The 144,179-nt window shown below is 45.9% G+C and overlaps 1 protein-coding gene across 4 annotated transcripts; it reads right to left on the bottom strand.

Annotated features, from left to right (window-relative positions):
- Positions 1–20,886: 20,886 nt before the first annotated feature.
- On the bottom strand, positions 20,887–120,587 carry CD2AP (CD2 associated protein). 4 transcript variants are annotated; one of them, XM_069728188.1, is made up of 18 exons: positions 120,391–120,587; positions 87,309–87,469; positions 60,061–60,205; positions 57,833–57,933; positions 55,329–55,449; positions 52,481–52,674; positions 52,232–52,313; positions 46,343–46,437; positions 46,010–46,108; positions 45,476–45,512; positions 41,844–41,906; positions 39,304–39,463; positions 31,371–31,513; positions 26,382–26,503; positions 25,990–26,076; positions 25,396–25,598; positions 24,924–24,987; positions 20,887–21,601 (listed from the first exon to the last, which is right to left on the bottom strand). In XM_069728188.1, the coding sequence occupies exons 1-18, from the start codon at positions 120,392–120,394 to the stop codon at positions 21,560–21,562; spliced, it is 1,923 nt and encodes a 640-aa protein (XP_069584289.1). In that variant the 5' UTR covers positions 120,395–120,587; the 3' UTR covers positions 20,887–21,559. The 4 variants fall into 4 exon arrangements, with proteins under 4 accessions (XP_069584289.1, XP_069584291.1, XP_069584290.1 ...); XM_069728190.1 differs by lacking the exons at positions 87,309–87,469; positions 120,391–120,587 and adding an exon at positions 81,819–81,854 and having other exon boundaries at positions 21,458–21,601; XM_069728189.1 differs by lacking the exons at positions 87,309–87,469; positions 120,391–120,587 and adding an exon at positions 81,715–81,817 and having other exon boundaries at positions 21,458–21,601.
- Positions 120,588–144,179: the final 23,592 nt, after the last annotated feature.

The raw sequence follows: 144,179 nt of genomic DNA on the forward strand, positions 1-144,179 counted from the left end.
TTATTATTTATTATTATAGTGCCATTTATTCTATGGTGCTTTACATGTGAGGAGGGGTGTACATGATAAAACAAGTACAATAATCTTAATCAATACAACTCAAATACAAATCAATCACAACTGGTACAGGAGGAGAGAGGACCTTGCCCACGAGGGCTCACAATTTACAAGGGATGGGTGAGGATACAGTAGGTGAGGATAGAGCTGGTCGTGCAGTGGTTTGGTCAACTACTGCGTTCTGTTTAGGTAGTGGCTGAGATGACAAACTCTGTACCGTGCCATGCCCTGAGATGACAAACTCTGTACCGTGCCGTGCCCTAAAATACCAAACTCTGTACCGTGCCGTGCCCTAAAATACCAAACTCTGTACCGTGCCGTGCCCTAAAATACCAAACTCTGTACCGTGCCGTGCCCTAAAATACCAAACTCTGTACCGTGCCGTGCCCTAAAATACCAAACTCTGTACCGTGCCGTGCCCTAAAATACCAAACTCTGTACCGTGCCCTAAAATACCAAACTCTGTACCGTGCCGTGCCCTAAAATACCAAACTCTGTACCGTGCCGTGCCCTAAAATACCAAACTCTGTACCGTGCCGTGCCCTAAAATACCAAACTCTGTACCGTGCCGTGCCCTAAAATACCAAACTCTGTACCGTGCCGTGCCCTAAAATACCAAACTCTGTACCGTGCCATGCCCTAAAATACCAAACTCTGTACCGTGCCATGTCCTAAAATACCAAACTCTGTACCGTGCCATGCCCTAAAATACCAAACTCTGTACCGTGCCATGCCCTAAAATACCAAACTCTGTACCGTGCCATGCCCTAAAATACCAAACTCTGTACCGTGCTATGCCCTAAAATGCCAAACTGTACTTTGCTATGCCCTAAAATACCAAACTCTGTACCGTGCTATGCCCTAAAATGCCAAACTCTGTACAGTGCTATGCCACTGGTCCCTGACTCTCACTTGAATTTAAAAAAAAAAAAGAGACAGAACTGCTAGTGAAATTTCCCTAAAATCCCAAATTCTGTACTGTGCTATACCCTTAAATCCCAAACTCTGTACCGTGCTATGCCCTAAAATACCAAGCTCTGTACCGTGCTATGCCCTAAAATACCAAACTCTGTACCGTGCTATGCCCTAAAATACCAAACTCTGTACGGTGCTATGCCCTAAAATACCAAACTCTGTACCGTGCTATACCCTAAGATACCAAACTCTGTACCGTGCCATGTCCTAAAATACCAAACTCTGTACCGTGCCATGCCCTAAAATGCCAAACTCTGTACCGTGCTATGCCCTAAAATCCCAAATTCTGTAGTGTTCTATACCTTAAAATCCCAAACTTTGTACCGTGCTATACCTTAAAATACCAAACTCTGTACCGTGCTATACCCTAAAATACTAAGCTCTGTACCGTGCTACACCCTAAAATACCAAACTCAGAAGTAGAGTGTGCTGACCTATAGTACCTGTATAAGCAGGGAGTCCCCACTCCTTATGGGTCATTTGCCTTAAGCTGTTCCATCCAGCATGTCCACATGGATATTCCCTCTCTGAACCCTGCTTATTATTATTATTTATATAGCACCATTGATTCCATGGTGCTGTACATGAGAAGGGGTTACATACAAGTTACAAATATCACATACAGTAAACAAACTAACAATGACGGACTGATACAGAGGGGCGAGGACCCTGCCCTTGCGGGCTTACATTCTACAGGATTATGGGGAAGGAGACAGTAGGTTGAGGGTTGCAGGAGCTCCGGTGTTGGTGAGTACTTATACAGGTACTATACAGATGATCAGGTTTTTAAATACATCAGATAGGGATTATATACATTAGTTAGGACTGCTCTATAGGGGTATACCTTGACGATTGGTGGAGCAGCTTAGTATACATTTTTTGCAAAAAAAGTATCAACTAAATACCCTGTTTTTTCCATCTTTTGACTAGCATTTGCTTATTACTGTGATTCTTCTGTGCTCTTTTGTGTCTTCAAGTTTTTTGGTGGTGTGAACAGGTTTCTACAGACTTGTTCAATGTGCAAGTAGCCCATGTGTTTCTGGTTCTTTAAAGGGGTTATCAAAGACCAGTACATAACTGCTGCATATTATTACTCTGTGCCGCTCTGCAGATCATGATCTTCTCCCATGAGGCTGTCACATTTATTTAATTAGCGACACATTTAATCCCATTTAGTTTCTACGCGGCAGCTCAGTATAATGATGCTGGAAGTTATCCAGAAGTTACATACCAATAACATTATCCAGGAAAAAAAAATAATATGACTTCTCATCCGAAAGCATCAGAGTGGAGGTGTTGTGTATAACACGGACGTACTACGACACAGCCTAAGCGAGTGCCGCAACCCCAGTGCGCACCGATTCTAACAGGATTGTACCAGATCATTGATGGCATAAAGAGCAGTAAAAACATCACCAAAAGTGGTCAAAGAAAATGTTCAAGTGCTTCTCACAAAATTAGGATATCATTAAAAAGTGAATTTATTTCAGTTCTTCAATACAAAAAGTGAATCTCATATACTATATAGAGTCATTACACAGAGTGATCTATTTCACGTGTTTATTTCTGTTAATGTTGATGATTATGGCTTACAGCCAATGAAAACCCAAAATACATTATCTCAGTAAATTAGAATACTTTATAACTCCAGCTTGAAAAATTATTTTAAAATCTGAAATGTTGGGCTACGGAAATGTATGTTCAGTAACTGCACTCAATACTTGGTCGGGGCTCCTTTTGCATCAATTACTGCATCAATGCGGCGTGGCATAGAGGCGATCAGCCTGTGACACTGCTGAGGGGTTATGGAAGCCCAGGTTGCTTTGATCGCAGCCTTCAGCTCGTCTGCATTGTTGGGTCTGGTGTCTCTCATCTTCCTCTTGACAATATCCTATAGATTCTCTATGGGGTTAAGGTCGGGCGAGTTTGCTGCCAATTAAGCCCAGTGATACTGTTGTTTTTACACCAGGTATTGGTACTTTTGGGGGTGTGGACAGGGGCCAAGTCCTGCTGGAGAATGACATTTCCATCTCCAAAGCTTGTCGGCAGAGGGAAGCATGAAGTGCTCTAACATTTCCTGGTAGACGGCTGCGCTGACTTTGGTCTTGATAAAACACAGTGGACCTACACCAGCAGATGACATGGCTCCCAAACCATCACTGACTGTGGAAACTTCACACTAGACCTCCAGCAGCTTGGATTGTGGCCTCTCCACTCTTCCTCCAGACTCTGGAACCTTGATTTCCAAATTAAGTTTTCATTGACTGTAAGCCATAATCATCAACATTAACAGAAATAAACACGTGAAATAGATCACTCTGTGTGTAATGACTCTATATGAGTTTCACTTTTGGTATTGAAGAATGGCACCAGCGTGTGGTCACTGCTTCCTGCAAGATCAGCAAACAGTTCTCCTGCTGCTATCATTCCTGTGATGAGTAGACAGACCACTGCCTCCTACATAATCAGCACACCTTTCTACTCCTGCATGATCCTGTCATAGTCATTTTTCTAGTTCCGCGCACTTTAGGACTATACTTACGCCATCTGGTGCTCACTATCAAAACCTAACAAATATACAGCTCACTGTCTTCTACAAAGGTCAGCACACTCTACTTCTGATGCTGCAATAATTGCTATGTACTGATTGGCCACATAGTGTTTTATCCTCACTCCCACATGTTCAACGCAATCTTCACCTACTGCGGTCAATATCCTGGTGATCAGTATCCTCATTAATGATACAAAAAAAAAGAAATGTTGCACACACAGATACGGAAAGCGAAGACTGCAGTATTTTCCCTTAATAGTACCTTTTTTGGGGTCATTTGTCTTACAAAATAACGACGTAGCAAAGTGGGGGGAAACCTATACAAAATAATTTTCTAATTGTAAAACAAAAAAAAATGTTTTAACATTTAATGCACTTTTTTGTTTCTTTGACTTTACTTTTAGTAAACAAAAAATGGATGTGTTTTTCCATCTCAAATAAAAGGCACCATCTCGACAGACCATGAGGAATGGAAAAGGATATAATGGGAACAAAATCGTTTAAGGGAGTCTCAAAACATAATTAGTCTATTAAAGTCCATTCTATGCCAATGTAATTTTGCGCTTTTTTTTTTTGAAGATTCCATGAAAGTCACGATATAACTGGAAAGTGCGAATCATTGTCAGTTTGTGATCCGAAGATCAAAGATTGGGCCGTTCATCAAGATAACGATGCAAGTGACAAGAGCAGCTCAAGTAGAAGATAGCTCAGCTGCTGGAAAATCGAAGGTCAATGAAGTCTTGACCTTCATCATGATCAAAGACTGAGGGTGGAAGCAAGATGGAAGTAAGAAGATGTGAGCCGGAAGTCTTGATAATTGAATGCAATGGACTGGATCGCAAGGTTTACTGAAAGCTGCGAGAAACTGATCTGAACCTACAGAACATAACGGAGGATCATAGAATGTTAGAGTTGGAAGGGACCTCAAGGGTCATCGTGTCCAGGAGATCATAAAATAAAGGAAGTTCCGTCGGTTTCATCACCACAAGATACGTGTATTGGAGGCATTTCCTTTACCCTTGGAAATATAAACTGGTCTACCGCCAACGAACACTAACGGAGTAAGGGAATGGCCTTCCAAATGCAAGCAACACACCTCAAATCAACTCCAGGCCTTTTATCTGCTTAATTGAGAATGACATAACGAAGGGATTGCCCACACCTGTCCAGGAAATAGCCTTGGAGTCAACTGTCCAATTACTTTAGGTCCCTTTAAAAACAGGGTGGCACATGTTAAAGAGCTGAAACTCCTAAACCCTTCATCCAATTTTAATGTGAATACCCTCAAATGAAGGCTGAAAGTCTGAACTTCAACTGCATCTGAATTGTTTTGTTTAAAATTCATTGTGGTAATGTCTAGAACCAAAAGTAGAAAAATGTTGTCGGTCCAAATATATATGAACCTAACTGTAATGCAGGAATATGTAAAAGAAGACATGGAGGTTTCCCCTCCCCCCCAGAAGAAGGCACTGTAGCCTAAACACGCGTCGGTTTGGTGGCCCCGCAGCTCTAAGGTAACCATGCTTCATGCAGGATTTATCTAGTACTCCTTCTTACAACTTTTTAACATTGATATGTTGGTGTTTTTCCCTTCCGGATTATCTAGTACTACTTACCAGTTCACTCATAAGGAGTACCCGACTGCACATTGCACATTCGTGTAGTTTTTCACATATTTCTGTGTTGCTTATCTATGCATTTATTATATTTTTTATCTATGCATTGATGATATGCATTGCATGTTTATCTATGCATTTTGTAGCTACTGTGCCTCTTTCGGGCCATTTTCCGTCATCATCTATTTATGTCTGTTCAAGTTTTACAATTTTTGATTTAATGAAAACCTTACTTTACAACCTTACATTCGTGTCCTTTGGTGCATGTTTTCCACTATATGCTCTTGTATTTAAAGGGACTCTGTCACCTGAATTTGGCGGGACTGGTTTTGGGTCATATGGGCGGATTTTTCGGGTGTTTGATTCACCCTTTCCTTACCCGCTGGCTGCAATATTGGATTGAAGTTCATTCTCTGTCCTCCGTAGTACATGCCTGCACAAGGCAAGATTACCTTGTGCAGGCGTGTACTATGGAGGAAAGAGAATGAACTTCAATCCAATATTGCAGCCAGCATGCAGCCAGCAGGTAAGGAAAGGGTGAATCAAACACCTGAAAACTCCGCCCATATGACCCAAAACCAGTCCCGCCAAATTCAGGTGACAGGTTCCCTTTAAGGACTTTCCTGGCCCCAAGCAGTGGAGACTTCGCTGCTGCGATGGAGCATCATCCTACATAAAAATCATGGTTTACTTGAAATATTGAGACTTTTCTTTTTCTGTACGACTGCTGGAAGAAAGAGGTTTTCTAAAAACTGGCAGTAGGTTTGGAAGTTGATTGAGAGTCCATCTTTAACCCGAGAAGTCCAATGAGCCCATCTTTAATAATCCCGGCTGCTGAATATATTTATCTACAATTCATAATCTTGATATTTCGGAATCATTCATGTAATCATACAGATAATTGCAAAGGACCGGTCCAGTAATTATGGTCACAGGTTTTAGGGATGAAGAGTCTCGCTGGCCGGCAACTCATGAAATATGGAAGAGAAAGGCGACCTGTACGGATTATATATTGGATTGGGCGCCAATAGTTTAGGTTACATTATATCAGCGGGGAACCTTTCCTTCCAAAATAATTGTGTGCTTAAGTATTGATTCCTCATGCTACTATCTCATCCCACCACCAGGATAGTCCTAGGATTATATCCATATTGCACTATATTCCTATGGGTTTCCGGAGATGGTGAGAGGTCTGTAAAGTACAAGTGGAGGCCGCTATCAGAGATCCTTACAAGACACGTGGCACATTGGTGGCATCTGCTGGTGAAGAGCAAGAGCAGTCTTCAGTAGACAAAACCCAAGAAAAACAAAAATGAGAATATACCCTGTAGTAAGTGAATAGCAATAGTAAACAACAGTTACACTTTTTGATCAAAATAGTGTTAAAAAGCCATCCAACCGCGACAAGGTGTACTCAATCGGAATGGTCTTATCCTGTCTCTAGTATTAAAACCTGACATTGTGTTAGCCGACCTCAATGAGATGGGGGCAGAGAAGGACCCAGGCCTGACTGTTCAGACACCTGCCCATGGGAAGCTATATAGATAAAATATCTATTATACCAACTTATGCTCTGGCTGATTTCTTTGGTTTTGCTGTCGCTTTTTGTACTTTGTACAAACAGGGTTGCAGTTTTGTGTTTGTTTTTTTTTTTTTTTTTTAAGCTAGGCATTTCATAATAAATAATCTTACTGCTATATCGCTAACATATTACTCAGCACTGTACATTAGAAGGGACTTGAACAGACAATAAAAGACATTACAGCATAACAATCACATAAATCAAGATATTAAGAGGAGTGAAGTCCCTGCTCGCAAGCTTACAATCTATGAGGAAAAAGGGGAGACACGAGAGGTGGATGGTAACCATTGCTTTCATTGTTCAGACCAGAAATAATGTAAGAAATCGTGTGTTCATGTAATGCTGCATGAACTGGTTATCAACCAGTATGTGTAAATGTTCAGAGAGCTATTAAATGCATAAAGCGTGTGAGAACATGATATGAGGGTCCTGGTTATGAAGAAAATTTTGAACTGGCAACACAGGGATAGTTAGATTAATGTGTTGAGGCGGTAGGCCAGTCTGAAGAAATGTGTTTTTAGGCACACTTACAACTCTGGGTACTGGGGATTAATCAAATTGTCCTGGGTAGTGTATTCCAAAGAATTGGAGCAGCACGTGAGAAGTCTTGAAGATGGGAGCGGGAGGTTCTGAGGATGTTAACCTCAGGACATTAGCAGAACGGAGGGCACGGGTAGGGTGGTGGGCAGATGAGGGAAAAGATGTAAGTTGGGGATGGACCATGGAGCGCTTTGTGGGCGAGAGTGATAAGCTTATATTGAACTCTGGAGTGGATAGGTAACCAGTAGTGATAAGCGAGTGTACTCGTTGCTCGGGTTTACCAGAACACGCTTGGGTGACCTCCAAGTATTTATGACTGCTCAGAGATTTAGTTTTCATTGTGGCAGCTGAATGATTTACAGCTACTAGCCAGGCTGAGTACATGTGGGGATTCTCTAGCAACCAGGCAACCCCCCACATGTACTCAGCCTGGCTAGTAGCTGTAAATCATTCAGCTGCCGCGACGAAAACTAAATCTCCGAGCAGTTATAAATATTCGGTCACCCGAGCGTGCTCTGGAAAACGCGAGCAACGAGTACACTCGCTCATCACTAGTAACCAGTTGAATGACTGGCACAGGGTAGAGGCATCGGTGTAAGGGCTGGTGAGGAATATGATCCTGGCGGCAGCATTCAGGACAGATTGGAGAGGGGGGAGTTTGGTAAGAGGGAGACAGACTAGTAGAGCGTTACAATAGGCCAGACGAGAATGAATAAGAGCTACAGTAAAGAGTTTTTCCAGATTCGAAAGTAAGGAAAGGTCGAATTCTAGAAATGGTTTGGAGGTATAGACAAGAGAGCCAGTGATTGGATGTGGCGGGGTGAGCGAAAGCTCAGAATCAAGTATGACCCCAAGGCAGCGAGTGTGTTGCTGGGTAATAATGGTAAAACCACACATGGAAATGGTAATGTCGGGCATAGGTACGTTAGTGGAGGGAGGAAACACAAGGAGTTCGGTTTTTGACAGGTTCAGTTTCAGATAGTGGGAGGACATGATGTTGAAGACAGCGGAAAGACAATATACCGCTGTCTATATAACATCCCATGGCCAAGTGTCTGCACACTCAGGCCTGGGTCCTTCTCTGACCCCATCTACATTGAGATTGGATAACACAAGGTGATAATACTAGAGGTTAGGTCCGTCCTGATTAGGAACACCTTGTCGCAGTGAGATGGCTTTGAAACATTTTTTTGATCACAAGAGTATTAATCATCCTATGTTATTTACATGTACTATTATTCACTTACTTTTTTTAATGTTAGGTTTTGTCTGTTACATGTCCAGAGTGTGAACGTGCTCTTACACATTGCACGTACAGCAACTTGCACTCGACTTATTTCTTGGTTTTGATGGGACTTTTCTGTAGGGATTCACTAAAAAAATATTCACTCATATGTTGTGAATTCTGTGGCTGAGTTCACTTCTGTGGTCACAAGTGGTATTGCAGTCTCTGGGCTTCCTCCCTCAGGTGTTTTGGTGAGCTGGTTGGCTGCCTTGCTATTTAGCTCCACCTGAGTCTGTCTTCCTTGCTCCTTGTCAATGTTCCAGTGTTGGATCTGAGCTACTGCATCTTTCCTTGGGCCTGCTGCTCTGCTAAATAAGTGCTTCTAGTTTGTTTTCTGTTTTTTCTGTCCAGCTTGCTATTAACTTTTGCTGGAAGCTCTGAGAAGCAAAGGGGTGCACCGCCGTGCTGTTAGTTCGGCACGGTGGGTCTTTTTGCCCCTTTGCGTGGTTTTCATTTTAGGGTTTTTTGTAGACTGCATAGTTCTCTTTGCTATCCTCGCTCTGTCTAGAATATCGGGCCTCACTTTGCTGAATCTATTTCATTCCTACGTTTGTCTTTTCATCTTGCTAACAGTCATTATATGTGGGGGGCTGCCTATTCCTTTGGGGTATTTCTCTGAGGTAAGTCAGGCTTGTATTTCTATCTTCAGGCTAGTCAGCTCCTCAGGCAGTGCCGAGTTGCATAGGTAGTTATAGGCGCAATCCACTGCTGCTTATAGTTGTGTGAGGATAGATCAGGTACTGCAGTCTACAGAGATTCCACGTCTCAGAGCTTGTCCTATTGTTTTTGGTTATTGCCAGATCTCTGTATGTGCGCTGATTACTGCACGCTGTGTTGCCTGATTGCCAGCCATAACAGTACAAGGAGCCACACCAATGATTCCCAATAGAGGGAAAAAAGAAATCCTGACATCATTTTTTTTTCTTAGCTCTGTCTTCAGTCTTTTTTTTCCCCTAGACATTAGAGTGCTTCAGGACACAGCTGTGGACATGGATATTCAGGCTCTGTGCTCCTCAATGGATAATCTCGTTGTAAATGTACAAAAGATTCAAGATACTATTGATCAGAAATCGATGCTAGAACCAAGAATTCCGATTCCTGATTTGTTTTTTGGTGACAGAACTAAGTTCCTGAGCTTCAGAAATAATTGTAAGCTATTTTTGGCCTTGAAACCTCATTCTTCTGGTAATCCTATTCAACAGGTTTTGATTATTATTTCTTTTTTGCGCGGCGACCCACAGGACTGGGCGTTTTCTCTTGCGCCAGGAGACCCTGCATTGAGTAGTGTCGATGCGTTTTTCCTGGCGCTCGGATTGCTTTACGATGAGCCTAATTCAGTGGATCAGGCTGAGAGGAATCTGCTGGCTTTATGCCAGGGTCAGGATGATATAGAAGTATATTGTCAGAAATTTAGAAAGTGGTCAGTACTCACTCTGTGGAATGAATCTGCACTAGCGGCTTTGTTCAGAAAGGGTCTCTCTGAAGCTCTTAAGGATGTAATGGTGGGATTTCCTATGCCTGCTGGTTTGAATGAGTCCATGTCCTTGGCCATTCAGATCGGTCGTCGCTTGCGCGAGCGTAAATCTGTGCACCATCTGGCGGTATTGTCTGAGAGTAAACCTGAGCCTATGCAGTGCGACAGGACTATGACTAAAGTAGAACGGCAAGAACACAGACGTCTGAACAGACTGTGTTTCTATTGTGGTGATTCTACTCATGCTATTTCTAATTGTCCTAAACGCACTAGGCGGTTCGATAGCTCTGCCGTTATTGGTACTGTACAGTCCAAATTCCTTTTGTCCATTACCTTAATGTGCTCTTTGTCATCGTATTCTGTCATGGCGTTTGTGGATTCAGGCGCTGCCCTGAATCTGATGGATTTGGATTATGCTAAACGTTGTGGATTTTTCTTGGAGCCTTTGCGGTGTCCTATTCCGTTGAGAGGAATTGATGCTACACCTTTGGCCAAGAATAAGCCTCAGTACTGGGCCCAGCTGACCATGTGCATGGCTCCTGCACATCAGGAAGTTATTCGCTTTCTGGTACTGCATAATTTGCATGATGTGGTCGTGTTGGGGTTGCCATGGCTACAAACCCATAATCCAGTATTGGATTGGAACTCTATGTCGGTAACCAGCTGGGGTTGTCAGGGAGTACATGGTGATGTTCCATTTTTGTCTATTTCGTCATCCATTCCTTCTGACATCCCAGAGTTCTTGTCGGACTTTCAGGATGTATTTGAAGAGTCCAAGTCTGATGCCCTACCTCCGCATAGGAATTGTGATTGTGCTATCGATTTGATTCCTGGTAGTAAATTCCCTAAGGGTCGTTTATTTAATTTGTCCGTACCTGAACACACCGCTATGCGCAGTTATGTGAAGGAGTCCCTGGAGAAGGGACATATTCGCCCATCGTCGTCACCATTGGGAGCAGGGTTCTTTTTTGTAGCCAAGAAGGATGGTTCGCTAAGACCGTGTATTGATTACCGCCTTCTTAATAAGATCACTGTTAAGTTTCAGTATCCCTTGCCATTGATTTCTGACTTGTTTGCTCGGATTAAGGGGGCTAGTTGGTTCACCAAGATAGATCTTCGTGGTGCGTATAATCTGGTGAGAATCAGGCAAGGAGATGAATGGAAAACGGCATTTAATACGCCCGAGGGTCATTTTGAGTATCTGGTGATGCCGTTCGGACTTGCCAATGCTCCATCTGTTTTTCAGTCTTTTATGCATGACATTTTCCGTGAGTATCTGGATAAATTCTTGATTGTTTACTTGGATGACATTTTGATCTTCTCAGATGATTGGGAGTCTCATGTGAAGCAAGTCAGAATGGTTTTCCAGGTACTGCGTGCTAATTCCTTGTTCGTGAAGGGATCAAAGTGTCTCTTCGGTGTGCAGAAAGTTTCATTTTTGGGGTTCATCTTTTCCCCTTCTACTATCGAGATGGATCCGGTTAAGGTTCAGGCCATCCAGGATTGGACTCAGCCGACATCTCTAAAAAGTCTGCAGAAATTCCTGGGCTTTGCTAATTTTTATCGTCGCTTCATCTGTAATTTTTCTAGCATTGCCAGACCATTGACCGATTTGACCAAGAAGGGTGCTGATTTGGTTAATTGGTCTTCTGCTGCCGTGGAAGCTTTTCAGGAGTTGAAGCGTCGTTTTTGCTGTGCCCCTGTGTTGTGTCAACCTGATGTTTCTCTTCCGTTCCAGGTCGAGGTTGATGCTTCTGAGATTGGTGCAGGGGCGGTTTTGTCACAGAGAGGTTCTGGTTGCTCAGTGTTCAAACCATGTGCTTTCTTTTCCAGGAAATTTTCTGCTGCTGAGCGTAATTATGATGTGGGCAACCGAGAGTTGCTGGCCATGAAGTGGGCATTCGAGGAGTGGCGTCATTGGCTTGAGGGTGCTAAGCATCGCGTGGTGGTTTTGACTGATCATAAGAACCTTACTTATCTTGAGTCTGCCAAGCGCTTGAATCCTAGACAGGCCCGTTGGTCGTTATTTTTTGCTCGTTTTGATTTTGTGGTTTCATACCTTCCGGGCTCTAAAAATGTGAAGGCGGATGCTCTGTCTAGGAGTTTTGTGCCCGACTCTCCGGGGTTATCTGAGGCGGCGAGTATCCTCAAGGAAGGAGTCATTGTGTCTGCCATCTCCCCTGATTTGCGGAGAGTGTTGCAGAAATTTCAGGCTAATAAACCTGATCGTTGTCCGGCCGAGAAACTGTTCGTCCCTGATAGGTGGACTAGTAAAGTTATCTCTGAACTTCATTGTTCGGTGCTGGCCGGTCATCCAGGAATCTTTGGTACCAGGGAGTTGGTTGCTAGATCCTTCTGGTGGCCATCTCTGTCACGGGATGTGCGTGCTTTTGTGCAGTCCTATGGAATTTGTGCTAGGGCTAAGCCCTGCTGTTCACGTGCCAGTGGGTTGCTTTTGCCCTTGCCGGTCCCGAAGAGGCCTTGGACACATATTTCGATGGATTTCATTTCTGACCTTCCCGTTTCTCAAAAAATGTCGGTCATTTGGGTGGTCTGTGATCGCTTTTCTAAAATGGTCCATCTGGTGCCCTTGGTTAAATTGCCTTCCTCCTCTGATTTGGTGCCTTTGTTCTTCCAGCATGTGGTTCGTTTACATGGCATTCCTGAGAATATTGTTTCTGACAGAGGTTCCCAGTTTGTCTCGAGGTTCTGGCGAGCCTTTTGTGGTAGGATGGGCATTGACCTATCTTTCTCCTCGGCCTTCCATCCTCAGACTAATGGCCAGACCGAACGAACCAATCAGACCTTGGAAACATATCTGAGATGTTTTGTTTCCGCTGACCAGGATGATTGGGTGTCATTTTTGCCGTTGGCTGAGTTCGCCCTTAATAATCGGGCCAGCTCGGCTACCTTGGTCTCTCCATTTTTCTGCAATTCTGGGTTCCATCCTCGTTTCTCTTCAGGACAGGTTGAGTCTTCGGACTGTCCTGGTGTGGATTCTGTGGTGGACAGGTTGCAGCAGATCTGGACTCAGGTGGTGGACAATTTGACCTTGTCCCAGGAGAAGGCTCAGCTTTTCGCTAATCGCAGACGCCGTGTGGGACTCCGACTTCGTGTTGGGGATCTGGTTTGGTTATCTTCTCGTCATATTCCTATGAAGGTTTCCTCTCCTAAATTTAAACCTCGTTTTATTGGTCCGTATAGGATTTCTGAGATTCTCAATCCGGTGTCTTTTCGTCTGACCCTCCCAGACTCCTTTTCCATACATAATGTATTCCATAGGTCGTTGTTGAGGAGATACGTGGCACCTATGGTTCCATCTGTGGAGCCTCCTGCCCCTGTTTTGGTGGAGGGGGAATTGGAGTATATTGTGGAGAAGATTTTGGATTCTCGTGTCTCTAGACGGAAACTCCAGTATCTGGTCAAATGGAAGGGTTATGCTCAGGAAGATAATTCCTGGGTTTTTGCCTCTGATGTCCATGCCCCAGATCTTGTTCGTGCCTTTCATGTGGCTCATCCTGGTCGGCCTGGGGGTTCTGGTGAGGGTTCGGTGACCCCTCCTCAAGGGGGGGGTACTGTTGTGAATTCTGTGGCTGAGTTCACTTCTGTGGTCACAAGTGGTATTGCAGTCTCTGGGCTTCCTCCCTCAGGTGTTTTGGTGAGCTCGTTGGCTGCCTTGCTATTTAGCTCCACCTGAGTCTGTCTTCCTTGCTCCTTGTCAATGTTCCAGTGTTGGATCTGAGCTACTGCATCTTTCCTTGGGCCTGCTGCTCTGCTAAATAAGTGCTTCTAGTTTGTTTTCTGTTTTTTCTGTCCAGCTTGCTATTAACTTTTGCTGGAAGCTCTGAGAAGCAAAGGGGTGCACCGCCGTGCTGTTAGTTCGGCACGGTGGGTCTTTTTGCCCCTTTGCGTGGTTTTCATTTTAGGGTTTTTTGTAGACTGCATAGTTCTCTTTGCTATCCTCGCTCTGTCTAGAATATCGGGCCTCACTTTGCTGAATCTATTTCATTCCTACGTTTGTCTTTTCATCTTGCTAACAGTCATTATATGTGGGGGGCTGCCTATTCCTTTGGGGTATTTCTCTGAGGTAAGTCAGGCTTGTATTTCTATCTTCAGGCTAGTCAGCTCCTCAGGCAGTGCCGAGTTGCATAGGTAGTTATAGGCGCAATCCACTGCTGCTTATAGTTGTGTGAGGATAGATCAGGTACTGCAGTCTACAGAGATTCCACGTCTCAGAGCTTGTCCTATTGTTTTTGGTTATTGCCAGATCTCTGTATGTGCGCTGATTACTGCACGCTGTGTTGCCTGATTGCCAGCCATAACACTCATACTAATCACTTAGTGGTCAGACTATTATACTCTTTAACAGTGTTCCCCAACTCCGGTCCTCAAGACTCACCAATAGGTCTTGTTTTCAGGATGAGTATTGCCCAGGTGATAATAGCATTACCTGGAAAGGCAAGAATTCCATCACCTGTGCAATACTAAGGAAATCCTGAATACATGACCCGTTGGTGGCTCTTGAGGACCGGAGTTGGGGAGCACTGCTCTATAATATACAGAAAATGATTGAGTCCCACATTAATCATTGAATTCAGGGTAATCATTCAGCCCCATTGCCCCTTGGTGTATAACATCCACCCCCCACCTTTAATAACGTGATGGAAAGGCTGGTGATAAAGAGTTCACTGATACCAGCGTGGTCCTATTTTAGGAGCCATCTCCTTATAACGGGCACTGACAGTGCGCTCTATTGCTAACTGACTGCTTCTCATCAGTCACCGAGAGAGCAAACTGTCACTGTGCAGTAAAAAGACTATCTCACAGTGACCCTGCCATAGATCAGAATGGTATGCTGAATAACATATGCTGAACAGAGCAGGGGACTAGCACAGTCTCAAACAGACATCACCGATGTTTCGATGCAGGGTTGCTGCAGTAAGTAGAGCATTAAGACAGTTATACAGATACTTCATATTGTCAGAAAGTGATAATCTAAAGGATTCTTAAACGTGGGAGATCAGACCTGTTATTTTTCTGTAATTTTTCTGTAAGGCAACGGACTTAAGCAGGACTTCTCCCCCACTGTCCTGTCTGCCACAGAGCATGAAAATTAAGCTCCACTTGCTCAGGCGGAGGCAATTCTGCAAGTTTTGTCTAAAATAGTTTGCCCTTCTTCAGGATTTTAGGCAGATCCCAATACAAACCACGTGAGCAACGTCTCTACTCTGCTGGCGACTCATTAAGAAAAGGCTCCTCATGAGTAACAGGTAGTGACTATGTCGAGACGACCATAATCACCACATCGATTTATCAGGTGCAGAGATTGCTGTAATAAGCAGCAGCAATCTTGCCCTAACAATCAAGATCAGAGAGGTCTCCGATCCCCACCCAGTAACTTTTATTGATTTGGTCACCGTAGTCCCACCATGATATGATAGTTTGGGGTTACTGCTACTAATGTACCGCCATATACATGCGCTACGACTGCTGCCCAATTTCTTAAAATATCTGCAAAGAAATGTTATACTTAAAAACGCATGTGACGAAAAGGTAGATTAAAGGAGAATGGTTGCATGTTCTTTATCCAGGAGGGTCTCCATTTCCTGTCTTCCTGAAACTTGACAGTCCAGACCAGCAGCATGTTTGGGCTGCTGTCATTCAAAAGTGCATCTTGTCCCGCAAAAAAAAAAAAAAAAAAAAAAAAAGCGCTCACAAGTCTAAGTGGACAGAAAAAAAAAAAAAAAAAAAAAAAAAAAAAAAATGATATGGCTCTTGGAAAGAAGGGGAGGATAAAATGAAACCAAAATAAAAAATTAGTAATTGGCCGTGGTGGGAAGGGGTGAACAGAACTTTTCAAATAAAATTCCCAAATAATACCGCCATATACCTGGCATCCAAGAAAAATAGCCCTAAAGTCATCCACGTGTATTTCTCCTGGATTCTAATGCTTCATACTTCCCACCTGAAAAGTTTCAATCCTAGGTCAGACTTATTTCATCATTATCGAATACATATTTTAAAGCAGTTTTTTTTCCCCTCATTTAGGTTTTTTGATGTTTTTATGATTAGTTATGCATATACCTGTGCCCACTTAAAGCGATTATGTCTGTTTAAGAGTTGCATTATCATACAAGCTTTGATTAAGGACCAGAAACGTATTGCCCAATACTTTAGGTTTGTTGTCGTTGTCGTCTTTGTCCTTATTTTGAAAAAAAAAAAAAATACATGTTCTTAGCCACTTTTAGAGGTTTTGGAGGAGAAACTGAGCAAAAACTGCCCAAATTCTTCTCAAAAACTTGAGAGATTCTGCTCAGTTTCTGTTCTGTGAACTGTGCAAAAAGACTGTGCACATAGAATATGTGAGATGGCGATTTTTCTTGGATTCAAGTATGCCGTTGGAAAGCTAATGGGCAACGTTTCTCCTTGTGGAGAGTGATATGCCAAGCGTGGCATGTCAGAGTGAGGAGACTTATACGTCATGTCAATGATCCTCGGGGAAATTAAATATGCAAATTGCCTCTTCAGAGAGGAAGCGGACTGGAACTCTAGTGCCAACTATTAGAAGTAGCGATCTTAAAAGTTAATATCGACCCTTTAACGAGCCTTGAAGTATGACTTAGGATAAAAGCCAAACCAGAATCTCAATTTGCAGACAGTTTCTGGATGTTGCCCCTCATCAGTGCAAAGCGTGAGATCTGGTTTGTCCAGGTATGAGGCTCACACTGGCATGTCCATAAAAGAGAAACGTTGGATCCCGGTCAGACGCATCATCTAGGCAAATCAGATCTCACAATTTACGCTGATGAGGGGCAACATCCCGAAACACAAAGTCTGCAAACAGATCCTGGTTTTATCCCAAGTTATGTGTCAAGGCTCATTAAAGGGTCGATATTTACTTTTAAGATTACAACTTCCAATTGGTGGCGCGAGCGTTCTAGTTCTCTTTGAAGAGACAATTTGCATGTTGGAAATGTATACATGCAGTGCACCCATTACGTGACCTGAATGGAACAGTTTCTACTTTCTATTAATACTATATATAATTTGATAACCCAAGTAGTCTATTGCCCAGCCACGTAGTCTATTGCCCAGCCACGTAGTCTATTGCCCCGCCCCGTAGTATATTGCCCAGTCATGTAGTATATTGCCCAGCCCCGTAGTATATTGCCCAGCCCCGTAGTCTATTGCCCAGCCCCGTAGTCTATTGCCCAGCCCCGTAGTCTATTGCCCAGCCACGTAGTCTATTGCCCAGCCACGTAGTATATTGCCGAGTCACGTAGTATATTGCCCAGCCCCGTAGTATATTTCCCAGCCACGTAGTATATTGCCCAGCCACGTAGTATATTGCACAGCCACGTAGTATATTGCACAGCCACGTAGTATATTGCCCAGCCACGTAGTATATTGCCCAGTCACGTAGTATATTGCCCAGCCACGTAGTATATTGCCCAGCCACGTAGTATATTGCCCAGTCACGTAGTATATTGCCCAGCCACGTAGTATATTGCCCAGCCACGTAGTATATTGCCCAGTCACGTAGTATATTGCCCAGCCACGTAATATATTGCCCAGTCACGTAGTATATTGCCCAGCCACGTAGTATATTGCCCAGCCACGTAGTATATTGCCCAGCCATGTAGCATATTGCATACACAGCATCAATAGTAAAAAGTTGGTCACACAGGGTTAATAGCTGCATTAACGGAGTGCGTTACACCGCGGTCCATTAGCGATGCCATTAACCCTGTGTGAGTGCTGACTGGAGGGGAGTACGGAGCGGGCACTGACTGCGGGGAGGAAGGAGCAGCCATTCTGCCGCCGGACTGTGCCCGTCGCTGATTGGTCGTGGGCGTTTTGCCACGACCAATCAACGACTTGGATTTCCATGACAGACAGGCCGCGACCAATGAATATCCACGACGGACAAAGACAGAAGGACAGACGGAAGTGACCCTTAGACAATTATATATATATAGATATATAATAATAATATAATAAGCTGCCCATGTAGAAGAATAAATAAATGATTGAACACACTACGGTACTAATTATACTTCTAGAAGCTGCCCAAACAAGTGCTGAATGATGCTGAGATAACCAGACAATCCCCAGAGTAGGGAAGATTCCATTTAACCTGCATTTAAAAAGGATTTTAGAAAAATTAGAAAACAAAAAGTTTGCCATTTTTGTCCTATGGTCGAACTTCATTCAACTGAGCTGCATTACCGGACACAACCCTTAGACCAGGAGTGGCGCTGTTCCTTGGAAAAAAATATTTTTTAATCTCATCCACCAAATCTTCCTTAAAATATAATGTGGCCATCTGTTAATTTAAGGGATTGTCCCAAAAATTTGCACAACCCTTTCTTATTTGAAACAGGGTCCAATTGAGAATAATATAATATTTAAAAAAAAAAAAAAAAACCAGGCTATAATCACCTCCTGGACTGGTGCAGTTCCAGTTATGTCGGCAAAGTACGACATTGTAATATGAGCCAAAAAAAGTGGCTGTTGGTGAGCTGCTTCGCTGACAATTTCCCCAGACGTCCCGGAGAGGTGCGAGCGCTGCAGCCCATTACCCGCCGCTGACTGACTGCAGCGTTCTAGTGCTAAAACGTCACGCCGGAGCCGATGTCCCTGGAACGGGGAGGAGAGTAGAAGTCGTTTTTCTTCTCAGTAGGGACTGTTGCGTATAAGTAGTGGACGACCCCTGGAAAGAGGAAGGGGCAACACAGATGAGTGGGGGTCTCTCTCTGAAAGGGAGGTGAATGAAGACGAGAGGCGCTTGTGGAAAAGTCAATCATTTTATTATCTGCCCTGAAAGCATGCATTATATTACAGCACCTGTAAACAGTCATTTCGATGCGCTGACATAAGCAGCTTCGCGGGATCTGGAATGTTCGGTATTCACAACGGACATAAAACGGACATTAACGCGGCGCCTCCTGTGGCTGGAAACATTCATAGCAGCTTACAAAGTAATGACTTTAGCCATCCCCCCCCATTGCACTTTATCAAATTTATTGCTACATGGAAAAAAAAAAAAAAAAAAAAAAGGCCATTAAATCGTATATTAATATCACAGATACTGATTGTCTACATGCAAATTCCTGCGCACAGAACCAGCCTGAGATAAGCGACCCGTGGCCTTGCAAGGAAACTACAAATCCCAGCACATTGTCCTCGGGCCATATCTGTATTCTACATCACAGCCACTGGCTCTATTAGGAGACCGCAGTTACGGCTCTGACTTCGGAGAGCAGTAGATCGCTTAGAATTTTAATTATTGAGCATGGACCATTAAAAGAAAAAAAAAAAAAATCCCCAGTAAATATAAATCCTAAAAAAAAAAAAAAAAAAAGTCAAAATAATTCCTTAATATCTGTATTCCAAGCTCTAAATCCCATGCATAGAAAAAAGAGAAATGATAAAATTCTGGCTTTGTGCAGTCACCACTAGAGGGAGCTTGTGAGCTCAGTGCATACAAGTTACAGGTGGATTATAACAGTGTGCTCCCCCTAGTAGCAGCTAAAGGAAGCCAGAAAATTAACACTGAAAACGGTGTTCACAGGGAATATGGAGCCATGACCAACCTCTCCCAAAGAAAGGTAATTAATCGACTCAGGATTGTGTACCCGAAATACAATAGGGTGGAGAATCTTCAGCTAAATAAAAAAAAAAGGAAGAGGGCGACTCAGACTTCTATTCACTGGGGATGGACATGCCCTTTAAGGTGACCATAGCATGAAATACAAATCTAGACAGAACATTGATGACCGATTTCCCGCGCCCCCTATAGACAATCACACGCATTGATCATTCGTTTACTTGTCTGGAGATTGAACTTTTTTAAATTTTTTTTTTTTTAATAAAATATATATATATATAATTTCTGAATCTCGATGAAGTGGGAATAACGGATTTTACATTTATCACTGGGAAAGGCTTATAAAGTATTGCATAGTGCTGAACAGTCTCTATGGCCCGGCGTTAGGGCGGCAGGTCTCGTCTTTACAAACGAGGAGGAGGAGGAGGAGGAAGGGAACTAAGTGGGAGGGGATGAGATTTCTGGGTGAAATTGGGAATAGTCCGCTGTAAGTGCAGAGTGCGAACGCCGCACTCTAAACAGGGGCAGGCACTGAAAAGGTTAATTCTAAAGGATGCATCAGAAGGTCTCCCTATGCCAGACCCTCATACGGGGGAGGGGGGGTTGTTCCTGCATCATCGATTTCACCATTTTCAAAATCTCTGCTTGCTGCTATTGAATAGCAATTCCTAAAAGGTGAGGGTGGAGGGGCTCTTATACCCTTAGGATAGGTAATCAATATCTGATCGGTGGGGGATCAATACCCAGGATGCACACCGCATACAACGCCCGGACGATTGTGTAGTGGCCGCTCTGGGTACCCGTGGACGTTACCGGAGCTGCAGTACCTGAGAACGGCCACTAGATGGTGTACGGAGCTCTACGGTTCTGGCAGACGTAGGGGACCTAACAACAGCTAAGGGTCCCGAGTGGCAGACTGTCATTGATTTGACCTATCATAACCATGAATAGTCCTCGCCAACCCCTTTAAATGTGATCACATTCGAGCAGAGCTCTTGAAAACTGAGAAATGATATAGTCATTTAAAGGGACAGTACACCACGCACATTGGCCAGTGCAGTACACCTGTTGGCACCCTGGAGCTAACTTTTAGCAGCACCTCCCCTGATTACCGTGCACCCTTCTCATGACAGATGCACCCCAACACGATCCCTTGTATACATCCTAGTGCAAGTGACTTGATGGCCAGATATATATATTTAAAAAAAAATGCATTTATATGAGATGCTTCCAATATACAGTACATTAACAGAGCCAATTCATATAAATCTAATTATACACAGCTTGTTATTAATACTCGAGCTGCGCGCAGGCACAACCGTGGCCGATTCTGGGTAAGAAAAGCTAAAATATACAAAAAAAAACAAACAAAACAATATATTTTCCCCTTCCGGGCATAGGAAAATATCAGCTAGCGATGCTCTAAGGCTATATGGAGACCCCTGATAGGATTATATTACACATAATCTGCAAAAAAAAAATAGATATCCCCCTTATTCAGGGAATAGAAATAGTTTTTTTGTTTGTTTTTTATATATATAAAATTACAATTATACGTATTTAATAAAAGTCTGATACACAAATCCCTCTCTATACATACAAGTTCAGTAGTATATTCAAGCAAACCCAGTTATGCACAGGAGGATCGCGGCTCCGGCACAGTAAGACGGTAAGGCCCCTTATATCGTATTGGCATTAAAAAAATAATAATAAAAAATAAGGAATTAGGCAAATTATTTTCTGGAAGGAAAAAAAAAATGTAGTCCATTGTAATAGGTTTAATTATGCTTTTGTGAATTTGGGGGAAAAAAAAAAAAAAAACAAGAAAAAAAAAAAAACGGGACTTAGAGGTTGCAGGAACCGGGCGCCTCACGACAAATGTACGGCCTTTTTCAGCTTGTCGACTTCACTCTGTGGGGGATAAAACGAGAACGAGTTATCTTGGGTGACAGATCTGTGACCCGATATTAGACAAAAACTCGAATCAATATGATCTGGATAGACAGGACCTTGAAAAAGTTAAAAATGTATCATATTTTTCGGACTATAAGACGCATTTTTTTCCTCAGAAAGTGGGGGGTGCGTCTTATAGTCTGGCTGTACTGGCTCTGGTGGGTAGGAGAGGGAGCGTCATCAACAGGGCAGCGGGTCACACACACAGGAGGCTCCGGCTAACTCCTGTGCCCGCTGCTAAAGAGTAATGAATATTCACTGCATTCCACGCCCATTGCGGGAAGCCGGCCACTGACACTGTATGCGCCACTGAAGAGCAATGAATACTCAATGCTCTCCGCGCACACAGTCCTGGCGTGCAGAGCGGTAATTCCGGCAGCTGTGCTCTGCTTGTGAGCAGTGCATGACGTCCCTTCTTTCAAGCATAAAGCAGCTGCTGGCATCAGAACAAGATGCTGCGAGGGAGCGCCGGGAAGGTAAGTGTAATGTTTTCTAATAGGTCATGCATACCAGGTTGGGGGTGGGGGCTAATCATACCAGAATAGTGATGGGGCCATGGATACTAGGACGAGATGGGGGCCATGCATACTATGATAGGGATGAGAGCAATCATTGCTGCCAGGATAGGGATGAGGGGGACCCTTCCTACCAAGATAGGGATAAGGGGGACCATGCATGCCAGGATAGGGATGAGGGGGCCATGCATACCAGGATAGGGATGAGGGGGTCATGCATACCAGGATAGGGATGAGGCGACATTGTATACCAGGATAGGGATGAGGGGGTCATGCATACCAGGATAGGGATGAGGGGGGTCATGCATACCAGGATAGGGATGAGGGGGGTCATGCATACCAGGATAGGGATGAGGGGGTCATGCATACCAGGATAGGGATGAGGGGGCCATGCATACCAGGATAGGGATGAGGGGGCCATGCATACCAGGATAGGGATGAGGGGGCCATGCATACAAGGATAGGGATGAGGGGGCCATGCATACAAGGATAGGGATGAGGAGCCATGCAGACCAGGATAGGGATGAGGAGCCATGCATACCAGGATAGGGATGAGGGGGCCATGCATACCAGGATAGGGATGAGGGGGTCATGCATACCAGGTTGGGGATGAGGGGCCATGCATACCAGGATAGGGATGAGGGGGACCCTTCCTGCCAGGATAGGGATGAGGGGGACGCTTCCTACCAGGATAGGGACGGGCGGGGGCCATGCATACCAGGATAGGGATGAGGGGGACCCTTCCTGCCAGGATAGGGATGAGGGGGACGCTTCCTTCCAGGATAGGGATAGGGGGCCATGCATGCCAGGATAGGGATGAGGGGCCCATATACACCTGGATAGGAGATATTAAGTACAGAATTCGCCAAGTTTTTTGCTTTGATTTTTTTATCCTAATTTCCTCCTCTAAAACCTAGGTGCATCTTACGGTCTGGTGCGTCTTATAGTCCGAAAAACACGGTAAATGTATTTTATTGTGTTTTTATGTGATAAACCAACACAGAGTATCAAGTATTTGTTAAGTGTAAAGGAAATAATACATGATTTTTTAATTATTTAAAAATATAAATCTGTGAACATTGTGAGGTGCATTTGTATTCACACACTTGCATAAAATCCGGAGTGACCAGATAACCCCGGAAATGACATAATAAGTAAACTGAGTCCACCCGTGTAACTTATTCTCAGTATAACTACAGCTGTTCTGTAAAGTTCTGTGAAGGCCTCGGAGGTTTGTGTGAGAACATTAGGGATCAAACAGCATGTTGAAAACCAAGGAACACACCAGACAAGTCGGGGATAAAGTTGTGGAGAAGAGTAAAGCAGGGTTAGGTTATAAACGACCAGCCTGAGATCTAGATATCTAACAGAACTGTTCAATCAAAATATGGAAGGAGTATGGCACAGTTGTAAACCCACCAATATCGGGCCATCCACCTAACCTGACATTGCAAGCAAGGAGACTACTAATTAGACAAGCAGCCAAGAGGCCCATGGTCCCTGTGGAGGAGCTGCAGAGATCCACAGCTCAGGTGGGAGAATCTGTCCACAGGACAATTATTAGTTGCATATGCCCCAAATCTGGCCTTTATGGAAGAGTGGCAAGAAAAAAAAATATTTCTGACAGCAAGTCATAAAAAGTCCCATTTGCAGCTTTCAAAAATGAAAGGGGACACAAAGAGCTAAGGAAGAAGGTGCTGGGGTCAGACGAGACCAAAGTAGGACTTTTTGGGCTAAATACAAACTGCAATGTGTGGCATAAAACTAACGCTGCACATCACCCTGAAAACACCATCCCCACTGTCACACATGGATGCTGTGGGGAGGTCCTTCTTCAGCAGGGGCCGGAAAACTGGTCAGAGCTGATAGGAAGATGGACGGAGCTAAATGCAGGGTGATCCCGGAGGATAATCTGTTAGAGGCTGTATAAAACCTGGGACTGGGGCGTAGGTTCACCTTCCAGCAGGACAACGACTCTAAACTTCCTGCCAGACCTAAAATGGACGGTTTACATCAAAGCATAGTTATGTGTGTGAACTGCCCAGTTGAGAATCTGTGGCAAGACTAGAAAATTTCTTATCACAGACCCCTACAGCCAAGGGGAGAGTGTGCGAAAAGGAAGGAGCAAAAATGTCACCTGTAGATGTGCAAAGCTGGTAGAGACAGACCCCAAAAGACTGGCTGCAGTACCTGCAGTGAAAGGTGGTCCTACAAAGTAATGAATGAGGGGGCCGAATACAAATGCATCTCATAAGTTTCCAGTTTATAATTAATGTACCACTGTATCATTTCTTTCCTTTACACTTCACAAATACTTGTTACTTTATGTTGGCATCTCATAAAATACCAATAAATACAATTTAATTTTTGGGTGTGACGTGAAAAAAATGAGGAAAAGTTCATGGTGTATGAATAATTTTTTTCAAGGTGCTGTAGTAAGGCCACACAGGACATATTGGAGCAGCATTTTGCAAATGGCGGTCAGACCTTTAATTCAATGAGATTATCTTTAAAAAAAAAAAATACAGGGTTTTAAAGGGGTTTCTTCACTTTAAAGGGATTCTACTGAAAAACTACTGTATGGAGCTGCACAGGGACGTCTGCACAGGCACCTCTGCACAGGGACGTCTGCACGGGGACCACAACGCTACCTTACCCAATGCACGGTAGAGCAAAGAAGCGGCCAAGAACGACCCCGGTGCTCATTACATGTTGTTATCTGACCCTAGGGTCGTAGTTTAGACGAGACGGCCGACCTCACTCACTTCTAAACTGCTGCGCAGCATCCGCTCCTCCTCTAGATCCCGCTTTATTTTATCCAGCTCATTCCTAGGACAAGAAGTGCAAAAGGTTCATATCACGTAAGAAAAGACATCAGGATCAACGTTCTAGCTGTAATATTCTGGGAACAGCACAAAAATAAATAAACCAATGTGTCTGTGTCACGGAAAAGGTGGAGAGCGTGAAGCAGCACAGCCCAGTGCCGCCATCTCTTCCCCCGGACCTCGTAGACCCCCAGAGATCAGACCTTTCCATCTTGTGAGATCCTCCCGCCTTCTCACCGCCCCGCTACACAGACTAGTATAACAGACCAATCCATAACAAAGAAGAAGACAGCGCCACACCGGTCAGTGAAAAATGACTTACAGATTTAATCTGCCATCTGCGGCGACGTTTCGGTACAATGACCTTTATCAAGCACATAACAGTATATATATAACAGACCATCACCGGTACCTATGTTCTTTCCTGAGAGCATCCACTATGGTCAGCAGCTCGCCGATCTGTGCTCGTAACTCCTCCACCTCGCTCTTTTTCCCATCCACAAGATCAAGCTTTGGTTTGACGTCGGTCACCACGGGGCTGAGGGGAGCGAGGCTGGGCCTGGACACGGCCGACATGGGTGAGAATATAGACATGGATGCTCCGATCACCGGTGGCTGAAATGATGGAATAAAAGGTATATGACAAAAACAATGGAAGCCGCTGCAGTCGTCTGATCACATACAGGAGCGGACGGAGAACTAATGACACCTGGAACAGCGCGACTAATGTGCTCAGCAGACAAAAAATCTACAGGGATCAAGGTGGTGGGGGGGATCCGACTGTCAGGACCTCAACAGACTACAAAAACAAGATGCACAAAGTCCCCTCTGTGAATGCAGCCGTACTGAGCATGTGCGACTGTAAATGGAGCAATGGTCGCACATTCTCAGTACTGCTCCATTCACGAAGGTCAGACCCCCGCCGATCAATCATGTAGCTCCTCTCCTGGCGTACGGGCAGGTGATAGGACGAGCCCTTCATGTCGCAGCGCACACCACTGGATACCTTCTTTACATCCGGCGTCGACGGTTTGGCACTTTCCTCCTCTACCACATGATGCGCCTTTGGCTCCTCAGTCAAGTCTTTGTTTTGCTGCAACAAATAAGTAGACGACCATTAGTCTGACCTTATCCAGGAATTAAAGGGGGTCATCTCATAGGAGACCAGACCACCAGACTGAAGTAGCGGCAGTGCTGGGAACGTGACGTTGATGTTTATCTATGTGGCCGCCATAGCATTTCTCTTTCCTAGCGCTGTGGCCAGCTTGGTCAGCAATCGGTGCCCCCACGGAGGAGATTATCTGAGGATGTCATAGACCATTTGCCTTGTCTGTACCCACCCAAATAAAAACAAACAGTTCCCCCTAAACCCAGCATCCCCTTTAAATCGGTACTTACAGATGGTAGACCATTGAAGCGTCCCGGGGGTCTCTTGCCCGGCATCTTTGGTCTGCTGGCAGTGGGGTGGGATAGGTTTTCTGAGGTAGACAGCACATCATCAAAGCTGAGTTCGGAGGGAGCTGAATGAGGAGAAGCAGAGAGTTCATCATCCGTGTGCCGAGACCTGGGATACTCTGGGAAACTGCTTAACTGGCAATATGTGGGGGGCCGCGATGCACTAAGGCCCGCATACAGTCCTCCCCACAGTCACTATAGTAAGGGCACGCCTAGGGTATGGTCATCTACGCGATTCTCAAAGAAATTGGAGAAGAAAGCTGGAAACCATGAAGCCGCAGATAAATGATACAGAACGAACTCAGCCGTGTCATCAACTAGAGAGGAAGCCGGCATGGAGCCACCAGGGTTCATGGTGGGAGGACGGGCTACGCTGGGCTCATGGTGGGAGGAGGGGCCGCGCTGGGCTCATGGTGGGAGGACGGGCCATCCTGGGCTCACCGGCGGAGGACGAGCCGCGCTGGGCCCACCGGGGTGGACAGGCCGCGCTGGGCCCACCGGGGAGGACAGGCCGCGCTGGGCCCACCGGGGAGGACAGGCCGCGCTGGGCTCACTGTGGGAGGACGGGCCGCGCTCGGCCCACCGGGGAGGACGAGCCGCGCTGGGCTCACTGTGTGAGGAGTGGCCGCTCTGGGCTCACCGGGGAGGACGAGCCACGCTGGGCTCACGGGGCCAAGGTCTGCCGGTCACAAGACGTAGAAAGCCGTGTGCAGGCCTTGGGCAGAAATAATGCCGGTTACGGCTGTAGTCACCCAGCTTTCCAGGACAGATGACAGAAGATGTAAAGATGTAGACTCCATCACATACTATACACATTAGAATTCAATACATTTCCAGCCATGATGGGGCCGCAGAAAACATACGTAGGTCTCCATTTACTGTACTATACTATTATATATATATATCCTATATTCAGGTACAGCAGAGGACGTGAGGATGAAACCCGGCCCCAGGGATACTGCATAGTCGCACCCTCAGCTTCACTTTTTTGCTCATGCATTTAGCAGACAGCATGTTGTGCCTATGGGAAGTGTGTGCTGGAAGAGCCATGCTGTGACCATTGGGGGTGTCTGGGGAAGCCATGCTGTTATTATTGGGACTGGACGCCAGCCATGCTGTCACTATTGGGGGGGGGGACTGGGAGAGCCGTGTGGCGACTATTTATTGGGCGGCTGGGAGAACCATGCTGTGACAATCTGAGGGGGGAGTCTGGGAGAGCCATGTAGCAACTATTTATTGGGAGGGACCTGGGAGAGCCATGCTGAGATTATTGTGCGGTAAGGGGTTTGGAGAGTGATGCTGTGACTATTGTGGGGTGAGGGGGCTGGAAGAACCATGATGTTACTATTGAGGAGTCTGGGAGAGCCATGCTGTGACTACTGGGGGGACCGGGAGAGCCATGCTGTGACTACTGGGGGGACTGGGAGAGCCATGCTGTGACTATTGGGGGAACTGGGAGAGCCATGCTGTGACTACTGGGGGGACTGGGAGAGCCATGCTGTGACTACTGGGGGAACTGGGAGAGCCATGCTGTGGCTACTGGGGGGAACTGGGAGAGCCATGCTGTGGCTACTGGGGGGACTGGGAGAGCCATGCTGTGGCTACTGGGGGGACTGGGAGAGCCATGCTGTGGCTACTGGGGGGACTGGGAGAGCCATGCTGTGACTACTGGGGGAACTGGGAGAGCCATGCTGTAGCTACTGGGGGGACTGGGAGAGCCATGCTGTGACTACTGGGGGAACTGGGAGAACCATGCTGTGAACATTGGGGGGACTGGGAGAACCATGCTGTGAACATTGGGGGGACTGGGAGAACCATGCTGTGAACATTGGGGGGACTGGGAGAACCATGCTGTGACTATTGGGGAGACTGGGAGAACCATGCTGTGACTATTGGGGGGACTGGGAGAACCATGCTGTGACTACTGGGGGGACTGGGACAGCCATGCTGTGAATATTGGGGGGACTGGGAGAGCCATGCTGTGACTATTGGGTCATATAGTATTATGAATATTAAAGGGGTTGACAGCTCCCAGACAATATAGAAGGTCCAGTTTACTTTGCTGACTGGCGGGCAGCAGAGGCCCCTTAAAAGTTACAGAGGGGTAAGAAGAACTTGCAGCACTGGAGAACTTTGGCTAGAAAGTGGCCTCCCCCTTATCAGCATCTACACACAGACGGCAGCTGCCCCCGATGGCTTTATTTACATCAGTGTGAAGGACGCCATTCCATGATGGACACCAGTGCATCTAGGCTTAATGATGAGGGCCATACCCATCATTTCCTGCTGCTGGACAATATACACCATATGGGAGCATTTCCAGTTCCCTTCTATGACACGGCTTATAGGGATGGGTTGGGGGAAGCAAATGGCCCCAGAGGAGGTCAAAACTCGCACATACTGACCATAAATAACAGTTCCCTCCATGCCGCCTCCACTAGAGGGAGCTCACTGCGTAAAGCTTTACTACAGAGCTCACAGCATACACAAGCTCACTGCTCCCTCTAGTGGTGGCTGCAGGAACTCAGTATTTTATCATTTATGTCCTGGAACAGATTTGAAACTAAGTAACAACAATGTTCTGTAAAAATATGTTAAATAATAAAAGATTAACACCGAATATAAAGGGAGTTTATGGTAGACACACACATCACACCTAAGATACATGGACACATTTCAGATGGTGGAATATGACAATTCCTGCACTGGGTGATACCAGCGCCGATCATGGACAACCCAGCAGAAACATCACCCGAGGGCTGGGAATCTGCTGTAGAGACAGAAAGCACCCCTCCCCCCCATTACAGAAAACACTGTACAGGAGGAGGAGGTGAGCTGTGATATCATCTATTGTGAATGGTGGATCCTGTGTTATCTACTGTATATAGAAGTGTTATCAGTCATTGGACAGGAGGAGGAGGTGAGCTGTGATATCATCTATTGTGAATGGTGGATCCGGTGTTATCCACTGTATATAGAGGTGGTATCAGCCATTGTACAGGAGGAGGAGGTGAGCTGTGATATCATCTATTGTGAATGGTGGATCCTGTGTTATCTACTGTATATAGAGGTGGTATCAGTCATTGGACAGGAGGAGGAGGTGAGCTGTGATATCATCTATTGTGAATGGTGGATCCGGTGTTATCCACTGTATATAGAGGTGGTATCAGCCATTGTACAGGAGGAGGAGGTGAGCTGTGATATCATCTATTGTGAATGGTGGATCCTGTGTTACCTACTGTATATAGAGGTGTTATCAGTCATTGTACAGAAGGAGGAGGTGAGCTGTGACATCCTCTATTGTGAATGGTAGATTTTGTGTTACCTACTGTATATAGAGGTGTTATCAGTCATTGTACAGGAGGAGGAGGTGAGCTGTGACATCCTCTATTGTAAATGGTGGATCCTGTGTTATCTACTGTATATAGAGGTGTTATCAGTCATTGTACAGGAGGAGGAGGTGAGCTGTGATATCATCTATTGTGAATGGTGAGTCCTGTGTTATCTACTGTATATAAAGGTGTTATCAGTCATTGTACAGAAGGAGGAGGTGAGCTGTGACATCCTCTATTGTGAATGGTAGATTTTGTGTTACCTACTGTATATAGAGGTGTTATCAGTCATTGTACAGGAGGAGGAGGTGAGCTGTGACATCCTCTATTGTGAATGGTAGATTTTGTGTTATCTACTGTATACAGACGTGTTATCAGTCATTGTACAGGAGGAGGAGGTGAGCTGTGACATCACCTATTGTGAATGGTGGATCCTGTGTTATCTACTGTATATAGACGTGTTATCAGTCATTATACAGGAGGGGGAGGTGAGCTGTGATATCACCTATTGTGAATGCTGGATCCTGTGTATATAAAATTGGTACCATTGCAATCCTGTATGTGGCTATAATGAGACTGATATATATATTATTAAAGACACATTCTAATTTAAAAATATATTAACATTTAATTTTAAAACCTGATTTACACAATGGATTATTTTCTGGGAAGGGGACGACATGTCCGGTGAGTGTCTCCTTCCAGCTCCGCCGTATTACCAGCACTCACCCTCTGTGTGTGGGGAGCAGATCAGGGCACTCGGATACACTTTTTTTTTTTTATAACTATACACAAATGCCGCAGCATTCAATACGAGATCACAGCTCTCCGAATTGGGAGATTTCACGCCGCCCGTGACTTGGTTGACCGGTTTCCTGTAACCTACAGATCTCTAAAATCATCATGGCAAATGCAGGACTGCCGAGAGAACATGATCTTACCAAAATGGAGAAGGGTAGGAGGGGAAGTTCCCGATACGAAAGAAGGGATACATGGCAAACAGGAGAGGAAACAAAATCTGGAAAGAAAAGTCAAGGAGAGGAATGTCTAGAACAAAGGTTGTGAAAACAAAATTACTTTGCAAAGCAGAAAAAAAAAAGGAAATCATTAGAAGGAAAGAAGCAAAGAGTGTGGACATGCAGAGCAGAACGATGGAGGGGCACTGGGAGCCCCACTGTGGTGATCGGCACCATTGGCAGGACATGTACTGGCTGCTCCGGTGGGGGGCGCCAACATGTCGGGGGGCTCAATCTTTTATGTCACATTGTCATACTGCGCAGCTCCAAACCTTTGAGGTTGTGTCCTCGACTCTCTAGACTTTTTATAAGATTCGTGAGGCTCCAGGAGAAATGATCACATGCATGTCAGAAAGCTCTGCAAGAAGGGCAGCGATGCAGAGCCGGCCGGCGGTGTGCGCGAGAGCGGCCCGTCACAGGAGGCATGCAAACTAAGAGGAACAGGAAAAGGGCGAGAGTCATGGAGAGGAGGATGGACACTGGGGCGCAGGGTGACGGGGGCGCGAGGAGGATGATGAACACTTCCACACGGGTCATGCACTAGGAGACGGGCGTCCTCAGCCTCCACAGACACATCTACGTACCGTTCTCTCGCGGGCTCTTCACCACACTCTGCTCGACCTCCACAGATTTGGGGCGACTTAGGATTTGCTCTAGATCCATTTTCGTTTTACTAAACGGCTCAGGCTCAGACTTCGGTCGACTGAGAGGAGATTCTCCATTAGGTCTAAGGAGAGAGACGAGCACAAAGGTTACTGCACCGGTGAGAGGGTCAGATTCACCTGTAATGTCCATCACTGTCCTCTAGGTGGAGCTGTGGAACCTGAATCTATTGTAAACCTACAAAGAAATGGCAACAGCAGAATAGTGAGCGCAGCTCTGGGGTATAATACAGGATGTAACTCAGGATCAGTAATGTAATGTATGTACACAGTGACTGCACCAGCAGAATAGTGAGTGCAGCTCTGGAGTATAATACAGGATGTAACTCAGGATCAGTAATGTAATGTATGTACACAGTGACTGCACCAGCAGAATAATGAGTGCAGCTCTGGGGTATAATACAGGATGTAACTCAGGATCAGTAATGTAATGTATGTACACAGTGACTGCACCAGCAGAATAGTGAGCGCAGCTCTGGAGTATAATACAGGATGTAACTCAGGATCAGTAATGTATGTACACAGTGACTGCACCAGCAGAATAGTGAGTGCAGCTCTGGATTATAATACAGGATGTAACTCAGGATCAGTAATGTATGTACACAGTGACTGTACCAGCAGAATAGTGAGTGCAGCTCTGGGGTATAATACAGGATGTAACTCGGGATCAGTAATGTCATGTATGTACACAGTGACTGCACCAGCAGAATAGTGAGTGCAGCTCTGGAGTATAATACAGGATGTAACTCAGGATCAGTAATGTAATGTATGTACACAGTGACTGCACCAGCAGAATAGTGAGTGCAGCTCTGGAGTATAATACAGGAGGTAACTCAGGATCAGTAATGTAATGTATGTACACAGTGACTGCACCAGCAGAATAGTGAGTGCAGCTCTGGAGTATAATACAGGATGTAACTCAGGATCAGTAATGTAATGTATGTACACAGTGACTGCACCAGCAGAATAGTGAGTGCAGCTCTGGAGTATAATACAGGATGTAACTAAGGATCAGTAATGTAATGTATGTACACAGTGACTGCACCAGCAGAATAGTGAGTGCAGCTCTGGAGTATAATACAGGAAGTAACTCAGGATCAGTAATGTAATGTAATGTATGTACACAGTGACTGCACCAGCAGAATAGTGAGTGCAGCTCTGGAGTATAATACAGGATGTAACTCCGGATCAGTAATGTAATGTATGTACACAGTGACTGCACCAGCAGAATAGTGAGTGCAGCTCTGAGGTATAATACAGGAGGTAACTCAGGATCAGTAATGTAATGTATGTACTGTTATGATTAGGCAACTCAGTACCACAGTGAACATAGAGGTCAGAGCACATACAGTGATCTGACAATAATCCAAAAACATAGAACGAGCTCTGAGACGTGGGAACTCTGTTGACCGCAATCCCTAATCCTCTCCAACCACACTAGAGGCAGCCGTGGATTGCGCCTAACGCTACCTATGCAACTCGGCACAGCCTGAGAAACTAGCTAGCCTGAAGATAGAAAATAAGCCTACCTTGCCTCAGAGAAATACCCCAAAGGAAAAGGCAGCCCCCCACATATAATGACTGTGAGTAAGATGAAAAGACAAACGTAGAGATGAAATAGATTTAGCAAAGTGAGGCCCGACTTTCTGAACAGAGCGAGGATAGGAAAGGTAACTTTGCGGTCAACACAAAACCCTAAAAACCACGCAAAGGGGGCAAAAAGACCCTCCGTACCGAACTAACGGCACGGAGGTACACCCTCTGAGCTTCCAGCAAACAAATAGATAAGCTGGACAGAAGAAAAGCAAACAAAATAGCAAAGGAAAACTTAGCTATGCAGAGCAGCAGGCCACAGGAACGATCCAGGAGGAAAACAAGTCCAATACTGGAACATTGACAGGAAGCCAGGATGAAAGCACTAGGTGGAGTTAAGTAGAGCAGCACCTAACGACCTCACCACATCACCTGAGGGAGGAAACTCAGAAGCCGCAGTACCACTTCCCTCCACCAACGGAAGCTTACAGAGAGAATCAGCCGAAGTACCACTTGTGACCACAGGAGGGAGCTCTGCCACAGAATTCACAACAGTACCCCCCCCCCTTGAGGAGGGGTCACCGAACCCTCACCAGAGCCCCCAGGCCGACCAGGATGAGCCACATGAAAGGCACGAACAAGATCGGGAGCATCAGAGGCAAAGACCCAGGAATTATCTTCCTGAGCATAACCCTTCCACTTAACCAGATACTGGAGTTTCCGTCTTGAAACACGAGAATCCAAAATCTTCTCCACAATATACTCCAACTCCCCCTCCACCAAAACCGGGGCAGGAGGGTCAACAGAAGGAACCACAGGTGCCACGTATCTCCGCAACAATGACCTATGGAATACGTTATGTATGGAAAAAGAATCTGGAAGGGTCAGACGAAAAGACACAGGATTAAGAACCTCAGAAATCCTATACGGACCAATGAAACGAGGTTTAAACTTAGGAGAGGAAACCTTCATAGGAATATGACGAGAAGATAACCAAACCAGATCCCCAACACAAAGTCGGGGACCCACACAGCGTCTGCGATTAGCAAAACGTTGAGCCTTCTCCTGGGACAAGGTCAAATTGTCCACTACCTGAGTCCAAATCTGCTGCAACCTGTCCACCACAGTATCCACACCAGGACAGTCCGAAGACTCAACCTGTCCTGACGAGAAACGAGGATGGAACCCAGAGTTGCAGAAAAATGGCGAAACCAAGGTAGCCGAGCTAGCCCGATTATTAAGGGCGAACTCAGCCAAAGGCAAAAAGGACACCCAGTCATCCTGATCAGCAGAAACAAAGCATCTCAGATATGTTTCCAAGGTCTGATTGGTTCGTTCGGTCTGGCCACTAGTCTGAGGATGGAAAGCCGAGGAAAAAGACAAGTCAATGCCCATCCTACCACAAAAGGCTCGCCAAAACCTCGAAACAAACTGGGAACCTCTGTCAGAAACGATATTCTCTGGAATGCCATGTAAACGAACCACATGCTGGAAGAACAATGGCACCAAATCAGAGGAGGAAGGCAATTTAGACAAGGGTACCAAATGGACCATCTTAGAAAAGCGATCACAGACCACCCAAATAACTGACATCTTTTGAGAAACGGGAAGATCTGAAATAAAATCCATAGAGATATGTGTCCAAGGCCTCTTCGGGACTGGCAAGGGCAAAAGCAACCCACTGGCACGAGAACAGCAGGGCTTAGCCCGAGCAGAAATCCCACAGGACTGCACAAAAGTACGCACATCCCGCGACAGAGATGGCCACCAAAAGGATCTAGCCACTAACTCTCTGGTACCAAAGATTCCAGGATGACCAGCCAAGACCGAACAATGAACCTCAGAGATAACTTTATTCGTCCACCTATCAGGGACAAACAGTTTCTCCGCTGGACAACGATCAGGTTTATTAGCCTGAAATTTTTGCAGCACTCGCCGCAAATCAGGGGAGATGGCAGACACAATTACTCCCTCTTTGAGGATACCCGCCGGCTCAGATACACCCGGAGAGTCGGGCACAAAACTCCTAGACAGAGCATCCGCCTTCACATTTTTAGAGCCCGGAAGGTATGAAATCACAAAGTCAAAACGGGCAAAAAACAACGACCAACGAGCTTGTCTAGGATTCAACCGCTTGGCGGACTCGAGATAAGTCAAGTTCTTATGATCAGTCAAGACCACCACGCGATGCTTAGCTCCTTCAAGCCAATGACGCCACTCTTCGAATGCCCACTTCATGGCCAGCAACTCTCGGTTGCCCACATCATAATTTCGCTCAGCAGGCGAAAACTTCCTGGAAAAGAAGGCGCACGGTTTCATCACTGAGCAATCAGAACCTCTCTGCGACAAAACAGCCCCTGCTCCAATCTCAGAAGCATCAACCTCGACCTGGAACGGAAGAGAAACATCTGGTTGACACAACACAGGGGCAGAAGAAAAACGATGCTTCAACTCTTGAAAAGCTTCCACAGCAGCAGAAGACCAATTAACCAAATCAGCACCCTTCTTGGTCAAATCGGTCAATGGTTTAGCAATACTAGAAAAATTGCAGATGAAGCGACGATAAAAATTAGCAAAGCCCAGGAACTTTTGCAGACTTTTCAGAGATGTCGGCTGAGTCCAATCATGGATGGCTTGGACCTTAACAGGATCCATCTCGATAGTAGAAGGGGAAAAGATGAACCCCAAAAATGAAACCTTCTGCACACCAAAGAGACACTTTGATCCCTTCACAAACAAAGAATTAGCACGCAGGACCTGAAAAACCGTTCTGACCTGCTTCACATGAGACTCCCAATCATCCGAGAAGATCAAAATGTCATCCAAGTACACAATCAGGAATTTATCCAGGTACTCTCGGAAGATGTCATGCATAAAGGACTGAAACACTGATGGAGCATTGGCAAGTCCGAATGGCATTACTAGATACTCAAAATGACCCTCGGGCGTATTAAATGCAGTTTTCCATTCATCGCCTCGTTTAATTCGCACAAGATTATACGCACCACGAAGATCTATCTTGGTGAACCAACTAGCCCCCTTAATCCGAGCAAACAAATCAGATAACAACGGCAAGGGGTACTGAAATTTAACCGTGATCTTATTTAGAAGGCGGTAATCTATACAAGGTCTCAGCGAACCATCCTTCTTGGCTACAAAAAAGAACCCTGCTCCTAATGGCGACGATGACGGGCGAATATGCCCCTTCTCCAGGGACTCCTTCACATAACTGCGCATAGCGGCGTGCTCAGGCACAGATAAATTAAACAATCGGCCTTTTGGGAACTTACTACCAGGAATCAAATTGATAGCACAATCACAATCCCTATGCGGAGGTAGGGCATCAGACTTGGGCTCATCAAATACATCCCGGTAATCAGACAAGAACTCTGGAACCTCAGAAGGAGTGGATGACGAAATTGACAGAAGTGGAACATCACCATGTACCCCCTGACAACCCCAGCTGGACACAGACATGGATTTCCAATCTAATACTGGATTATGGACTTGTAGCCATGGCAACCCCAACACGACCACATCATGCAGATTATGCAACACCAGAAAGCGAATAACCTCCTGATGTGCAGGAGCCATGCACATGGTCAGCTGGGTCCAGTACTGAGGCTTATTCTTGGCCAAAGGTGTAGCATCAATTCCTCTCAATGGAATAGGACACTGCAAGGGCTCCAAGAAAAACCCACAACGCCTAGCATACTCCAAGTCCATCAAATTCAGGGCAGCGCCTGAATCCACAAACGCCATGACAGAATACGATGACAAAGAGCAGATCAAGGTAACGGACAGAAGAAATTTTGACTGTACTGTACCAATGGTGGCAGACCTAGCGAACCGCTTAGTGCGCTTAGGACAATCAGAGATGGCATGAGTGGAATCACCACAGTAGAAACACAGACCATTCAGACGTCTGTGTTCTTGCCGTTCAACTCTGGTCAAAGTCCTATCGCACTGCATAGGCTCAGGTTTAAGCTCAGGTAATACCGCCAAATGGTGCACAGATTTACGCTCACGCAAGCGTCGACCAATCTGAATGGCCAAAGACAGACTCATTCAAACCAGCAGGCATAGGAAATCCCACCATGACATCCTTAAGGGCTTCAGAGAGACCCTTTCTGAACATAGCTGCCAGCGCAGATTCATTCCATTGAGTGAGTACGGACCACTTTCTAAATTTCTGACAACATACCTCTATATCATCCTGAGCCTGACACAGAGCCAGCAAATTCTTCTCTGCCTGATCCACTGAATTAGGTTCATCGTACAGCAATCCGAGCGCCAGGAAAAACGCATCAATATTACTTAATGCAGGATCTCCTGGCGCAAGAGAAAATGCCCAGTCCTGAGGGTCGCCACGCAAAAAAGAAATAATGATCAAAACCTGTTGAACTGGATCACCAGAGGAGCGAGGTTTCAAGGCCAGAAATAGTTTACAATTATTTTTGAAACTCAGAAACTTAGTTCTATCTCCAAAAAACAAATCAGGAATAGGAATTCTTGGCTCTAACATAGATTTCTGATCAATAGTGTCTTGAATCTTTTGTACTCTTGCCGAGAGCTGATCCACACATGAAGACAGACTTCTAATGTCCATTGCTACACCTGTGTCCTGAACCACCCAAATGTCTAGGGGAAAAAAAAGGCAAAACACAGTGCAGAGAAAAAAAAAATGGTCTCAGAACTTCTTTTTTCCCCTCTATTGAGAATCATTAGTACTTTGGCTTCCTGTACTGTTATGATTAGGCAACTCAGTACCACAGTGAACATAGAGGTCAGAGCACATACAGTGATCTGACAATAATCCAAAAACATAGAACGAGCTCTGAGACGTGGGAACTCTGTTGACCGCAACCCCTAATCCTCTCCAACCACACTAGAGGCAGCCGTGGATTGCGCCTAACGCTACCTATGCAACTCGGCACAGCCTGAGAAACTAGCTAGCCTGAAGATAGAAAATAAGCCTACCTTGCCTCAGAGAAATACCCCAAAGGAAAAGGCAGCCCCAAACATATAATGACTGTGATGAAAGCCAGGATGAAAGCACTAGGTGGAGTTAAGTAGAGCAGCACCTAACGACCTCACCACATCACCTGAGGGAGGAAACTCAGAAGCCGCAGTACCACTTCCCTCCACCAACGGAAGCTTACAGAGAGAATCAGCCGAAGTACCACTTGTGACCACAGGAGGGAGCTCTGCCACAGAATTCACAACAATGTACACAGTGACTGCACCAGCAGAATAGTGAGTGCAGCTCTGGGGTATAATACAGGATGTAACTCAGGATCAGTAATGTATGTACATAGTGACTTCAGCAGCAGAATAATGAGTGTAGCTCTGGAGTATAATACAGGATGTAACTCAGGATCAGTAATGTAATGTATGTACACAGTGACTGCACCAGCAGAATAGTGAGTGCAGCTCTGGAGTATAATACAGGAGGTAACTCAGGATCAGTAATGTAATGTATGTACACAGTGACTGCACCAGCAGAATAATGAGTGCAGCTCTGGAGTATAATACAGGATGTAACTCAGGATCAGTAATGTATGTACACAGTGACTGCAGCAGCAGAATAGTGAGCGCAGCTCTGGGTATAATACAGGATGTAACTCAGGATCAGTACAGGTTCTGCTATACACATACTTTCCTGTGATACATCTACATAAACCGTAATAATTGGACATTTAATTTTTTATCCACAGGGAGGAAGTCATCATTTTGATTAAAAAAATGGGCAGTTCCACAAGGGATTAGCATGAAGCAACAACATGGTGCTAGTCGTTGTAAGGCTACTTTCACACTAGCGTCGGACTCGGCCCGTCGCAGTGCGTCGGGCCGACGTACCGACGCTAGCAGTGAATGCGCCGCACAACGGGGGCAGCGGATGCATTTTTTCCAGCGCATCCGCTGCCCCATTGTGAGGCGCGGGGAGGTGGGGGTGGAGTTCCGGCCGCGCATGCGCGGTCGGAAATGGCGGACCGTCGGCAGCAAAAAACGTTACATGTAACGTTTTTTGCTCCCGGCGGTACGGCACAACACGGCGCATCCGTCGCACGACGGTTGCGACGTGTCAATGCGTCGCAATGCGTTGCTAATTTTAGTCTATGGGGCAAAAACGCATCCTGCAGACAACTTTGCTGGATGCGTTTTTTCCCATAAACGACGCATTGCGACGTATTGAAAAAAAAAAACGCTAGTGTGAAAGTAGCCTAACCTGGAGTCGGGAGCTGTGTATCCCGTACACGACGAGCAGCACCGCACTATGTGACGTCTGCAGCGCTGACATACAGCCTGTTGTAACACTTACTTGGATGGAGGAGTGGAGAAAGCCGGCTTTTCAGGTCGTTTGGGTGGGATACTCGCTGCCTTCACTAGGCTGTTCGTCTTATTAATTAGTATGGGCTTCTTGGGAGGTACCTGAGGAGCGGCTGGTTTGGAAGGCTTATATTCCAGAGATGGCTTGTCATCTGTAATGAGGTGATGGAAAGATTAGACGAGCTTCAGAGGTAACATGAAATGTGTGGCACGCCAACAGTCCGGTCACTGCAGCAGTGAGGAAGGTGGTCTGTGTGCCAGAGGCTTTCATCTTTTCACTCGAGATCAGCAGATATTTGGGGCATTTTTAAAAATTAAACTCATGAAATAGGCCTGGACAGAAATGATGGTTCCTTAACTTAATATTTGTTGCACAACCTTTTGAGGCAATCGCTGCAATCAAACAATTCCTTTAACTGTCAATGAGACTTCTGCACCTCTTGACAGGTATTTTGGCCGCTCCTCAAGAGCAAACTGCTCCAGTTGTCTCGTGACTGAAGGCTGCCTTTTCCAGACGCCATGTGTAAGCTCTTTCCAAAGATGCCCAATAGGGTGTAGGTCAGGGTTCATAGAAGGCCACTTCAGAATAGTCCAATGTTTTCCTCTTAGCCATTCTTGGGTATTTTTAGCTGTGTGTTTTGGGTCATTATCCTGTTGCAATGTGAAAGATAGAAGCGTGTGCACTACTAATGATGGTGCTCAGGTAGGTTCCCACACCTTATGAAATCAAAAGAAAGAACCTGGCACTCAACTTAATGCTCGCAAAATTTTATTTGTAGTAGCCAAAACGTTTCGGTCCTATGTTCAGACCCTCATCAGTTACGTACTAGTAGTAGAACAACTGGAGAGAATGACACCGGAGTCATAAAGGGCATAGCATAGTCTGCGTCTGGTAATACGCAGTAAGAACATAGGCACACTGAGTGGACTGGTAACGATGGTTCGCGCTGTGCGTGTGTCCAGACGCAGAATCCTCCGCTGGTCTCAAGACTCCGGTGTCATGCTCTCCAGTTGTTCTACTACTAGTACGTAACTGATGAAGGTCCGAACATAGGACCGAAACGTTTTGGCTACTACAAATAAAATTTCATGAGCATTAAGTTGAGTGCCAGGTTCTTTCTTTTGATTATCCTGTTGCAAGACCCATGCCCTGCGACTGAGACCAAGCTTTCTGACACTGGCAGCACATTTCTCTCTAGAATCCCTTGATAGTCTTGAGATATCATTGTACTCTGCACAGATTGTAGACACCCTGTGCCAGATGCAGCAAAGCAGCCCCAGAACATAACAGAGCCTCCTCCATGTTTCACAGTAGGGACAGTGTTCTTTTCTTGATATGCTTCATTTTTCCACCAGTGAACAAAGAGCTGATGTGTCTTGCCAAAAAGTTCCATTTTAGTCTCATCTGTCCATAGGAGATTCTCCCAGAAGCTTTGTGGTTTGTCAACATATAGTTTAGCAAATTCCAGTCTGGCTTTTTTTATGATTTTTTTTGGTCGTCTCCCATGAAGTCCACTTTGGCTCATACAACGACAAATGGTGCGATCTGACACTGATGTTCATTGAGCTTCAAGTTCACCTTTAATCTGTTTAGAGGTTCTTCTGGGCTCTTTTGTTACCATTGGTATTATCCGTCTCTTTTGTTATTATTCGTATTATCCGTCTCTTTGATTTGTCATCAATTTCCCTCCTGCGGCCACATCCAGGGAGGTCGGCTACAGTCCCATGGATCTTAATTTTCTGAATAATATGTGCAACTATAGTCACAGGAACATCATGCTGCTTGGAGATGGTCTTATAGCTTTTACCTTTAATATGTTTGTCTATAATTTTCTTTCTAATCTCCTGAGACAACTCTTTCCTTCGCTTCCTCTGGTCCATGCTGAGTGTGATACACACCATGTCACCAAACAGCACAGTGAGTATCTGTAGCCCTATATACCGGCCACTCACTGATTCCAGGATTGTAGACCCCTGTGATGCTGGTTAGTGGACACACCGTGATCTAACATGTCCCTTTTGTCACATTGTCAGGGGTGCCATCATTTCTGTCCAGGCCTATTTCATGAGATTTATTTTTTTATTCTGTGGAAGCATGGATGAAAAGCAATTTCTGACTTTCATTTGTTCATTTTCATAGATCTTTTATTTATTATTACTTTGGTCAGATTCCAGTTATATCTTTGACCATTCTGGGTTTTTCTGTCATTAAACGAGGGGTGCCAACATATTTGACCACGTGTGAATATTTATTTAGGAACAGAAAAATATAAATAAAAGTTGAAATCAAGAAGCAAAATTATAATTAATTATATCATCAAATGAAAGCTACTCTGGAGTTCTGACCTAATTAACCCTTGAACATTAGAATTCTGGAGACGTGACGCAGCAGCGAGAGCTCAGCAGAAATGAGTGCCCCCCGGAGGGGACGACGTTCCTGTGCTCTCCAGAATAGTCCGCTCCTGGATCGTGAGCAGGTTCATTAGTCACTAATTAACTAGGACACGAGGGAATATAGGACCCTGCTCTCACCTTTCTCTTCTGGTTTTGGTGGAGTGAACCGTCTCTCTGACAGACGAAGCTCCGGCTTTGGCACTAATGGAATGAAAAGAAGAAGATCTTATGTGTTATTACAGGTCCGAGACAGTAATTTTGTCTACAAATATGCAAATTGTCTCTACAGAGAGGAAGAGGACTAGGACTCTTAGCGCCACCTATAGGAAGTAGCGATCCTAAAAGTCAAGGTCGACGCTTTAACGAGCCTGGTCACATGATTTAGGACTAAAGCCAAAACCACAATCTCAATCTGCAGACACTGCAACCAATCCAGATCTCACACTTTGCACTGACGAGGGGCAATACCGTGAAACACCGTGTCTGCAAACTGACGATTGCTACTTCCTATAGGTGGCGCTAGAGTTCCAGTTCCCTACCTCTCTGAAGAGAGAACATGCATATTTCCCAGAGGAGCATTGTGGCTTTATGTCTCCTCATCTCAGCAGGCTTAACATGTCGCCCTCTGCAAGGAGAAATGTTATCCCTTGGATGCCTACAACTATGTAAGCGAAAACCAGAAGATAATGGAGAAAACAAACAAAAAAAAAAAACAGAAAATACTAACGCATGTCTATCCTTGTAAAATACAATATTCACAGACAACACAGATTGTACTACATCACTTACTGGAGGGAATCGAGGGGCAGTACCATCCATAGCTACATCATTTGAAAGAAGAAACTGAGAGGTAGTACTATCTGTGCCTTTATCGTTTACAAGAGACCGGGAAATAGCACGATCTGTAACTCATTTGGAGAGACAGACAGGGAAGATAGTGATCTTTCTCTCCTTGTAAATTATGTTAGGCACAGACAGTACTTGTTTCCGGTCTCTCCTTGTAAATTATGTTAGGCACAGACAGTACTTGTTTCCTATTTCTCCTTGCAAATTATGTTAGGCACAGAAAGTACTTGTTTCTGGTCTCTCCTTGTAAATTATGTTAGCTACAGACAGTACTTGTTTCCGGTCTCTCCTTGTAAATTATGTTAGGCACACACAGTACTTGTTTCCCATCTCTCGTTTTAAATTATGTTAGGCATAGACCGTGCTTGTTTCCGGTCTCTCCTTGTCAATTATGGTAGGCACAGACAGTACTTGTAACATAGTAACATAGTTATTAAGGTTTGAGGAAGACTTTAAGGCTACTTTCACACATCAGGTTTTCGCTGTCAGGCTAAATTTAAAAAAACTGGATCAGGTGAATGTTGCTGCAGGATCCGTTTTTTTCCCCATAGACCTGTATTATTTCCCGGATTGTGCCTGATGACCTTGCGTTTCATCCAGTTATTGCCGGATCCGGCAAACCTGCCGTTTCTGGTGTCTGGAAAAACCGTCCATAGCAACGTTTTTTGTCTCCGTCGAAAAAGCCGGTAGCGCCGAATCTGGCGCTTCCGGCTGTTTGCTAGAATGGAAGTCTATGGGAGCCGGATCCGAAAAATGATGGATTCCGGCGCCGGATTCCGTTTTTTTAAAACTGAGCATGCTCCAATTTTTTTTTAATCCAATAATCTAGTGTAGTCTAGTCGGATCCGTCGCATCAGTTTTTCACAATCTGCGCCGGATCCGGTTTTTCCAACATTTGCCGGATTGTGCCTCATGCAAAAAACCTGATGTGTGAAAGTAGCCTAAGTCCATCTAGTTCAACCCATAGCCTAACCTAACATGCCCTAACATATTGATCCAGAGGAAGGCAAAAAAAACCATGTCGCAAAGAGTAAGCTCCACATTGGGGAAAAAAATTCCTTCCCGACTCCACATACGGCAATCAGACTAGTTCTCTGGATCAACGCCCTATCAAGGAATCTAGTGTATATACCCTGTAACATTATACTTTTCCAGAAAGGTATCCAGTCCCCTCTTAAATTTAAGTAATGAATCACTCATTACAACATCATACGGCAGAGAGTTCCATAGTCTCACTGCTCTTACAGTAAAGAACCCGCGTCTGTTATTATGCTTAAACCTTCATTCCTCCAGATGCAGAGGATGCCCCCTTGTCCCTGCCTCAGGTCTATGATTAAAAAGATCATCAGAAAGGTCTTTGTACTGTCCCCTCATATATTTATACATTAAAATAAGATCACCCCTTAGTCTTCGTTTTTCCAAACTAAATAGCCCCAAGTGTAATAACCTATCTTGGTATTGCAGACCCCCCAGTCCTCTAATAACCTTGGTCGCTCATCTCTGCACCCGCTCTAGTTCAGCTATGTCTTTCTTATACACCGGAGACCAGAACTGTGCACAGTATTCTAAGTGTGGTCGAACTAGTGACTTGTATAGAGGTAAAATTATATTCTCCTCATGAGCATCTATGCCTCTTTTAATGCATCCCATTATTTTATTTGCCTTTGTAGCAGCTGCCTGACACTGGCCACTGAATGTGAGTTTGTCATCCACCCATACACCCAGGTCTTTTTTATTGACGGTTTTTGCCCAGAGTTTTAGAATTAAGCACATAATTATACATCTTATTACTTCTACCCAAGTGCATGACCTTACATTTATCCACATTAAAGCCCATTTGCCATTTATCAGCCCAAGCTTCTAGTTTACATAAATCATCCTGTAATATAAAATTGTCCTCCTCTGTATTGATTACCCTGCAGAGTTTAGTGTCATCTGCAAATATTGTTTCCGGTCTCTCCTTGTAAATTATGTTAGGCACAGACAGTACTTGTTTTCGGTCTCTCTTTGTAAGTATTGATAGGTACAGACAGTACTTGTTTCCCATTTCACCTTGTAAATTATGTATGTACAGATAATACTGCTCCATATTAAACTTATCAAATAAATTGTGTTCTTACAGATATTACTACCTTCAGGCAACGCCATGAAATTTGCAGGTGAAAATAAAGAAGCAGTGCCATCTGTGGCTACATCATTCAAAGAGAGAAACTGAGAGGCAGTACTATCTGTGCCTTCATCATTAACAAGAGACAGGGAAATAGCACCATTTGTAACTATCATTTTGGAGCTACAGATGGGGAAGGTAGTACTTTTTCCCTTTCTCTCCATGTAAATTAAGTGGGCACAGATAGGTAACAAATACTATCTCTACTTGTTAGCCAAGTAGGCACAGATAGTACTCTTTCTCTGCTTCTCCTTGTACATAACGTTGTTGGTACTGACAGTACATGTTCTCAATATCTTCCCGTAAATTATTTAGGAACAGAAACTACTTGTTTCCTGCCTCTCCATGTATAGGACGTGGGCATAGATGGCATTCTTCACCAGTCTCTCCTTATGAATGATGTTGATATGGACAGACCATTTTTCCCGTATTCTAGGCACAGACAGTATTTGTTCTCCATCTCTTTTGTAAATTAGTTCTGGGTCTTTCCTTGTAAATTATCTTTGTATTTTTCCCCATCACATCCTGTAAATGACGTAGGTCCAGATAATAGTGCTTTCACAGGGAGCACATCCGGTACTCATCCTCTATACATTATGTAATTACAGACAGTACTGATGAAAGCACAGATAGTGCTATATCGCCCTGTCTAGTGGATCCCGCTCCGGTCTCCCATTCACTTACACAGCACGGAATACTAAAACACTGAACAATAGGCACATCCAAAAATGTACACGAGTACAAAGGTGTTACATACCCGGACTTTTTAGAGGAGGCGGTGGCTTCTTTGGCTTCTGTAAGAATATAAAAATCACCTGTAATTATCACGTATACGAGACGGCTGTAAACTAGCGATGAGCAAACATGCTTGGAGAAGGTGTTATCTGAGCATGCTCGGGTACTAACAGAGTATCTTTGGCGTGCTCAAAAAATATGTTTGAGTCCCCGCGGCTGTTAGACAGAAGCAACACACGGGATTGCCTGTTTGTTAGAAAATCACTGCATATGTTGTAAATGTCGAACAGCCCCAAGACATGCAACCGCGGGGTCTCGATACTCTTAGCACCCCAGCATGCTTGGATAACACCTTATCCGAGAATGTGCGCTTATTACTACTGTAAATACAAGACTGGTAATATCACAGAGCCCGGGGGCAATACAAACATCTCCCCCTAGTGTCAGCCCAGGGTACTGCAGGCAAGCAAAAGTGGTATTACCCTGCACTTGGGTATTACATGGTCTCACAATTCACATTTTTCCTATGTAATTAATGTAGCGCGGCTCCACTTACTTCCTTTTCAGTATCTTGGATTATAGCAGCAAAGTTGTCAGGAAAAACTCCTTCCTTTCCGTTGAGCTCCCCCCTCCACCAGCCGGGATCTCCTCCGTCCTGAGGACACAATATGCCATTATCAGGTCGTCAGCATGCACTTCACTTACAGGGTCATACAGATTACTGGAGAGCTACCATCCGCGCTCCACCATCACTCATCACCAGGGGTGGCCCTTCGCTCATCACTATATACTCCGGGTGTACACCAATTGTATCTGCTCCGGACTCGGGGGTTTAATGGAGCAAAGTACGGCTCCTCGACACGCTTATAACCTAGGGTCGGAAACTGACCTTACTGATCAGGTGGATGAGGTCTCCTTCTTTGAAACTCAGCTCGTCGTCGCTGTTCCCGTCGTAGTTATACAGCGCCCGGCACGATTCTTTGGCTGTGAAAATACAAAATAAGAAGAGAATTAGAAAATTGCACCAAAAACTGCGTTACACGCACAAACTTAAATGAGTCTAATTGGGATTTTATGTGATAGCAACACAAAAGTAGCAAGCATTTGTGAAGTCTACCGGAAATGAAACATGGGCTTTCTAAATACTTAAAGAATATAAACCTGAAACTTGTGAGGTGCATTTATATTCAGCCCCCTTGAGTCAACACTAGGGTCGTTGTCCTGCTGGAAGGTGGACCAACGCTCCAGTCTCAAAGTTTTATGCAGCCTCTAACAGATTATCCTCCAGGATCGCCCTGTATTTAGCTCCATCCATCTTCCTATCAGCTCTGATCAGTTTCCCGGCTCCTGCTGAAGAAAGGCCTCCCCACAGCATGATGCTGCCACCACCATGCGTGACTGTGGGAATGGTATTTTCAGGGTGATGTGCAGTGTTCGTTTTAAGCCACACACACCGTTTTGCATTTAGACCAAAAAGTTCTAGATTGGTCTCATCTGACCAGCGCACCTTCTTCCACATGCTCGCTGTGTCCCCTACGTTTCTTGCAACCTGCAAAAGGGACTTCTTATGGCTTGCTTTAAAAAAAAAAAAAGCAGCTTAATCCACTCTTCTATAAAGGCCAAATTTGTGCAGGACATGACTAATAGTTGTCACGTAAACAGATTCTGGCACCTGACCTGCGGACCTATGCAGCTCCTCCACAGTGACCATGTGCCTCTTGGCTCTTCTTTAATTAGAGTTCTCCTTGCTTGGATTGTCAGGTTAGGTGGGCGGCCATGTCATTGTGCGTTTTCAGCTGTGCCATACTCCTTCCATATTTGATGATGAATTGAACAGTTCTGTTAGATGTCTAGATCTCAGGCTATTCTTTTATAACCTAACCCTGCTTTACTCTTCTCCACAACTTTATTCCCGACTTGTCTGGTGTGTTCCTTGGTTTTGATGATGTGGTTTGATCCCTAATGTTCTTACACAAACCTCTGAGGCCTTCACAGAACAGATGTTATACTGAGAATAAGTTACACGGGTGGACTCAGTTTACTTATTATGTCATTTCCGGGTTATCTGGTCACTCCGGATTTTATGCAAGTGTGTGAATACAAATGCACCTCACAATCTTCACAGATTTATATTTTTAAATAATTAAAATCTCATGTATTTCCTTTACACTTAAATACTTGAAACTTCGTGTTGGTTTATCAGATAAAAACCCAATAAAATACATTATTATTATTTATTATTATAGCGCCATTTATTCCATGGCACTTTACATGTGAGGAGGGGTACACATAATAAAAACAAGTACAATAATCTTGAACAATACAAGTCATAACTGGTACAGGAGGAGAGAGGACCCTGCACGCGAGGGCTCACAATCTACAAGGGATGGGTGAGGATACAGTAGGTGAGGATAGAGCTGGTCATGCAGCGGTTTGGTCAATCGGTGGTTACTGCAGGTTGTAGGCTTGTCGGAAGAGGTAGGTCTTCAGGTTCTTTTTGAAGGTTTCGATGGTAGGCGAGAGTCTGATAGGTTGTGGTAGAGGGTTCCAGAGTAGGGGTGATACGCGAGAGAAATCTTGTTTGCGATTTTGGGAAGAGGAGATGAGAGGGGAATAGAGGAGATCTTGAGAGGATCGGAGGTTGCGTGTAGGTAAGTACCGGGAGACGAGGTCACAGATGTATGGAGGAGACAGGTTGTGGATGGCTTTGTACGTCATGGTTAGGGTTTTGTACTAGAGTCTCTGGGTAATGAGGAGCCAGTGCAGGGATTGACAGAGGGGAGAGGCCGGGGAATAGCAGGGGGACAGGTGGATTAGTCGGGCAGCAGAGTTTAGAATAGATTGGAGGGGTGTGAGCGTGTTAGAGGGGAGGCCACAGAGCAGGAGGTTGCAGTAGTCAAGGCCAAGGCGGGAGATGATGAGGGCATGGACTAGGGTTTTTGCAGATTCTTGGTTGAGGAATGAACGGATCCGTGAAATATTTTTGAGTTGAAGGCGGCAGGAAGTGGAAAGGGCTTGGATATGTGGTTTGAAGGAGAGATCAGTGTCAAGGATTACCCCAAGACAGCGGGCTTGTGGGACTGGGGAGAGTGGGCAGCCATTTACTGTAATGGATAGGTTCATTGGGGGGGGTCACGTGAGATGGGGGAAAGATGATGAATCCTGTTTTGTCCATGTTAAGTTTTAGAAATCTAGTGGAGAAGAAGGATGAAATAGTGGACAGACATTGAGGGATTCTGGTTAGTAGGGAGGTGATATCTGGTCCAGAGATGTAGATCTGTGTGTCATCAGCATAGAGATGATACTGAAAGCCATGAGATTCTATGAGGTGTCCCAGGCCAAAGGTGTAAATGGAGAAGAGCAGGGGCCCAAGGGCTGAACCTTGTGGGACTCCGACAGATAGAGGGCGAGGTGAGGAGGTGGTGTGTGAGTGGGAGACGCTGAATGTCCGGTCTGTTAGGTATGATGAGATCCAGGATAGGGCCAAGTCTGTGATGCCAAGGGATGAGAGGGTCTGTAGTAATAGGGAATGGTCCACTGTGTCAAAGGCAGCCGACAGGTCCAGGACGAGGAGGATAGAGTAGTGTCGCTTGCTCTTGGCGGTTAAGAGGTCATTGGTGACTTTAGTTAGGGCAGTTTCAGTGGAGTGGTGTGACCGGAAGCCAGATTGTAGGCGGTCAAAGAGGGAGCAAGAAGATAGATGGGAGGCCAGTTCAAGATGGACGTGTTGTTCCAGTAGTTTTGAGGCATAGGGGAGAAGTGAAATAGGGCGATAGCTAGATACAGAGGATGGGTCAAGAGAAGGCTTTTTGAGGATCCACATTTAACTTTGTGGATGAAAAGTTAAAAAAAATGTGTAAAAGTAAACGAGGTATGTAAGACACTGTATAAATATTATGCTATTCATTCAGGTCTGTACTATTTTCTGCAGGAGATGGTATTATAGTAGTTATATTCTTGTACATAGGAGCAGTATTATAGTAGTTATATTCTTGTACATAGGAGCAGTATTATAGCAGTTATATTCTTGTACATAGGAGCAGTATTATAGTAGTTATATTCTTGTACATAGGAGCAGTATTATAGTAGTTATATTCTTGTACATAGGAGCAGTATTATAGTAGTTATATTCTTGTACATAGGAGCAGTATTATAGTAGTTATATTCTTGTATATAGGGGGCAGTATTATAGTAGTTATATTCTTGTACATACGAGCAGTATTATAGTAGTTATATTCTTGTACATAGGGGCAGTATTATAGTAGTTATATTCTTGTACATAGGAGCTGTATTATAGTAGTTATATTCTTGTACATAGGAGCAGTATTATAGTAGTTATATTCTTGTACATAGGAGGCAGTATTATAGTAGTTATATTCTTGTATATAGGAGCAGTATTATAGTAGTTATATTCTTGTACATAGGGGCAGTATTATAGTAGTTATATTCTTGTATATAGGAGCAGTATTATAGTAGTTATATTCTTGTACATAGTGGACAGTATTATAGTAGTTCTATTCTTGTATATAGGAGCAGTATTATAGTAGTTATATTCTTGTACATAGTGGACAGTATTATAGTAGTTATATTCTTGTACATAGGAGCAGTATTATAGTAGTTATATTCTTGTACATAGGGGCAGTATTATAGTAGTTATATTCTTGTATATAGGAGCAGTATTATAGTAGTTATATTCTTGTACATAGTGGACAGTATTATAGTAGTTATATTCTTGTACATAGGAGCAGTATTATAGTAGTTATATTCTTGTACATAGGGGCAGTATTATAGTAGTTATATTCTTGTACATAGGAGCAGTATTATAGTAGTTATATTCTTGTACATAGTGGACAGTATTATAGTAGTTCTATTCTTGTACATAGGAGCAGTATTATAGTAGTTATATTCTTGTACATAGGAGCAGTATTATAGTAGTTATATTCTTGTACATATACAATTTACATATTTTACTAATTATCTTAAGTTAAACAAAACTCATCAGACAGACACCAAGCTTCTTCTATAATAATGCATTACAGATCATTTAGGGCAGCACGGTGGCGCAGTGGTTAGCACTGGAGCCTTGCAGCGCTGGAGTCCTGGGTTCAAAACAAATCCCATCAAGGACAACATCTGCGAGGAGTTTGTATGTTCTCCCCGTGTTTGTGTGGGTTTCCTCCGGGTACTCCGGTTTCCTCCCATATTCCAAAGACATACTGATAGGGAATTTAGATTGTGAGCCCCATCGGGGACAGCGATGATAATGTGTGCAAAACTGTAAAGCGCTGTGGAATATGTTAGCGCTATATAAAAATGAAAGATTATTATTATTTTCCCTTACGGCTATGATTTTCTTCAGTGTTACAGAATTTGCCTCCAGCTGTAGTTTTGGACAACTGTTTTCTTGAAATACATGATTTCAGATTTTCTTTTCCCGTCAGTGCCAGATACTTGACTGACACTTATATTTGAGGTAATAAATCAGCAGAGCAAAATTTACAGCAGTGCCATAATCCGAGAAACAACGCGGCTGCATGACGTGTAATCTGATGGCAGACGACTCCCCCTTCATACTGGCTTCCACCACTTTGCGCTATGGACGGCTTGTATACAAGACTGGCGCATTACATTAGGTATTGTAACAATCAAAAAGCTCCTTTTGCCCGGCATTAGGGACAGTTATAAGTTAAACTGCAGGCATGTCAAACCTCAGAGAACAGTGTCAGGAATGGGTGGTCAATGTACGGAAAGTACACGATTTGCATACTTCCGGACACATTCTAACTAGACGTGCTCAATTCACTTGCATTGAGTGAAGCCGCACACGTCTAGTTGGCATGTGACAAGTATGTATGTAAATGGCATACTTGTGGTCACGAGCTCGGGACAAGAGAATCCGGACAGCAGACGTGAGCCCCAAGGCTGGACAACTCCTTTAATAAAATAAGTCTGAGTTTGCTTAATTTTTTTTTTTTTTTTAAGCCACAGCCAAGTTCTTATCCTTTATCCAATATGGGTTTGAGGATAACATATTATATTGAGGAAAAAAGCCCTTTAAGGGTATGTGCACACGTCAGGATTTCTTGCAGAAATTTCCTGAGCAAAACCGGTCATTTTCTGCAAGCAATCCGTTGCGTTTTTTTCCGGAGATTTCCCAATGCAATAATATAGTGGGAAATATGCAAAAAAATCCGCAAAATTAATGAACATGCTGCTTTTTTTACAGCGATGCGTTTTTGTTTTTTTGGGGGTTTTTTTTGCGGAAAAAAATGCGACGTGCACAAAAATTGCAGAATGCATTCTAAATGATGGGATGCATAATGTATGCGTTTTTATCGGGAAAAAACGCGAAAAATCCACAACGTGTGCACACAGCCTAAAAGTGATCCTATTGCAAAAGGCAGGAACCAAAAATAAAAACAATCAGTTCCTGCTATTGGCAGAGCAGCACTGGTTATGCACTGCCCCCTATGTGATCCCCCTAAGGAATGGTAAGTACTAACGTCAGACATATGCAATGTGCATCGTCTACTATGACTAGTATACTGCCTGTAACGCACACATGCTCGGCACAAAGGGAAAAGAACAGGCAGCACATCGATGGCACCAGAGCACCTACACTGAAATACAGTATATGCATTTAGTCCGCAAAATAACAGATACATTAAAAAAAATAAAATACGTGACTGTAATGTTATCATTTGCCATCTGTTAAGAAAAAATAGGTGGCTAGCGTACGTCTGAGTAAAATGTACTATAACACATAGAGAAAACCAACCTTTAGGTTTACTGTCGGTTTCCGTCCTGGGAAGGTCTGAACTTGGCGTTCGAGCGACCTTTGTTGGAGGGGTTGGTGCTGGCTGCAAAAAAAAGAAGCAAATTGCAGGACTAGGTAAGACAAAATCCGAGATTAATCAGTGTGTGCCCGTGGGGGCAGGGCACCATGTTACACCCCAGTGCACTCCCGTAGCATAGGTTACTACACTCCCCCCATGTAGCCGGTGGGACCATTCTCCAGCTCGCTTACCTTCTCCGGCTTTTTCACTTCCACTTCGGCGTTGTGCATCCGCGTCTTGAGCTTCACGGACCCTTCCTTGAAGATGTCTCCGAAGCCGACCCCCATGACTTTCTTTGGCTGCGCCACAGACATAGGAGGCACTTCTGAGTTAATAGCTGGAGATAGCGGAGATGCTGGGGAGGCAACGGCGGCAGATGCTGGTTCTGCGGTAATAAGAATCAGAGGCCAAGTGAATATTTACAGCCTCCGTCCCACCTACGTGGCCTCTGACATTAAGACCCCTGGTCTTGACCCGAGCTCTGACACCGTGTGACCAGAACATGACAAAGTCATTCTGTGGACGTCTGAAGGTTCCCATTCAATGTCTACAAGCAGAAATCTCCAGAAGCCACGAGGGATTTAGGACATTGCTCGACGCGCTGTTACACCGCCATGGCTCGGCGCGCTGTTACACCGCCATGGCTCGGCGCGCTGTTACACCGCCATGGTCGACTTCCCAATATACCAGTACCTTATAGAATATAGAAACCGTGACACAACTACAACTCCCATCATGTTCTGGCGTGAACACGGTGAGCAGTGGAATTCTGGCCATGATCAGTTAATGGATTGGGCAGAAGATGATTGGTCACACATTGGCCAGATGTCGGAACCAGAGCCGCCATGGAATGGACGTGGCCGCCGCGTCTCCTCACAGCTCTGCTGGTTCATGTCACCAGCTTATATACGGAGAGGAGACATTACTAACATTGGCCGGTAATCCAGAAAAGTGCAAGAAGTGCCATCTGCTGTGCGAGGAGGCGAGCCGGAGGGGAAAGTAATGCCTTATTCTGAGCATACAGATAATCCCCCTTTCTTATAAATCTTTGTAATACGTCTGTAAATCGCAGCCCATTGATTTAATCCTGATTGCATCGGGATACATAAAGCCACGCGGCGGCCGCTGCATTACAGGCCGGCGGCGCCATAAGCTGCCGGCATACGGCCCGGGCTGCTGCACATATGCTTCACCCACTACGTGTGCAGATACCAAACATGTCTAGCTTCTTTTTTTTGTATTTAAGTGGTGAAAAAAAAAAAATCCAAAACTCGTAAGGGAATAGAAAAAAAAAAAACAATTCTGGAGTTTGCTTTTTTTTTTTGTTACAGATCGGATTAATTTACTTTATATTTTAGATTGGACATTTCAGAACGCAGGGATGCCAAATATGTTTGTATTTATTTTATCTTTATTTACTTTTTTTTTTTATTTTGAATGGGGTAAAAAAGGGGTGAAGTGTTTTTTTTTTTTTTAAAGATTTTACTGTCTTCAACAGTCTCCTTAGGAGACATTAAGGCTGTGACCTTCCGATCGTCTGTGCTACATATAGCAGGGCTTCATAGCTTCATTTACGGCTTGTGACCCATTTAACCACCCAACGAGCCCTCTTACAGTGCCGATTGGTTGCCATGACAGTTGGGGGTCTGCTGAACCCCCTTCCCCGGGCTAGCTATGACGGCACCCTTATTAAGACCACCCTGTGGTTGGCGTTCTAAGGAAACAGCGACTTTACTAGATACAGCATTAAACGAGCTCTACATAGTACAAGCGATCGGCCGATTGAAGGTTCAATTCCCTAAGGGGACTAAAAATTACAGTAAAAAAAAAAAAAAAAACTAAATACAGGTTTGAAAAATATGGAAAAAAAATGTATAAGAATTTAAATTCTATTCCCTTTTCCTTCATTATAAGAAAAAAAATCAAACACATATCTGGTATCTCCACGTCTGTAAAAATCTGATCAAAATATAAAATTAAACTGATCAGTAAACTCAACTAAAATGATTTTTTTATGTTTTTATTTTTAAATTAAAAAATACAAAAATTTTGGTTTTCTATCTACTGTAACACCACAAAGAAAATGCGATAAAAAGGCGATGAAAGCATTATATGCACCCCAAATAGTAGCAATAAAAACATCAGGTTGGGGAACAAATAAGACCTCACACAGCTCAATTGATCGAAAAATGAAAACGAGAGTGGCGATATAATTTTTTTTTTTTTTTTTTTACGAATTTCTGAACATTTTTTCACTACTTAAAAAAAAAAAAAAAAAAAAAAAAAAAACTGAGTTTGGTATTACCATAATAGTTTTGACCTTGCATTTGATTTTTTTTTTTTTTTTCACTGCAGCGGTATTTTAATCAGGAGAACTATACTACATTTCTAATTGGAGGCATTTGTTAATATTATTATTACACCTACTACATATTGGGATAGGATGGGAATACCCCTTTAAGGATTTTGTGAGGTGAAGAAAAACAGCAAAAAAGTTTAAAAATGAAGTAAAGAAAAAAAGGCCCAAACAGGAAAAAAAGGTTAATACCGCAGCTCGTCGATGCAGAACATATACAATTCTGCACATCTCATAAGGAGAAATCTGGGAAAAGTTACTAACTCCTGCAGAAAACGATGGGAAGTTAATGAGTGATCTGGGGATCCACTAGGCAGCAGACGGTCGGTGGCGCACGCTGCTCAAGGCTCTGTGTAGAACATTCACTTCCAGCTTAATACAGAACACATGCAGTGACGACATGGTGTTTATTTCCGGCCACGTGCACCGGGGGGACTCGCCGGCCCCAGCTCCGGATCCCACTGCTGCAGGCGGATCACGGCCTGAAGGCAAATACTTCAAAGCCCAACAGGTAAAGGGTTAAACCTCCTGCCAGGAAGGATGATGGAAAGCATCCTACTGCAGAACTACAAGCCCCAGCCTGCAGCTGCTGAGAGATGTAGTTCTGCAACCCCCGGGTCATACACAGACAGATTCCGTCCACCATGGCGGTAATAATGCTGCGGGGAAAGCGAGGACGTTACCTGGATCTTCAGAACTTTCTTGACTTTCTCCGTCGTCCGACAGATCCACTTCTTTCACGAAGTTAGAAGGGAAGAGCCCCGAGCGTCCGCTACACGTCCCGCTCCACCAGCCTTCTTCAACCTAAGCGATAGGGAACGCAAAGATCGACACGTGAGAAAACCGCCACCTCCGAAGACAACACTGTTTGGGAGAAAACGTTCCCCGTTTGCCAAAGCTGAAAATCCTTCGAGGGAAGGATATCGAGTAAAAGCAAGACCCACATTAAGGCCTTCACATCGGTCAGCCACATCTAAGAAGGCTTCTCTCAAGCTGCACATCTTCTCTCGGATGCGCTACATCGGACAGCACGTGTAACATCTGCCACACATGTATGATGGATGCAAGTACGGAGACAACAGCAGAACTTTACTGATGTGATCCAGGGCAGGGTCCTCTCTGCCGCCCATCGAGGCCGACAAGACCTCGGGGGGGCCTGTCTGTTTTTCCCTGAGGTGGGGTCTAATGATTGACCCCGTTGCTGCCATCTTTGCACACCTGAGGCCAGTCAGTGGTTGTGAGTCATTGATCAATGTAGTATAGGCCATCAATCGCAGGTTCAAGCCCCTTGAAGGTTAATGGTGCTTTAAAAAAAAAAAAAAAATCAATAAAGTATGAATTGAATTTTTCCAACAACAAAAAAATATATATATATACATGTTTGGTATCGCCAAGTAAGCAAGAGTCCGATCAAAGTATAAAAGTCTTATCATGTAGGGAAAAAGCCGAGAACAAAACAGAAGAAAAAAAAAAACTACTTTTCTAGTTGCCCCACCTCAGCCAAAAAAAAAAAAGCAATCAAAACACAAAAAACACAGTATGGTATTAATAAAAACAACAGATCGCAAAGAAAAAAAACAAAAAAAAAACAGCCCATACACAGCTATGTCCACAGTCTAAAATAAAGCTATGAGTCCTAGAAAAAAGGAAAAAAGGGAAGGATAATAACAAAGGCACAAAAGTTAATATAGGCCCCATTATGGCGGGTCATTAAAGCGGCATATGAACTAATAGGCAGGTGTTGTGCCCGGCACCGATCTCTGCTGGTACAGAGCGGTCACAGAAGGTTCCTGCCGACGATTCCAGGGCAGCGGCTGCTCTTCCTCTCTGCTCTGTTGATGTCATGCTAATTGATAGTCAGCTCCCCGCTCTATAACTGCAGGGAGCCAGCTGTCAATCAGTATGACGTCAGTAGTCACGCCCCATCAACAGAGCAGAGCAGAAGAGAAATAGCTGCTCTGTTGACGTGGAGCAGCAGAATCGCCAGTGGGAGCGGTCAGTGATCGCTCGGGGCCGGCATTGGGTAGAACAGCCCACGACACTGCACTACTGACCAGACTAGGATGGCAGAAATGGCCGATTATTGCTTTCCCCGACTGTCACAATAAATGGGCCGCTGTCTCCAGAAAGTCACGTGATGAACATGATCACAAAGATAAGCCAGTAAGACAGGATCTGGAGAGGCTGCATGACATGTGACGTATTGAGCAAGAGGTGCAGACATGCCGGGGCCGTCCCTATGTGCTGTGCATTACTGCGAGAACGGCTGCGGAGCTGGAATCATGCAACATCTACTGCACCTCACTAGCGGGGGCAGTACGGCAAGTCATTAACGGGGGTCTCCAGCTGCACCAAACACTGCGCGCTCATTATTGTGCAAATAGTGTGATAGAGCAGAAGAGCGCTGCTCCTGAGACAATACAGCCGATTGTGAGGTCCAAACGATGGCACCAAGTCAGGCGTTCACAGACGCATTAACTAGAGTTGGTGCAAAAAGGTTAGCGCCCCCAGTGCTCGGTAGCCACATGGAATATGATTTTTTTTCCATATTTATTTTATGGGTTTCGTAATTTTCTATTTTCACACATCAGACTTTTACGGACACGATGGAACCAAATATGTGCTTTTTTATCTCTTTATCTTTGGGTGGGGAATAGGGCGAGTGATTGGAATATTTGAGTCCTTTTTAGATTTTTGAAAACGTTTTAATATATTGGACTTGTTTTTTTTTAGTTTTCTGGAAGACTTAAACTTACAATTGTTTGATCACTTGTACTATATACTGTAGTTCCACAGGATTGCCATATGTAGTCAGTCAGATTAATGATCCGGTAACGCGCCGGCCCCCATGATCACATCAGCACTTAACCATTTACAAGCCATGGTCAGAGTCTAGTAGAGGCATCCAAACGGTTAAACAGCAGTGATCAGAGTTCGCTCGGTTGCTGCCTTTCTAGGCAGGTGCAAGCTGTGTCACGCAGCTGGTACCTGACGCATATGGAGCAGACACGGGCAGTGACGAAAATACATGTCACGTGACATTAAAGGGGGTTAAAGAGGATCTCTCACCGAGACAGACACAACGTGTGTAATGTTTCGAGACCGTTGCATCTGCATCGAGGTTGGTCACATAAGGTCTGTGTGCCCCAATCCTCAGCACCTAGCCATGGCCTCGCCGGCTGCTCACCTCTTCTGTGATTTCCAGTATTTCTCCCACGGTCAGCTCCAGCTCGTCCTCATTCTGTGGCACGTAATCGAATATTACTTTACATTGCCTTTTCTTGGATTCTGGTAGGGAACAATGAGGCAGATGGTGAATGATGAGGCCCATTTACCTACAGAAAGCCCACAGTGGGAACGATTGGGAAAAGTCCCACATTACTGGGCATACACCACAAGCAAGGGCCAACTCTCCAAACTACAGGGCCCAACCAGCTCCTAGGAGCTATCTACATCCCTGTAGTCTGGTAAAGCTGATGGCAACACACCACAAATCAATAATGGACCTGTAGCCGCACAATTACGTGACTGTGCACAAAGCAACACGTCTGTGTGTCCCGGGATATGTGGCCTTCACTAGCTCTCAAGTATCAGCACAGCTTCATTCATGGAGTGAAAGCAGGAAGACTGGATTATAAGGCATTGCAGATGTGTTTCAGGATGTTTGCCCCTCATCAGTGCAAAGCAGGAGAACTGGTTTAGCTGGGCGAGAGGCCTCCAACAGGGGCTCTAAGGCATTGCAGATGTGTTTTGGGGCGTTTGTCCCCTCATCAGCAGAATTGGGCGAGAGGCCTCTGACAACATTTACTGAATACTATTTAGACATTGGTTTAATTTTGGATTTGATGGCCGTACAAGACCCAATGATAGTCAGTGTAATGCAGTCTACAGCCTTTAAATGAATGCTCCAGGCAAAAGTGATGTCTAGAACTATATTTGGGGTGGGTGTAGATGGATAGTCCTGCGCTAGGCATAGTTGGTTGTAGATCGGGATAGATAGTCCTGCATTAGGCATAGTTGGGTGTAGATCGGGATGGGTAGTCGTGCACTAGGCCTCGTTAGGTGTAGATTGGGATGAGTAGTCCTGCACTAGGCCTCGTTAGGTGTAGATTGGGATGAGTAGACCTGCACTAGGCCTCGTTGGGTGCAGATCGGAATGCGTAGTCCTGCACTAGGCCTCATTGGGTATAGATTGGGATGGGTAGTCCTGCACTAGGACTAGTTGGGTACAGATTGGGATGGGTAGAGTCCTGCACTAGGCCTGGTTGGGTGTAGATTGGGATGGGTTGTCCTGCACTAGTCCTCGGGTGCAGATCGGGATGGGTTGTCCTGCATTAGGCCTCGTTGGGTACAGATTGGGATGCGTAGTTCTGCATTAGGCCTCGTTGGGTGTAGATCAGGATGAGTTGTCCTGCACTAGGCATCGCTGCGTGTAGATCAGGATGAGTAGTCCTGCACTAGGCCTCGTTGGGTGTAGATCGGGATCAGTAGTTCTGCACTAGGCCTCATTGGGTGTAGATCGGGATCAGTAGTCCTGCACTAGGCCTCGTTGGGCACAGATTGGGATGGGTAGTCCTGCACTAGGCCTAGTTGGATGTAGATCAGGATGGGTAGTCCTGCACTAAGACTTGTTGGGTGCAGATCGGGGTGGGTAGTCCAGCACTAGGATTAGTTGGGTGCAGATTGGGATGACTAGTCCTGCACTAGGCCTCGTTGGGTGTATATCAGGATGGGTAGTCCTACACTAAGCCTTGTTGGGTGTAGATTTGGATGGGTAGAGTCCTGCACTAGGCCTAGTTGGGTGTAGATCAGGATGGGTAGTCCTGCACTAAGTCTTGTTGGATGCAGATTGGGATGAGTAGTCCTGCACTAGGCCTCGTTGGGTGTATATCAGGATGGGTAGTCCTACACTAAGCCTTGTTGGGTGTAGATTTGGATGGGTAGAGTCCTGCACTAGGCATCGTTGGGTGTAGATTTGGATGTGTTGTCCTGCACTAGGCTTCGTTGGGTGCAGATTGGGATGGGTTGTCCTGCACTAGGCATCGTTGGGTGTAGATTTGGATGGGTTGTCCTGCACTAGGCCTCGTTGGGTGTATATCAGGATGGGTAGTCCTACACGAAGCCTTGTTGGGTGTAGATTTGGATGGGTAGAGTCCTGCACTAGGCATCGTTGGGTGTAGATTTGGATGTGTTGTCCTGCACTAGGCTTCGTTGGGTGCAGATTGGGATGGGTTGTCCTGCACTAGGCATCGTTGGGTGTAGATTTGGATGGGTTGTCCTGCACTAGGCCTCGTTGGGTGCAGATTGGGATGGGTAGTCCTGCACTAGGCTTCATTGTTTCCTAGATGGTTGAAATCATCTCTGACTATTTTTAGGAAAATTTAAAACAGAAGACAAAGAACAGGAGCAGTGTACTTTTCTTGCTGGATTTGCTTGGCGGCGGTGGTCCCATCGCAGGAATCCCGATCACACTGATCCGCTGTACCAGGCTAGCAACATTTCCAGACTTTTCCCTTCTAGGTATATTCTCCTCCTTTGGTTCAGCGTCTTTCTTAATTTCCTACAGGGGACAGAAACGAACACAATCGTGATACTGTACGGGTGATGCACTGGAGAAGGCAAATTAACCAGCAGATGAACAGTTAAATGGATCATTAGCAGGAGGTAAGTCACTGGACAGGAAAACCAGGCACAAAAACAGAAGGGGGCTAGCATTGTGTCAGACCAGTGATCAGGGGGGCAGGGACTGATCACTGATCTATATCAGGAGGTAAAGGAATGTGGAGAATGCAGGTGAGAATGCAGTGAGCGCTTGTCCTGACAGCTCGCACCACCGGGAAGGAGGGAGAGCGCAATGCACCTGGATCACTGAACCTCCGCCTAAACTAAGGCACACAGGGGTGAAAGGATAAAATATGGCAAGAAGAGAAATCTCTGCAGCTTCACCAGTCAGAGGCAAATATACAGGGGATAACCAAAATACTGTGTCCTACAGTGTCAGAATGCAAGATCACACCCCATTAGCACCAGCTTGCTGCACCAGCAGCCTCTTCTGCGCATAGTGCCATCCTCCTGCCTCGCAGCGCTGACACCATCCCACGGCTCTGCACCACGCTGGCACCCCTACACACCCACCACGCTCCAGCGGCACCCATACACACCCGCCGTGCTCCAGCGGCACCCCCTACAGATCCGCCACACTCCAGTGGCACCCCTACAGACCCGCCGCGCTCCTGCGGCACCCATACAGACCCGTCGCGCTCCAACGGCACCCCTAAAGACCCGGCGCGCTCCTGCGGCACCCCTACAGACCCTTCACGCTCCTGCGGCACCCCCTACAGACCCGCCACGCTCCAGCGGCACCCCCTACAGACCCGCCGCGCTCCAGCGGCACCCCCTACAGACCCGCCGCGCTCCAGCGGCACCCCCTACAGACCTGCCGCGCTCCAGTGACATCCCTACAGACCCGTCGCACTCCAGCTGAACCCCTACAGACCCGTCGCGCTCCAGCGGCACCCCCTACAGACCCGCCGCGCTCCAGCGGCACCCCTACAGACCCGCCGCGCTCCAGCGGCACCCCTACACATCCACCACTCTCCAGCCGTACCCCTACAGACATGTCACGCTCCAGCGGCACCCCTACAGACCCGCCGCGCTCCAGCGGCACCCCTACACATCCACCACTCTCCAGCCGTACCCCTACAGACATGTCACGCTCCAGCGGCACCCCTACACACCCGCCACGCTCCAGCTGCACCCCCTACAGACCTGTCGCGCTCCAGCAGCACCTCTACACGCTCCAGCGGCACCCCTACACACCCGCCACGCTCCAGCTGCACCCCCTACAGACCTGTCGCGCTCCAGCAGCACCTCTACACGCTCCAGCGGCACCCCTACACACCCGCCACGCTCCAGCGGCACCCCTACAGACCCGCAGCGCTCCAGCGGCACCCCTACAGACCTGTCGCGCTCCAGCGGCACCCCTACACACCTGCCACGCTCCAGCGGCACCCCTACACACCTACCACGCTCCAGCTGCACCCCTACAGACCTGTCGCGCTCCAGCGGCACCCCCTACACACCTGCCACGCTCCAGCGGCACCCCTACACACCCGCCACGCTTCAGCGGCACCCCTACAGACCTGTCGCGCTCCAGCGGCACCCCCTACACACTCCAGCGGCACCCTCTACACACCCGCCACGCTCCAGCTGCACCCCTACAGACCTGTCGCGCTCCAGCGGCACCCCCTACACACCCGCCACGCTCCAGCGGCACCCCTACAGACCTGTCGCGCTCCAGCAGCACCTCTACACGCTCCAGCGGCACCCCTACACACCCGCCACGCTCCAGCGGCACCCCTACAGACCCGCAGCGCTCCAGCGGCACCCCTACAGACCTGTCGCGCTCCAACGGCAGCCCCCTACACACCCGCCACGCTCCAGCTGCACCCCTAGAGACCCGACACGCTCCAGCGGCACCCCTAGACACCTGACGCGCTCCAGCGGCACCCCTACACACCCGCCACGCTCCAGCGGCACCCCTACAGACCCGCAGCGCTCCAGCGGCACCCCTACAGACCTGTCGCGCTCCAACGGCAGCCCCCTACACACCCGCCACGCTCCAGCTGCACCCCTAGAGACCCGACACGCTCCAGCGGCACCCCTAGACACCTGACGCGCTCCAGCGGCACCCCCTACACACCCGCCACGCTCCAGCTGCACCCCCTACAGACCCGTCGCGCTCCAGCTGCACCCCCTACAGACCTGCCGCGCTCCAGCGGCACCACCTACAGACCCGCCGCACTCCAGCTGCACCTCTACAGACCTGTCTCTCTCCAGCGGCACCCCTACAGACCCGCAGCTAAGTGCTGCAAAATCTTGGAACTATCACATTTTATGAAGACAAACATTCTTATTTTAAGCACAACTATTGTAAACCGTAGACCAGGGGCTACGTGGAGCGGTGTCTGTGTACAGGAACCCGTCACTTAGATCTTAGCTGAATGGTGGCCCCCACATGGGACGGTCCTCTCTTCAGATTTTACGACACAGGAAAGATATATATCTTGGTACTGAGTTTATTACTATTTTTACGAGTATTTTCTGATACTTCCAGATCAACAAACTACTCTCATGATATTTTGAGAGAGATTTCATGGAGGAGGTGAAAATCCAGGACTGTGGTGTGTTATTACGGTGATAAGTGTGTAATTAGCCCCTAATGACGACATTCACTGGCTTTACTGGAACATAACACACCCGGCAGGCAGCACTGCAGAGGCTCCGCTCCTGGACGTCTGCCAGACAGAGGTATCTATCATCTATGGTCACCACAACCAGCAATTACCTCACACTGCCCCTCCAAAATGGCTGCGGTCTATGGGGGGAACAAACAAGATGCCATAAAACCGCCCCAACCTGCTAATAAGCGAGCGGCACACTTCCTAGAGCTGTAACAGGATGACGCTGGTCCTGTGTCACGCACCTGGCAGATAATGGGTGGCGTGTTCCATACAAAGCACCAACAGACATGAGGGATTACTGTTCTTCTGTCCCTATGTAGCAAAAGTTCAAACACAGCAGCATGGAGGACAGCATACAGCAGTACTGAGGAGTGTAGCTGTGAATCCAGCTCTGGTGGGGAGATGAAAGACTTGATGTGACAGACTGATTTGAGTAGCCACGATCAGTAATTTGCACTGCCGCACCATATTATGGGGATAAAAAAATAAGTTCCTAAGTTCTCCGTTCTGGAGACTGGCGCAGGTAACAGCACTCAGACCCCACAGAGGCAATACATTATCACCCATCCACAGGACAGGAAGGATGATCATTTATGTTCACTGAAGGACAACCCCTTTAAGGTATGGTTAAAATCTAAGACATGGACTTTAAGACTTCAAGAAAGGGAAGAATCGCCAAACTTACTGTACACAACATAGCCATACACTTATTCTGCCATTTTCCATTAATTTCTAATAAACACGAATGTTCAAATCAACTAGAAAATCAGAGAGAGAAAGGGACACAGGTGGATCATATGTCATCTACTGTATATAGAGGTGTTATCAGTCATTGTACAGGAGGAGGAGGTGAGCTGTGACATCACCTATTGTGAATGGTGAATCCTGTGTTATCTACTGTATATAGAGGTGTTACCAGTCATTGTACAGGAGGAGGAGGTGAGCTGTGACATCTATTGTGAATGGTGGATCCTGGGTTATCTACTGTATATAGAGGTGTTATCAGTCATTGTACAGGAGGAGGAGGTGAGCTGTGACATCTATTGTGAATGGTGGGTCCTGTGTTACTGTATATAAAGGTGCTATCAGTCATTGTAAAGGAGGAGGGGGAGGTGAGCTGTGACATCTAATGTGAATGGTGGATCACGTGTCCAACTATAGGGGGTTATCTTTCATCTATCTATGTAATCGTCTAAGGGTCACTTCCGTCTGTTTGTCTGTCACAGAAATCCCGCGTCGCTGATTGGTCACGGCCGCGAATTGGCCCCTCCCTACTCTAAAGTCAATGCCAGTGTGTCGCCCCATCCTGGACCAACTTTTTACTATTGATGCTGCCTATGCAGCATCAATAGTAAAAAGATAATGTTAAAAAAATTTTTTAAAAAATTGTGCTATTCTCACCTTCCGCCATCCACCGATACGCGCGATGCTGCTGCCAGCTTCCGTTCCCAATGATGCATTGCAAAGTTACCCAGATGACTTACCGGTCTTGAGACCGCTATGTCATCTGGGTAATTTCACAATGCATCACTGGGAACGGAAGCTGGTGGCAGCATCGCACGCATCGGGACAGCTTCGGTGGGGGAGTATAACTATTTTTTATTTTAAAGTTTTTTTTTTGTTTGTTTGTTTTTTTTAACGTGGATATGGTGCCCACGCTGCTATATACTACGTGGGCTGTGTTATATACTGCGTGGTCTGTGTTATATACTACGTGGGCTGTGCTATATACTACGTGGGCTGTGCTATATACCACGTGGCTGTGCTATATACTACATGGCTGTGCTAAGCGCGATGTACATACATACATATTCTAGAATTAGATGGTGGCCCGATTCTAACGCATCGGGTATTCCAGAATATGCATGTCCACGTAGTATATTGCACAGCCCACGTAGTATATTGCCCAGTCACGTAGTATATTGCCCAGTCACGTAGTATATTGCCCAGTCACGTAGTATATTGCCCAGTCACGTAGTATATTGCCCAGTCACGTAGTATATTGCATATGCAGCATCAATAGTAAAAAGTTGGTCACACAGGGATAATAGCTGCGTAACCGGAGTGTGTTACACCGCGCTCCTGTAACGCTGACATTAACCCTGTGTGAGGGCTGACTGGATGACTGGTGGGGAGTAAGGAGCGGGCACTGACTGCGGGGAGGAAAGAGCGGCCATAATGCCGCCGGACTGTGGCCGTTGCTGACTGGTCATGGGCGTTTTGCCACGACCAATCAGCGACTTGGATTCCATGACAGACAGAGGCCGTGACCAATGAATATCCGTGACAGAAAGAAAGACAGACAGAAGTGACCCTTAGACAATTATATAGTAGATACCCGATGTGTTACAATCGGTCCACTATCTAGTTGAAAATAAAAGTCTGTAAAGAACCTTCTAAAAAATTATATATATATATATATATATATATATATATATATATATATATACACACACACACACACACACACATACATATACATACATAGATACATATACATCCACACACACTAGATGGGGGCCCGATTCTAACGCATCGGGTATTCTAGAATATGCATGTCCACGTAGTATATTGCACAGCCCACGTAGTATATTGCCCGGCCACGTAGTATATTGCCCGGCCACGTAGTATATTGCCCAGCCATGTAGTATATTGCCCAGTCACGTAGTATATTGCCCAGCCACGTAGTATATTGCCCAGCCACGTAGTATATTGCCCAGCCACGTAGTATATTGCCCAGCCACGTAGTATATTGCCCAGCCACGTAGTATATTGCCCAGTCACGTAGTATATTGCCCAGCTACGTAGTATATTGCCCAGCCACGTAGTATATTGCCCAGTCATGTAGTATATTGCCCAGCCACGTAGTATATTGCCCAGCCACGTAGTATATTGCCCAGCCACGTAGTATATTGCCCAGTCATGTAGTATATTGCCCAGCCATGTAGTATATTGCCCAGCCACGTAGTATATTGCCCAGTCACGTATTGCCCAGCCACATAGTATATAGCACAGCCCACATAGTACGGTATATTGCCCAGTCACGTAGTATATTGCCCAGCCACATAGTATATAGCAGAGCCACGTAGTATATTGCCCAGTCATGTAGTATATTGCACAGCCATGTAGTATATTGCCCAGTCACGTAGTATATTGCCCAGCCACGTAGTATATTGCCCAGCCACGTAGTATATTGCCCAGCCACGTAGTATATTGCCCAGCCACGTAGTATATTGCCCAGTCACGTAGTATATTGCCCAGCTACATAGTATATTGCCCAGCCACGTAGTATATTGCCCAGTCATGTAGTATATTGCCCAGCCACGTAGTATATTGCCCAGCCACGTAGTATATTGCCCAGTCATGTAGTATATTGCCCAGCCATGTAGTATATTGCCCAGCCACGTAGTATATTGCCCAGTCACGTATTGCCCAGCCACATAGTATATAGCACAGCCCACATAGTACGGTATATTGCCCAGTCACGTAGTATATTGCCCAGCCACATAGTATATAGCAGAGCCACGTAGTATATTGCCCAGTCATGTAGTATATTGGCCAGCACAGAGCCACGTAGTATAGAGACTAAAAAAAAAACAGGGATTTTTGTGTTACTCACCGTAAAATCCTTTTCTCCGAGTCGTTCATTGGGGGACACAGGACTGTGGGTGTATGCTACTGCCGCCAGGAGGCTGACACTAAGTAGATACAAAAAAAGTTAGCTCCTCCTCCATAGTATACACCTTGACACTGGCCCTGACAGCTCCAGTTTGGTGCACAAGCAGTAGGAGATAGAGAAAACAAAACAGCATTAGAGCAAAGACAACATGTCTAGAATAATACTACTGTCTGAACAACTCCATAGACAAATAAAATGAATAGGGAGGGAGCTGTGTCCCACAATGAACGACTCGGAGAAAAGGATTTTACGGTGAGTAACACAAAAATCCCTGTTTCTCCATCGTCTCATTGGGGGACACAGGACTGTGGGATGTCCCAAAGCAGTCCCAGGGTGGGAAGAAGACTCACTGGAATAAACCCCTAGGCACTTACCGCCTATAGGTGCGATACTGCAGCCTGCAGAATTTTCCTTCCCAAACTTGCATCAGCAGAGGCCTGAGTGTGGATATTATAATGTTTAGAGAAGGTGTGCAGGCTGGACCAAATTGCCGCTTTGCAAACCTGCTCTGCTGAAGCTTGGTGCCGAAGCGCCCAGGAAGCCCCTACCGCCCGAGTAGAGTGTGCCCTGATCCCAGCCGGGATGGCTGCACCCTTGATACGGTAGGCCTCCTGAATGGTGGCTCGTATCCATCTGGCTAAGGTCGACCTAGAGGCTGCGAGTCCCTTTTTATGACCCACAGGAAGAACGAACAGGACATCCGTCTTTCGAAAAGAAGCGGTCCGAGAAAAGTATCTTCTCAGAGCTCTCACGTAATCCAGAGTATGGAGAGCTTTTTCCACCCGGTGTGTAGGCGCAGGACAAAAAGAAGGCAAGACAATGTCCTCATTGATGTGGAATGAGTAAACTACTTTTGGTAGAAAGGAAGGTGCTGGTCTGAGCACCACCTTATCCTGATGAAATTGTAGAAACGGCGCCTGACAGGACAAGGCCGCTAATTCCGATACCCGCCTAATGGAAGTTATGGCTACCAGAAACAAAACCTTCCAAGAAAGGTACATTAAAGGGACGTCTTGGAGGGGCTCAAATGGAGGTTCCTGAAGAGCACTCAAGACAAAATTAAGGTCCCAAGCTTCTATCGGAGCTTTGTAAGGAGGGACTAGATGAGAGACTCCCTGCAAAAAAGTTTTTACTTGCAGATTGGTAGCGATCCTGCGCTGGAAAAGAACCGATAAGGCTGATATTTGCCTCCTAAGGGTACTTGGTGCGAGAACGGAGTCTAGACCATATTGGAGAAAAGCTAGAATATTAGGAATGGAGAACCATAGAGGAGGAAGACCCTGCTCCCTGCACCATGAGAGAAAGACTTTCCAGGTGTGGTGGTAAATGCGTGCTGAAACTGTCTTTCGAGCATTAATCATAGTGGAAGCTGCTTTCTGAGAAAAACCGGCCTGGGTCAGAATCCAAGATTCAACGGCCAAGCAGTCAAACGCAGGGCCTCTAAATTCTGGTGGAATATCGGCCCCTGCGACAGAAGATCTGGCTGCATTGGTAGCTGCCAAGGAACCCCGGCGATCAGCTGAACTAGGTCTGCGTACCATGACCTCCGAGGCCAATCCGGGGTGACTAGAATAGCTGGAACTCCCTCTAACTTGATCTTCCTGACTACCTTTGGAAGCAGCGCCAGAGGGGGAAACAGATATGGAAGACGAAATTGGTTCCAAGATAGGACTAGTGCGTCTATGGCAATTGCTCCTGGATCTCGAAACCGTGCGACGAACCTGGGTACCTTGGCATTCGACCCGGTGGCCATTAGATCCACGTCCGGGATTCCCCAGCGTTGGCATATCTGCCGAAAAACATCGGGGTGAAGAGACCATTCCCCGGACGCAAGACCCTGTCGGCTCAGAAAGTCCGCTGCCCAGTTCTCCTTGCCCGGGATGTAAACTGCCGAGATCACAGAGTGATTTTTCTCGGCCCAGCGGAGGACTTGCCCTACCTCGCGCATGGCTGATCTGCTGCGAGTGCCCCCCTGATGATTTACGTAGGCCACAGCAGTGGCATTGTCCGATTGGATCCGCACCGGGCGACCTGCCAGAAGATGGTGAACGTGCTGCAAAGCCAGCCAAATTGCCCTTATCTCCAACAGATTGATTGGAAGGGTTGATTCCCTTGGGGACCAACGACCCTGAGCCGTGTGCAGGTGAAACACTGCTCCCCAACCGAGAAGACTGGCGTCCGTAGTGACTACCAGCCAATGAACTGGAGGAAAGGCTTTCCCCTGAAGCAAGGAGGAACTACTCATCCACCATATCAGGGATTGCCTGATTGGAGACAGACGACACCTGAGGTTGAGAGATAAAGGACTCCTGTCCCAGGCTGACAGAAGTGCCTGTTGGAGTGGACTTAGATGGAACTGGGCGAATGGAACCGCTTCTATAGCCGCCACCATCCTGCCCAAGACCTTCATGCAGAACCGGATTGAATGGAAACTCGGCTACCAAAGAATTTTTACCTCCTGTCGGAGACAAAGCACCTTGTCCTGGGGTAAAATAGTTAGACCCCGAGAGGTGTCGAAGATCATCCCTAAAAAAGAAATCTTTCGAGATGGTACTAGAGATGACTTCTTTAAATTGACCAGCCACCCTAGACGAGCTAGGGTGTCCAAAGAGATGTTGACGTTGTCCCTGCATGCCTGAAAAGTTGATCCTTTGACTAAGAGATCGTCTAAGTATGGCAGAATGACTATGCCTCGAGAGTGCAGGATGGACACCACTGTTGCCATCACCTTCATGAACACCCTGGGAGCAGTGGCGAGCCCGAAAGGTAATGCTGTGAATTGGAAGTGTCGCTCGCCTATGGAAGACTGTAGAAATCTTTGATGTGGAAGAAATATAGGAACGTGCAGATAGGCGTCTTGAATATCTATGGAAGCTAGGAATTCTCACCCTTTCCATAGCCGCAATGACCGAGCGGAGAGATTCCATACGGAAGTGACGAGTGCTGACGAATTTGTTCAAACACTTTAGGTCCAGAATGGGTCTCACGGTCCCATCCTTTTTGGGAACCGTAAACAGATTTGAATAGAATCCTTGGAACCTTTCTTCCTTTGGAACAGGGACAATGACCCCGTTGGACTGAAGAGACTCGACTGCTCTGAATAAAGCTCTTAGACGGGTTTTTGAACTGGGAAGACTGGACTGAAAAAAACGGCCTGGAGGGAGATAGGAAAACTCTATTTTGTACCCTGAAACCACCAGGTCTCTTACCCATCTGTCGTGAACAACTGACAGCCAGGACTGATGGAACAGTAGTAGGCGACCGCCTACTCTGTTGGAAGCGACGAGAGGCTGCCTCCAGTCATTTAGCCGAAGACCGAGGATATCTAGATCCCCTAGATCTTGACGGTTGATACCGCATTCTTGCCAATGGATTGGCCCTATAGGAGACCTGGTGCTCCCTGTCTTGGGATAGACCGACTTGGGGGACCTGCGCTTGGTGCTGCAGACCACCGGGAGTTATGAAACTGGCGACGAAAAGGTTGCTTAACCTTTTGTTGAGGAAGGAAATTACTTTTACCTCCAGTGGTATCAGATATAAGCTGATCCAATTTTGCGCCAAAAAGTCGGCCACCTTGATAAGGGAGGGATGTAAGGGACTTTTTTGAAGTAGAGTCCGCCCGCCAATTTCTTAGCCATAGGGCCCTTCTGATAGCAATAGCATTTGCAGCAGCCAATGCTGAACAATTTACCGCATCCAAGGATGCATTAATCATAATTTCCCACTAAAGATATCTGATTTGACATCTCTATCACCTCTACAGGAAACCCCTTATCCTGAAGAGCCTTAGTTACGGACTCTGACCAAGCTATCATAGCTTTGGCAACCCATGTGGCCGCAAAAGACGGCGCGAGGGCTGATCCTGAAGCCTCAAACACAGACCGAGCTAGACTCTCTATGAGCCGATCAGTCGGATCCTTAATAGCCGACCCATTAGGAAGAGACAGCAACGTGCTAGAGGCTAAACGTGACACGGGGGGATCCACTGAAGGGGATTCTGACCACTTTTTACAAAGCTCTGGTGCGAAAGGATACCTTGCACCTAGGGCCTTCTGGCCTAAGAAACGTTTATCTGGTCGCTCCATGTGACATTGGACTAAATCCTCAAACTCAGGATGAGTAGAAAACACCTTATGAGGTTGCTTGAATTTCTTAAAGGACACCTTATGACCAGAAGGTAAGGTGGCCACATCCTCTACTCCCAAAGTCTGGGTAACGTCCTCAATGAGACTGTCAGATTCCTGATAACCAGGAGCTTCTAAATCAAAAGACCCCTCTGAGTCATAGTCCGAACCATGTTCACTCACTCCCACAGGTGAGGGAGATCGAGAGACAGAATTCAAAGATGCTGATGCACCTGACGGACCGGGAGACGCTGTGTGGGATCGTTTCCCCTGTGTCTGCCTAGAGGGAGTATGGCCCCTGCAGGCCGGAGGATCCTGAGAATCGGAGGATCTTTCCAAAACAGGCGGATGAATGTCCCTGACAGGGGCTTGAAGGGACTCAACCGCCTTTGTTAGAGACGCCATAGACTGCGTTAATGATATGACCCACTCAGGGGGAGACCCTGCCGACCCAGGTACAGGCACACCCGGCAGGATAGCCGGCGGGGAAGCAGACAGGGTAGCAGACGGGGACTCCTGCACGCGCTCGGAATCACAAGCCTCACAGAGTTGGTTAATTTGCGCATGCGGAAAAGCAGACCGACAGGTAATGCATGAGGTATACAGAACTGAGTGAGTCTTAGTGTTTCTAGACATGACTCTATTGCTGCCGCTGCGCTCCGTATCTCCTTATGAGCTACTAGGTCTAGAACAAATACTGCTGTCAGGCTGAAGGAAGTAGCACTTACCCCAGTCCTGTGTCCCTGTATGTTCACCAACAGTGAACCATGTCTCCTGTGCAAATCACACATATGAACTAGATTACAGAACGGATGCCTGAGAAAGTGAGAGGAGTTACCGCGTATGGACCCCGACTAGGCCAAAGCAGGGGACTAGATTTTACTCCTTCCCGTGCTCTCCCAGGAAAGCTGGGTGCGCGAAACCGGAAGTAAACCGCCGCCGATGGAGGCGGGACTTCCGCCCAAGCCCCAGACTACAAGACCCATAATGCCACAGGTCACACAGAAAACCGGAAGCCACGGAAAAAGGGGCGGGACTTCCGCCCATGCCCCAGACTACAAGATCCATAATGCCTCAGGCTGCACAAGGAACCGGAAGTCGCCGAAAAAGGGGCGGGACTTCCGCCCATGCCCCTGCTGAAGACGCCCGTGTCCTTGCTTATGGGGAATAACGCTGGAACCCAGCACAGCGCCGGAAATAGTCGCCACCTGTGCAGTACCAGCAGAACGCGCGATGAAGCAGGAGCCCCCCATGCAGCCCTCTGACAGCGCATGAGGTCAGACAAAAAAAAAGCCGGATTACGTACCGGTAATGCTCTTTTAATGAGTCCACGACAGCACCCCACATGACAGGGATCCGCCCATAGGAACAGGAAACCTACAGAATAAAAGGAGACGGTCCCCTCTCCTCCTCAGTTTAGTTTACAGAGTATAAAAAGGGAACCGCAAAAGTGTTAGTATTCATTCTTATTCAGTAACATAAAATTCTTAACCCTATACAACCATTACTTTTTTGAACTTAAAGGAAAGAACTGTGCAGAATTTAGGGAGGGTAATACATGGGTGCTATCGTGGACTCATTAAAAGAGCATTACCGGTACGTAATCCGGCTTTTTACTCTTCGTCACGACAGCACCCCACATGAGAGATTTTCAGAGATTCATTATTTGGGTGGGATTATTGTACTAAGAACAGCTCTACCAAAGGTCAAATCAGAGGAAGCAGAAAGGTCAAGTCTGTAATGGTTGTAAAAGGTAGAAGGTGTGGACCAGGTTGCGGCCTTACATATCATATGGATCGGTACATCCGCATGTTCCGCCCAAGAGGAAGGCATGGCCCGCGTGGAATGCGGTTTTATCCCCACTGGCGGGATTTCGCCTCTCGATGTGTAGGCCAGACAGATAGCTTCTCTGATCCATCGAGAAATGGGAGCCTTTGTGATCCCATGTCCTTTCTTGCGGCCCTGAAAGGAGACAAGCAGAGCCCTACTCTGCCTCCATGTCTGAGACCTCTCTAAATACGTCAGGATGGCTCTTCTGACATCTAAGGTGTGCAACTTATGTTGTTCTGGGGTTACAGGTGTATTAAAAAAGGAAGGCAGAATTATTTCCTGAGATCTGTGATAGATGGATGCTACCTTAGGGAGGTATGAGGGATCAGGTTTTAGGACAATTCTATCCTGAAATACCATTAAGAAAGGTGGGTTTACCGATAGGGCCTGGATGTCACTAACCCTTCTAGCTGAGGTTAGGGCTACCAATAAGGCGACTTTGTATGTTAGGACCTTTAGAGGTATGGCATCTAGTGGCTCAAATGGGGAGTCAGTTAAGGCTTCTAAGACTAAATTCAAATCCCACGGAGGTAGACAGGGAATATGGACCGGATTGGAACGTTCACAGGATTTGATAAACCTGGAGACCCACTTGTTAGCTGCTATGTTGTCTCCATACAAGGCTCCTAAAGCTGAGACTTGAACCTTTAGGGTGTTCACCGATAAACCTAATTCTCTACCTTTTTGTAGGAACTCTAGAATCGGAACTATCGGAATTTGCCTAGAGAATGGTCTTGTATGAAAATCTAAGAACTTTTTCCATACCCTACTGTATAATAGGGTGGTAGATCTTTTCCTACTCAACATCAGGGTGTTAATCAGTTGTTCTGAGAACCCTCTTGACTTTAATAACTGCCTCTCAAATTCCACGCCGTCAAGTGAAGACCTTTCACTTGCGGGTGGAAAAATGGGCCCTGAGACAGCAGTTCCTTGTGTAAAGGAAGGATCCATGGATCGCATAGAGACATGCTCTGGAGACATGAGAACCATGGTCTTTTTGGCCAGAAGGGCGCAATCAGGATTACTCTGGCTTGGTCCCTCCTGATCTTCCTGATCACTAGAGGTATCAGAGACATTGGAGGGAAGGCGTACGCTAGCTTGAAGCTCCAAGGATGGTGAAGAGAGTCCAACATGTCTGGGTGATCCATGAGTTCAGGGAAGCAAGTCTCTTTACCTGTCTGTTGTCTCTTGTGGCAAACAGATCTATTTGGGGTACGCCCCATGCTTTTGTTATCATGTTGAATATGTCCTTGTTTAACGACCATTCCCCTTGTCGTAGCCTGTTTCGACTGAGGTAGTCCGCCTTGGTGTTTTCTGCCCCTTTGATGTGCAGGGCTGTTAAGGATGGAAGATGAAACTCTGCCAACTGGAGGATGTTTGCGGCTACGTTCATCAGGGTTCCTGATCGCGTACCTCCCTGACGGTTTATGTACGCCACTGTGGTGGAATTGTCCGACAGAACTCTCACATGCATTCCCTGAACCTGTGGTAGAAAATGACTTAGGGCATATTCTACTGCTTTTAACTCTTTCCAATTTGAAGAACACACCAGCTCTGCCTGATTCCAGGTGTCTTGGATCAGACTATCTTCCATATGTGCGCCCCAACCCACAGGGCTGGCGTCAGTGATAATTGTTTTAGAGGGATTTATCATCCATGGTACACCCCCTGAAAGGTGATCCATGTCTAACCACCAGCTTAGGGATTCAATCACGTCACTAGAAAGAGTAATTTTACTCTCTAAATGTCGTACTTCCTTTTGGATGGACAATATTTCATACTGCAATTGACGGGTATGATATTGAGCCCACAGCACAGCTGGTATACATGAGGACAGTGATCCTAGTAAGGACATGGCCTTTCTCAGGGTCATGCAGGGTTTTGACATTGCCTCTGACACCTTTGATTGTATAATTATTCTCTTTGACTGTGGCAGAAAACTTCTCTGACTTACTGAATCTAGTTGAATTCCCAGAAATATCTGGATGGTGTCTGGATTCAACCTGGATTTTTCGTAATTCACGATCCAACCTAGATCCTGCAAGGATGAGATCGCATTAGATAACCGCATTTCACATTGGGATATGGAATTTCCGATAACAAGAAAATCATCCAGGTAGGGTATTATGAGAGTGTTCTGCTGGCGTAAGCGAGCCATCACTTCCAGGATCACCTTTGTAAAGATGCGGGGAGCCATAGAAAGCCCAAAGGGCATTGCTACATACTGAAAGTGACTAACCTGTCCTGCTAGGATGACCGCTACCCTTAGGTACTGCTGGTGTTCGGCATGTATGGGAAGATGATAGTAGGCATCTTTTAGGTCTATTCCGGCCATGACACACCTAGGAAACAAGAGCTTGATGGCAGAACTAATAGATTCCATTTTAAAAGTCCGATTATATAAAAAGGAATTTAATTTTTTGAGATTTATGATGGTTCTGAATGAACCATCTGGTTTTTTGATCAAAAACAAAGGGGAGTAGAATCCCTTCCCTTTTTGATCTTGGGGAACCTCCACCAACACTTTTTTAGATAGAAGAGATATGATCTCGGACTCTAGAGCCTCTTGTTGTTCTCGTCCCTTTGGTGATGTTGTTATAAAAGAATCCCAAGGGATTCTAAAAAATTCTAATTTTAGACCATCTCTTATAATGTCCAGAATCCAACGGCTGGATGTTATATGTTCCCACTTGGATAGAAAAAATTTTAACCTGCCGCCCACTTCAAGGTTAGCGGTACTTGCCACGTTTTGAGTTGTGAGATCCGGTAAACAGAGCTCCTTTTTGCTTAGGGTCTTTCGCTTCCCAGCGATCCCTTTGCTCAAACGGTTTCCTGGAAAAGGGTCGTCTCTTGAATGCTCTCCTGTAAGACGGAAGATATTGATTAGGAAAACCCTTCTTCCGTTCTCCTGCTTTATTTAAGAGCTCATCCAGTGTCTTTCCAAAAAGGAACTCACCCTGGCAGGGGAGCGCACAAAGCTTTGCCTTTGCTTGTGCGTCCCCTTTCCAGTTCTTCAACCAGAGTGCTCGCCGGGCTGTATTTATTAAGCCGGCTGACCTGGCTGCTAGGTGTAGCGAATCTACTGAGGCGTCTGCCAGGAATGCTACAGCCTCCTTCATTAGAGGGATCTTTGGTAGAATGGAGTCTCTTTTACAGTGGTAACAACGGGGAAGGACCTACGTTTCCTTTGTCCTAACCCCGCGAACATAATGTCCTGAGCTGACTTTTTCCCTTTTTCATCTGGACACCCCATCGTGTTTCTGACTGCTTTCACCAAGTTGTCCACGCTGCTGTTAGGCACACATAACCCTCCTTCATCTTTGGATGAACTTGGCCGAGATTCTGACTCATCTGAGGACTTATGCACCTCATCTGATTCTGGATTTTCCGGAGATGGGGACTTGCTAGGTTGGCGGGAACTGGTGCTACTAGCCTGCGTCAGTCCCTGCATCTCTTCCCGAATCATGGCTCTAACGTCAGATGGAGTCATAATGTTTTCTTGACGTAAGGTCAGTATGATGCAATCTGAGCATAACTTCTTCATATAGGAATCTGGTAGGGGCTGTATACATAAAGCACATTCTTTGTGCTTGGATTTGTGTGCCTTTTTCCTGGACTAAAGGAAGGGGACATAGGAGGAACATACATCAGCATATAGGTAGAGAAGTCTTTAAACTCACCCAGAGAAGCTGACAGGTACCGGATCTGGAGGCGGATTCTTTGAGGGATCTTTTTGTTTGGTGGAAGATCGCTCCTGTCGACCACCATCTTTAGTGCTGCTCCTGGCACTTTTCTCCTTACTAGGAGAGCGCTCTGGTACCGCAAGGTGCGTTTCGTCGGCCGGTGAAGCCATACTCCCATCCACACACCGGCCGACAGTAGCGCTGCAGCTTTTGAATATGGCGCCAAATCTCCTGCCTCCCCGGCCCGAACCCGGAAGTGCTCCAGCGACTTCCGGGTTAGACGCGCCGCTCATCTCTCCATGCGGCGGCTGCTTCATTTAGCCGGCCGCTTGAGCGCGCGCATCCTCATGGAGCCGGGCGGACCAGTGGTACCGAACCCGGACCATGGCCATCGATCAGACGAGGGGGGAGGCTGAACACAGTGGCTCCCCCGCCGCTGCTACTGGAACCGCAGCCCCTGCCGTTACTTACAGAGACTGACGCAGGCGGGTGCATGGCCCAGGGATCTTCTGTAGGTACGTCCTGGGATTCCCATAGGAACAGGAAACCTAAACTGAGGAGGAGAGGGGACCGCCTCCTTTTATTCTGTAGGTTTCCTGTTCCTATGGGCGGATCCCTCTCATGTGGGGTGCTGTCGTGACGAAGAGTAAAACTCACACATATATATATATATATATACACACATATATACGGTGCAGGCACCCTAACTCCTTACACCCTTCAGAAGGCGAGAAGAGGGACCGTCTGCCTCCTTTAAACACCGTAGCCCGTGCATTGGTGATGAAGTGGAGGCTGCACGGACAAGGAATGAATGCCTGTACAACCTAGGGTTCCGTTACCTCAGGGTGGTCAGGTTCTTAGTCCGGCAAAAAATCCCACATTGCGGGAGAGGATACGTGGAGGCGACACTCCACGTGCTCGCCCGTTGTTGGTTTGGGGAGATCGGACCCCTTCAAAAGGGGTTATTTTTAACATGCATATTTTTACTATTGATGCTGAGAGAGAGAGAGAGAGAGAGAGAGAGAGAGAGAGAGAGAGAGAGAGAGAGAGAGAGAGAGAGAGAGAGAGAGAGAGAGAGAGAGAGAGAGAGAGAGAGAGAGAGAGAGAGAGACCAAAAAAAAAAAAAAAAAAAGAGAAAAAGGGCCGACCAGCACTCCCAATGTGAACACATTCTTAGCGCATAAATTGGCCAATTCATGTGTGCCCATCAACCACAGCAAGGTGATCTCTCTCTGATGGGTCCTACTCTACCATACATGCCACTCTTGGGCCACCAGCCTACAGCTCTGGACAAACATGTCACTCTGGGCTAAATCTACAATTTATGGGCAAGTCTACCTCTTGGTGGCCCAAGAGTGGCATGTATGGTAGAGTAGGACCCATCAGAGGGAGATCACCTTGCCGTGGTTGATGGGCACACATGAATTGGCCAATTTATGCGCTAAGAATCTTCATTTTATCTATAACTAAGTTGCATGAAAAAAAAAATTGAAACATTTTTTATTAAAAAATATTCGAGCAGTACGATTCATATTGAACGTTTGTCTTTGTTTTCACATGGCCTAGATTCATGTACATGTGCTGCTGTGTTCTTTTATCTATATATATAATTGTCTAAGGGTTTTTCTGTCTGTCCTGGAAATTCCGCATCTCTGATTCGGCCTCGACCAATCAGTGACGGGCACGGCATGGCGACGATGATGTCATAAAGGTTGCCTCGACCAATCAGCGACGGGCACAATCTGCCACGAATTCTGGAATCACCATTGTCCATATACTACGGGGACATGCATATTCTAGAATACCCGATGCGTTAGAATCGGGCCACAATCTAGTGTGTGTGTGTGTGTGTGTGTGTGTGTGTGTGTGTGTGTGTGTGTGTGTGTGTGTGTGTGTGTGTGTGTGTGTGTGTGTGTGTATATTTCCATTAGGGTTAGAGTTGGGCTAAAACTAGGGTTAGGGATGTGGTTGGGATTAGGGTTGCGGGTGTGTTAGGGTTAGGTTTGTGGTTAGGGCTATGGGTAGGATTAGGGTTAGGATTGTGTTGGGGTTAGCATTAGGGGTGTGTTGGGGTTATAGTTAGGGGTGTGTTGGGTTAGGGTTGGGATTAGGGTTGGAGTTAGAATTGGGGGTTCCACTGTTTAGGCACATCAGGGGTCTCCAAATGCGACATGGCGCGACCATTGATTCCAGCCAATTTTGCGTTCAAAAAGTCAAACGGTGCTCCCTCCTTTCTGAGCCCTGCCATGCGCCCAAACAGTAGTTTACCCCCACATATGGGGTATCGGCATACTCAGGAGAAATTGCACAACAAATTTTGGGTCCATTTTCTCCTGATACCCTTGTAAAATAAAAAAAAATTGGTTCCAAAGTAAATTTGTAGTGAAAAAGTAAATTGACCATTTTTTCCTTTCACATTGCATTAGTTCTTGTGAAGCACCTGAAGGGTTAATAAACTTGAATGTGGTTTGGAGCACCTTGAGGGGTGAGGTTTTTAGAATGGTGTCACTTTTGGGCAATTTCTTTTATATTGACCCCCCCCAAACTCCCTTCAAAAGGTGAGGTGGTCCCTAAAAAAAATTTTGGAAAATTTTGTTGGAAAAATGAGAAATCACTGGTCAAATTTTAACCCTTATAACGTCCTAACAAAAAAAATGGTTTCCAAAATTGTGCTGATGTAAAGTAGACATGTGAGAAATTTTATTAGCTATGTTTTGTGACATATCTCTGTGATTTAAGGGTACAAAAATTAAAGTATTTAAATTGCTAAATTTTCTACATTTTTGCCAAATTTCCATTTTTTTCACAAAATAAACACAAGTCATATCGAAGAAATGTTACCACTAACATGAAATACAATATGTCACGAAAAAAACAATGTCAGAATCTGTGGGATTCGGTAAAGCGTTCCAGAGTTATAACCTCAAAGTGACAGTGGTCAGAGTTGTAAAAATTGGCTTGGTCATTAAGTACCAAATTGGCTCTGTCATTAAGGGGTTACGCTGTGTACAGCTCATTAACATGGAGCTTGGCCACTAGAACCTGGGGAATGGCTACATTACAAGACAGGAGTTAACTCCTAACATCCCAGCCACCTTGTTCCAATCCATTGATTCTATGCATCAGTTATCTGCCCACTGTCCTCCACTACCCTCTCAGCTCCTGACAGAGCTTTTATCGGTCCTGCTTAATCACAATTGATTGCAGCACTCATGTGAATGCATGGATATTAAAAACACTTTTTCAGCTCTGCAGTGTGAAATAGATGACAGGATAGTACCCGAAGCAAAGCCATCTGCAGTGCACACAGTAGTACCACCAAAAAAACCTGCAGCAGCACAACTCCTAGAGGAACCAGCAGCAATACCAGCTGCACCAGTATGCCTAGCACCCAATAATGAACCTGCAGCAGTGCCCACAGCAATTGTAAGCCCAGAACTACGAAGCAGAACCTGCAGCGCTGGTGTTCACTGTAATACCTCGAGCACCAGCATTAATACTCTTAGTATCTCAAGCACCAGCAGCAGCGCCTGACGCAACAGTAGGGATTTTCTGATGCCAGAAAAGTGAATGAGAGTCCCGAAGACTCGCGCACAAGTTGCTTATTTGTGACGTGAAGATTTGGTGCAGATTTAAATCTGCTGCATGTGTCAATCGCATATTAAAGAGTGGGGAAAAATCTGCAACCAAAACGGATGGAAAAAAAATGCGTAAATAATGCACGGGTTTGCTGCATTTTTGGTTCAACGGTTTTTCTGCCAAGAAACGCAGAAAATACTGCACGAAAAACGTAACGCGTGCACGTACCTTTATGTATCGATCCATCTCTCACTGCCCATTGGTACTTATACTTCCCGTTCCGCACAGAAGACTTTTCAGCAGTCTCATTACAATCACGACACGGACAGGATTTTTGGCTAATAAACACCTCTATAAACAGTAAATAACACAGGGTCCACCATTCACAATAGGTGATGTCACAGCTCACCTCCTCCTCCTCCTGTACAATGACTGATAACACCTCTATATACAGTAGATAACAGGATCCACCATTCACAATAGGTGATATCACAGCTCACCTCCTCCTCCTGTACAATGACTGATAACACCTCTATATACAGTAGATAACACAGGATCCACCATTCACAATAGGTGATATCACAGCTCACCTCCTCCTCCTGTACAATGACTGATAACACCTCTATATACAGCAGATAACAGGACAGACAGTCCCATGGGAAGAGCCGCCAGCCAGACAGTCCCAGGTAAGGAGCCGCCAGCCAGACAGTCCCAGGGTAGGAGCCTCCAGCCAGACAATCCCAGGGAAGGAGCCGCCAGACAGTCCCAGGTAAGGAGCCGCCAGACAGACAGTCCCAGGTAAGGAGCCGCCAGACAGACAGTCCCATAGGAGGAGCTTCCAGCCACAGTCCCAGGGGAGGAGATGCCAGACAGTCACATGGGAGGCTCCTGGTCCACAGAAGGAGAGGAGACCACAGGTGCAAGAGGAAATAGGCTACAAAGAGGTGCATTACCCTGGTGAGTGATGGGGTTTTGATGTGCATTATCACAATTACCTTTGCATATTCATTGGATAACCTCTCTACAAGTTAAAATTCCACCCAAATCCGGCATATCAGAGGTACAGGTGCCAATCACAATGGTGCAGAGTGCGGAGCTCAGCGCAGCATATACAGGTCACAGTGGGCACCAGGACCGCAGCAGCCGGCCATCTGGAGGGAAGGGGTTGTGGGGATTGGTCACCGGCCTGACCGACTTCTATGGGGGAGAATTGTGGGCATACTGAGGGATCTGATTGACCTCTATAGCAAAGAGCGCTGTGCTCATGGTCAGTGACCTGTGCAGAGCCAACTGTGCAGGGAAGGCGGAGGAGGTGAGCTGTAAAATCACCTATTGCAAATGGTGCTTGGCATGTTGCAGTTGTTCAGCACAATGTGTGTGGGGCTCTGAACCCCTCTATTATACTGCTCGGAGAGAGGTGTTCACCACGGCGAGTCCGCAGCCCCAGTATTACATCAGTGGTGCTGGTGGGGACACGCAGCCCCTCCATTCAGGAAATCACTGACCAGTCTCTGTGAGTGGGACCCTTTGACTCGGCAGTAGATCCTTTACATCTGTATCCTTATGACCAGGGCTGCACACTTTTTGCATATAGGGGCATGAAATACCAGAACCCCCCCCTGTCCTATTTATACATTTACAGACACAGCAGAGCCGAGTTTGTCACCTTGCAGTGATATCCCAAATGTGGTTGTACAAAGAACTATAAAAATACTGTATTAAGGCACAGTCTGGTAATAAAGGGGGTGGTTTTCCTAATGAAGACCCCCCATTATCATTATAGATGCAAAGTATCCAATGAAATAATGATGTTAATAGGGCGCAGTGTAACCCTTCAGCGACAAACACAGCTCTGCTACATCGTAGACGACACATGCAAGCTTACATTCCTGCCGTGACCCCAGATGACAGGACGAGGGGCCGCTGCTCACCGTTACACGAGGCATCGGATAATCCCATGGAGCACGGCCCCCGCCATTGTTCTGCGTCATGTGTACAATGCCCAGAGAAGGAGACAATAAGCGGCAGCACTCACCGGCTCCGGGGACAGGGACATACTTGTCGGGCCGCACACGCCCTGCGCTCAGCCTGCCGGCCCACGCCCAGTCATGACACGACTTGTCTGCAGGTAGTGATCCGGGAAGTGATCGGCGTGTGCGAGACCACCACGACTCCTGGCAGTCAGGCTATGCTGGGACCTACAGTTCTACAAAGGAGACTGAGACATAGGTTGCAGGACAAGGTCTTGCTTTGCTTTTTACAGTTAAGGAAAGTTATTGAAGCTTCCGCTCAAAGGCTGGAAGAAAAAAAAAAATGTTGGAAAGTAAATAGATATTTTTCTTTTGCAGAGATCAGTCATGAGCAATCTAGTGGTGAAGTCCCATGTAAATCAGGCTGGAAGCTCATAGTGGGCGGGGTCTTCCAGTGCACCTCCAGCCTGATTTACATATGATTTCACCACTAGATTGCTCATGACTGATCTCTGCAAAAGAAAGAGATCATTTACATCTTGTGCCCGATGCCTAGATCTCCAACCCACCACGTCCCGCGCACTGACAGGTTTCCTTCCAAAATCTCTGAATAAGGGAACGAACATTTTCCTTTCCTCCTTTATCAGGAGGATGCGATTTCCAAAATAGTAATAGTGAATTATGTAATCATTGGGGGGGGGGGGGGGGGGGCCAAGAACAAACGTCTCGAAAGAAGCGGAACTGCACAAGATCCTTCTCCTTGTTCTCGGCAGCACTGGGAGCCCCAGCAGTCAGATCCCCAGCGGTCACCAAGTTATCCCTTATAGTTTGGGATTAGCCCCTTATTAGAGGATGTCCAGGCTGAGAGTCCTGATGAGCTGTCCGGTTCTCCGTTCCGGCAGCAGACGAATGTAAACTATAGACAAAGTCACAACAGCGCCACTGTGTGCGGTGGCCGCTCCCCGGTACTGCAGATCATCTCCAATTGAAGTGAATGATAAAATACTGGGGTCCAGGCTGAGAGTGGAGGAGGGGGCTGCCGGTAGCACCTAACAGAGTGGGGTCTGGGTTGAGATTGGAGGAGGGGGCTGCCTCCCGGGGGGGGCGGGTTTTGGGGGGCACAAGGCCTCTGCTGCCAAGAACACTGGCAGGAATGTCCCCATCATATCTGATGAGCTATTCTAACAATGCCCGCTCTTCCTGCAGTCGCTGGCTCCATCCTGCACGGCTCCTGTTATCCTGCGCAGCCACAAGTCACCACATACTGGAGTCAGACTGAAGTATCAGGGACCCCACATTACACTGTGTTCCAAATTATTATGCAAATTGGATTTAAGTGTCAAAGATTTAATTGTTTTGTTTTTCAAATAAACAAGTGGATGGTATTGTGTCTCAGGGCTCAATGGATCACTAAAATCAATCGTAAACACATGTGATAATTAGTTTTCCAGGTGTTTCTAATTAAAGGAAAACTACTTAAAAATTATGTTCCACGTTATTAAGCAGGCCACAGGTTTCAAGTAATATGGGAAATAAAAAGGATCTCTCTGCTGCTGAAAAGCATTAAATAGTGCAATGCTTTGGACAAGGTATGAAAACATTAGATATTCCACGAAAACTTAAGTGTGGTCATCATACTGTGAAGAGATTTGTGACTGAAACAGAGTTCATGCAGATAAAGGCATAATGAGGAAGGTTTCTGCCAGACAAATTCTTTGGATTAAGAGAGCAGCTGCCAAAATACCATTACAAAGCAGCAAACAGTTATTTGAAGCTGCTGGTGCCTCTGGAGTCCCTCAACCTCAAGGTGTATGATCCTTCAAAGGCTTGCTGTGGTGCATAAACCTAATATTCAGCCACCCTTAAACAGTGTTCAGAAGCAGAAATGTTTAAAGTGGACCCAGACATACATGAACACTGATTTCCAAATAGTCTTGTTTACTGATGAGTGTCGAGCAACCTTGGATGGTCCAGATGGATTAAGTAGTGGATGGTTGGTGGATGGCCACCATATCCCAACAAGGCTGTGACGTCAGCAAGGAGGTGGAGGAGTCACATTTTGGGCCAGAATCACGGGGAAACAGCTGGTAGGGCGCTTTAAGGTTCCTGAAGGTGTGAAAATGACCTCTGCAAAGTATTTAGAGTTTCTCAATGACAACTTTCTTCCATGGTCTAAAAAGCATGAGGGAGCTGAGCACAATCAGGACCAATTCAATACCACACTACACCCCCCTGGGAAGCGGGCATTATCCAACAGGAACCCTGCATTAACCCCTTCCTACTCAAACTACAGATACGGCATTTAAACCTTCCAGGCTACCAGGGAGGACGGCACCCGCCCAGCGCCAGGGAGGACGGCACCCGCCCAGCGCCAGGGAGGACGGTATCCCCATAACCCCAGGGAGGACGGCATCCACCCAAAGCTAGGGAGGACGGCACCCGCCCAGCGCCAGGGAGGACGGTATCCCCATAACCCCAGGGAGGATGGCATCCGCCCAAAGCCAGGGAGGACGGCACCCGCCCAAAGCCAGGGAGGACGGCACCCGCCCAACGCCAGGGAGGACGGCACCCGCACAACGCCAGGGAGGACGGCACCCGCACAACGCCAGGGAGGACGGCATCCGCACAACGCCAGGGAGGACGGCATCCGCACAACCCCAGGGAGGACGGCATCCCCACAACCCCAGGGAGGACGGCATCCCCACAACCCCAGGGAGGACGGCATTTATTTACCTCATTGGACACCACCAACCTGAGACTTCCAAGAGCCTTCTCGACCATCTTCGTCAGTCTCATAGAGAATTAATGGATCAGTGGTAGACTATGTGCACCGCTGCTCCATGAAATGATGGAAAGGAGTCTCCTGTTCTGGCGATTGATAGGCGATGTGGGGGAGGCAGAGTTGCTCTGCACGCACCCATGGAGCAGTAAGCAACGGTGCGTCCTTAAGACATAAAGACGGCCGGTGTTCACTGCAGACACCAGAATAGATGTCAATCAGGACGTCAGGGGAGGAGTTGGACATCATGACTCCTCCATAAAAGTGACCACCACTTGACTCTTCACAGGTCGTTAGCACATATACATGGAGCTTTACACATGAATTCATCACCATTGCAGCATCTTCAAAAACCAGGCAGGTCTGGAAATATTGTCTGATTTTCTGATCAGTCTGCTGCAAGCATCACCGATTAATGCAAAAAAGAAAAAATAATAATCGTACAATATAAGCGGTTTGCGCGTGACTGGGGACATCTGGATGACATATTTCACTGCTGGAGGAAGGGAATGGGATTCATCCTGTCCTCCGAAATTCCAGAGGTTTATAGAGTCGGAATGAGGTTGGATTACACAGATGAAGGAAGCATCGATCAGCTCAGACTCGGCCGGAGGGCGTCGCGTTATCGGCCAGAGGGCGTCGCGTTATCGGCCAGAGGGCGTCGCGTTATCGGCCAGAGGGCGGCGCGTCATCGGCCAGAGGGCGGCGCGTCATCGGCCAGAGGGCGGCGCGTCATCGGCCAGAGGGCGGCGCGTCATCGGCCAGAGGGCGGCGCGTCATCGGCCAGAGGGCGGCGCGTCATCGGCCAGAGGGCGGCGCGTCATCGGCCAGAGGGCGGCGCGTCATCGGCCAGAGGGCGGCGCGTCATCGGCCAGAGGGCGGCGCGTCATCGGCCAGAGGGCGGCGCGTCATCGGCCAGAGGGCGGCGCGTCATCGGCCAGAGGGCGGCGCGTCATCGGCCAGAGGGCGGCGCGTCATCGGCCAGAGGGCGGCGCGTCATCGGCCAGAGGGCGGCGCGTCATCGGCCAGAGGGCGGCGCGTCATCGGCCAGAGGGCGGCGCGTCATCGGCCAGAGGGCGGCGCGTCATCGGCCAGAGGGCGGCGCGTCATCGGCCAGAGGGCGGCGCGTCATCGGCCAGAGGGCGGCGCGTCATCGGCCAGAGGGCGGCGCGTCATCGGCCAGAGGGCGGCGCGTCATCGGCCAGAGGGCGGCGCGTCATCGGCCAGAGGGCGTCGCGTCATCGGCCAGAGGGCGGCGCGTTATCGGCCAGAGGGCGGCGCGTTATCGGCCAGAGGGCGGCGCGTTATCGGCCAGAGGGCGGCGCGTTATCGGCCAGAGGGCGGCGCGTTATCGGCCGGAGAGTGGCACATTAGAGTTAGATTAGATTTCCTTATGACAGGTCACCAGCAGTAGATAAATGGAGGTCCAGCCCCGGCCCAACGATCAGCTGTTCTCGGCTCCAAATGTGCACAGCGCCGCACATGGTATAGTGGTCGTTCTCGGTACTGCAGCTCGGATCACATTCACTTCAATAGGAGCTGAGCTGCAGTACCTGAGGGCGGCGCGTCATCGGCCAGAGGGCGGCGCGTCATCGGCCAGAGGGCGGCGCGTCATTGGCCAGAGGGCGGCACGTTATCGGCCAGAGGGCGTCGCGTTATCGGCCAGAGGGCGTCGCGTTATCGGCCAGAGGGCGGCGCGTTATCGGCCAGAGGGCGGCGCGTTATCGGCCAGAGGGCGGCGCGTTATCGGCCAGAGGGCGGCGCGTTATCGGCCAGAGGGCGGCGCGTCATCGGCCAGAGGGCGGCGCGTTATCGGCCAGAGGGCGGCGCCTTATCGGCCAGAGGGCGGCGCGTCATCGGCCAGAGGGCGGCACGTTATCGGCCAGAGGGCGGCGCGTCATCGGCCGGCGCGTCATCGGCCGGAGGGCGGCGCGTTATCGGCCAGAGGGCGGCGCGTTATCGGCCGGAGAGTGGCACATTAGAGTTAGATTAGATTTCCTTATGACAGGTCACCAGCAGTAGATAAATGGAGGTCCAGCCCCGGCCCAACGATCAGCTGTTCTCGGCTCCAAATGTGCACAGCGCCGCACATGGTATAGTGGTCGTTCTCGGTACTGCAGCTCGGATCACATTCACTTCAATAGGAGCTGAGCTGCAGTACCTGAGCACAGCCACTACACAGCGCACGGAGCTGTCCTGTCAAGCACTGTTCTGGCTGGAAATGACAACAGCTGATTGGCGGGGATACGGGTTTCGAACCACCACTGATCTGATGTCAACGACCTAGCCTCAAGATAAGACAGCGATACTGTAGTCTTGAATAACCCCTTCAACTACCAAGAACCAGTTCGGGGCATATTTCTCACCTCCTGAAGACAAGACTGGAGTATCTTAGGCTGATAAAACTAAATAAGAGCCAAATAATATTACATTATGTAAGATGAAGATGATTTCCGACTGAGTAGCGGCAGGGGGCACAGAATACCATATGCTCCATGTTCTAGCTACCTGCAGCCACCACTAGAGGGAGCGCAGGAGCTTACTGCATAGTTACACACTGCACGCCATGATAACCAGTAAACAGAGCTCCCTCTAGTGGTAACTGCAAAATGGAAAACTTGAAATGTCCAGGCCAACAAAAAACTTGCAATAATAATAATAAAAACTTGCGTCGATATTAACCCTTTTAAGAGGTCTGTCTTGGGGATAAAACCCCTCAGATATTCAGATACTGAGGCGACAATGTATATTTGATTAAGAGCAGGGGGCTACTTACCTTAACAAAGTTATCAGGAAAAGCCCCTCGTTTGCCATTGATCTCCCCTTCCATCCAGCCCTCCTCATCCAGCTTCTTGACGTTCTTGATGATGTCCCCAATCCGCATCGTCAGCTCGTCCTCGTGTACCGCATCGTAGTCATATTCCACAATGTAATCAACTGGAAAGACACGAGACAGAGGTGACACATTGGCTTAGCAGTAGTATCTTCCATCTCCCCAAAACGCGAGGATTTACAAGAAAAATATGGATCATGCGCATATGTTGGAGATGAAGGACCTCAGCCTGATGTAAAAACCAGAGTAGAGGTACAGTTATACGTTTCATATATTGCAGCATAAATGCACAGTACACTAAATGGGCAAACGTATGTGCCCCCTCCATATTACACCGTGAGCTTTTTTGTCCTCCTGCCCTACACCATCGTGAGCTTTTTTGTCCTCCTTCCCTACACCAACGTGAGCTTTTTTTTACCTCCTGCCCTACACCGTGAGCTTTTTTTTACCTCCTGCCCTACACCAACGTGAGCTTTTTTTTACCTCCTGCCCTACACCAACATGAGCTTTTTTGTCCTCCAGATCTACACCAAGGTGAGCTTTTTTGTCTTCCTTCCCTACACCAACGTGAGCTTTCTTTGTCCTCCTGCCCTACACCAACGTGAGCTTTTTTGTCCTCCTGCCCTGCACCAACGTGAGCTTTTTTGTCCTCCGTCCCTACACCAAAGTGAGCTTTTTTGTCCTCCAGCCGTACACCATGAGCTTTTTTGGCCTCCTGCCCTACACAAAGGTGAGCTATTTTGTCCTCCTTCCCTACACCAACGTGAGCTTTTTAGTCCTCCTGCCCTACACAAACATGAGCTTTTTTGTCCTCCTGCCCTACACTATGAGCTTTTTTGTCCTCCTTCCCTACACCAAAGTGAGCTTTTTTATCCTCCTGCCCTACACCAACGGTAGCTTTTTTGTCCTCCAGCCGTACACCATGAGCTTTTTTGGCCTCCTGCCCTACACAAAGGTGAGCTATTTTGTCCTCCTTCCCTACACCAACGTGAGCTTTTTAGTCCTCCTGCCCTACACAAACATGAGCTTTTTTGTCCTTCTGCCCTACACTATGAGCTTTTTTGTCCTCCTTCCCTACACCAATGTGAGCTTATTAGCTTTTTTGTCCTCCTGCCCTAAACCAACGTAAGCTTTTTTGACCTCCTGATCTACGTCCATAAGAATTAAAAAGGAACACACCAGTGATTTTTACTATTTGCCACTTTGTTAGGAATCATTGGTGTAACTGTCTAAAGTGGTGACATACTCTCCGGTTGCCTTCTCTTACTGGTATTGGCGTTGTTCACGTGACCACATCTGTAACCTGCCGTACCACCGTGATGAGCAGCGGTTACTCTCTCAATGTAAGTCAATGAGGCTGTCATGGTGCCGCAGCAGAGCGCCGGTGATAACCGGTGAGTACGTTACTACCTGCACAGATGACACTGACACACGATGGCTAAAAAGGGTCGGATGAGAAACCCAAATTAAATGATGAGTGTCCCAATACTTTCCCCCACTGCCAATGTCTCGCCATGGCTCAGCAGCCATTATCGGCGTCATGCCTATGGGTCATCTTCATTCATAGAGGGGAGGCTCTGATCACCTCCAGTTGTCACCCATTTGCAACAGATTCAGTAATAAAAAATAAATAAACAGATCCATTACAAAGAAAAATTTTTTTTGCCGGATCCATCTTTAAAAAGAAAAATGGACCAGTTTGAGGCGGTGTGCACACGTTCCGGATTTGTCGCGTCTTTTTCGGATTTATTCGCTATAAAAACGCAATAAAACCGCGAAAAAAAATGCATCCATTAAGCATCCTATTAATAGAATTCAATCTGCAATTTTTCCCGCGAAAAAAACCGCCGCATGTTCATTAATTTTGCGGATTTTTCGCGGATTTCTCGCTATTTAATGCATTGGGAAGCTCTGGGGAAAAAAAAAAAAAAAACGCGAAAAATCCACACAAAAACCGCATGCGTATTTCCTGCAGAAAAAGTACGGTTTTGTACAGGAAATTTCTGTAAAGAATCCTGACATGTGCACAGAGCCTAAAAAGGACACTTTCCATTTCACATCCATTTATTACAGGCGTTTCTGAACACTTCTACTGTTCTGAGAAGTTGCAGTGCTAAAACGATTGAATTCATGATTAGACGAAAAGCAAAAACAAAATTATAATATATACACACAGCGGGTGAAATAAGTATTGAACACGTCACCAATTTTCTAATTAAATCTATTTATAAAAGGTGCTATTGACATGAAATTCTCACCAGATGTCGGTAACGACCCATCCAATCCACACAGGGAAAGAAATCACCAAAGATGTCCATAAATTACCGTAACTTATGTGTGTGTATTAATGAGAAAACACGGGGTAAAAAGTATTGAACACAAAAAAAAAAAAAAAAAAAAAAAAGAGTTGCAAAAAGCCATGGAAAATCCTGACACCAGCTGAAATCTAGCAGTAATTGAAAAATACTGCCACTTAGTGACAAATAATATCAGCTGGTATGGCCTATGAAAAGGGGCCTCATTACCAAGCAGCCACACAAGAAACATCTCATGATTGGTAAAACTAGTGAGCTGTCTCAAAACCTTTGCAGCCTTATTGCTGCAAAACGTACTGATGGCATTAGTTAGAGAAGAATTTCTAAACTACTGAAGGTTCCAGTGAGCACTGATTGGGATATTATCTGGAAGAGAAAAGAACCTAATTTCACCATAAACCGGCCACAATCAGGTGCTGCCCACAAGACTTCAGATAGAGGACAGAAAATAATTATTAGAAGAGTTGTCAAAGAGCCAAACACTATCTGTGGAGAGATACAGACTTGGAATCAGTAGGTACATTTTTTTTTCAGAGAAAACAATAAGTAATGCACTCAATTTCTATGGCCTGTATGCATGCTCACCACAGAAGACTCCATTGCTGAATAAAAAAGCACGCTCAAGTACATTTCCAGTTTACTCAACAACATTTAGACAAGCCTGTGAGATACTGAGAGAATATAGTCTGGTCAGAGGAGACCAAAATTGGACTCTTTGGATGCCATAATACACACAGTGTTTGGAGGCCAAAATACATTGCATATCACCCTAAAACACCATACCAACAGTGAAGTCTGGAGGTGGGCACATCATGCTGTGGAGCTGTTTTTCCAGCATACGGCACTGGCAAACTTCAAGTATGAAGGAAGGATGAAAGGACAAACGTACCAAGACATTCTTGATAAAAAAAATCTGCTGCCATCCACCAGGATAATGAAGATGAAACGAGGGTGAACATATCACCAAGACAATGATCCCAAACACACAGCCAAGGAAACTACGAATTGGTTTCAGAGAGAGAAAATAAAGGTCCGAGAATGGCAGAGCCGATCACCGGACCTGAATCCAATAGAAAATGTATGGAAGGAACTAAAGCTCAGAGCTCACAGAAGGAGCTGACGGGACCTTCAGGGTGTGAAGAGTGTGTGTGGAAGAATGGGCCAAAATCACACCTGAGCAATGCCTGCAACTAGTTTCTCCATACAGGAGGCGCCTTGAAGCGGTCATCACCAACAAAGGCTTTTGTACGAAGCAACAGTTATGGTAAATTTCAGTAAACGTGTTCAAAACTTTTTCCCGGTGTCACTTATTATTACATATAACTTAATTTATGGACATCTACAGTTTGATTTCTTTGCCTGTGTGGATTCGTTATGCTGTTATCGACATCTAGTGAGAATTTCATGACAATAGCACTTTTAGAAATAGATTTATTTAGAAAACTGTTGACGTATTCAATACTTACTTCACCTGCTGGTAAAAAAAAACAAAAAAGAAAACAAATAGCAGTTGGAAAGTAGGCAACCAGGTGACATTTCATGTCACTTCCGTCCCGGTTCTGCTGAATGGATCGTTATGGGAATGTTATTTCCATTTTTATCCCCTGAGAACAGAGGCGAACCATCGCAATCACCGGAGCTCACCAAATTTGCAGTGGAGGTGTCATCGAGAAAGCGAAAGACTGGGAAATAGGAAGTCTGCTAATAGCAAAACCGAAATTCCCAGCACCCACGTGCCTCCATCACCAGAGACATCACCCAGATCGCTTCCTCATTTTCTAACTACGGTTCCTTTGCATTCATCTTTTTTTAGATCAGAGACATGAATGGCAGTAGCACTAGGAATACTAGTACAGGACGCGAGGGACTCCGCTGTGACCGCCTGTGACCTGTGCGGAGCGCGCCGGCCGGGCACAGAGGAAGTCACACAGGACGGCAAACACCGGGCTCAGCAAGTTTCACTTCATCCCATCTTCATAGCTCGTGCCATTGCAATGGCTGCAAAGAATAAAAAATGTGTTTGCTAACAATGAGGACGGAGCAGGGAAGTGCGGATCATTCCACCTGGCCCCTGCGCTCGGCCGCACCGCCGTGAGCTGCGCGAAATCTGCCACCACGCTTCCCCCGATGCCCAAACCATCACAATCTCTGCACGGTCACACCGCGCTGACAATATGGGGAGCAGGAATTAGCAGGATACACAAAAGGTGGATAAAGATGATAAACTCTGAGGAAACACGTCAGCGAGGCGACATGTGCTGCCCATCTGGGACTTGTACACAGGAGCCAAACGCACAGCGGCAAAGTCAAGAAAACTGGAGAATCTTAGAAAATTCCAATAAAATAAACAAAATTATTTGACAACAGTTACCGATCAGCATTAACCCCTTAATGACCGCCAATACGTCTTTTAACTGACCTGAGATATAAGAGAATAGCCTCCCCATACAGATGACAATCCATCATCTGTTGGTTGTACACTATAGCTGACAACTTGCTGTACCAGCCACGATCAGTATTTGCACCATCTAAATCTGTTTAACCCCTTAGATGCTGCTGTCAATAGTGACTACATCATTATAAATGGTTAACAGAGCGTGGGGGCTTCTTCTTTGTCACAATTGGTGCCCTCAGATCATGATTTTGTTGCCTGATGTTTGCCATGGCAATTCATGACCAAATAGCGGCCTTAGAGTCTGACGGCTATAGTAATCTGTTTAGAAGTTAGCAACATTTAGGTGGTAAAAATACACATTTTCATTTCTGTCATACCACTTTGCATTAATTCCTGTAAAGCACCTGAAGGGTTAATAAACTACCTGACAGCAGTTTTCAATATGTTTAGGGGTGCTGTTTTTAAAATGGTATCACGTTTGTGGGTTTCCCAATATATGGGACCCCTGAAGTCACTTCAAACATGGATAAGTCCCTAAAAAAATAAATTTTGTAAATTTCTTTGAAAAAAATGAAAAATTGTTGCTACATTTTTAAACCTCCTAAAATGCTAACAAAATAAAATAGCATTTTACAAATGGTGCTGATGTAAAGCCGACATGTGGGAAATGTTATTTATTAATGGTTTGCTGTTGTATGACTATCTGGATTAAAGGGATAATCATTCAAATTTAGAAAATTGCTAATTTTTTAACATTTTTCTAAAATTTTTGATATTTTTTATACATAAACACAAAAAATGTTGAACAAAATTTACCATTATCATAAAGTATAATGTGTCACGAAAAAACAATCTCAAAATCACTGGGATTTGTTGAAGTGTTCCAGAGTTATTACCACATAAAGTGACACTGGTCAGATTTCAAAAATTTGGCTCGGTCACTAAGGGGTTAAGATGAGGAAAATAGCAGGAAAAGTACCGGGGTCTGACTGCAACCCTCAAGATGCTAGTCAAGGTAAAGGCGTTATAAAAAATATTAACATTTTTTACATCTTCCATAATTCTTTCTATATATTTAGAAAGTAATTAAAAATCATAACAGACAGGATTATAATTACTGATAACACCTCTATATACAGCAGATAACACAGAATCCACCATTCACTATAGGTGATGTCACAGCTCACCTCCACCTCCTCCTGTATAACGACTGATAACACCTCTATATACAATAGATAACACAGGATCCACTGTTCACAATAAGTGATGTCACAGCTCACCTCCTCCTCCTGTACAATGCCTGATAACATCTCTATATACAGTAGATAACACAGGATCCACTATTCACACTAGGTGATGTCACAGCTCACCTCCTCCTCCCATTCACCTACATTTTCACAGATAAGAGTTTTACAGATGCGGTGATACAAAATATTTACTTTTTTTTTTTTACTGGTGAAAGGGAGAGACACAAACATTAGGCAGCGACTTTCTGACAATTATCTGGAGGCAATGATGCATCATGTTGCTACATCAGGACAGTGTTGTGCAAGTGTCAGGAGTGACAGCAGAAAGCTCTATACATTAGTGACTGCATAGAATAGCGCCTCACTACACACCGGCAGGAGAGAGACAGGAGGGCAAGGAGGGCGGAGACAGACACCCATGCCCGGGGTCCTGCTGGCACCAATGGGAGTATCAGAGCCGCGTCCTCCCCACTGCTCTCACATTGGCAATGTTACTGGGAAGTTGGAACATAGTGTGAACTGGTTTCAGACCTAAGAATGCAGAACAGGGAGGTTCTTTCTGGGTGTGGACACAAATCAGCATTGTGCAAAGGGACTTTTCAGGAACAACTGTGGCCATTACCATAAATTAAGACTCATCACATAATGACCACAAACCACAATAATAATGTGCAACATAAAGCTATATCACTTTACTACAGCCAGTATTATACCCCAGAGCTGAACTCACTATTCTGCTGGTGCAGTCACTGTGTACATACATTACATTACTGATCCTGAGTTACATCCTGTATTATACCCCAGAGCTGCACTCACTATTCTGCTGGTGCAGTCACTGTGTACATACATTACTGATCCTGAGTTACTTCCTGTATTATACCCCAGAGCTGCACTCACTATTCTGCTGGTGCAGTCACTGTGTACATACATTACCTTACTGATCCTGAGTTACATCCTGTATTATACTCCAGAGCTGCACTCACTATTCTGCTGGTGCAGTCACTGTGTACATACATTACATTACTGATCCTGAGTTACATCCTGTATTATACCCCAGAGCTGCACTCACTATTCTGCTGGTGCAGTCACTGTGTACATACATTACATTACTGATCCTGAGTTACTTCCTGTATTATACCCCAGAGCTGCACTCACTATTCTGCTGGTGCAGTCACTGTGTACATACATTACCTTACTGATCCTGAGTTACATCCTGTATTATACCCCAGAGCTGCACTCACTATTCTGCTGGTGCAGTCACTGTGTACATACATTACATTACTGATCCTGAGTTACATCCTGTATTATACCCCAGAGCTGCACTCACTATTCTGCTGGTGCAGTCACTGTGTACATACATTAGTGATCCCGAGTTACATCCTGTATTATACCCCAGAGCTGCGCTCACTATTCTGCTGGTGCACTCACTGTGTACATACATTACATTACTGATCCTGAGTTACATCCTGTATTATACCCCAGAGCTGCACTCACTATTCTGCTGGTGCAGTCACTGTGTACATACATTACTGATCCTGAGTTACATCCTGTATTATACCCCAGAGCTGCACTCACTATTCTGCTGGTGCAGTCACTCTGTACATACATTACTGATCCTGAGTTACATCCTGTATTATACCCCAGAGCTGCACTCACTATTCTGCTGGTGCAGTCACTGTGTACATACATTACATTACTGATCCTGAGTTACATCCTGTTTTATATCCCAGAGCTGCACTCACTATTCTGCTGGTGCAGTCACTGTGTACATACATTACATGACTGATCCTGAGTTACATCCTGTATTATACCCCAGAGCTGCACTCACTATTCTGCTGGTGCAGTCACTGTGTACATACATTACATTACTGATCCTGAGTTACATGCTGTATTATACCCCAGAGCTGCGCTCACTATTCTGCTGGTGCAGTCACTGTGTACATACATTACTGATCCTGAGTTACATCCTGTATTATACTCCAGAGCTGCACTCACTATTCTGCTGGTGCAGTCACTGTGTACATACATTACATTACTGATCCTGAGTTACATCCTGTATTATACTCCAGAGCTGCACTCACTATTCTGCTTGTGCAGTCACTGTGTACATACATTACATTACTGATCCTGAGTTACATCCTGTATTATACTCCAGAGCTGCACTCACTATTCTGCTGGTGCAGTCACTGTGTACATACATTACATTACTGATCCTGAGTTACATGCTGTATTATACCCCAGAGCTGCGCTCACTATTCTGCTGGTGCAGTCACTGTGTACATACATTACATTACTGATCCTGAGTTACATCCTGTATTATACTCCAGAGCTGCACTCACTATTCTGCTTGTGCAGTCACTGTGTACATACATTACTGATCCTGAGTTACATGCTGTATTATACCCCAGAGCTGCGCTCACTATTCTGCTGGTGCAGTCACTGTGTACATACATTACTGATCCTGAGTTACATCCTGTATTATACTCCAGAGCTGCACTCACTATTCTGCTGGTGCAGTCACTGTGTACATACATTACATTACTGATCCTGAGTTACATCCTGTATTATACTCCAGAGCTGCACTCACTATTCTGCTGGTGCAGTCACTGTGTACATACATTACATTACTGATCCTGAGTTACATCCTGTATTATACTCCAGAGCTGCACTCACTATTCTGCTGGTGCAGTCACTGTGTACATACATTACATTACTGATCCTGAGTTACATCCTGTATTATACTCCAGAGCTGCACTCACTATTCTGCTTGTGCAGTCACTGTGTACATACATTACATTACTGATCCTGAGTTACATCCTGTATTATACTCCAGAGCTGCACTCACTATTCTGCTGGTGCAGTCACTGTGTACATACATTACATTACTGATCCTGAGTTACATGCTGTATTATACCCCAGAGCTGCACTCACTATTCTGCTGGTGCAGTCACTGTGTACATACATTACATTACTGATCCTGAGTTACATCCTGTATTATACTCCAGAGCTGCACTCACTATTCTGCTGGTGCAGTCACTGTGTACATACATTACATTACTGATCCTGAGTTACATCCTGTATTATACCCCAGAGCTGCACTCACTATTCTGCTGGTGCAGTCACTGTGTACATACATTACATTACTGATCCTGAGTTACATCCTGTATTATACTCCAGAGCTGCACTCACTATTCTGCTTGTGCAGTCACTGTGTACATACATTACATTACTGATCCTGAGTTACATCCTGTATTATACTCCAGAGCTGCACTCACTATTCTGCTGGTGCAGTCACTGTGTACATACATTACATTACTGATCCTGAGTTACATGCTGTATTATACCCCAGAGCTGCGCTCACTATTCTGCTGGTGCAGTCACTGTGTACATACACTACATTACTGATCCTGAGTTACATCCTGTATAATACTCCAGAGTTGCACTCACTATTCTGCTGGTGCAGTCACTGTGTACATACATTACATTACTGATCCTGAGTTACATCCTGTATTATACTCCAGAGCTGCACTCACTATTCTGCTTGTGCAGTCACTGTGTACATATATAACATAAGGTGTCGGCAGACAGCTATTAGATGTGTTTTTCGCCAGCATAACTTTCAGAAATTCTCTAGTATGAACACCAGTGGGTAACGTAGCAGGATTTTCTGTGTACATGGAAAATAATTTCTAAGTACTTATCACAAATTCACTGACACTGGCCTGAAACTTAGGGGTGAGCATTAGAGCTCCTCATTAGCGGCAGCAGTATTGATGAGCGGCAGTCACATACGCCTTCGGTTACAGACCGCGGTCATTCTGCAGGCAGTACGTATTCTCATGACTGGGGGCTCCTCGCTATCACAGGTCGGTGGTCTCACAAGACTTAATAACAATGTTATATTTTCAGAATGCTTGTCAAAGGGAGAGGGCGAGACAGCGACAAGTTTTCATTTCTTCTCGTGGGTAAAAGAAGGGGGACATTACTACTACTGTGTGGGAAGGACAGAGGGAGGTAATACTGTGCAGGTGGAATAAAACACGGCATCATTAATTTTGTGGAGGAATGAAAGCACTTGGAGTAGCACTTAAAGCGTGGGGCCTACAGGTGGCACAAGAAGATACTCCTGAAATGGTAAATTATGCTATATCTGTGGGATAATCTACTGATCACGGAGGTCCGACCGCGGGGTCCTTAGAGATCCCAGGAACAGAGCTCTGGATCCTGAAAATGGCTCTCCGCAGAGCCCGGTCTTGCATGGAGTCTAGGTGTCCACGCTTGATCTCCAGTCTATTGGGCTCAGAGCAAGGCAAGTGGGAATAACGATTTGGGGAATAATTTTCTCCTGTGTGTGGCACAAAAGCCCCTACAGGAGCAAAGAACAAGTGGGAGGGCGATGTAAATGTAAGGAGCCAAAATCAGGACTGAAAGACGTCACTGTGGTGGCCCGAGCTGGATGGACAACAAAAGAAACGTGAAGGACCAGTTGTGGAATAAAAGCCAGTCACTGGATATTCATCATAAAGGAACTGAAGAGAAACTAGAGATACCGGTCCGGTTTACTCGCCCATTAGCTGTGTAGTCCTGCCTATCTAGTCTACAGCAGCATAACAGACCTGTCACCCAGAAAACGACATGTCTGATATTTCCAGCTGACAATTGTATACTGTGTAGACATCCTTGGCTGGGGAAATAATACAATTAGCACTTTTTTTTTTTGACAACGAGTTATTCATTAATTGTAGCAACATGATAGTGTAATAAACATGCAAAGCGCCATGAAATAAATGGCGCTATAATAATAATAAAAAAGGAGCAGAGCGTCACCCAGTGGAATCAATACTTATTTTCAGCTGTAGCCCTGTGAGCAGTCTCAGGTGCCTATTATACAGACTCATCTACTCCTCTTTACCTTTTACAGGGGTCATGCTTACCGAAAACATAGGGCTGCTAAGAATACTGCCGTCCTCCCACACGCATGAAGGTCTCCCATTGTGTGGATGGGTCTGGTGCCCCGCGCTCAGTGTTTACCAGCGCTGCCCCTCCCCACCCCGGCAGCCACAGGTATGTGCAACTCCACCCGCTGATGTTTAGCAAACAGATGCCCCACACACGGTGGCGTCACAGGCAGAAAGAACAAGGAACTGGAGAGGAACCTAGTATCAGATCATGGAGGCATCAGATAAACCAGCACTAAACCATCGCAGCCGAACATAGCAGGGAGTGAGGGGAAAAGCACACAAAGCCATGAGGCCAAAGGCAAAGAGAAAGGAGCGGGCGAGGAGGCCAAAGGCAAAAAGCAAGCAAGGAGCAGACGAGGATGCCAAAGGCAGAAAGCAATGAGCGGGCGAGGAAGCCAAAGGCAAAAAAGCAATGAGCGGGCGAGGAGGCCAAAGGCAAAAAGAAATGAGCGGGCAAGGAGGCCAAAGCAAAAAGCAAGCAGCAGATGTAAAGCACAGACCAAAATTAAGAAGCAAGTGCAGAGGCCAAAGCAAAAAGCAAAACAGCAGGCAAGGAGGTCAAACCAAAAAAGGGAGCAATGAGCAAGATAGGAGGGGTTGGAATAATAGGACACAACACAGGACAAAGAAAGGGACAGAAGACAGGAGCGAGCCATACACCATGAAAGAGCTAAAGAAGAACAGTACCAGCAGAGATAATTTAGGTATTTTTTGCTTTCTACAAACCTGGAAACCAGGAGAAAGTGACAATCCAGAGCTGTAGTAAAAAGCCTCCTGTAATCACCCTGCCTTTCTCAACACTGATGGTGGCCCTTATCTTCTGCAGCCTTTGCCCTCTTTGCCGAATAGGTGTGTAGTTCGGCAGCGTCCTCACATGATCCAGGTAAATATAATTACGGAGTTCACTTCTTCCAAAGTCTACAATTTATACACCAGTCTCAAAGTCTCAGTCATCAGAGGATCAATACCTTCCTGAGCGACAACTCCCATGTACAGAGGTTTTCAGGATACAGAAAAGATTAGTCAATGCCAAAAGGTGGCCGGAGGATCACGAAAGGACCGACACGAGGCACCGAACGGATACCGCTACCCCTGAAAAATTAATAGTCGGGCAATTATACACGCTCTGATAATTTTGACCAAGGTTTCACACCTTAGTTAGCATGTTGCTACTTTCACCATCATCGATGGGAAAGGCCAGGTGGTGGAAATTTCCCAGCTTTAGAAACACCCAGCCTCCTCCAACCTTGTGCCAAAAAACAGCAGCTATGGGTTCTTCTAAGCAGTTGTCTAGCACTCTGAAAATGAAAATGGTGGAGGCCCACAAAGCAGGGGAAGTATACACTGTGTGCAGAATTATTAGGCAAGTTGTATTTTAGAGGATTATTTTTATTATTGATCAACAACTATGTTCTCAATCAACCCAAAAGACTCAAATATCAAAGCTTAATATTTTTGCAAGTTGGAGTGTTTTTTTTTTCAGATTTGGCTATCTTAGGAGGATATCTGTTTGTGCAGGTAACTATTACTGTGCAGAATTATTAGGCAACTTAATAAAAACCAAATATATTCCCATCTCACTTGCTTAGTTTCACCAGGTAAACCAATATCACTGCACAAAGTTTAGAAATAAACATTTCTGACATGCAAAAACAAAACCCCCCAAAATTGTGACCAATATAGCCCCCTTTCTTTATGATGACACTCAGCAGCCTCCATCCATAGATCCTGTCAGTTGTTTGATCTGTTTACGATGAACATTGGTGCAGCAGCCACCACAGCCTCCAGACACTATTCCGAGAGGTGGACTGTTCTCCCTCCCTGTAGATCTCACATTTTATGAGGGACCACAGGTTCTCTATGGGGTTCAGATCAGGTGAACAAGGGGGCCATGTCATTATTTTTTCTTCTTTGAGACCTTTACTGGCCAGCCACGCTGTGGAGTAGTTGGATGCATGTGATGGAGCACTGTCCTGCATGAAAATCATGTTTTTCTTGAACGATACCGACTTCTTCCTGTACCACTGCTTGAAGAAGTCTTCCAGAAACTGGCAGTAGGTCTGGGAGTTGAGCTTCACTCCATCCTCAACCCGAAAAGGTCCCACAAGTTCATCTTTGATGATACCAGCCCATACCAGTCCCCCACCTCCACCTTGCTGGCGTCTGAGTCGGAGTTGGGCTCTCTGCCCTTTACTGATCCAGCCTCTGGCCCATCCATCTGGCCCATCAAGAGTCACCCTCATTTCATCAGTCCATAAAACCTTTGAAAAGTCAGTCTTAAGATATTTCTTGGCCCAGTCTTGACGTTTTATCTTATGCTTCTTGTTCACAGATGGTCGTTTTTCAGCCTTCCTTACCTTGGCCATGTCCCTGAGTATCGCTCAGCTCTGAAATATGGCAAAATTGGTGGCAAATGGCATCTTGGCAGCTTCACGCTTGATTTTCCTCAATTCGTGGGCAGTTATTTTTCGCCTTTTTTGCCCAACACGTTTCTTGCGCCCCTGTTGGCTATTTGCCATGAAACGCTTGATTGTTCGGTGATCACGCTTCAAAAGTTTGGCAATTTCAACACTGCTGCATCCCCCTGCAAGACATCTCACAATTTTGGACTTTTCAGAGCCCGTCAAATCTCTCTTCTGACCCATTTTCCCAAAGGAAAGGGAGCTGCCTAATTAAGCACACCTTATATAGGGTTCTGATGTCATTAGACAACACCCCTCCTCATTACAGAGATGCACATCACCTGATTTACTGAATTGGTAGTTGGCTCTCAAGACTGAACAGCTTGGGGTAGGACAACATGTATAAAAAGTATCATGTGATCAAAATACAACTTGCCTAATAATTCTGCAGACAGTGTATAAGAAGATAGCAAAGCATTTTCAAGTTGCCCTTTCCTCAGTTCAAAATTTAATTAAGAAATGGCAATTACCAGGAACAGTGGAGGCGAAGATAAGGTCTGGAAGACCAAGCAAAATTTCATTGAGAGCTGCTGGTAGGATTGCGTCAGATGTAAATCAGAACCCCTCGCCTGACTGCAAAAGACCTTCAGAAAGATTTTGCATCCTCTGTTGTTTTGGTACATTGTTCTTCTGTTCCGAGACACCTGCACAAATATGGCCTTCAAGGAAGAATCATGAGAAGAAAACCTCTCCTGCGTCCTCACCAAAGAATTCAGAGTCAAAAGTATGAAAAAGAACATCTAAACAAGCCTGATGCATTTTGGAAACAAGTCCTGTGGACCAATGAAGCTAAAACAGAACTCTTTAGCCACAACAATCAAAAAGGTATGTGTGGAGAGGAAAAAAAAAAGCATAGAATTTCAGGAAAAGAACATCTCGCCAATAACAGTCATTTTGACCAGGGGTGCCCAAACTTTTAAATGCCACTGTATACTATGGAAACAGAAAAAGTGATCAAGTATGAAGCAAATTCAGGACCAACAAGTCACATCTTGTACTGACAAACAACAGGGGGGGGGGGTGATGGCTGGAGTGAAGGAATCGTGCAGACATCACATAATGTCTGGCAATGGCGGACAAGGAACTACGAGATTTATAGAGGCAGACAGTTTCCGATACACAGTTTTATTAAATCAAAATAAAATGAAAAAATAAAAGGGATTAATAAACGAATATCTAGGCCTTTTGGTGACTACTTGTATAAACCCATCTATATAATTGTCTAAGGGTCACTTCGTCTGTCTGCCCTTCTGTCTGTCATGGATATTCATTGGTCGTGGCCTCTGTCATGGAATCCAAGTCGCTGATTGGTCTCGCCAGCTGCCTGTCATGGCTGCTGCGACCAATCAGCGACGTCCACAGTCCGATTAGTCCCTCCCTACTCCCCTGCAGTCGGCACCCGCTCCATACTCCCCGCAGTCACCGCTCACACAGGGTTAATGCCAGCGGTAATGGACCACGTTATGCCGCGGGTAACTCACTCCGTTACCGCCGCTATTAACCCTGTGTGACCAAGTTTTTACTATTGATGCTGCCTATGCGGCGTCAATAGTAAAAACATCTAATGTTAAAAATAATAAAAAATCATCGCTCCTGGCTACACTCCGGTGACCGCTCCATGCAAGCGGCAGGTTCCAGTGGTATGGGAGAAGGACCTGCCATGACGTCACGGTCATGTGATCGAACTACAAGTGGCCCTCGGAAGGAGAGTATATGCTTCTTTTTTTTTTTTTTTTTTAACCTGTGATATACGTGGCTGGGCAATATACTACGTGGCTCTGTGCTGTATACTACGTCGCTGTGCAATATACTACGTGGCTCTGTGCTGTATACTACGTGACTGGGCAATATACTACGTGGCTGGGCAATATACTACATGGACATACATATTCTAGAATACCCGATGCGTTAGAATCGGGCCACCATCTATATGTGTATATATATATATGATTGTCTAAGGTCCACTTCCGTCTGTTTGTCTGTCTGTAACGGAAATCCTGCGTCGCTGCTTGGTCGTGGCCGGCTGGGTGCGACCAATCAGCGACAGCCACAGTCCGGCCGCGAATTGGCCCCTCCCTACTCCCCTCCAGTCAGCGCATAGCATCAATAGTAAAAACATAGAATGTTAAATAAAAAAAAAATAAAAAATTATATTCTCAGCTTCCGGAGACCGTGGCAGCCTTTCCCACTCCTCGCGGCGCTCCGATCCCAAGAATGCATTGCGGCAACGACACGTGATGATGTAGCGGTCTCGCGAGATGATGACGTAGTAGTCACGCGAGACTGCTACATCATCACGGGTTATTGCCGCAAGGCTCTACTGGGAATGGAGCGTCGCAAGGAGCATCGCTAAAGGCCTGGGCTGGATCCGGAGGCCGCCGGAAGGTGAGTATATAACTATTTTTTATTTTAATTCTTTAACAGGGGTATGGTGCCCACATTGCTATATACTACACGGGCTGTGCTATATGCTACGTGGGCTGTGCTATATGCTACGTGGGCTGTGAGACTCTTTGCCCGGGGCCCTCAAAAACCTGGAGCTCGCCCTGGCTTCACTGATTGGTCACCGCCGGCCTGGCGCGACCAATCAGAAGCAGACGCAGTCCAGCCGCGAATTGGCGCGGGATTTGAATCATGCTTCGCTAATTGGTCGCGACCGGCCGGCCGAATCCTGTGTATTCATTGCATTATTCTGAAATCTGCATAAATGAATTACATACATATTCTAGAATACCCGATGCGTTAGAATCGGGCCACCATCTAGTGTATTATAACAGAGTAAAGAGACCAGCAGAGTACCGTGTTATAGGCAATGCTACATGGGAAATAAACATGTAAATCAGGTTTCTTCATTCTGTGAAAGAACCATCCTGCAAGCACCTTCTGGAAGAGATCTCCCCTGTACCTAAGCCCCCCATCCACTTTTCCCCTGGTGGTAGAGGAAGGCTTGTGATAGGGATGGACACTGACTTCGGGGGTAGCTTCCCCCATTAGGTGGTCCTTTCACTCTGCACGTATTAGAAGTTAGGCTATGTGCACATAGATTTGTCATTCAGGGGGATCATCCCTAAAATTCTCAAGGAAATCAGGCTAAAAAAAAAAAACTTGGAAAAACTCTTCACAATCATTTCCACTTTTTAAATTTTCCTGTAGAAAAATAAAAAACTGCAGGTCACTTCTTTGAAGAGCATCCTGATGGAATCTGCTCCAACAGCTCATCACAAGTCTTCAAACACCACTTCAGGAGAGTTAAAAAACAAAAACAAATTAAAAAAACCCAACTCATCAAAACAGTTTCTGGACAGCAAAACTCCAGAGAAAGATCATCTTTCCTGCAGCAGTTTCTGCACGAAAAACTTTCGAACATCCCAAAAACTCTGAAGATAGCCCAGAAGTGAGGTTACTGGAAAGTTCCATTTTCTCCTCCCGTTTTGTGCATCCATCTCCTCTGCAGATCTATGCGTCTCTACGATAACAAACCCAATTTTGCCATCACAGGCGGCAGATTTTTTTTTTTTTTTTTTTTTTAGAAATATCTCCCATGCGAAGACCAAGATGCTTACTTCGGAAATGGGCCTATTCCAATGAACAGTCAGGATTTTCAGTGTTAACGCCAGACAGCAGATTTAGGGGTTTAGCGGCCACCGCTAGGGGCACTCTTCCAGTTTCTTCCGCGGCTCCTATTCCATACAGTGAAGTGCAGCCCTGCGGTGAGCGTACGACTCAGTCGCTATTCCCAGTACACAATACCATTCCCCAGATTAACAGCTGATATGTGCTCCTCATCCGATGCACGCCGTGATGAAGCACACACGGCACTTACAGTCAATTTACATCTAGACATCGTCTTCATGAAGTAACTTTGCCACCATGTTCCTTGCACTAACAATCATTCTCCGAGAAATCCAACTCCCGGTTTCTCGTTATGCAAGACGTCACATCATACCGCAGCCCCGTGCTGAACCACATGATGCAAGATATGGAGCCCAATGCTCTGCAGCCCAGCGCCCCTTATCCGAGCTGCCAGTCCATGCCAGCAGAATTATAAATACAGCTCTGCAGGTCAAGAGTTGTAATAGACAACAGGGAGAAATGCAAGATTCTACATCTGGGCAAGAAAAACGAAAAGTACATCTATAGAATGGGAGGAATAGAACTAAGCAACAGCTCGTGTAAAAAAAAAGACTTGGTATACTAATAGATCACAGACTGCACAGGAGTCAACAGTGTGATGCAGCAGCAAAAAAGGAAAACAGTTCTAGGATGTATGAAGAGAAGTATAGCGTCTAGATCACGTGAAGTCATTATTCCCCTCTACTCCTCCTTGGTCAGGCCTCTTCTGGAATACTGTGTCCAGTTCTGGGCACCACATTTAAAAAAAAAAAGACATCAACAAACTGGAGCAAGGTCAGAGAAGAGCTACCAGAATGGTGAGCGGACTGCAAAGTATGTCCTATGAGGAACGGTTAAAGGATCCGGGAATGTTTAGCTTGCAAAAAAGGCTAAGAGGAGACTTAATAGTTGTCTACAAATGTCTGAAGGGCTGTCACATTGTAGAAGGATCATCATTATTCTCATTTTCACAGGGAAACAGGAGAAGCAATGGGATGAAACTGAGAGGGAGAAGATAGATTAGATATAAGAAAAAACTTTGATAGTGAGGGTGATCAATGAGTGGAAGAGGCTGCCATGAGAGGTGGTGAGTTCTCCTTCAATTGAAGTCTTCAGAAGCTGGACAGACATCTGTCTGAGATGGTTTAGTGAATCCTGCTTTGAGCAGGGGGTTTGTCACAATGACCCCGGAGGTCCCTTCCAACTCTAACATTCTAGGATTCTATGATAGACAAACCTGTCATCTGCATTCTGTCAGCAATCTAATACTTCTAGGAGGCATCCTAACCAACCTTAGTGACCATAGTCCCCCCCCCCTGGCGGCACATACAAGGGTGAAGAAATAAAATCATCCCCACCCTATCTTGTTTTGTGATAAAGGCAGTTACAGTCTCCTACATTTTGGGCCTACAGCTCCTAGGCAAACATCTGTGTCTCCATGGTAACAGACGACAAACACGCTGAGTAGTCCTATTCTGCAGGTGTCTATATAGCAGGATGTAGGCGAAAAATCAAAGCATGGCCACCAGATCCAAGAACAGCTATGGAAGAGGCAGACGGCTGGACAAGGATCGCAACGCAATGCTCGGACTGGCTGGTGGAGCGGAAATAACATGCATTTCTATGCAGCTTTCCCGCTCAGGTCAGGAGAGCCCCCGGCCAGTCCGAGCATTGCATTGCAATCCTCGTCCGAGTTATATGGCCGACTAATTGTTCCCTTAGTTTGTATTATTTATCTATGGAAACACATAGGTCTGCATGGGAGCTGCAGACAAAAAAAAAAAAAAACAGCATTTTATTTTAATTATTATTATAATAAAGTACATTTAGAAAGTTACTTATTTCATGCTAAAAGCCTTGTAGAGACAAAATACAACGTGCTACCTTCAGGGCAGCTATCAGTGCATATCTGGATGAGTATATGTCCATGTAAACAAGACTTCAGAAAAAATACTCGTGTCCATCGGCCATGTGTAAAAGTAATACGCCAAGCTTTACTCCCCCAGAGCTGCTGCTCCTCCACTACAGGTCACACAACATCATTATTTAATGCTCGTTGCCTAGTTACCGGCCACCGCTGCAGTCTAGCAGCAGAGGCAGAGCATGAGCAGTGCCTTAAAGCACTTTTTTAAAAGAAATCTGTCAGCAGGGTTTTTGCTATATAATCTGAAAGCCGCTTAATACTGGGCATAAGAGCCTGATTCCAGTGATGTGTCACTTACTGAGCTGCTTGCTGTAGTTTTGATAGAATCTCCGTTTTCTCTGATGTAGATGTATCAGCGATAAGACTTTTGGGCTGTGCATGACCCTGCCCACACCACTGATTGGCAGCTTCCTGTGTACATGGGGAGCAAGCTGCCAATCAGTGGTGGGGGCGGGGTTACACAGATTAGCCTAACTGCTGTGCACATGAGACCTAGTCCTCTAATGATAATCTCCTGCTGATAAAACACTGATTGTATTGAAACAACAACCTATTAAGCGACATCACAGGAATCAGGCTGTCTTATCGCTACATTATGATTAAACAGCAAAAAACCTGTTGACAGATTCCCTTTAAAGGGAACCTGTCACCCCCAAAATCGAAGGCGAGTTAAGCCCACCAGCATGAGGGGCTTATCTACAGCATTCTGTAATGCTGTAGATAAGCCCCTGACGTATCCTGAAAGATGAGAAAAAGAGGTTAGATTATACTCACCCAGGGGTGGTCCCGGTACGATGGGTGTCGCAGTCCGGTCCGGGGCCTCCTATCTTCATAGGATGACATCCTCTTCTTGTCTTCACGCTGCGGCTCCGGCGCAGGCGTACTTTGCCCTGTTGAGGGCAGAGCAATGTACTGCAGTGCGCAGGCGCCGGAAAGGTCAGAGAGGCCCAGGACCTGCGCACTGCAGTACTTTGCTCTGCCCTCAACAGGGCAAAGAACGTCTGCGCCGGAGCCGCAGCGTGAAGACAAGAAGAGGATGTCATCCTATGAAGATAGGAGGCCCCGGACCGGACCGCGACACCCATCGTACCGGGACCACCCCTGGGTGAGTATAATCTAACCTCTTTTTCTCATCTTTCAGGATGCTACAAAGTGCCTCTGCTCGCTGCATTGGAAAGTGCACTGTCCGGATGAGCGTCACAACTGTGCTGCTGGTCTGAACGGAAAATCATTAGGAAAGGAACATAGGGCCCCCCCGACAAGCAAGAACCCGGGAGAATTGTGATACTTCAAATTACAGAGTTTTTACCCTACAAAAATGATTATCAAATGTGAAAGTGACAGTGCTGACCAGCTTTTATTTAGGGAACCATTTAGGCTGCAGGGAAAGTGCTGAGACAATGTACTTCTCCCTGACTGAGGCTTCGCCTGTCCCACCCCAACAATTAGAAAGGGGCCCCCCAAATTGTAGAACCCCTTGACCTTTGCTGGAGGGTGCAGCAATACAAAGGATGCCCAGCTGCGGCGTACACGCCATTGTACGCTGTATACTGGAAGAGCGACTCCAGACAGGAGAATGTGGCCCCTCCGTGCTTTAGCCATGGCCGCCTCTGCCCCAGGTGTTTGCACACACAACATGCAGACGTTGGTGCAGGACGACACCTGCAGGCGACAGCAGCGCAGCCAGACGGCTCAGTGCTTTCCTGCTTGTCACGTGGAGGAAGTGACTGCGGCCTCCAGAGCTTAGATTGTATGAAAAGAATGTCATGGATGGGGGACGGACGACATATTGTCACCGAGTGCAATAAATGCAAAGGGGAAAGAACGACCATCGCAAGGTATGGAGAGCGGGCGTCATCGGAACAGATCAGCCTGTGCAAGCCTTCTCCTGGGCAAAGGACGGCCATGCTGGACTTCACAATGCCAGATTCTGCGTTACCCCTGGGAGAGGAGCGATGCCAGAGATATCGCCGGCAGTAAACAGGCGGATACGTGGATTTATGGGGGAGTTAGGGAAATTCGGAGGTGTGTGCGTGACTGGCGCCGGTCCATAACGTCTGCTACATGTCCACCACCGGAGCGGCAGTCAGGCACTTGGCAGCAGTCCTGGCTTATCGCAGCACATACCCGCTGTCTTAAAGGGGTTGATTAAAAAAAAATACGCTACTGAGCCATGGGTGGCCTGAAAAACAACATCAGGGATGCGCTGTTACCCCCGTGGATCCCTCGTAGGCCGCTCTGGTGGTCTGCGCTGGCAGCGGAAGAGATGATGTCAGTTTATAGTCACTTGACCGCTGCAGCCAATCACAGGCCTCAGTGATTCAGTGAAGTCATTACTTTCAGTGCCAAAGAAGATCATTGGCGCGGCCCGTGCAGAATCCGTGAGAATGACAGAAGGCACGCGTGTAATTATTTTCACCCCCTCCTTCCTCCCCTCTCAAAACTTTTTTTTTTTTTTTTTTTTATTTAGGCCATACAGCCCCTTTAACTAGCAGCAGCATTAAGTGTTCGGCTATGTGCTCACGATAAGGATATAGCAGCGTTTTGAACGCAGCACATTTGTTGTGAACCATGCACATCTAGTGAATGGCTATGGGCGAGGCTCCACTGCAGATTATTGACATGCTGCGGCTCAGAAACCCGCACCGCGGGGGAGTATACGCAGCATCACATAGAGTACAGTGGGCATGGGATTTATAGAAATCCCACCTACTGTGCTTGTAACCTAGAAGGCAGTGTTTTAGACACAGCGCAGGTGAGCTACAACCAAAATACTGCTATCCCGGATCGTGGGCACGTACCCGAAAAGTATTGTATAGAGAGCTTGGCATTTAGCTGAAAAGAACAAGATGAGTATTGACATTTTCAGTATCTGATATGCTATCGAGCACTTTTTGCATTGGTCTCATTTTGTGCATCTTTATGTGTCAATACTTCAATTATTGTGATAGTGAGTGCATCATATGAGATGTTGCTGTGGTGGTTTTAATCCCAGTAGTCTGGTTTGGAATAACCCTATTCATCATTGGGATCATTCACTATTATACCACTGGTTGGTGTTCAGTCTATAGTTTTTACAGGTTGGGTGTTTAGAGTATCCTTAGCATAGGTCTATCTATGGTTATTGGTAGGGGCCCCTCTAGGACTTGGGTAGAAGGTTTCTGTAGTGGCTGCAGGGTACATCAGGGCCCCTAGGGTCAGCCATCGTGGAGCGGGGGCGCCAACACGCTTGCCCCCTAGGGTGCCAACCTCTGCAGCCAGGTAGGTGTGAGCTTAGGCGATACACCTAGGGACTCTTAGTTCACGCCAACAGTTTTTTTTTATTGTTTTATGAGCACTTATTTGTTGGTTATTTGGTCACTTTTTGGTATGGACAGTATTTTGGTCCTTTTTATCAATATAGTATCACCTGTATAGAGAATTTGTATGATATTAATTTGAAACACACATATATATATATATATATATATATATATATATATATATATATATATATATATATATATATATACATATATACATATACATATACATATATATATATATATTCTTGTTTGAAATTGCTCATCACTTGGGAGAACCATCATTATTTACGAAAGCCCCTATTGACCAAGTTGTCATATGTCGCAGACACTGTAATCCCCGAACTCTAGGACCTGATAAAATGATAACATACAATTGTTCCTATAAAACCAGGGAGAAGCGCCATGACCGGACCCACTGCCTCAGAATTAACCGCAAGGTACAATGAATGGTAGACTGACTCCTGGAGGCAGGCATCAGACCCCGACACTTCCCTAAAGAAAAAAAACATTTAATAGAGTTTTGCACGTGGTCCTTTCCTGCGACAAGAAAACCTTTTCATAGATTTAGAAACAGCCAAGAAAGTAATGAGGCAGCGAAGTAAGAAATTCCTGAGATGCAAGGGAACGAGAATGGAGGGAGGGTCAGTAATGAATCGGTGACACATGGTGGCGGCTTTACAAGAGGTTATCCTGGGAACAGAGGGGCATCCACGGCCTCCAAATACAGGGCCGCAGCTAGGAAAATAACGTCATGGAGCTGCCACCATTCCTCCACCATAAGGGGGCGATCAAACTATACGTAGGCACTAGGGCAAATAGTAGCACGGCTAGCCTGGAGCTCCTGGGCCTGACTATATGGACTCTGAAGCTGTCCTTTCACTTACACACATGAAGAGGGCTTACTAGCCATGCCAGGAGCACTGCATGGCCTATAAGTCTCCTTAGACTGGCATGCATGTCAGACATGTATCTACTTGTGAGGAGTGACATTAACCCTTAGGCTACTACTACCAATTTCACACTTCTAATATGCAAATTGCAGCTGTAAGCACTGCATGGCCTATAAGTCTCCTTACACTGACATATCACTCTCCCTTGGATTACTACTAACAAATTTCAGGCTATCACTGTTAAAAGTGGTTATAAATTACAAAAAAAAAAAAAAAATGTAAACAAAAAAAAACCTCTACAAACAGTTCTAGTCTAGCTTCTAATTCGTTCCTCCAAAGCAGCATTTTGGGAGCATTTGGTGCACACTATGCCCCTGCAACGTCGCGGCACAGAGTCCATCATGTCATCAGATGAGGCCTAGTGATGTTAACCCATTATCTAACAATGTCCTTTTTTTGGGACGCCTAATCTTTTGCTTCTAGCAACTTAAGATTTTATAATTTTTATAATTAGGTCCAATTTTTTGTGTTGTGTTTGTATAATGAATGTTTTCAAATTAGGAAATCATGTCATTGTCCTTTTTAATTGAATATTGGGACGCCCTTTTCTGAAAAATCCATAAAATGAAAATGTCTAATTTGGAAAGTAATGGGTTAAAGACTCCCAGACTGCAGGGCCAAGGATGTAACCCTGCAGAAGTGAGGACCTACTGTCATTGTCAGAAGTGAGGACAACCAGCCTGGATGCAAAGCCAAGGTCAGATCCAAAGTCTGTGCCACCAAATGTGAGGTATATGCAGTAAGCCGCTGCTGGGGATGATTGAGAGGGTGTAAATGTAGCACCCAGGGAGTAAAAATATTGATATATGCGCCCTGTACACATTGCACTGAGTAAAAGAGATGGGTTTGTTTTCCAATCATCGTTTTGAAAGAATATACAAAAAAAAAAAAAACAAGTGTCCAGCTTTACATTGAGGCTATGTGCACACGTTGCGGATTAGGCTTAGGAATTTTTGGTCCGGATTCTGCCTCTCCTGGCAGAAAACGCACCTGCGGATTTGTCACTTTTTTGTGCAGTTCCGCAGCGTTTGTGCGTTTTTGCTGCGGTTTTCTTGCGGATTTGCTGCGTTTTTTACCCCTACGGTTTACTATAATGGAATGGGTACAAAAACGCTGCAGATTCACCGCAACGGATTTTCCGCAAAGTGTGCACAGCATTTTTTTTTCTCATTGATTTACATGGTACTGTAAATCAATTGCGGATCTGCAGCGGTTCTGCACTGCAAAAAGCGCTGCGGACCCGCAGAGAATCCGCAACGTGGGCACATACCCTTATTTCCTGCACGATCAGTTCGCCATGACCACCCCGGGGCGTATGAGCTCGGTTTTGACTTGTGCAGAGCCCCCAGCACTTAGTGTTCTTGTGCAGAAAACCCGCCCGGCTGTGAATCATAATCCAATGTTTCACTGGTAAACATAATCCGCCTGACACCGGGAGCAGCTGTCTGCTGAGGAAACAAACGGCGGAGGAAGAAGCCGGACAAAACCTCCAAGCCACAGCCTCCCACCCCGGGAAGAGGCACTTCCTGCTAATCACAGCACAAGACTATCTGCAATGCATTATACGGGCCCTATATAATACCCTGACCTAGGATCACAGGCCCGGGGCCTAGCACTGGAAGAGCTCTTCTTCTAGCCCCCCAAAGACTGATGTGTGGGGTGCAGACTGATCCTTCCTGGAGCCGGCACATGGGCTATGGCACTGGTCCTAGAGGGGGACAACGTGCACTTCTCTGTGGAAATCCTAATACATTCATAGTTGCTTTAAAAAGTCCACTGACTGTAGTGAAAACGATGTAATACTTTATTTCCCCTGTGGGAGCGCTGCAGGCAATGACACACTGATGGCTGAGGATCCGGCAGCCGGACAATCTGTGATCATTCATTGGATTGCACCTAGAAGTGATCAGCTACTATAAAAAGGAACACAGAAAGGATCCTCGCCGACAGGACCAGCGATCCAACCCGCTGCCGAACCCTTCTGGCCGCTGGATCCAGGTGATCACCGACTGAACAGTTGCAGCAGGAAAGTACCACAAGGGCCAGAAAAGCTTATCTTTCGCCTCTGTGCTGCAGCCAATCAGCGGCTACAAGAAGGCAGAAGAAGGAAGCAGTGCAACGCCGATCTGATAGGAGGGCATCAATCTTATTCACCACCATCAGCCAAATGATTAAATGTTTCCTAGTAGTGGGCAACCCCTTTGCCTCTGCAGTATCATAGGTGGCAGATAAACTCCAGCCGGGCCGAGCATTAGCTCTGCTGAGCCATGAGCGACCATGAGCGCAGACCGTCAGTCATGTCATGTCTCACACTGACAGCGTCTATGGAGGAGCGGATCAGTGGAAGTTCAGGATCAAATTGAACTTTTATTCCAAAGTTTGGTTCGGTACCAGAACTGGAACATAAACCCGAACCCCATATATATTTCTCTGGGAGCAGATTTTCAGGGAGATCCATTTCTGGCTCATAGAAGAAAGTGGATTTCTCTGGAATTAAACATTTTATTCAGCTTTCTATGACCTGTGTGCCCATATAGACGGTTTAGAAGGGCGGATCCTACTGACAGGTTCCCTTTAAACATATTTGGCTGCAATCTTGTAGCCAGCGCCTGATACAAGCCCCCTGTAGGTTGGGCAGCATACATCAGCTGTCAGGCTCCATTTAAGAAGTAAATTGCAAAGTTGCTTGTTTTTCCTTTGCAATTTTACCATTTTATGAGGACTTAAGGTACCGTCACACTTAGCGACGCTGCAGCGATACCGACAACGATCCGGATCGCTGCAGCGTCGCTGTTTGGTCACTGGAGAGCTGTCACACAGACCGCTCTCCAGCGACCAACGATCCCGAGGTCCCCGGTAACCAGGGTAAACATCGGGTAACTAAGCGCAGGGCCGCGCTTAGTAACCCGCTGTTTACCCTGGTTACCAGCGTAAAAAAACAAACAGTACATACTTACATTCAGCTGTCTGTCCCTTGCCGTCTGGTTCCTGCACTGACTGCTGGCCGTAAAGTGAAAGTGAAAGCACAGCACAGCGGTGAGTCACACAGCGGTGACTCACCGCTGTGGCTGTGCTCTGCTTTCACTTTACGGCCAGCAGTCAGTGCAGGAACCAGACGGCAAGGGACAGACAGCTGAATGTAAGTATGTACTGTTTGTTTTTTTACGCTGGTAACCAGGGTAAACAGCGGGTTACTAAGCGCGGCCCTGCGCTTAGTTACCTGATGTTTACCCTGGTTACCAGTGAAGACATCGCTGAATCGGTGTCACACACGCCGATTCAGCGATGTCTGCGGGGAGTCCAGCGACCAAATAAAGTTCTGGACTTTCTTCCCCGACCAGCGATCTCCCAGCAGGGGCCTGATCGCTGCTGCCTGTCACACTGGACGATATCGCTAGCGAGGACGCTGCAACGTCACGGATCGCTAGCGATATCGTCTAGTGTGACAGTACCTTTAAGAATGGCCCTTTAAAAGGGGTTGTCCAGGCTTGGGGCTAAAATCTGCAGTCACTATGTGTCTGCAGACCTGCGCAATGGCAGGATTTTCTGATGTTTGGAACGCGACCGCAAGTGTGTGATTGTCATACAGGTGGTCCCGTGCCGACTAGACGTGGTCAGACTTACTCGATACAAGTGAACTTAGCAAGGATGGACACGGCTAGTCGGAATGTGGTCGCAAGTGTGCAAGCAGCGGAGTGTGAGCAAGTACAGTGGAGTGCGGAGTCACATGGAGTATATGGACCTCATCACTGACCAGCTTCTAAGTATAACTGTTACACTATTGGGATAAAAATTCCAACGAGAGCTCGTTACTCAGCCAAATTAATTGGCAAATATCGGCCCCTGTGAAGAAAGCACCGGCCCATTCAGCCCGGGTATGGGAACTTCCGCGGCGCTCACCTTCCTTGTTTACAGAGTAAATGCTGCAGATATGCAGGGCGGTGCGGTGTGGGAATCTGCGGAGCACAAAGCGCCGCTGTGGCCAATGGCTCCGAGCTGTCACCTGCCTCAGTTGTGCACATTTCTGCCAAAACCCTCACAGACGGGGAGCGGAGACGTCCTGCGCCAACCATTATTATTACCCAGCGTTTACTAGTCAGGAGCTGAAAGAAGCCATTTCAGATTTTTTTTTCCCAAAAAGCGGGTTAAGGTCTTGCTGTCCCATCCCCCCGATCTGTCCTCGCTGCCTTTACTGCACGGAGAACTATACAGGTCCTTCTCAAAAAATTAGCATATAGTGTTAAATTTCATTATTTACCATAATGTAATGATTACAATTAAACTTTCATATATTATAGATTCATTATCCACCAACTGAAATTTGTCAGGTCTTTTATTGTTTTAATACTGATGATTTTGGCATACAACTCCTGATAACCCAAAAAACCTGTCTCAATAAATTAGCATATCAAGAAAACGTTCTCTAAACGACCTATTACCCTAATCTTCTGAATCAACTAATTAACTCTAAACACATGCAAAAGATACCTGAGGCTTTTATAAACTCCCTGCCTGGTTCATTACTCAAAACCCCCATCATGGGTAAAGGTACCTTCACACATAACGATATTGTTAACGATATCATAGTAACATAGTAACATAGTAACATAGTAACATAGTTAGTAAGGCCGAAAAAAGACATTTGTCCATCCAGTTCAGCCTATATTCCATCATAATAAATCCCCAGATCTACGTCCTTCTACAGAACCTAATTGTATGATACAATATTGTTCTGCTCCAGGAAGACATCCAGGCCTCTCTTGAACCCCTCGACTGAGTTCGCCATCACCACCTCCTCAGGGAAGCAATTCCAGATTCTCACTGCCCTAACAGTAAAGAATCCTCTTCTATGTTGGTGGAAAAACCTTCTCTCCTCCAGACGCAAAGAATGCCCCCTTGTGCCCGTCACCTTCCTTGGTATAAACAGATCCTCAGCGAGATATTTGTATTGTCCCCTTATATACTTATACATGGTTATTAGATCGCCTCTCAGTCGTCTTTTTTCTAGACTAAATAATCCTAATTTCGCTAATCTATCTGGGTATTGTAGTTCTCCCATCCCCTTTATTAATTTTGTTGCCCTCTTTTGTACTCTCTCTAGTTCCATTATATCCTTCCTGAGCACCGGTGCCCAAAACTGGACACAGTACTCCATGTGCGGTCTAACTAGGGATTTGTACAGAGGCAGTATAATGCTCTCATCATGTGTATCTAGACCTCTTTTAATGCACCCCATGATCCTGTTTGCCTTGGCAGCTGCTGCCTGGCACTGGCTGCTCCAGGTAAGTTTATCATTAACTAGGATCCCCAAGTCCTTCTCCCTGTCAGATTTACCCAGTGGTTTCCCGTTCAGTGTGTAATGGTGATATTGATTCCCTCTTCCCATGTGTATAACCTTACATTTATCATTGTTAAACCTCATCTGCCACCTTTCAGCCCAAGTTTCCAACTTATCCAGATCCATCTGTAGCAGAATACTATCTTCTCTTGTATTAACTGCTTTACATAGTTTTGTATCATCTGCAAATATCGATATTTTACTGTGTAAACCTTCTACCAGATCATTAATGAATATGTTGAAGAGAACAGGTCCCAATACTGACCCCTGCGGTACCCCACTGGTCACAGCGACCCAGTTAGAGACTATACCATTTATAACCACCCTCTGCTTTCTATCACTAAGCCAGTTACTAACCCATTTACACACATTTTCCCCCAGACCAAGCATTCTCATTTTGTGTACCAACCTCTTGTGCGGCACGGTATCAAACGCTTTGGAAAAATCGAGATATACCACGTCCAATGACTCACCGTGGTCCAGCCTATAGCTTACCTCTTCATAAAAACTGATTAGATTGGTTTGACAGGAGCGATTTCTCATAAACCCATGCTGATATGGAGTTAAACAGTTATTCTCATTGAGATAATCCAGAATAACATCCCTCAGAAACCCTTCAAATATTTTACCAACAATAGAGGTTAGACTTACTGGCCTATAATTTCCAGGTTCACTTTTAGAGCCCTTTTTGAATATTGGCACCACATTTGCTATGCGCCAGTCCTGCGGAACAGACCCTGTCGCTATAGAGTCACTAAAAATAAGAAATAATGGTTTATCTATTACATTACTTAGTTCTCTTAGTACTCGTGGGTGTATGCCATCCGGACCCGGAGATTTATCTATTTTAATCTTATTTAGCCGGTTTCGCACCTCTTCTTGGGTTAGATTGGTGACCCTTAATATAGGGTTTTCATTGTTTCTTGGGATTTCACCTAGCATTTCATTTTCCACCGTGAATACCGTGGAGAAGAAGGTGTTTAATATGTTAGCTTTTTCCTCGTCATCTACAACCATTCTTTCCTCACTATTTTTTAAGGGGCCTACATTTTCAGTTTTTATTCTTTTACTATTGATATAGTTGAAGAACAGTTTGGGATTAGTTTTACTCTCCTTAGCAATGTGCTTCTCTGTTTCCTTTTTGGCAGCTTTAATTAGTTTAAATATCGTTGCTATTTGTGACGTAGCAACGATATCGTTAATGAAATCGTTATGTGTGACAGCGACCAACGATCAGGCCCCTGCTGGGAGATCGTTGGTCGCTGAATAAAGTCCAGAACTTTATTTGGTCGCTGGACTCCTGCTGACATCGCTGGATCGGCGTGTGTGACACCGATCCAGCGATGTCTTCACTGGTAACCAGGGTAAACATCGGGTAACTAAGCGCAGGGCCGCGCTTAGTAACCCGATGTTTACCCTGGTTACCATGCTAAAAGTAAAAAAAACAAACACTAGATACTTACCTAACGCTGTCTGTCCTCCAGCGCTGTGCTCTGCTCTCCTCCTGCACTGGCTGTGAGCCGGAAAGCAGAGCGGTGACGTCACCGCTCTGCTTTCCAGCTCCCAGCCAGTACAGGAGGAGAGCCGAGAAGCAGAGCGCAGCGCTGGAGGACAGACGGCTGTAGGTAAGTATCTAGTGTTTGTTTTTTTTTACTTTTAGCATGGTAACCAGGGTAAACATCGGGTTACTAAGCGCGGCCTTGCGCTTAGTTACCCGATGTTTACCCTGGTTACCGGCATCGTTGGTCGCTGGAGAGCGGTCTGTGTGACAGCTCTCCAGCGACCAAACAGCGACGCTGCAGCGATCCGAATCGTTGTCGGTATCGCTGCAGCGTCGCTAAATGTGAAGGGGCCTTTAGACTAGCGACCTGACAGATGTCAAGAAGGCCATCATTGACACCCTCAAGCAAGAGGGTAAGACCCAGAAAGAAATTTCTCAACAAATAGGCTGTTCCCAGAGTGCTGTATCAAGGTACCTCAATGGTAAGTCTGTTGGAAGGAAACAATGTGGCAGAAAACGCTGTGCAACGAGAAGAGGAGACCGGACCCTGAGGAAGATTGTGGAGAAGGACCGATTCCAGACCTTGGGGAACCTGAGGAAGCAGTGGACTGAGTCTGGTGTGGAAACATCCAGAGCCACCGTGCACAGGCGTGTGCAGGAAATGGGCTACAGGTGCCGCATTCCCCAGGTAAAGCCACTTTTGAACCATAAACAGCGGCAGAGGCGCCTGACCTGGGCTACAGAGAAGCAGCACTGGACTGTTGCTAAGTGGTCCCAAGTACTTTTTTCTGATGAAAGCAAATTTTGCATGTCATTCGGAAATCAAGGTGCCAGAGTCTGGAGGAAGACTGGGGAGAAGGAAATGCCAAAATGCCTGAAGTCCAGTGTCAAGTACCCACAGTCAGTGATGGTGTGGGGTGCCATGTCAGCTGCTGGTGTTGGTCCACTGTGTTTCATCAAGGGCAGGGTCAATGCAGCTAGCTATCAGGAGATTTTGGAGCACTTCATGCTTCCATCGGCTGAAATGCTTTATGGAGATGAAGATTTCATTTTTCAGCACGACCTGGCACCTGCTCACAGTGCCAAAACCACTGGTAAATGGTTTACTGACCATGGTATTACTGTGCTCAATTGGCCTGCCAACTCTCCTGACCTGAACCCCATAGAGAATCTGTGGGATATTGTGAAGAGAAAGTTGAGAGACGCAAGACCCAACACTCTGGATGAGCTTAAGGCCGCTATTGAAGCATCCTGGGCCTCCATAACATCTCAGCAGTGTCACAGGCTGATTGCCTCCATGCCACGCCGCATTGAAGCAGTCATTTCTGCCAAAGGATTCCCGACCAAGTATTGAGTGCATAACTGAACATTATTATTTGTTGTTTTTTTGTTTGTTATTAAAAAACACTTTTATTTGATTGGATGGGTGAAATATGCTAATTTATTGAGACAGGTTTTTTGGGTTATCAGGAGTTGTATGCCAAAATCATCAGTATTAAAACAATAAAAGACCTGACAAATTTCAGTTGGTGGATAATGAATCTATAATATATGAAAGTTTAATTGTAATCATTACATTATGGTAAATAATGAAATTTAACACTATATGCTAATTTTTTGAGAAGGACCTGTATACCTGATTCATGGCTGTGTAACTTTCCATGGTCTCCCAGTCACTGAACTGTTGCACTCATCATTCTATCAGCACTATAGGTGCTAAACGTCCTTACCCTCATTTCCCATCAAGCATTGCTGCTGTCACTGTCTAATGGCGTGTCTGCGTTGTACTGGAAGCCCAACGATCTGCTATGTGGTTTGACAGACAGGAGAGCAAGAGCCAACCCCGAATTAGGGTCCGTCTGGGCGTCACTGTACTAGAGCTGCAGGGCTGTTTCCTACCAAATATGACGGGATTAGGGACAGAGGCTCCCGGGGGGTCCGATCTGTGCTGCACTCCTCCACCACTCCTGCAATAGGACTGACATCACCATGGAGATTTACAACCGTCCACAGCAACCACTCACATGAAGGCATTCTCCATAGCAACAAGCTCCATTAAGGTATGGTCCATAGCAAATAACCACATAGATGCATCGTCCATAGCGACAAACACCATCCATCTATGGTCCTTAGCAACTAGTCACGTCAACCCATAGCAACCAGTCCAAGACTACATGGTCCATAGCAACCAATCACATAAATGCATCGTCCATAGCGACTAACACCATCCAATCACATAAGTGCATTGTCCATAGCGACTAACACCATCCATCTACGGTCCTTAGCAACTAGTCACGTCAACCAGTCACAAGACTACATTGCCCATAGCAACCAATCACATAAATGCATCATCCATAACAACCAATCACAAAGCAACAAATGCCATAAAGGCATCGCCCATAGCAACCAATCACCTCAACCCATAGCAACAACATAAATGCATCATCCGTAGCAACAGACACCATCAATGTATGGCCCTTAGCAACTAGTCACATCATCCCATAGCAACCAGTCCAAGACTACATTGTCCATAGCAACCAAAGCAACAAATGTCAGAAAGGCATTGTCCATGGCAACCAATCATCTCAACTCATAGCAACCAGCCCCCAGAAGACATTGCCAATAGCAACCAATCACCTGCAGGGACAGCAACCAACTGCACAAATGCATCGTCCGTGGCGACAGACCCCAATATCCATAGCACGTAGTGACATTATGCGCCGGCCCCCGCGTCCTCTGTGGGAAGCACGCTGCACCCCTTTATTTTGCCAGCAGCGGGGTTCTGACTTCCTGCAGCCGCACAATGTGATTTATGAGGTAAGGAAGGCGGCACAGGAGGGTCCTTTAAGTGACTAGTCTTAAAGGGGTCGCATAAACAAGACAGGCCCTTTAAGGAGATGCACTCCTCGCCCCTCCCATCCCGAGACTACTACCCCCGCCATCCCGGAGTCATGTGACGTGCCCAGGTGTGTCCCGACCCCCCGCACGGGCCCTGTGTGTCGGAGAAGCACTCACCCATGCTGCCTGCCGCCTCTCCGGCCTCTCGCTCCCCTCACACGGCGCTGTCAGCCCATCAATATCCGCTGCGCCGTCCCCGGGGCTCCCGCACCGTGTCACCGTGTCTCCTCCCGCCCTGCCCGCACCACACGGAGACACACGACGACTGCGAACTAGAACGCCAGCTCGGAGCCCGGCGCCGTCACGTGATGCGCGCCAGCCAATGGCAGGCCTTCCTCCAAGTCCTGGCCGATTCCCTGCTCTCCTCACAGGGAGACTCCGGCCTGCCCGCTGTTACCAGGTGTGCTGACGTCATCGGCGCTACGTCACCCGAGCCCAGCCCGCAGCCGGAGCTCAGCGCCGCCGCTCACATCCTGCCGTGCTCAGTGCTGTGCTGTATGTGTGACTGCTGTATGTGTGACTGTATGGCTGCTGTGTGCTGTATGACTGCTGTATGTGTGACTGCTGTATGTGTGACTGCTGTATGTGTGCTGTATGACTGCTGTGTGCTGTATGACTGCTGTGTGCTGTATGACTGCTGTATGTGTGACTGCTGTATGTGTGCTGTGTGCTGTATGTGTGCTGTATGACTGCTGTGTGCTGTATGTGTGCTGTATGACTGCTGTGTGCTGTATGTGTGCTGTATGACTGCTGTGTGCTGTATGACTGCTGTGTGCTGTATGTGTGCTGTATGACTGTTGTGTGCTGTATGACTGCTGTGTGCTGTATGTGTGCTGTATGTGTGCTGTATGACTGCTGTGTGCTGTATGACTGCTGTGTGCTGTATGACTGCTGTGTGCTGTATGACTGCTGTGTGCTGTATGTGTGCTGTGTGCTGTATGACTGCTGTGTGCTGTATGTGTGCTGTGCTGTATGACTGCTGTGTGCTGTGCTGTATGACTGCTGTGTGCTGTATGTGTGCTGTATGACTGCTGTGTGCTGTATGACTGCTGTGTGCTGTATGACTGCTGTGTGCTGTATGTGTGCTGTATGGCTGCTGTGTGCTGTATGACTGTTGTGTGCTGTATGACTGCTGTGTGCTGTATGTGTGCTGTATGACTGCTGTGTGCTGTATGACTGCTGTGTGCTGTATGTGTGCTGTATGACTGCTGTGTGCTGTATGACTGCTGTGTGCTGTATGACTGCTGTGTGCTGTGTGCTGTATGTGTGCTGTGTGCTGTATGACTGCTGTGTGCTGTATGTGTGCTGTGCTGTATGACTGCTGTGTGCTGTATGTGTGCTGTATGACTGCTGTGTGCTGTATGTGTGCTGTATGACTGCTGTGTGCTGTATGACTGCTGTGTGCTGTATGACTGCTGTGTGCTGTATGACTGCTGTGTGCTGTATGTGTGCTGTATGCTGTATGTGTGCTGTATGACTGCTGTGTGCTGTATGACTGCTGTGCTGTATGACTGCTGTGCTGTATGACTGCTGTGTACTGTATGTGTGCTGTATGACTGATGTGTGCTGTATGACTGCTGTGTGCTGTATGTGTGCTGTATGACTGCTGTGTGCTGTATGACTGCTGTGTGCTGTATGACTGCTGTGTGCTGTATGTGTGCTGTATGACTGCTGTGTGCTGTATGTGTGCTGTATGACTGTTGTGTGCTGTATGACTGCTGTGTGCTGTATGTGTGCTGTATGACTGCTGTGTGCTGTATGACTGCTGTGTGCTGTATGACTGCTGTGTGCTGTATGTGTGCTGTGTGCTGTATGACTGCTGTGTGCTGTATGTGTGCTGTGCTGTATGACTGCTGTGTGCTGTGCTGTATGACTGCTGTGTGCTGTATGTGTGCTGTATGACTGCTGTGTGCTGTATGACTGCTGTGTGCTGTATGTGTGCTGTATGACTGCTGTGTGCTGTATGACTGCTGTGTGCTGTATGACTGCTGTGTGCTGTATGTGTGCTGTATGGCTGCTGTGTGCTGTATGACTGTTGTGTGCTGTATGACTGCTGTGTGCTGTATGTGTGCTGTATGTGTGCTGTATGACTGCTGTATGACTGCTGTGTGCTGTATGACTGCTGTGTGCTGTATGACTGCTGTGTGCTGTATGACTGCTGTGTGCTGTATGACTGCTGTGTGCTGTGTGCTGTATGTGTGCTGTATGACTGCTGTGTGCTGTATGTGTGCTGTGCTGTATGACTGCTGTGTGCTGTATGTGTGCTGTATGACTGCTGTGTGCTGTATGTGTGCTGTATGACTGCTGTGTGCTGTATGACTGCTGTGCTGTATGACTGCTGTGTGCTGTATGACTGCTGTGTGCTGTATGACTGCTGTGTGCTGTATGTGTGCTGTATGACTGCTGTGTGCTGTATGACTGCTGTGCTGTATGACTGCTGTGCTGTATGACTGCTGTGTACTGTATGTGTGCTGTATGACTGCTGTGTGCTGTATGGCTGCTGTGTGCTGTATGACTGTGTGCTGTATGACTGCTGTGTGCTGTATGTGTGCTGTATGACTGCTGTGTGCTGTATGACTGCTGTGTGCTGTATGTGTGCTGTGCTGTATGACTGCTGTGTGCTGTATGCTGTATGTGTGCTGTATGTGTGCTGTATGCTGTATGACTGCTGTGTGCTGTGTGAGTGCTCTGTGCTGTGTGAGTGCTCTGTGCTGTATGACTGCTCTGTGCTGTATGTAATATTACTGGTATTTTTTGTTTGTAATATATTTACTTATTATATTATGATTTTATATACATTCTTCCCTAATAGGTTCCCTTGTGGGACTTGAACTTGCGATCACTTGTACATTGCACTGTTACTGCTGTATATTGGTACTGATCTCCTATGACGCCCGGTCGCAGTCTGGGCAGACGCCCAATAAACCTCGGCCACCATGATAATGACATCAGCACCCGCAGTCATGTTACACAGGAGTCAGAACTGACATTTTCCTCCATTTCCAAACGCTTAAATGCCGTGGTCCCAATTGACAGCAGCACTTAAGAGGTTAAACCTCTGCAATCGGCTCTCTGATCACATCCCTTAGACTCTGGCGCCTGCCGTATAACACAGACGACACCTGAGCTCCACACATGCAGTTTACAATACATGACCGGTGGATGATGGGCCCTGACGGCGCCGGCCCGGGTTGGCAGGATGCTGGTGTCATGACGTCATTTTTGCAGACTGGGGCGGGCAGGAGAGTATACGCTATCATCTTATTTTTACATTAGTTTATCATTTACAGTAGAGGTGTGTTTTCAATAACCATAGTAATACATAGGCCTTCGTTGGTGCTGTATACATAAAACGGAATTAGATTTTTACTCTGAATTAATTGTAAAGTTGCCTTATTTTTTACATTAAGTGCGTTGGAATGACAAAAACCAAAGTATTCGTGCCCTTTAAGGGGTTAAATACGACCGGCCAGCCGTGACTTTGCTTCTTGCAGGTATGTAGAAGTTTTCCAGGATTTTAGGCCTCACCCCACTGATCCTTACAGACGTCGCCACCAGGTATTAGCGCTCTGTATACACTGCGGTATACGGAGTATGTTCATGCAGGACGCCGGGTGACTTTTAGAGCCTTTTTTTTTTTTTTTTTAGAGCCTCTTCTCTTTTCTTTTTTTCATACTTTGATCAGATTTCATGTCGGTGCTTTCATCAACAGTAAAGAGGAAACCAAAACTAATGCCGGAAAAACCTGTTTGTCTCTCCTGTGACCGCAGGAGGCTCAGAGGTCTCGTGCTACATTTACAAGTCACAAAACATTAGTGCGATTGTGCCCCAGACCACCAGGAGTGATTTTATGTAAATTTCTCCATTCGTTACATTGAGGGTTCCTAAAAAATGTGCGACCACTCAATATCGAAGTGCAACAATGCTATGTAGCAAAAGCCAACACTTCCTTTACTCCGTCTGTGTGCCAGAGCCTGGGGGGCCACGGGGGCGTTGGATCTGGGACCCAAAATTCTTAGGGGTGTAAGTCTATGTGCATACGATGCGGATTTTGCTGCGGATCCGCAGCAGTTTCCCATGAGTTTACAGTGTAATGTAAACCTATGGGAAATGAAATCCGCAGTGCACATGCTGCGGAAAAAAACGCAGCGGATTATTTTCCGCAGCATGTCAATTCTTTGTGCGGAATCCGCAGCGGTTTTACACCTGCTCCAATAGAAAACTGCAGATGTAAAACCGCAGCGGAATCCGCAATAAATCCGCAGTAAAAACCGCAGCGGTTTTCCAATGCGGATTTATCAAATCCGCTGCGGAAAAATCTGCAGAGGATCTTTCTACGTGTGCACATAGCCTAAAGGTAAAAGAACTTAGCGGAAGATATGGAGCTCATGCCCCGGGACTTCTGGCCGGATGTCGCACATCTTTGTATTTGTGTATTCATGATGTCGATACAACTGGATCCTTTGGAAGAGCGGGGAGTAATAGGACCCACCATTGTCCGTCCAGTAGGGAGCGCACTGCTGTGCTGGCCCGTAATGCCTGCACTTGATGGTTGATTGGTTGTGCAGATTAGGTGAGTCTTAGCTATATTTTTTTTTTTGAGGAGGGTGGTATGGGGGCATGGGGTTAGAGGGCACGATACTTACCCTGGCAACCAAGATTTGTCACTGATAGACATCAGTGATACAAAAAGTTCTGAGACGCTGAAAGATGGAGATCTCCAAACCCAGATGATACTGCGTGGAAAGAAACGATTGGACATGTGGAATCAGTATGCCTAATCCACTCATGAAAAACGAGAAAATCGGCCACTAGAAGTGACTGTCAGCAGCTTGGTTCCATGCACGCGCTGCCAAACCGAGAGTGCCTGTGTCCGACAGGTCAGAAGGATCAGCTGTGGTTGAACGCCTATGGGAAGTGTACGGGTACCTTTAAACTAGTGACGGGGGCGCATTTTGGCACATTTTAAGGTTTTGTTCTTCCTGAAAAGCCGGCAGATGTGACATCAGACCACATCCCCTTTCTGTCCGGCCACACTGGTATAGTGGGGACACGACCTGGACTGGTGTCTAGAATGGAGCCGCTGCTCTGTAGGAGTCGCAGTGATGGAAAGCATTTATTATATAGAGTTATATTTGGGTTTTGTTCTTTCCTCCTGCCCCCCGGACACCCACGCTTACTCACTTTTAGATATTTTCTGTTCTATAAATACATAAGAAAATGACTGCGGTGGAGCCCAGGAGCGGTGAGATAACCTAGCGGTTCTTGGTTTAGTTTCCTTCCCCGTGTTTGGCGCAGCGTTTCTCATAGACGTACAAAGCCATATTGTGGGCCGCATCAATAGGAACAAGAGAGGCTCTGATTGTGCGAGTATCTCAGAGCATGATGGGCTTTGTAGTTCTTTAGTAAGTGAAAATCAACTGATTAGTTCCCAAAGTCTTAATCAGACCATGACTATCTGAGAGAAGGTCAGTGCTGTCATCGCGATTGCTCAGTGATGTCATTATTGCCCCAAAACGTCCGTGTGGTCATGAATCTTCTCTGATGTGAGGCAGAAATCATGGTAGGCAGACGTGAAACTGGCACCTAACAAGAAGTTAAAGGGGTTTCTTACTAATGAGTACGGGAAATTTAGAAAAAAATTGAAATTCTTTTCTCTGTACTCAGCGGCCACTGATCGGCTGCAGCGTTCACATTTTGTCTGAATGCAAGAAAGCACAAAAGGTTAACGTTGCACTCTTTTTATTTTTCATGCCTCCATGGGCGCACTATGAAGGGGTTGTCCAGTACTGAACAACCCCTAGTTGCCGAAAACAGTAAAGCATGGTAGCTTCCAAATCATATATACAGGGCGCAAAGCATTTGGTTGCAAAAGCTTAACATGAGGGCACTTGTTGTGAATTCTGCTTTTGGGTTCCCTCCAGTGGTTGTAGTTGGTAATGCAGTTGTCCCTGAGTTGCAGTCCTTGTCAGGTGTTTCTGCTGATTGCAGTTCTGACTGGGGTATTTAGGTGTGCAGGATTCATTTGTCCTTGCCAGTTGTCCATGGTTCTGGGAGGTTTTGGATCTTTGTCTGGTTCCTCCTGCCTTGCTGCCAATTCAGCAAAGATAAGTGTCTGGTTTTTGTTTCTGTGGCACACATGCTGTGTGCTTAATAATTTTGTGCTATTCATTTGTTTTCTCTTGTCCAGCTTAGACTGTGTCAGTGTTTTCTCAGTCTTGTTGGATTCTCTGGAGATGCAGATATACGCTCCACATCTTTAGTTAGATGGTGGAATTTTTGTATTTTCTGCTGTGGATATTTTTGGAAGGATTTTAATACTGACCGCTTAGTATTCTGTCCTATCCTTTCCTATTTTAGCTAGTGTGTGCCTCTTTTGCTAAATCCTGTTTCCTGCCTGCGTGTGTCTTTTCCTCTACTACTCACAGTCAATATTTGTGGGGGGCTGCCTATCCTTTGGGGTTCTGCTCTGAGGCAAGGTAGAATTCCTATTTCCATCTATAGGGGTATTTAGTCCTCCGGCTGTGTCGAGGTGTCTAGGATTTGTTAGGCACACCCCACGGCTACTTCTAGTTGCGCTGTTAAGTTCAGGATTTGCGGTCAGTACAGTTTACACCAACTCCAGAGAAAGTTCCATGCGGCTCCAAGGTCACCGGATCATAACAGGCACTGTACTTGAAGGTTGCAGCAATAACATTCTCAGTCCACAACTAGAAGAGTTGTATGGGCCTGAAAGCTAACGGTTAGGTAGTTGCTGATTACCCGCCAGTTCTATGTGGCTCAGAGCAGTCACACACCGCTCCTGCCGGCGATTCAGCTGCTTTACATCAGCAGAGCAGCTCTTCCGGGCTGCTCTGTTGACGGGGCGTGATTGCCAACGTCATGCTGATTGACTGCAGTCTCCCCGCAGGAATGCAGTGGGGAGCCAGCTTTCAATCGAAATGACTTCGACAGTCACGTGCCGTGTATGGAGCAGAGCGTGGAAAAAAGCCAATTTGTTGATGTGTGATGTGCCCAAACTTTCAAATGGTGCCACTTCTGGTTCTTAAATAGTTTTATCACTCCTGCTTTTCCCTGTTTGTGTTGTCTATTATCTACATGATTTGGGGTCTCCTCCTTTTCTACCCGAGTGTCCTCCCAGCCAGCTCTCCAGTGGGCAGAATGCCACCCTTGACTTCTGCGCTCTTTCTACCATGTCTTTCTGCAGTGGTGCCGTCCCATTTTGCAGATTTAGCAGCCATCGACAGGTGCTGTCATCACTACTGTCTTTTAAGGGCCACATCCCAACCTTCCTGTGGTGCACTCCAGATCCTACTTACTAGAGCTGCAGTTTGTGCTTCAGAGCTGTTCTTTCTTATGTAACCGTAGACAGAGAATGGCCATAAATGCGAGAAGGTAACCAAGTAGGAGTCATAACAGAAAGCTTCTATAAACTTTCCAATGCCATCAAGCAGCCCGGACCCCCAAACCTCAAAGTCTCCTAGTACTGAAACCTAATGAAAAAAAAGTTTGGTTTCTGAATTGGACAACCTTCTTATTATGTGACTTTCTTCTAGGTTATCCAAGTGACCTGCACAACTGAGCGCTCCTTAGGAAGACTCACCCAAAACCTCCAAGGTAAAGTATTGGCAGATGTCGTGCCGTGACAGTCTTTGATAAGGAAGGGGTCCTCAAACTGTCTTTGGAACTGGAACCCTAACTATCCCTGTCTTGGGGGTACTCTTGAAGGTAGAGAGGCCTGAGTCTCTCACGTACAGTGCTCCTGTTAACCCTGATCGGTCCCCACCCCATGAGGCATGGGACAGAAATATAAGATAAGCAAGATACAAAGACAAAACAGGGATAACAGAAAGCAACAAACACTCACCAAAGGTACAGAGTTATATAGGGAAAAATAGGAGTGTGCAAACCAAATGGGAATAGGACAATGAGGAAAGCATACACCCCTAAACAGCACCCAACAATCTCCAGTAGCAACAACGAACTCCTATTCATCACAGTGTCTCCAAGGAGCTAGGAAGCAAAACTTTCACAGGCAAAATAGAGAAGGTCTGGTCAGGTTTTACAGGGAGAGGTAATGACCAGATCAAAAGCAGCTGAAAATGGAGATGCAAGTTTCTAAACAGCATAAAATGGGTCGTTAACCTCTTCGACACCAAGGGAAACCAAATCCATTTAACATGAGACACAAACACACAGGCTAAATGGAAGATCTGCGATTCACAATACGTAGTGATCTTCTAACCCCAGATCTCCCAGTAGGACGTGACACACTCATGACAGCGGATTAGCGAGTTTATTATTAGGTGTGTTCACTTTAGAGCAGCCCTGTCGTGAGAGAACCTAAATCTAGCCATTGTATGTGGGACGTAATGTGGCAGTCTAAGCCGAGAATGGCATGATTTGCTCACTGCTCCAATATTTACTCTCTGCAGTTTTGCAATGCTTTTATTAGGACATTACTCGTGTATGGCATGAGGGATGGGTTTTATTGTAATGCCTACTGCGTCACGGCAGTATAATGAGTGTCACGTTATCTGAGCCTAGGAGTATATATCGGGGTCAGAGGGGAGATTATAACACGTGCCCTCTTATCTCTCCAGAGGACCTGCTACTCGTTGGAAGCCCAACTTTCACCCGTGTGTGTCCTGTCCGAAAGAAGGGCGGCACGACTATCACTGTGGCATTCTCTTTCCATTTACGATGCCGAGAATGATCCATTTTAAAGAACATACAACCAGCCCCTGGCTCTAACAACAGCAACCACAGATGGCTCTGATCAATGATGTTTAGATGCCCTGGTCAGTCTCTGACATTGGCAGTTAAATGGTTGCGATCGGAGCGTAAAAGTAGTCAGATGCCCATACGCAGCGTGCCAATGGGCTATCATGGCAGCCAAGAGCCTACTAAAGGCCCCTGAAACACGGGGTAATCGTTTGCTAAAAACACCAGCACCAGTTCAAATTCCTTGATGTCCAGGAACTATAGAAAAAATAAAATAATGAAAATTAACCCCTTCACGCCCCAGCGCATTTTCGTTTTTGCGTTTCTGTTTTTCGCTCCCCTCCTTCCCAGAGCCGTAACTTTGTTATTTTTCCATCAATATGGCCATGTGAGGGCTTGTTTTTTTTGCTCGGCGAGTTGTTCTTTTGAACAACACCGTTGGTTTCACCATGTCGTGTATTGGAAAACGGGAAAAAAATTACAACTGCGGTGAAATTGGAAAAAAAGTGCAATTCTACAACAGGTTTTTTTTTTTAACTATGTTCATCAGATGCTAAAACTGACCTGACATTATGATTCTCCAGTTCATTACGAGTTTGTAGACACCAAACATGTCTAGGTTCTTTCTTATTTAACTAGTGAAAAAAAAAATTTTGTTAAAAGATATTGCGCCATTTTCCGAGACCTGTAGCGTCTCCATTTTTCGGGATCTGGGGCTGGGTGAGGGCTTTTTTTTTGTATGCCCAGCTGACGTTTTTATTGATACCATTTTGGTGTTGAAAAGATCTTTTGATCGCCCATTATTGCATGTTGAAAAACGTAATTCTGGCGTTTTGACTTTTTTTTTTTTTCGCTACGCCATGTACGAAACGGATTAATCATTTTTATATATCGATAGATCAGGCGATTCTGAACGCGGCGATACCAAATATGTGGGTTTTTTTGTTTTTTTTTTTAATTGTTTTGTTTTCAATGTGGCGAATGGGGGATGATTTCAACTTTTATATTTTTTTATATTTTTAAAAACATTTTTTTAAACTTTACACATGTTTCATAGTCTCAGCATCCGGAGCCCACATCAAAGGGAGAGACACGATATGCACAGTACATGTTCAGCGAATGTCGTGAAGGGGTTACCGGTAATTAAGCATAAATTAAAAAAAAACATTTAAACGATTGAATCACCGCCTTTTTGCCATTTAAATTAATTAACCCATACATTAAACGTCGATGACAAAAAATCCTGAACTGACATTTTTCGATCATCACACCCCCCCTCCCCCCCCCAAAAAAAAAAAATCGACTTAATCCGAAATGCTACCATTAAAAACTACATGTTTTAGCGGAAAATACAGTCTCGCACAATTTCAACAATGTGAAAACAAAAAAGTTTTGGACCTTGGAAATTGACGACACCATCCGATTTCTTTTCCAAGTTTTAGTATATTTTTACAGTGAATCCATCAGCAGTTTTTTTTCACCTAATCTAAGAGTGACATGATGTAGAGACAGAGACCCTGATTCCAACGATGTGTTACTTGCTGTGCTGCTTGCTATAGTTTTGATAAAATCACTGCTGCCATGTAGTGCTCCATACTCGTGAGCTCTGTATAACCCCGCCACCACCAATGATTGACAGCTTTCTGCCTATGCACAGAAAGCTGCCAATTGGTGGTGTGGGCGGGGTTATACAGAGCTCAGCATTCAGAGCACTGCTAGATCTGCAACAGAGAAAACAGGGATTTTATCAAAATGACAGGAAGCAGCCCAGTAAGTGATACATCGCTGGAATCGGATTCTCTGTCTCTACATCATGCTACTCACAGCAAAAACCTGATGGTGGATTCCCATTAAGTCACTAAAAGAATAAAATACCACATATTGAACGCTGTGGGGGAAAGAAAAGTCAGAATTGCATTTTTTTTCCCATTTTACCCAATTTGGAATTTTTTTTCACGTTTTTCTGTGAATGGTAAAGAAAACCACAACTCGTATTTCTGAATAACAAACCCTCATACATGGCTATGATGACGGAAAAATAAAAAAAAAAACGTTATGGCTCAGGGAAGAAGGGGATGAATAAACAAAAGCGCAAAAACTAAAAATGATGGGAATTAAAAATAAAAAAATAAAAATAAATAAAAGTAAACTTGGGCTAAACCCCCCTTTTAAGAATATTTATTATATTACTGAGGATAATGTCAGAGGGTTATCTCTAGCGGCCCGGACGATTGTCTCTTCAGCTCAGGTGTCGTCTATGTTTTCGGAAGGAGACGTGAGAGGATCTTTCTCGTGTCTGCGCAGATTTTGAGACTCCATATTTAGTCTGGGTTGTGTAACGCTGGTGGTGAAGAATTTACTATTGTTTTGCTGGTTTCCTCACAGGCTCTTATCAGATTTGGTTATTTATAGACGGACCACACAAATACTGGACATTTCCTTCCACCATTGCTTGATGTTTCACACTTATTTACTTAAGTAAATGGTCTCAGCTTCTTGGGTTAATGATTCATGAGCTTGTAACACTACGAGTCTCAGTTATTACTGAGAGGTGGAGCAGTGTACGGGTGTATTCAGAAATGGCCGCAATGAGGCCTAGCAGATTAGGCCTCATCAACACATCCTAAAAGTAAAATCTGCCTTTTGTTGCCCATAGCGACCAATCACAGCTCAACTTTCATTTCTTAAACTCTGCTGGTAAAATGGCAGGTGTGCTTTGATTGGTCGCTGCAGGCAACAAAGACACTTCTTTTACCTAGTTATAACAAATCTGCCATGTTTGGCGCCATTAACCCTTTCAATATTTTCCGGGCCAGAGTAGATATAGTAACAGCCAGCCTATCGGAGGACAGCAGCTGACGTCAGTGTGGCCGTCGCGGGCTACACATGACGACACTTTCATGGGCAGATCCTCTTTCTGCACTGACTATGGTGCTCTATGTGGAAACAGAAGATCGATTTTCCCTACATGAGTCACTGCAAAAGTCCCTGCCAGGGGAGGGAGAGAGCAGCTGGGTCAGGAGATGAAGAGGGGATGATAAATGCAGGGAAAAGAGGCTTCCTGTTTCTATATAAAGCAGTGAAAAGAGAAGAATTAGCCAGTGAGAAAAGCAAAATGGGCAATTGTAAGCACAGGTGATGGGCGAACCCGAACAGTAAAGTTCGGGGTCCGTACCGAATACCTACTGTTTGGGCACAGACCCCAAACATGGACTTCTTCAGGAAGTCTGTATTAGGCCGGCGTCACACTAGCGAGTTTTACGGACGTATGAGAGGTGCAGAAAATACGGATTGCACACGGTACAATGATTCTCTATGGCCCAGCTCCTATCTGCCATATTTTACTGATCCTTATTATACGGTCTTCTACGGCCGTAGAAAATCGCAGCATGCTGCGTTTGTCACCGTATTGCGCCAAAAGATCGCCAATGAAAGTCTATGGGGGCGAGAAAATTACGGATTACACACGGACCAGCAGTGTGACTTGCGATAAATACGCAGCGGTGTTCTATAGAAAAGCCGGTAATTCAGTGCGGTGTACAGTAAAATCACACTGACAGGTTAGAATAGAATAGCTAAGATAAATGTCTACACATAGTATAGGGGTGTATATATATATATATATATATATATATATATATATATATATAGATACTCAAAAGAGAGGCAGCACTCCATGGTTTAGGTGAAAAATGTGGAAGGTTTAATCGACCCAAATAGCCGGGCGACGTTTCAGCTCCATCTGAGCCTTTATCAAGCAGTGAGTAACCATTCCAAGTGTCTATTTATATGTGTCTCAACTCATATTAAATTAGGTCCAATTATAAATTACATGCTATAAATGTTCATAATAACATATACATTATACATTATTCATTTATATTTGCATCCAGTGGTCATTTATATTTGCATCCAGTGCTCATATATAAGGTGCATTGTGCTTATGTGCATTTAAAACCATGCTATCTATAACCCAGCAGATTATCCTGAAGATATTCACAATTATAATGATAATATAATAGATATATTAATGTTAATTATGTTTACATTTCTCTGCACTCACCCCTGTCTTTCATGTGGGCTCATGGAGGACGACATGCCTGCAAGTCGGCGTTCTCTGCCGCTCACTGCGCATGTCACAGTCACATCATCATGCTGAAACGCCATATCGGCCAATGAGGCGCTCTGTGTGGCATTTTACACACGGCGCATGCGCAGTAGCGCCGAAAACCGCCATGTTAGTAGTGGCTGATTATTCACTCTGTTGTCTATGTGACCCACACTTATGCATATTAATAGTGCTCGCGCTGCAGCGCTAAGCAGGTACATATCGTTAGGACACTCATATGTCAGCGCGGGGGCCCTTGCCAATTTTTTCCGTGATTTAACCCTTTAATTTAATAGCTAGAGCGCCCAAATTTTGCAAATACAAACTACTAACAGTAGTGTAGAATATGCAAAAAAAAAGGGATACGAGATGGTTTACTGTATATATGCCCCCTATCTGAGGAAGCCAGTCAGGCGAAACGGCGCTGTCGGGGTCGTTGTGGAACTTTATTTACCGGGACAGCTGACTATGTAAGTTTACTTATGCTTATACATCACATGTCAGCTCAAAAACATGCAGTGTGCGCTAGGCAGTTGCGCTTTTTACATGGCGGGTTATAAAGGGTGTTAAAAGGCCCCATTTGATTGAGCACTGTGCAATCTCATGCCATGCACTAAATCTACTGCTATAAACGCTGCATCAGGCACTTTTGCACTTTATTTACAGCAAGCCATTTGAGGAGTATAGGAGAGCAGTTGATCTATGATCTACTATTTGAGAAACACAGTTATTAATATTTAATATAATGTTCTTCAGTGGCTATGTATGTTTACTGCTATTATATTACCTGGTATAATTTATTGTTCCCAATCATACAGTCATGGCCAAAAGTATTAACACCCCTGCAATTCTGTCAGATAATGCTCAGTTTCTTCCTGAAAATGATTGCAATCACAAATTCTTTGGTATTATTATCTTCATTTAATTTGTCTTAAATGAAAAAAACACAAAAAGAATTGTCCTAAAACCAAATTGGATATAATTCCACACCAAACATAAAACAGGGGGTGGACAAAAGTATTGGCACCGTTCGAAAAATCATGTGATGCTTCCCTAATTTGTGTAATTAACAGCACCTGTAACTTACCTGTGGCACCTAACAGGTGTTGGCAATAACTAAATCCCACTTGCAGCCAGTTGACATGGATTAAAGTTGACTCAACCTCTGTCCTGTGTCCTTGTGTGTACCACATTGAGCATGGAGAAAAGAAAGAAGAGCAAAGAACTGTCTGAGGACTTGAGAAACCAAATTGTGAGGAAGCATGAGCAATCTCAAGGCTACAAGTCCATCTCCAAAGACCTGAATGTTTCTGTGTCTACCGTGCGCAGTGTCATCAAGAAGTTTAAAGTCCATGGCACTGTGGCTAACCTCCCTAGATGTAGACGGAAAAGAAAAATTGACAAGAGATTTCAACGCAAGATTGTGCGGATGTTGGATAAAGAACCTCGACTAACATCCAAACAAGTTCAAGCTGCCCTGCAGTCCTAGGGTACAACAGTGTCAACCCGTACTATCCGTTGGCGTCTGAATGAAAAGGGACTGTATGGTAGGAGACCCAGGAAGACCCCACTTCTTACCCTGAGACATAAAAAAGCCTGGCTGGAGTTTGCCAAAACTAACCTGAAAAAGCCTAAAACATTTTGGAAGAATGTTCTCTGGTCAGATGAGACAAAAGTAGAGCTTTTTGGGCAAAGGCATCAACATAGAGTTTACAGGAGAAAAAAAGAGGCATTCAAAGAAAAGAACACGGTCCCTACAGTCAAACATGGTGGAGGTTCCCTGATGTTTTGGGGTTGCTTTGCTGCCTCTGGCACTGGACTGCTTGACCATGTGCATGGCATTATGAAGTCTGGAGACTACCAACAAATTTTGCAGCATAATGTAGGGCCCAGTGTGAGAAAGCTGGGTCTCCTTCTGAGGTCATGTGTCTTCCAGCAGGAAAATGACCCAAAACACACTTCAAAAAGCAGTAGAAAATGGTTTGAGAGAAAGCACTGGAGACTTCTAAGGTGGCCAGCAATGAGTTCAGACCTAAATCCCATAAAACACCTGTGGAGAGATCTAAAAATGGCAGTTTGGAGAAGGCACCCTTCAAATATCAGGGACCTGGAGCAGTTTGCCAAAGAAGAATGGTCTAAAATTCCAGCAGAGCATTGTAAGAAACTCATTGATGGTTACCGGAAGCGGTTGGTCGCAGTAATTTTGGCGAAAGGTTGTGCAACCAAGTATTAGGCTGAGGGTGCCAATACTTTTGTCTGGCCCATTTTTGGAGTTTTGTGTGAAATGGTCAATGTTTTGCTTTTTGCTTCATTCTCTTTTGTGTTTTTTCATTTAAGACAAATTAAATGAAGATAATAATACCAAATAATTTGTGATTGCAATCATTTTCAGGAAGAAACTGAGTATTATCTGACAGAATTGCAGGGGTGTTAATACTTTTGGCCATGTGTTGTGACCTGGTGGTTAGGAGCACCCGACCTGATAGTTAAACTCATACAGGACGAGCTCTGGGATGTGGGAGCTCTGCTGACCGCAAGCCCTAATCCTATCGCACACACTAGAAATAGCTGTGGAGCGCTCCTGACGCTCCCTAGGCGCCTCGTCACAGCCTAAGCGCTAGCTAGCCCTAGAGAAGAAAATAAAGCCTACCTTGCCTCAGAGAAATTCCCCAAAGGAATAGGCAGCCCCCCACATGTAATGACTATGAGTAAAGATGAAAGTCACAAACGCAGAAATGAGATAGGTTTCAGCAAAGGGAGGCACGACTAACTAAATAGACAGAGGATAGGAAAAGAATCTTTGCGGTCAGCACAAAAACCTACAAAAGACCACGCAGAGTGTGCAAAAGGGTCCTCCGCACCGACTCACGGTGCGGGGGTGCCACCCTGCATCCCAGAGCTTCCAGCTAGCAAGACAAAATCAAGAAAACCAGCTGGACAAAGAAACAAGAACAATAATAACAATCAGGAACTTAGCTTCTGCAGGAGAAGACAGGACACCAGACAGATCCAGGAGCGATCTGAACCAATGCTAAAACATTGACAGCTGGCATGGAGAAACGATTTGAGTGGAGTTAAATAGAGAAGCCAACCAAAGGATAAACCACGTCACCTGTGTAAGGAACTTCAGAAGCAGCAGCTCCACTCACAGCCACTAGAGGGAGCCCACGGACCGAACTCACCGAAGTACCATTCATGACCACAGGACGGAGCTCGACAACAGAATTCACAACAGTACCCCCCCTTGAGGAGGGGTCACTGAACCCTCACCAGAGCCCCCAGGCCGATCAGGATGAGCCAAATGAAAGGCACGAACTAGATCGGCAGCATGAACATCAGAGGCAAAAACCCAGGAATTATCCTCCTGACCATAACCCTTCCACTTGACCAGGTACTGGAGTTTCCGTCTCGAAACACGAGAATCCAAGATCTTTTCCACCACATACTCCAACTCCCCCTCGACCAACACCGGGGCAGGAGGATCAACGGAGGGAACCATAGGCGCCACGTATCTCCGCAACAACGACCTATGGAACACATTATGGATGGCAAAAGAAGCTGGAAGGTCCAAACGAAATGACACAGGATTAAGAATTTCAGAAATCTTATACGGCCCAATGAAACGAGGCTTAAACTTAGGAGAGGAAACCTTCATAGGAACATGACGAAATGACAACCAAACCAAATCCCCAACCCGAAGTCGGGGACCAACACAACGCCGGCGGTTAGCGAAACGTTGAGCCTTCTCCTGGGACAATGTCAAATTGTCCACCACATGAGTCCAAATCTGCTGCAACCTGTCCACCACAGTATCCACACCAGGACAGTCCGAAGGCTCAACCTGCCCTGAAGAGAAACGAGGATGGAAACTAGAATTGCAGAAAAAAGGAGAAACCAAAGTAGCCGAGCTGGCCCGATTATTAAGGGCGAACTCAGCCAAAGGCAAAAAGGACACCCAATCATCCTGATCAGCAGAAACAAAGCATCTCAGATATGTCTCCAAAGTCTGATTAGTTCGTTCGGTTTGGCCATTAGTCTGAGGATGGAAAGCCGAAGAAAAAGACAAATCAATGCCCATCTTAGCACAAAAGGACCGCCAAAACCTTGAAACAAACTGGGAACCCCTGTCCGAGACGATGTTCTCCGGAATGCCATGCAAACGAACCACATGCTGGAAAAACAATGGCACCAAATCAGAGGAGGAAGGCAATTTAGACAAGGGTACCAAATGGACCATCTTAGAGAAGCGATCACAAACCACCCAAATGACCGACATCCTTTGAGAAACAGGGAGATCAGAAATAAAATCCATGGAAATATGCGTCCAGGGCCTCTTCGGGACCGGCAAGGGCAAAAGCAACCCACTGGCACGAGAACAGCAGAGCTTAGCCCGAGCACAAGTCCCACAGGACTGCACAAAAGAACGCACATCCCGTGACAAAGAAGGCCACCAAAAGGATCTAGCCACCAAATCTCTGGTACCAAAGATTCCAGGATGACCAGCCAACACCGAACAATGAACCTCAGAGAAAACTCAACTAGTCCATCTATCAGGGACAAACAGTTTCTCCGTAGGACAACGGTCAGGTCTATCAGCCTGAAACTTCTGCAGCACGCGCCGCAAATCAGGGGAGATGGCAGACAAAATTACCCCCTCTTTAAGAATACCCGCCGGCTCCGGAACACCCGGAGAGTCAGGCACAAAACTCCTTGACAGGGCATCAGCCTTCACATTCTTAGATCCCGGAAGGTATGAAACTACAAAATCAAAACGGGAGAAAAAGAGCGACCATCGAGCCTGTCTAGGATTCAACCGTTTGGCAGACTCGAGATAAGTCAAATTCTTGTGATCCGTCAAGACCACCACGCGATGTTTAGCTCCTTCAAGCCAATGTCGCCACTCCTCGAATGCCCATTTCATGGCCAACAACTCTCGATTGCCAACATCATAATTGCGCTCAGCAGGCGAGAATTTTCTAGAAAAGAAGGCACATGGTTTCATCACCGAGCCATCAGAACTTCTTTGCGACAAAACAGCCCCTGCTCCAATCTCAGAAGCATCAACCTCGACCTGAAACGGAAGCGAAACATCTGGCTGGCACAGCACAGGGGCAGAAGAAAAACGACGCTTCAACTCCTGAAAAGCCTCTACAGCCGCAGAGGACCAATTGACCACATCAGCACCTTTCTTGGTCAAATCAGTCAACGGTTTAGCAACACTAGAAAAATTAGCGATGAAGCGATGGTAAAAATTAGCAAAGCCCAGGAACTTATATAGGCTCTTCACAGATGTCGGCTGAGTCCAATCATAAATGGCCTGGACCTTAACAGGGTCCATCTCGATAGTAGAAGGGGAAAAAATGAAACCCAAAAATGAAACCTTCTGAACTCCAAAGAGACACTTAGACCTCTTCACAAACAAGGAATTAGCACGAAGAACCTGGAACACCATTCTGACCTGCTTCACATGAGACTCCCAATCATCCGAAAAGACCAAAATGTCATCCAAATATACAATCATGAATCTATCCAGGTACTCTCGGAAGATCTCATGCATAAAGGACAGAAACACAGATGGAGCATTAGAAAGCCCGAATGGCATAACCAGGTACTCAAAATGGCCCTCGGGCGTATTAAATGCTGTTTTCCATTCATCGCCCTGTTTAATTCGCACCAGATTATACACCCCTCGAAGACCTATCTTGGTGAACCAACTAGCCCCCTTAATTCGAGCAAACAGATCAGACATCAGCGGCAAAGGATACTGAAATTTGACTGTGATCTTATTAAGAAGGCGGTAATCAATACAAGGTCTCAAAGAGCCATCCTTCTTGGCCACAAAAAAGAACCCTGCTCCCAATGGTGACGACGACGGGCGAATATGACCCTTCTCCAAGGATTCCTTTATATAACTCCGCATAGCATCGTGCTCTGGCACAGATAGATTAAACAGTCGGCCCTTAGGAAACTTACTACCGGGAATCAAATTAATAGCACAATCGCAGTCCCTATGAGGAGGTAGGGCACCGGATTTGGGCTCTTCAAATACATCCCGGTAATCTGATAAAAACTCAGGGACTTCAGAAGGAGTGGAAGGCGAAATTGACAACAATGGAACATCACCATGTACCCCTTGACAACCCCAGCTGGACACAGACACAGATCTCCAATCCAACACTGGATTATGGACCTGTAGCCATGGCAACCCCAAAACGACCACATCATGCAGATTATGCAACACCAAAAAGCGAATATCCTCCTGATGTGCAGGAGCCATGCACATGGTCAATTGCGTCCAGTATTGAGGTTTATTCTTGGCCAAAGGCGTAGCATCAATTCCTCTCAATGGAATAGGATGCTGCAAGGGCTCCAAGGAAAAACCACAGCGCCTAGCATACTCCAAGTCCATCAAATTCAGGGCAGCGCCTGAATCCACAAATGCCATAACAGAATAGGACGACAGAGAGCAAATCAGAGTAACGGACAAAAGAAATTTTGACTGTACCGTACCAATGGAGGCAGACCTAGCGAACCGCTTAGTGCGCTTAGGACAATCGGAGATAGCATGAGTGGAGTCACCACAGTAAAAACACAGTCCATTCCGACGTCTGTGTTCTTGCCGTTCAGCTCTGGTCAAAGTTCTGTCACATTGCATAGGCTCAGGCCTATGCTCAGAGAATACCGCCAAATGGTGCACAGCTTTGCGCTCACGCAAGCGCCGATCGATCTGAATGGCCAGTGACATAGACTCATTCAGACCAGCAGGCGTGGGAAATCCCACCATGACATCCTTAAGGGCTTCAGAAAGACCCTTTCTGAAAATTGCCGCCAGGGCACATTCATTCCACTGAGTAAGCACAGACCACTTTCTAAACTTCTGACAGTACACCTCCGCCTCATCCTGACCCTGACACAAAGCCAGCAAGATTTTCTCAGCCTAATCCACGGAATTTGGTTCATCATAAAGCAATCCTAGCGCCAGAAAAAACGCATCAACATCACGCAATGCAGGATCTCCTGGCGCAAGGGAAAATGCCCAGTCTTGAGGATCACCACGTAATAAAGAAATAATGATTTTTACTTGTTGAGCGGGGTCACCAGAGGAGCGTGGTTTCAAAGCTAGAAACAGTTTACAATTATTTTTGAAATTCAGAAACTTAGATCTATTTCCAGAAAATAAATCAGGAGTAGGAATTCTAGGCTCTAACATAGGATTCTGAACCACAAAATCTTGAATGTTTTGTACCCTTGCAGTGAGATGATCCACACAAGAGGACAGACCTTGAATGTCCATCTCTACACCTGTGTCCTGAACCACCCAAAGGTCTAGGGGAAAAGAAAGACAAAACACAGTGCAAAGAAAAAAAAATGGTCTCAGAACTTCTCTTATCCCTCTACTGAGATGCATTAATACTTTGGGCCAGCTGTACTGTTGTGACCTGGTGTTTAGGAGCACCCGACCTGATAGTTAAACTCATACAGGACGAGCTCTGGGATGTGGGAGCTCTGCTGACCGCAAGCCCTAATCCTATCGCACACACTAGAAATAGCCGTGGAGCGCTCCTGATGCTCCCTATGCGCCTCGTCACAGCCTAAGCGCTAGCTAGCCCTAGAGAAGAAAATAAAGCCTACCTTGCCTCAGAGAAATTCCCCAAAGGAATAGGCAGCCCCCACATGTAATGACTGTGAGTAAAGATGAAAGTCACAAACGCAGAAATGAGATAGGTTTCAGCAAAGGGAGGCACGACTAACTAAATAGAGGATAGGAAAGGAATCTTTGCGGTCAGCACAAAAACCTACAAAAGACCACGCAGAGTGTGCAAAAGGGTCCTCCGCACCGACTCACAGTGTGGGGGTGCCACCCTGCATCCCAGAGCTTCCAGCTAGCAAGACAAAATCAAAATAACCAGCTGGACAAAGAAACAAGAACAATAATAACAATCAGGAACTTAGCTTCTGCAGGAGAAGACAGGACACCAGACAGATCCAGGAGCGAACTGAACCAATGCTAAAACATTGACAGCTGGCATGGAGAAACGATCTGAGTGGAGTTAAATAGAGAAGCCAACCAAAGGATAAACCACGTCACCTGTGTAAGGAACTTCAGAAGCAGCAACTCCACTCACAGCCACCAGAGGGAGCCCACGGACCGAACTCACCGAAGTACCATTCATGACCACAGGAGGGAGCTCGACAACAGAATTCACAACAGCCATGACTGTATGTACTGTGAGCTTTATCCTGCGTTTTTCTTATTATTGTGTATTTTAAACGTTATTTACTGATTAAAATTGTTTTTTTGAACATAGTATATGCCTTCTTTTTTTTCCCCGATGATACTTTGGGGAATATTGGTTTATTAATATGATTCTAAGGTGTGCTAAATATTTTGGGACTTTTGATAAATTTTTATGTAAACCATGTCTCATATCATGTCGGGTTTGTGAAGGAGATAGGAAAAGCCGGCAATTGAATTACCGGCTTTTAAGCTATCTAGCGCTGTATGATATATGTGTGTGTATATACAGTGGGGCAAAAAAGTATTTAGTCAGTCAGCAATAGTGCAAGTTCCACCACTTAAAAAGATGAGAGGCATCTGTAATTTACATCATAGGTAGACCTCAACTATGGGAGACAAACTGAGAAAAAAAAAATCCAGAAAATCACATTGTCTGTTTTTTTTATCATTTTTTTTGCATATTATGGTGGAAAATAAGTATTTGGTCAGAAACAAACAATCAAGATTTCTGGCTCTCACAGACCTGTAACTTCTTCTTTAAGAGTCTCCTCTTTCCTCCACTCATTACCTGTAGTAATGGCACCTGTTTAAACTTGTTATCAGTATAAAAAGACACCTGTGCACACCCTCAAACAGTCTGACTCCAAACTCCACTGTGGTGAAGACCAAAGAGCTGTCAAAGGACACCAGAAACAAAATTGTAGCCCTGCACCAGGCTGGGAAGACTGAATCTGCAATAGCCAACCAGCTTGGAGTGAAGAAATCAACAGTGGGAGCAATAATTAGAAAATGGAAGACATACAAGACCACTGATAATCTCCCTCGATCTGGGGCTCCACGCAAAATCCCACCCCGTGGGGTCAGAATGATCACAAGAACGGTGAGCAAAAATCCCAGAAACACTCGGGGGGACCTAGTGAATGAACTGCAGAGAGCTGGGACCAATGCAACAAGGCCTACCATAAGTAACACACTACGCCACCATGGACTCAGATCCTGCAGTGCCAGACGTGTCCCACTGCTTAAGCCAGTACATGTCCGGGCCCGTCTGAAGTTTGCTAGAGAGCATTTGGATGATCCAGAGGAGTTTTGGGAGAATGTCCTATGGTCTGATGAAACCAAACTGGAACTGTTTGGTAGAAACACAACTTGTCGTGTTTGGAGGAAAAAGAATACTGAGTTGCATCCATCAAACACCATACCTACTGTAAAGCATGGTGGTGGAAACATCATGCTTTGGGGCTGTTTCTCTGCAAAGGGGCCAGGACGACTGATCCGGGTACATGAAAGAATGAATGGGGCCATGTATCGTGAGATTTTGAGTGCAAACCTCCTTCCATCAGCAAGGGCATTGAAGATGAAACGTGGCTGGGTCTTTCAACATGACAATGATCCAAAGCACACCGCCAGGGCAACGAAGGAGTGGCTTCGTAAGAAGCATTTCAAGGTCCTGGAGTGGCCTAGCCAGTCTCCAGATCTCAACCCTATAGAAAACCTTTGGAGGGAGTTGAAAGTCCGTGTTGCCAAGCGAAAAGCCAAAAACATCACTGCTCTAGAGGAGATCTGCATGGAGGAATGGGCCAACATACCAACAACAGTGTGTGGCAACCTTGTGAAGACTTACAGAAAACGTTTGACCTCTGTCATTGCCAACAAAGGATATATTACAAAGTATTGAGATGAAATTTTGTTTCTGACCAAATACTTATTTTCCACCATAATATGCAAATAAAATGTTAAAAAAACAGACAATGTGATTTTCTGGATTTTTTTTTCTCAGTTTGTCTCCCATAGTTGAGGTTTACCTATGATGTAAATTACAGACGCCTCTCATCTTTTTAAGTGGTGGAACTTGCACTATTGCTGACTGACTACATACTTTTTTGCCCCACTGTATATATATACAGTTAGGGCCAGAAATATTTGGACAGTGACACAATTTTCGCGAGTTGGGCTCTGCATGCCACCACATTGGATTTGAAATGAAACCTCTACAACAGAATTCAAGTGCAGATTGTAATGTTTAATTTGAAGGGTTGAACAAAAATATCTGATAGAAAATGTAGGAATTGTACACATTTCTTTACAAACACTCCACATTTTAGGAGGTCAAAAGTAATTGGACAAATAAACATAACCCAAACAAAATATTTTTATTTTCAATATTTTGTTGCAAATCCTTTGGAGGCAATCACTGCCTTAAGTCTGGAACCCATGGCCATCACCAAACGCTGGGTTTCCTCCTTCTTAATGCTTTGCCAGGCCTTTACAGCCGCAGCCTTCAGGTCTTGCTTGTTTGTGGGTCTTTCCATCTTAAGTCTGGATTTGAGCAAGTGAAATGCATGCTCCATTGGGTTTAGATCTGGAGATTGACTTGGCCATTGCAGAATGTTCCACTTTTTGGCACTCATGAACTCCTGGGTAGCTTTGGCTGTATGCTTGGGGTCATTGTCCATCTGTACTATGAAGCGCCGTCCAATCAACTTTGCAGCATTTGGCTGAATCTGGGCTGAAAGTATATCCCGGTACACTTCAGAATTCATCCGGCTACTCTTGTCTGCTCTTATGTCATCAATAAACACAAGTGACCCAGTGCCATTGAAAGCCATGCATGCCCATGCCATCACGTTGCCTCCACCATGTTTTACAGAGGATGTGGTGTGCCTTGGATCATGTGCCGTTCCCTTTCTTCTCCAAACTTTTTTCTTCCCATCATTCTGGTACAGGTTGATCTTTGTCTCATCTGTCCATAGAATACTTTTCCAGAACTGAGCTGGCTTCTTGAGGTGTTTTTCTGCAAATTTAACTCTGGCCTGTCTATTTTTGGTATTGATG

This window comes from Ranitomeya imitator, chromosome 5 (genome assembly GCF_032444005.1).
Source record: "Ranitomeya imitator isolate aRanImi1 chromosome 5, aRanImi1.pri, whole genome shotgun sequence".
NCBI classification, from domain to species: Eukaryota; Metazoa; Chordata; class Amphibia; order Anura; family Dendrobatidae; genus Ranitomeya; species Ranitomeya imitator.

Bases quoted from the DNA above. Each gene is read 5' to 3' on its own strand.
- CD2AP (XM_069728188.1), bottom strand. The intron at 60,206-87,308 runs GTAAGTAGCCCC...TGTCCCCTGTAG, and splicing joins TTCCTGATAACTTTGTTAAG to GAAATTAAGAAAGACGCTGA. The intron at 39,464-41,843 runs GTGAGAGCAGGG...ACCTCATTACAG, and splicing joins ACCAAAACCAGAAGAGAAAG to ATGACAAGCCATCTCTGGAA.